Here is a 144,179-nt window from a genome sequence, read left to right as displayed (position 1 = left end):
CTCTCTCTCTCTCTCTCTCTCTCTCTCTCTCTCTCTCACTCACTTTCTGTCTCTTGGTTGCCAAGCAGCAGGTCATGACTCATAAGTAGATATAATTGGTCTAAGAGACTGCATTTATTTGAGAGGATACGCATGTGCAGCTTTGTGTGCGTGTGTGCTTTAGATGTCGTTGCTGCTATTTTTCCCCTGAAGATCAATATGTATCAAATAGCATTTTAGAAATAGGAAGTGCAGTAGTATAAATCAGATGCTTTGGTCGACCGAGATTGTAAAGCATTTTAAATATTTTTCATCACTGTAATATTAACTAATTGTGTTGGATGTTTGCAATAGATATTTGTTCATACACTAAAAAAATGTGTGTGTGCGTGCACAGGTCTGAAGGAAGGATTTTTCAGGTTGCCATTTTCCAAGTTTAATCAAAAAAACTGATCAATAAATCCACTTCTTCGATTCATCAAGCACATTACTGTTTACACCCCACCAACACACACTTAGCTGAATCCCAAATGACTTCTGTTTTTTTTTTTACCAATTTACTACTGCCCAGATCCTGTGTACTGCAAACCATTGGAAACTCATCCACAGCAAAAATGTTCGGCTAAAACGGAGAGGAATAAAATACAGCAAAATGTAGATTTCAGTTGTTACAGATGTATTTCAATGCAGGCATAAATCAGTTCCTATTAAAAGCACTTTTATTATTACACAGTTTTTTTAATCTTCTCAATTGATGGTATCCAGTCAGCCCTAGTGAGAGGTGAAGAGTTTGTGTGTACCTGTGAAAACCTGTCATGCTTCCAGTTTCCGTCTCCTAAAACATTCACAAGGATTCGCTGCTGTACCACTGGTAGTGTTACTAAACACAAAAAAATGTTTGTATGTGTTTGTGTAGCAGATGTGTGTTCACGTGAGTGTCACAGGTCTTTTGAGCCACTAATGCCCTTTGGGTGAACCGTGTCACGTTACCATGTGGTTTGTGTCATGTGTGTAAATAGACATCGACTGTTTGACAAAGGAAAGGAAAGCTTGTTATATAACACCCTATCTGTCCTATCTCTCTCTCTCTCTCTCTCTCTCTCTCTCTCTATAATCTGTTTCTCTTTTTTTTTCCTCTCTAGCAGGTTTCACACCACTACACACAGGCAAAGCAGCTTTTGAGATTACCAGCACCACACTGCTAAGCCCTAACACACATGCAAACATACAGGCACACACACACACACACAAACTGTATTGTACTGTATGAACAATATATATGCTGTTTGCCACTTCCGCTCGTAAGCGATCATTATTAACATTACTTACATTCCGACCTCATACTTCACCGATACCTCATATTTAACACACCATAGCTCTATGATGCTTAAATAATTACTAGTAATTTATGTGTATTGTTTACTGTTGTTTGTTTCTTGTTGTCTCACTACCTATGCACCTTGGTTCTGTAGTAACGGCATTTCGTTCTTTTGTATACTGGTGTATGTGGAAGAATGGCGACGAAGCTTGAGTCGATCATAATTTTCACTAGCATGCAGTCAGCGTTTGCATCGAAGATACAAATGAGGGAAATTGACCGTCGTACGGTTGTTGACAAAAAATACGGGCTTGTTTTGAATATTTCCGAAACTGCTGGTGTGTGATTTTTATGCACAGCTTTTAGGTTTCAGGTTTACAAAGAATGGTGCGAACAACAAAAAACATCTACAGTCAGGGAGGTCGGAGCAGAACGGGTTGGACCTATAAGAGAGGCTGTAGTAACTCAATAGCAACTATGGTACGCAGAAAAGCATGTCACAGTGCAGAGGTTTTGGTTAAAGTGTTTAAAAACCAGTATAAATTTTGCTGTAAACTGGCATTATAATCATGAATCATTTTTAGATTTTGTTATACATGGGTTTAAGTGCTACTTTATTAACTTAGAGACAGAATGTAAAACAAATGTAATAGAGCATATGATTATATCTCACAGTAATGACAATGGGTACACATCTCCTGCATGTGATGACTCCAAATGCAGAAAAAAAAAAATTGAGGGAGAGCAAAGACAACTGAAGTGGGAGATTGAAGCCAGAGGATTAAGCTTGTATGATTTCCTCTTCACTGCACTTCACTTGACTGTTTTCAATCTGAAACAAAAAACAAAATGTTAGACTGACTCAAACAAATAATCAAATCTGAGATGGACTTATAACGATATGTTACATAATAGCCTTAGGTTTTGAGCTCATAAAATGCAGATGTTTGTTGTAATCGAGTTGGACGATCCTTGCATGCTAATTGCTATAGGTCTTGGCAGGTTTTTGTTAACGTGCATGCTTTGTGGACCATGACTTCTGCAGTCAGATGAAACCAATGAGAAAATGCTACAGAAACAGCTGATATTTATTTGGGCTTAAGGACATTGTCTAACACCAAAAGCACCTACAGAGAGCACATCAGTGAGCATCAGAGCTGGACTGTACTGTATCTCGGTCCGACTGTGGGATGTGCTGGATAGTCAAGTCTGATCGGAGAGGCTTCACCTTCTACTGTTAACATGCCAGTTCAGTGTATATATTTACCCCATTTCAGAGCTGCTCATTTTCCAGTCACTAACAGCTCTCCGCTATTACAGGACTCTTACAAACCAGGAACTGTAAAGACTAGCACGAGCATCCTCTCGATCAGCTCACACTTCCTCACCATTTACATTTACAGAATTTGGCAGACGCCCTTATCCAGAGCGATGTACAAAAGTGCTTTTAAATCTCTATCATTGAATGCATGAACTCTGATTCACTAGGTTACAGACTTAAGATACCCTGAGTCTAAAACACTGTTCAAAGGTATTTTTTTTAAATACACACATATAACAAACAGGGAAGAAAGTGCTAGTTTAAGTATTTTGTGAAGAAGTAGGTCTTCAACCATCGTTTGAAAATAGCCAGACCCTTAGAGGAAGTTCATTCCGCCACATCGGTGCCAGAACAGAGATGGTGGGACCAGTTGAGCATTGCTGGTAGCTCTGAGGGTGTGAGGTGCAGTGCTGACGGCTTTGAGAGAACAGGGAGGTGGTCCATTTTTGGCTTTTTAGGCAAGCATCAGCCAGTGGAGGGATCGCAGCAGCGGCTGGTATTCAAGAAAACCAGGCATATGAACACACACAAAGGAAAGTGCAAACCGGTCTTTCTTCTGCCCATGAGAATAGTGTTGCCATTGAGTGGAGTAATACCATCCCAACTACACACCCTAGCAGTATGGCTGATTTAGCTTAATTCCCAGCTACGTCTTGCCGTTAAACACAATCCGGGGCATTGTTTCTATGAACAGTTCTTGGAAATGGAAATGTGTGTTACTTGACATGGTTTGCATTGGACCACATACATGCTGATTGTCCAGGTGCTGATGTATTCTGCTATCTTTCAGCCCAGAACCTTGTAGGTGTCTCTGCTAGGAGGTTAAGAATAACTTAATAAGGTTAACTATATCTTGGCCTTCACAATGTATAGATTTAAACTGGGAAAAAAAAGCCTGCAGTCTATATTGAAGACGGAGGTGCAGCTGCACAAATCCAAGAATATAAAAGAACTTGAAATGGCTCCAACTTCAGAGAAGTTTTTTTTAATAGGATTTGAGAAGAAAGTTTTTTGCAAGGCTCTTTAAGTGCCACTTTGAAGAACTCTTAGTGAATGATTGTAAATCCCTCCATGGCTTTGTGTCCTCAGTTGCATTTTCATAACATTAGGGTCATTATGATTTCATCTGGGTATGGAAATGAGTGGGGGGGAAAAAAAGTTTTGACTCCCCTGTGTCCTAAATGTTATTCTTGTAGTCAGTGACTAATACAAACTGGCATCACTTCAGCAGGTGACTCTACTCTTTATGCTGAAGATGAAAAATATTTCCCTTAGCTTGCGATAAATACAGCAATTAGGGGTGGTGCAGAGATCTGAACCTCTTGCCAAGTGTGTGTGTGTGAGAGAGTGTGAGTGAGTGGGTGAGTTTTTACAACCCCATATCATCTTCCTCAGACTTGAGGTGTATCGTCTCCAGATTGATCTTTGTTCTGACCTGGATTCTCCTTCTTTTTCTGGCAAGATTGTGAACGACATTAACCTGACAATCAAATTTATGCTAAGTAGCATAGTTAACATCATTATTTTCCTTCTTAAGCTCATCATTAGTTTCAAGGAAATGCCTCCAGCTATAAAAGGATGTGTTCCTGTTATGTACACACTAAACACACTCGCACACTAAAGGCTGTAGAGCAGGATGAGCTGGCATGCAGGACACGCAGCTTTATCAGTCAAGAGCTTTAGTCACCACACCACTCTCCTGCTCTATCATGAGTACAAATGGGAGCTTCTCAGAGGACATTTGCTGACCTTGTTTACCTTGTTTTAAACTTGGAATTCAGGGACACTTTTGCGAGACAGGAAGTGTGGTGTGAGTCAGTCATGTAGCGCCGTGTTTCTCTATTAATGCAGCAGAAATTTCACATCAAATCATGATGACTTGTTTGTTCTCCTATTACAATATTATTATTATTATTATTATTGCCGGTTTCATTGTTTCTGCTGTATGTTTATAGTGTGTATAGATGTGAAGCAGGGCTCATTTCACTGTCATGCCTCCCTCTGAGCTCCTTAACCACGTTATCCGGTCACATGTGCGGCTTCTGAAATAGACCTGGGACAGAGAAGGTGTTTACTCTCAGCTGTCAACAGATTTCTCTCACATGCAAGGATCATTTGTTTGCTGCTGCTGGCACTGTTTATGAGGGCAACCATACTACAACGCTAATGCTATTTGGTGGGATAATGATGGCCTGCTTTATAGGATAACAGTCAGGCCACTGGATAAGGTGAATACTTAACGGGAGTGAAAATAAAGACACAAGCCTCCTCAGGTCTTGTATTTATGGTGAGAGATAAAAATCGAGAGATGGAAAGGGGGTGATTTTAATGCAAAGCCTAGATGTTTTTTTTCCCCAGACTAACCAGTATCCTCTCCCTCTTCTGTTTCCCTGTTTGTGTTATGTAAGATGTGTTACTGCCACCTTCATGCCTAGACAGGCCTATGGGGTTTTGAAATGTATTGATTTTTCTTCCTTAATCTGTTTCACCTCAGCAAAACCCAAGCATGCAGCATTCACCAATTTCCAGTCCTATCTGCAGCATCAGGAGGAGGAATGAAAACGTCAGTCTGATCTCACTTCACCGACTTAACACTTATAATGCTTATATTTCATGCAATGATATAACATTTGGATGTGAATTTCTACATGAAACACATTGAAATTCAAAAGCATGTTTTTGTTACCTACAGGTTTTTTTTTAAACTATTTTAAGTTTCTTCTTTGCAAGCCTTGCAAAGGCTCATGCTGTAAAACAACATATAAGATGAGGGGGTGCTGGAGCAGATCTCAGCAGCATGGAAGGATGTTGTCAAGCAATGTGCCAGCTAATTGGCCATGGCGTGAGGATACTCACGTGTTTAGCGCTGATGCACAGCTGACATCTGTTTAGAGTTTTCTAAGAAGGCACAAAGATTTATTTACATATATCCAATATAATCAATTTAATATTGATTATTTTTCAAATGTCCGGTCTGGGAAATCCTTCTGGGTGCATATTAGCAGATGTCTTTATGTCCATTTAAAAAAAAAAAAAAAAAGAAATCTTCATAAATTAGTGCTCATTTAAATGCTTATTGAACAGTTGGATCTTCAGTCTTCATATAAAGACAGACAGTGACTCAACTGTTCAGACATCCAAGGGAAGTTTATTCCACCACCTGGGTGCCAGGAGAGTGAAGAGTCTTGCTGAGCGATGCTGGGTTGTGTTGGGACATACAGCGGATCTAAAAAAATGTACGTAAAAAAAAAAAAATAAGATAAATGCCAACGGTGTTGTGAAATCACAACCTGTATATTAAAGTGCAATTTATTTTTCGGTGGGAATGAAAACTAAAAATGTACAATAACCTGCATAAGTGTGCAAACACTAAACTAACACCTATTTGCATCACCTTAAAAAAAAAAAAAAAAAAAAAAAAAGGCAAAGGTCAAAAAAAAATTTTTGCCATTCTTCCTGGCAAAAGCGTTCTAACTCTGTCAAGTTGGCTGGAGATCTCTGGTGCACAGCCTTCTTCAGGTCACCCCACAGATTTTTTGGATTTAGATCTGAGCTTGTTTTGTTGAAGCTATTCTTTGGTTGCTTTGATTTAAATGATAACAGGATTATGAATTAGTATTTAACATGAGTTTGAATGTGATTGGTTGATTCTGAACACTGCCACATACCCAATTAAGAAAAGTGTGTCCACATTTATACAACCGTTTTTTGTTGCAGTTTCACGCTAATGATGCGAAAGGTTCTGACATCATATATCTTGTCAAAAACCTGCAATTTAACAGGGGTGTGTAGCCACTGTATTGTGTTTATAGCCACTGTAGATGCTTAAAAGGCGGCATCTCTCTCTGTATATATATATATGATGTGGGAAACAACTCTTAGATTAAAAACCTAAAGCGCTAAAGCCCCCAGTAACACCGGGACAGACCAGGAAGGAGTGAGTTGTAGAGTTGACGAGTGATTGAACAAACACCTGAGTGGCCTGTGTGGGTAAAAATAGCCTGACCTTCTTGTTGTTGTTAAGGATAAAGCTGCTTTAAAAAGTGCACGGTTAGCAATATAAGAAAAGAAGTTTCACGTGTTGCCAGATTTGGTAAAATTCCCTTCCTTAACTCTTTCCACTATTTGTTACATTACAGCTTTTTTTTATTTTTAAATACACTCAGAAGAAAGTACTATCTGCCCTCTTCCTCATACACGAGCTCACCGACACCTACAACTGGTTTGTGTATATTTGAATGACAAAGGCGAGCGAGTGTGCCATCTCTTCCACCTTCCTTAGATTTTGTTCCCTCACTTGGCCTCTAAACACAGATAGGATCATGCTCCTGATGATAGGACAAAAATACTCCATGATGAAAAAAGGCTTTGTAAATATAATAATAATAATAATAAAAAAAGCTTTCACACAGTATCTTGTAAAAAGCCCTGCACTGTTATCTATTGTGTATAAATGTAAAATTGATAAATATGTACTCTGATATTTGTGTTGACTCATGCATGGATTTTAGCACCAGGCCAAACTAGTTGGTTAAATATATGAAGGATGTGAAGGTGGACTGGAAGGTGACTAATTTGGAACAATATCAGTAATCATCTCTGGCGTTCAAATTGTTTGAGCTGTTATTGATGGAAGTAAGTGGGTAAGGCTGACTGATTTCTGTCTTCATATCTGCCCCAGTGCTTTATGACAGGTAGAAAGTATAAAGCTTTGGGACCAGACAGGCTGTAATTTCTAATGCAGTGTGACACCAGGCTTTGCCATAGAGATCAGAACTGACCCTAGACTGGGCTCGACCGGTTCAGCGTGGCAGCTGCCTCCATACGTGCTTCTCTCTATATATATATTCATCTCTCAGGTGTTTACAGATAGCAGGTTGTGTAGGATTGGGCAGTGTTGTCTGAGGCTCAGCCAGGCTAGCCGCAGTGTGGCGTGCCCACGCACATCTTAACACCCAAGCCTCTCTCAGTCTATTGGCTATCTCTCTCTCTCTCTCTCTCTCTCTCTCTCTCTCTCTCTCTCTCTCTCTCTCTCTCTCTTTCTCTTTCTCTCTCTCCCTCTCTCTCTCCCTCTGTCCTCACTTTACCTGAGTGGAGGTTTTTTTTTTCTCCTTCCATGCAGCACCAGACAGATGAGTCAGGCTGGCACGGCTACCTTTATCTCCGTTTTTCTTTCTTTCATTTCTTTTTCACCCCCTCTTTCTATCTCCACCTAAAGCCTTCTGCAGGAGCACAAGAGAGACTGCAGCATCTGGAGGTTCACTTTGCCAAACTTCCCCTGTTAGTTGCTTTTGCTAGTAAAAGAGTGAAACGGCTTTAATGCAACAGTCAATATACACAAATGCAGAAAAGGTATTTGGCTATGGAGGGAGTGTGTGTGCGCATGTGCACATGTGCGTCTGGACTCCTCCAGACAGTGGAAGCAGACGCGTGTCTGTGCAGACTGCTGATGAGACTCGGTGTTTACTGAGAGGCTGAGGGAACATCAGTGGCATGTGCTTTTTGGAAAGAGACACAAAAAAACCCCCCACATGCTGCTTTGCAACTTCATATGTTTTTGCTGCGTCTTGTTCTATGTATATTTGCATAGTGTTTAGGTTCCCTGTCCTCATAGAGGACGCTTTTTTAACTGTTCACATCAGGTCCAAGCCGCTCATTTGCATCATAACACACTGAATGCCTCCTAAACGGGTCCATTTTTCCACCTGACTCCTCTATAGAACGCCACTCACTAGACCCTCACTGCTCCACCTGCCATTACGCAACCTCCAATAAAGAAACATGTCTAAAGCAGTCGTCACAAACCACAGAGGAGAGAAAGCTGTGAGCAAGAGAGAGATTTGAGGATGTGAAGGAGAGGGGGTGAATCAATACCTCCCTGCTTTTTCTGCCTGCCTTCCTCATGGTCTCCCAGCAAGTCACCACCAGGTGTTATGTAACTCTCTCTCTCTCACTCTCTCTCTCTTTCTCTCTCTCCCTCCCTCCCACTCTCTCTTTGCTGCTTCACCTCCCCCACCTGTCTCGTTGTCTATCTTTTTCATTGGCACGTTTTTGTCACCTCTCCCTGAGGGAAGCAGAAATAAGTGGCAGGCATCCGTGGCATGTTCGCTCTTCTTTGTACCCTCTCATCCTTCTGTGTGCCTAAAGCTTTCTTTATACTTGGGGTATAATTGGCACATTCACAACAGTTTATATGAGTTATGTAAAATGCTCTTTTACATGAATATGCTTTTTTTTTTTTTTTAATCTTGTGTGCTTAATGCAGGACGGATAAATAGACAGACATATTGACAGAAATATTTCTAGATCTTTCTAAAGCTTTCAGAACTTCAGTCTTTGATGAATATGTGTTGCAGTGTTAATACATTAGTACAAATGATTTCCCTCTGGGAATATGCAATTTTGTGGTCGCAGAAATGAACGGAAAATAACGCAAGATTTGAAGGAAGTTTCGGGTCAAAATGTGTCGTGTCATCACAAAGCACATTCAGTCAAAGCCCCCTTTGATTTGCATGCATGAACATGAGCACAGCTATTATACAAAGTAATTACATATGAATCCTCACTGGTAGGAGGTTAAAAGAAGAATCTTGTGCTTGTAGTTTCACCAATGCAAGTAGATAATAGCGTTTAGCATTTTTGCCTCTTTTCTGTTTACCAGCTGAAGCATTAAACAGACCAATCAGTAGCAAAGCCAAAAACCCGAAGGGGACAAGACCTGGAACATGCCCAACTTTTGCTTTATGCTGAGAACATTGAGCCACAACCACACATCCATAAACCACTTATATAAAATACCAATTTTGTAGGCCAGTGAAAACCAAGTCAGACTTGTGTCACACATCTGAAACACATGTAGATCTCCTCTGTATACATACACAGAGCTGGACATAGAGAGCTAGAAATCAGTCTGGATAAACAGATCCCTTTTTGTTTTTTTGTTTTTTTAATTTACAAAATCGTAACTCCTCTAAGCAAATGGCATGACTGAAGGAAAACTTCAGATACTTTAAAATGCTTGCCCGTTATTTATTATGTCATAGCTGAAAATAGTGCACATTATTTTGAAGTGGTTATTATTTTTCATCGTGACTCTTCATGGAGCTTCACTTTTGAAAAACACAGCAGACTCTGAGAGATGAGAGATCTGTTTTGAATAAGTACTTCTCTGACCAGTTGGCTTTAAATGTCCTGGGTATTTTTGTACAAGTCACGTCACTTAACTAATCAGAACAGTGGGGGGTAAATAAAAAACCTTTCAGGTAAACAGAGAATCTGTTACAGATGCCACAATGGTTTAAAAAGAAACCCCAGGGTAGCATAATTTCCCCCCTTAAGTTTATTGGATTTATTTTCTCAGCAGTATTTCAGCAGATCAAACAGACCAGTGAAAAAAACACGAATGTGTGAGTCAGTTGATGAACCCTGTTCTAGAGTTATTTTTTCCCTTTTGTTTTTCCTGTTGGTGCTTTTAGTTTTACTTTATTTTATTTTTAGCGCTGTTTGAACCTCTGTGTCAGGTTATACGTGTTGATCTGAATCATGGATGGGTGAATTGTTGATCAGATGTCGATCAAACTTGTGTTTTTTTTTTAGTGTAGAATATTATATCTTTTTTTGGACCCTGATGGTGAAGCAGCAGAATGCAGTTCTCTCACTACTGTGGACTGGCCTCCATTACTGGCCACAGAACCGACCCAGGCACCTAGGGGTAAACTCTCAGATAAAATGGGAGGGTTATGTCAGGAAGTGCATCTGGAGTAAATCCTGTGCCAAAATGAAATATGCGGATCGTATGATTTTCTGTAGTGACCACGAACAACAGAAACATTATATCTTCTTGGAATGCACATTGTTTTTGCATAGCACTTTTATACAATCTGTAGCCAATGTGTTGCTTCTCTTTATTATGGTTGCATTGTTTTCATCATCTGTTTTAATTCAGCTCAGCAGAATGCACAGCATGCACTAACAGCCTGGCCACGCAGTCCAACTTAAAGCCAGCTAGCTTTGAGAATATGCTTTGGGTACGATTCTGGAACAGATATGCCTCTCAGATAGCTAATAATACTTCTTCACACCACACACACTAGTGCCATGTGCTATGCGGAGAAAATCAATTTCTGCATTTATTTACAGTTATTCATTTGGTAGACATGAGCAAGACGTGAGGCAGAATCTAATCTCATTCTAGAACTGGAAGGCACACCTTTAACTATATAACTACTTGAAGATATAAAAGGTTGTATGGGAATGTCATGATTCAGAAAGATTAACAGTGAAGTTTAAGATCAACTGGTTTTACGTGTGTTTTAAAAGTCTTGTATTTGTGCTTATTTATTTGTAAAAAGTAAATATCAGGGCTGCCATTAATCTGTACGCTGTCTCCTATTTAGGGCAAATCCTTGAGGAAGACCCTTCTAACGCACTACTTCGGTAACCAGCGGCTCCACTCCAAGGCTCTCGAGTTTGGCGGAGGTGGAGGATCTTCAACTGGAGGTATAGGACCTTCACGAACATACACACACAATCTTCTGACGCACATTAGAAAAAATACTAGGTATCACTTTTACTATATCCCTAAAAATGTAATGAAAAACTGTTCAGAAAATAAGGGTGACTGTTAATTGTTACTGAGGAACGTTCAGTTTCTCGCCACAGACACGTTCCGCTACTTCAGAACGATGCTGTGGGCTGATGTGCACCGATTCGTTATATGCGTCATTATAAAACTCTAATGGTTTCGGATTCTCATACAGACCTTTTCAGATCAAGCTATTGATTCTGCACAGCTTTGAATCATACAAGGACGTGTGTGACTCATTTATAGTGGTCATAATTATTTAATACCTGATGCTAAGGATGATGCCATAACTGAATGTGACAACAATCTCATGGAATGAATGATCACTAATGAAAGCATTTGGAACAAGCAGATTTCTTGTCTGTGTTTTTTTGGGATTTTTTTTCCTGATGAACAACCGAAAAAAAGATTTCTGTTAGTCATTGAGGCGCATCTTGATGCTGTTACTGTCTAACTGCTCTACGAACAAATCCTTCATCATGGATCTGCTTTTCAGGAGAATGTTTTTTCTGGACAGATTAATTAGCAAGCATGAATAACAGAGAGTCTTCTCAGAATTGAAAAGACACAGATTATGTGGGTAAAATTTCAGTGCTAAACTTTCATACTGTAGAAGTCTTCTGCTGTAAGAGTCACATTGCAGTTATACATGAAAATAAATTAAAGACACTATAAATACTCCTATCGTTTAAGTGAGGACAGATAACTTCATCTCAATGTGACACCTTGTCCAATGATTCAATTATGTTGGAAGACATTTAGCATAAGCGTTAAGATTTTCTTTTGTCTGTATTAATGCACTTTCCGGGGGGCACGGTGGCTTAGTGGTTAGCACGTTCGCCTCACAACTCCAGGGTCGGGGTTCGATTCCCGCCTCCGCCTTGTGTGTGTGGAGTTTGCATGTTCTCCCCGTGCCTCGGGGGTTTCCTCCGGGTACTCCGGTTTCCTCCCCCGGTCCAAAGACATGCATGGTAGGTTGATTGGCATCTCTGGAAAATTGTCCGTAGTGTGTGATTGTGTGAGTGAATGAGAGTGTGTGTGTGTGCCCTGCGATGGGTTGGCACTCCGTCCAGGGTGTATCCTGCCTTGATGCCCGATGACGCCTGAGATAGGCACAGGCTCCCCGTGACCCGAGGTAGTTCGGATAAGCGGTAGAAGATGAATGAATGAATGAATGAATGCACTTTCCCTACATTGCACAAAGCAAGTGACAGAAATGACTCTGAAGGTTCATTTTCTGTGTGTGAGACACAACTTCATTTAACCACGGTGGCAAGTGACAAATCCAGTCCTCAGTTCAATGCAGATTAGGTATGATGAGGTAAAGCAGCTAATCCAAAGACTGGTTTGAATGATTTCTCGGACTAGGCCTTTGGTAGCAGTGGAGCAATGTTTCTTCAGTTTTTTATACACAGCTTTACTTCTTACTCGTAAATAGTTTCCCTGTACTGTGTGACGTGCAAAAAAGGAAGTAATTTTGAACCATGGGTTCATCCGCTCGTTAAATGTTTATAGAGGCATTACAAAGAAAAATAAAGCTTGGAAGCAAGTAACAGGGGTTTGTGCCCCTGGTTGGTGTACATAGCTAGTACAGGCAGGAACGTGGGAATGGAGCTTATACAAAGCCTAGCATTCAACATGTAAATCAAACAATTAATTTTCCAATTAGTCTGTCTATAATTGTATTTGCATTTAACTGACTGGCTTTAGAGCGTATATATATATATATATATATATATATATATATTAAAGATTATTTCGTATTAAAACTAAAAAAGCTGGAGAGTAAACACCAACAAGAGACACAAGCATCTTATCACTTGCTATTGTAAACATACAGCGGTGTGAAAGTGTTTGCCCCTTCCTGATTTTTTTATTTTTTTGCATGTTTGTTACACACTGTGTAACACGCAATGTTTCAGATCATCAAACAAATTTAAATATTAGTCAAAAATAACACAAGTAAACACAACATGCAGTCTTTAAATTAGTGTTAATTTCATCACCTATTTTTAATTTAGTCTTAGTCTTGTGCCAAATGTACTTGTTAGTTTTAGTCATATTTAGTCATTCACATATCTTTTTTGATAGTCTTAGTTTTAGTCGACTAAAAGTCTCGTAATTTTATTCTAGTTTTAGTCAAAAGAAAACTCAAGGTATCTTAGTCAAGTTTTAGTCGACTAAAAGTCTTTTAATTTTAGTCTAGTTTTAGTCAAAAAATTGTAGCTTGACCACATCTGGAATCTATTGTAAGAATAAATACAACGAGGCCTCATTAAATGCAATAATGTCAGGAACACAAGTGTTATAGAGGAAATAAATAACTTAATGAAAAGCCTAAGATCAAAACTGTAGGTGTGTGTGTGCGTGTGTATATATATATAAATATATATATATATTATATACTATAAATTACCAACTTAATGCAAGTTATACATGGTATTGCACACACCATTATTGATGATATTTGGAGCAATATTACATGTAATTGTTAAACTTGATTCCCTTACATATACATTTGTTTTTAAGCCTAATTATTCATTTTGATTATGATGTGATTGTGTCAGAGGCGTGGGAAGAGGTTTCAGGTTGGGAGTGCTGAGTTTTTTCTGTCACCACTTTTGAATAAGAAACAATATCAAGGCTATAAAACTTGTCAAAACTCCGCGAATCACAAAAGTATCAGTGAGAAGTTGAGAACACTCGTTTAAACAGTGCATACACTCGAACGTGACTACACACCACATTTTTTACTTTATTGATACTGCTTTTAATCGTAATGCAAAGACCGGTCATCGGGACATAAGCTGTCATGTACAATAAAAGATCCTGCGCAGCGACAGGAAATATAATTTAACACAAAAAGCCTGACTAGACCAGGGGTGGATTTGCGCTCAGGAGTTTTTATTTATTTATTTTTTTGAGCGGCGTGTGGACGAATTTTTTCTACACACACACTATTTTATTTCTTGATAACAGACCGCTGCTAACTATAACACACCGTTGCCATGAAAAACAGAGCGTTGCCATGGACACACAGGATTCTAAACGTAGAGACGGAGCGCACTATTTTCTTTAGCGGAAACAATACAATTGTTTTTAAATCAATAAACTCCTTTTTAAATCATCATTTTGAGTCAAATTATCTATTAATTTGGTAGGTAGCAATATAATAAGCGGGATCCGCTTGGCGGACCTGTAACTTGAGCAACAGCGCGAAGCCGCGAACTCGTTGTGAATATTTTAAAGGCGTAACAGCTGATGAAAAAGCAGAGACAATTGTAGACGAAAATGGAGAGATTTTTTCTTAGTTTTTATTTTATACAAAACATTTTCGTCTCGTCTTTTTTCGTCAACAATAATGCAAGTTAATTTAGTCTTAGTCAGCGCTTTTGGACAGTGGTGCAGTCTTGTCATCGTCTCGTCTTAGGAGGTTGTTGACGAACATATTTCGTCTCGTCTCGTCTGACGAAATTAACACTACTTTAAATGAAGGTTTTTATTATTAATTGAAAACAAAATCCAAATCTACATGGCCTGTGTGTAAAAATGCTTTCCCCCCAAACCTAATAACTGGTTGGGCCACCATAAGCAGCAAGAACTGCAATCAAGCGTTTGCGATAACTTGCAAAGAATCTGTTACAGCACTGCGGAGGAATTTTGGTCCGCTCATCTTTGCAGAATTGTTGTAATTCAGCCACATTGGAGGGTTTTCGAACATGAACCGCCTTTTTAAGGTCATGTCACAGCATCTCAATTGGATTCAGGTCAGGACTTTGATTAGGCCACTCCAAGGTCTTCATTTTTTTTTCTATCAACCATAACATGGGACAAGGCAGCATACTGTAGGTCCCAGTGTGGAATGTAATAAATTTGTCATTAGGTCAAAGTGTATATTCTCTCATGTTTATTAAATAGTCTTCCAAAATACAGTTGTACAACTAGTTTAAAGCTGAAGTCTGTTTAATGCTAATCATTGCTTGTTTGCTTGCATTGTTTTCACCAAGTCTGCTACTGTATTTTGTGTGTTTTTTGCAGCTGGCTCTCTAGGACAGGATTCTGATAAGCCTGGCACATCTTTGGTGGATATCCAGTGTCTTTTGGATAGTGTGGGAGCAACAGAGCTAGTCATTGATCTCATTGTCAGCACCAAGAATGACCGAGTGTTTGAGGAGAGCATCCTATTAGGCATTGCACTGCTATGGGGTGGAAACACACAGATACAAGTAGGTACCCCATACACACACATATATAGCAGATACTTTGTGGGTATCATATTTCATGAAGGAATTGGTTCTTATGCATTCTATATTCACCCGCCTACTCTCTCCCTGCAGAATTCCTTCTATCATCAGCTGCACAAGCAAAAGAAGTCAGAGAAGTTCTTTAAAGTTTTCTACGACCACATGCATCTGGCTCAGAAGGAGATTCGCTCCACCGTCTCCGTCAACATGTTTGAGATCAGCTGCCGGAAGCACGAGGAGGAAGGCGAAGTTTCCAACTTCAGACCGAGGAAAGGTAGAGCAGCTCAACACACTTTTATTATTTATGAAAGCATGAATAATGCCGATTCTCTGTTCGTTTACTGAATTGATTGTTCCCTTAACATGTTTATGTTCAGCCAAATTAGTGTAATGGAAAACACTAATGATCTGAGCAGAGTGAATGGGGTGATATCATGATGAGCACAAGCTATGAAGTGATCAGTATAATTTGTTTCACTGTAGTGAGGGCATTGCTTAATGGCCAGTTTGAAACCATGCTAAGAAGAGTAGTTCTATAAATATATATGGATATAAGTGGAATTCTTTAAATCACTAATGATGTGAATAGTGGGTCCATAACAATTTAGCTTTACAGGCACAGTCCTTGTAGACCTAAGGCAACAAATATGTTTCATGAGCTTGATGTTGGCCAGGTGCCCTACATTTTAGTTGCCTCACTCCACATCACATGGGGTCACATGAGGGCCATGAGTTCATCAAAGCGCCTTTGTTAGTTTCCTAGTTAACACTTCTTCTTCACGTAAGAGTTCCATGTAGGAATAAAAGAGCTTTGGGCCCGTATTCATAAGGATTCTAAGAATGATAGAGCAACTTTGAGCAATGAAAATACAAAAATAAAAAATGTAAGCTACGGAGTTAGCTACTGTAAGCTAAAAATAGTTTGTTTTTACCATAATATTAAATTTGAAGTACTGCAAATCATTAAGAGTATTAGTGCTTACTACAAAAGACCAGAAGATGTTAAACAATATTAAAGCAAGGGTCAGAATATTATTGTCATTCATCTTCAAAGCATATTGTTCAGGAACTGCAGTAAAACCTGTAAAAATTGTAGGAAATTACAAGATTGAGGAATGTAGTTTCAAGTTCCTAGAAGTATTGCAATGTGATGGTGTAATAACCTAGGGTGTTCCTAGGTTATTTAAATATTATTTATGTGTGGCAGCCTGACCCGCCATGGCCACTGGATTTTGTGGTGTATATTGTCCCGGAAACTACAGGCTTTCCTGAACTAAAATATTTCTCATTTGCATGCTTGTCTTTTGCGTTATACTCAACCATATTTGATCCCTAAAACTGAAAAGAGAGAAAATATAAAGATTAATATTAATATAACATGTAAAGGGGGCCAAGCACTATAGCAGCTGAGGCAACCTCTTGGACTTATGTTTTCTAGGGGTCCAATCACACTGAAGCCTTTGTCTTCTTCTGATCATGTCGTGTACATCAAAAACAAAATTATTATGGAAATAAAAATCTTGATCAACAGCTACTTCATGTCTTAGTCAATACTCCGGTAACAGAGATGGGTCCAATCAGCTTAGTGGTTGAGTTTGATTACATTTTTGTGGCCCGTATCTCAAAAACTATAAGTTCTTCTTTCTAATAGCATAAGAAATTAGAATAATCTGTAATATTTTCTTTTGTGAACTAGTCCTTTTTGGCCTAGTCCTTTTTGTCCTTTTTCCATAAACCACTGTGAGAGATCTCATTAATTAACAGAAACGGGTTCATATTTGTGATCTGGCAACCACAAATGAATCAGTTTTTACAAGCTGGAGCCTAATCTCTCTAATTTAGATGTAACTGGTGATTTGCTTGTGGAATTTTGCAAGAAACCTGAAATGAAAATACAGGACAAGATTCTGAGGTCAGATGCAAAAGTTTGGGACATGGGCTAACAAAACGGAGGGGGGGTCAAGATCAACTTAATAGTTTCTCAAGTCTGATCAAGCTGAAATTTGGTATGCTGCATCTATAAAGCTTTCTGTGTGAAAGCTTCTACAGTGTCCTGACATTGAAAAAGCTCCTGACGTCTCTAAATAACAATGGTATTAGAAGTGGTTCTTTCTGGTTTTTGGTTGATTTCAAGGACCTTGTTTTGTCAGGTTTATTTTGTCAGGCCTTCTATAGTGCACTTCTGCCTTTCTCTATCTATAACTGAAACTTTAGTGCCTGGCTCTTTTAGCAGGCTGGGACACAATGCACCTGAAAGAGGACATGAAGGGACAACTGAAAGATGCCTCTTGTGCAACATACAAGGCTTATGGTGCTTTCCGAAAGGAGGGAGACCCAGATCTTGAGACGGCAGGTCAAGGGTCTGAGGAGATGGAGGAGGAAATGGAGGAGGTACAGATGGGCCAGGCCATCACCATCATGAAGCCTATTTTGCGCTTTCTTCAGCTGCAGTGTGAGAACCATAACCGGAATCTGCAGGTATAGAAAATACCTTAATTTATTTTTTAATGCTGCCACTAAGTGGTGGAGGCATTACAGTTTCTGGATTTAAAAAATACCTGTTTTGTTAACATGATTTTGAAAGAACAAGTATTTTAAAGTTTGTAGGATTTATATGGATTTATCACTCTAAAAAGTAGATGAATTTATTACATTTTTGAATTGTCTGAAATGTCAAATGTCTGAAATAGTGTTTTCTTTGTTCTTTTCCATCCTGTTTGTCATGTTATGTACACATGGGAACTCAAGGCCCATTGTGGATATGATTTTTTTTAATTCATCTGCCTATATATGCATCCATCCCTCCATGTGTCTGTCCATTACTTGAGATAATTTTAGCACTCTATCTTTATATTGAGTGGATGAAATATTTGATTTCTATGGAAATATCATTAACAACAGATCAACTGATTAGATTTTGCAGTTAGTTTAAGAGGTCAAAAAATGTCATTCTTCTAAAGAATTCTTTATGTTTGAGGTACGTGTAATGGGAATTTCTGGTATACAAAGTAGACGCAGACCTATTGCAAAGGCACTCCTGTCAAGATCTGATCTTGAATTAATCTAACCTCAGCTTTAAAAAAAAATCCTTGGCAGAATTTCCTTCGGGACCAGGACAACAAAACCAACTATAACTTGGTATGTGAGACATTGCAATTTCTGGACTGCATCTGCGGCAGCACCACAGGAGGTTTGGGACTGTTGGGCCTCTACATTAATGAGAGGAATGTAGACCTGGTCAAGCAGACGCTGGAGAGCATCACTGAGTACTGCCAAGGCCCTTGCCATGAGAATCAGGTAGCCTAATTTGCTTGCAACTACTTGAATGCTCTTATCTGCCAAGCATCATTGTGTATCTATCAATAGTAAATGTCTGTTTTTCTTTTTCTCAGTCTTGTATAGCCAAGCATGAGTCCAATGGCATTGACATTATCATCGCTCTTATAGTGAATCCTATTGAGCCCTTGGGGAAGAATAGGATGGACCTTGTATTGGAGCTAAAGGTACTGGAAATCTTGTGTGTTCAAGCTTTGCATCTATAGTTTGAGCACTTGTTTTTGTCATATTTCAAAGACTGTCTGCGCTGCCGAATATTTAATGTGTATCTACACTCAGTTTATTAAGTACACCTGGACTAATACCCACATTTACCGGCTTTTTTATCAGCTAAACCCACTATGTATAGTGTAGTCAGATATTAAATATTCAACAAGTGTTATTGTTAGAAATGTTCACAGTATGATTATCTATAGTCTAAAATTTACACTGTTTATCGATTGACCATTTAAAATACATACAGACTGATGGTGGAAATTAAAAAAATGTTTATGGAGGACATATTTGTGAAATACATAAGAAATATCCATGCATCCGTTCTCTACAACACTTGGGAATGGTCATGGGAAACCTGGAGCCAATCTTAGGACACATGGGGCAAAAGGCAGGGTACACACTGGGCAGGATGCCAGTCTGTCGCAGGGCACAACCCACACGTACTTGCACATCCATTCACATGCTACAGACAATTTAGAGATGCCAGGCAGCACATGACATTGGACCGGAGAAGGAACCCAGAATACCAGGAACAAACCCCTGGAAGTGTGAGGCAAACGTGCTAACCATCAAATACTGTATATATGTGTATAAATCTGTGTGTCAATAAGGGTATATCTGTCCGTATAAATCACAGAGATGGGAAGGTTTTCATGATATAAACATGCTTGTCATATAAAAAATTCCATATGTGCTACATTCACCTTATTTTAATACAATATAAATATTCATTATAAGCGCTTGTTAAAGTAATTAGCAAGTTGCATGAGATCAGTATTAGGATACAAAACAACAACATAAATGCAGGCTTTATCTGATCCCATTATTAGATGGAATGGTGGCTGCAAGGAAAAGTGTCATGCTGAGGATGAACTAAAATGATAAGCTTTCTTTTTTATGCTTATTTTGGAACACTCAAAAGTAAGGTCCTTGTCTGAGCAAACATCGTGACTAACTGTGACAGTTCCAACAACATTTTTTTATACCTATTCGTCCATCAGTGTGTATGACTGAGATAAAAATTATCACAATGTCTGAAGAATGCGTAGTTAAACGTTTGAACTGATTATATTTTATGAAATTTATCCGAACAGGGTCAAGGTTACAGCAAGGTCAAATGTCTAAAATAGTTATTCTTATTGTAAAATAACTAGTTTAGACATTTGACCTTGCTGTACCCTTGAACCTTTTCTGACCAATTTTCTGGGTCAGGGTTTGTCTGATATGCTTGGATATTAGAGTGCTCATTACCCAGAAACAATGCTGTATTGATTCACTTATAGCAGCGCCATACATGCAATTATGCCACTGCAATGTCTGTGTTCTTTAGAGAATGATAGATCCAGCTAATATTATCATGTCAGGGTCATGTAATTATGCACCTACAATGTGCACCTACACAATAAATGAATAATGTAAATAAAAGCTTTGTGCACTTAGTTAAATATCATCTGAGAACCCAAGGTAAGCTCTGTAAGACTTCTTAAAGTTCCTCATGCTTGTTGAATTATTACAGAATAATGCCTCTAAGCTGCTGCTGGCCATCATGGAGAGTTGCCATGATAGTGAGAATGCAGAGAAAATCCTGGACAAGATGAGACCTGATGAGCTGGTGAGTGAGTGAGGACAACAAGCTTGGACCGTAGAGTCTAAATTGGGATTGCTTTTTATTCTGTTGTATGTTCTGTAACAGTTGCATGTTATTGTCTCTTTGTTGCTCCAGTGACAAAGAGAATAAAGATGATGTGTGTGTGTGTGTGTGTGTGTGTGTGTGTGTGTGTGTGTGTGTGTGTGTGTGTGTCAAACAGGTGAGTGTAATTAAGGAGGCCTATCTGCAGGGAGTAGAGAGTGAGGAAGACAGGGATTTACCAGGAGATGTGATCAGTCCTAAAGATGTTGGCCACAACATCTACATCTTGGCCCATCAGGTGGGATTTTATTTTCAGTTAAGATATCAAAAGTATTTTAGTACCTTTGCTTCAGTATTATACACTGGGGATCTGTACGTTTGCTTTTTTCTAGAATTCATAACAATTCCCAAAGATTACGAAAGATCATAGCTGTCAGCCTTTGCTAATTGTTGTTAATGAAGTAAGGAATAAAGCATGATGATACATTCTGTTATTAGGAAATAATAAAATGTGATTGTTTTCTGAAGTGATTTATTCCTCGAACACCGTTGCAGCTTCCCAATGATTATCACTTTCTATTTATTAGGAACAACCCATGATGCATTTGATCTGTTTACAGTTAACATTGGGGAACATCCTTTTATCACTTTTGTTATAGCAGCTATACAGAGTGTTTCCTCACCAGTCTCTCTTTTTTCTCCTTTCGAAATAAATAGAACAAAAAAATCACAGCTTTAAAATCCCTTTGCTCTGAAGACTGTGTCAGAAATTTGACTGTTACAAACCACTGATGTTAGAGACTCCATCAAAAAATGCTAAATGTGTCTTCTTACAGAAAATATCCAACTTATACACAGTTTTTAAATCTGAGGACTGTCTGTCATACAGGTTCCTGTGTAAAGTTGATGCTATAGGAGTAATAACATTAGATCCAGTGCATTTATTTAAACATTGCAGCTCCTTTTGACCAGTAAGAATCGAGAATCCAACAGGGTTGTGGTATAACAATATTTAACAACATCTGATTAAATCTACAAGCTTCCAGTATGTATGGATGCCACAACCACCACTAGAACTCCTTGCTAGTCATACCCCATCTTCATGCACTCAAAAACCTGATCAGATGTAAGTTCGTCTGAGGTTAAACAAGTGTGAGATCGTGAGATTTTATTATGTGACATTATTTTGAAGAGGAATCTTGTGTTTGGGGAAAAAATAGGTGACTTAATGTTAGATAAAATAATAATTTACCTTTACCATGCATGAGGGCACTTACTGTATACATGGCCATTTTAACTATGATTCAAGTAGAAATTTGACTATTTTAAATATTTTTAATTTCTAATGACATTTAAATCACTTACACTGTTACCTTCACAGTTACACAGCTATTTTTTGTAAAAATTGTGAGTATTCATCTACAGTTTATACATGTATAAATTGTTTATGCTGATCGTCTGAGTCATTTGCTGTCAGTTACAGTTCTGTTTTAATCTTCGTGCGACTATTGAGCTTGATGTCAGACAGACTGTCCCACCAACCGGCAGATTTCATAATCGCCCATTATTTCATCAACAGTTCTTTTCTTTTTTTGTTTTCTCACACACACACACACACACACACGCACACAAACACAAGAACAGAAATAAAAGCGAGTTTGAAGTTAAATTTATCCATCGTACACACACCGCCTGCAGCCATGTTCTTTTTTGTCTTGCACAGCTCTCAGCTGGATTAGCCAATGCTTCTTTTTTTTTTTTTTTTTTCCCTTATTTTTGTAAGTTGTTTTTCATACGAACAAAACAAAACTCAGCCGCAGGGACCTGGGTGTCTTCAGTCAAACGCACACCCATAGAGAAACAGGAACAGACAGATCATACGAGATGAGGGGCATTTTAAACGAACCAAAAATATCATTGTGTTCCGTGTACAGAAGAGTATATAATGTCTTTAGGTAGTGCTGTCTATAAAATGTCAGACATAAACACCAGGCTTGTTTGTTAGCTCAGTTGTGAAAGTGATGGTGAAGATGTCCTTAGTCCTCTGCGTATGTCGAGAGATTTCATAATTACACCTTTCCAAAGGCTCCCACTTTAATTTGAAGCAGAATATGCACTCAAAATGTATAGAGCTGCTGAATATGTATATAAACCCTACTCTCTTTGTCTCAGTGTGATTACCTTGAGATGGGGAAGAGTTGATGAATTGCCGAGTGCCAAGTAAAAGACGCATCTTGAATTCTCTATAGATATATAAGAAACAGTAAGAGTCGGGTATATACTGGTTTTCTTTTTTTTGTTGTTTTCTTAAGGATTGAGTGCATTGCTCGAGTGCAGGATGTTCTTTCTTGTTGTCATTGATCCGTTTCTGGTGTGTGCTTCTGCTCCTGTTAGAGATGATGAGTGCAGTGTCTTTGACTTTAGGCTGGTCATTAAGCTGTGTGGCTTCATCAGCTTTGTGTTGCTCTCACCCGCATTGCTGAGGATGCTTAGGCCTGTTTGTTTACTGCTGCTCCAATTTCCAAACATTTGTATCTGTAGCGCTGCAGCTAAAGATTGGTTTAATAGATAATCTGCCGTTTTAATGAATCAGATTTAAAACAAACATATATAAGTTTAATGTAGCTTTAATATTTTGTCCACTGAAACATAAACCTCACTTTACAGAAGTTATTTCAGTTTTCTAGATTTTCTTGTTACCTTTCAATCAGAGCTCACTTTTGAAGGGTCTTCAGAGTTCAGAGTACTGCTTGTTCTGCTGGATTTTATATGAGCTTAAACTTTAGAGATGGTGGGACGTGGACAATTTTTCAGCAGCCAATTTTGATAATGTTGTAAGTCTTAGGAGTAGAATAATGCAGGGCATAGTGGTATACAGAGGTGCAGTGTGTTGCTTTGCATTACTCCTGAGAGAGAGACAGAGACAGGGGAGGTAGAGGTAGGGATGGTAAGGTAGAAAGGGAGAAGTAGTTAGGGAGAGAGCGAGAGCGGGAGGTGGGGAGTGAGAGAGGTAGGGACTTAGGGATGTATATTGAGATATTAAAAAAGATAAATCATGCCAGAACTTTTTCCACCCTCGATGTGAATTTACCATGTACTTAAAATACTTACATTAAGCTACTTGCAGAAATGTGCACACTCATTTTCAGTTCATTTTCAAGTTATATACACATACACGTGTGTGTGTGTGTGTGTGTGTGTGTGTGTGTGTGTGCATATATATATATATATATATATATATATATATATATATATATATATATATATATATATATATATATTTTATTTTTATTTTTTTTCTTCAGTCGTATGCAAAAGTTTAGGAACCCCTGACAATTTCCATGATTTTCACTTAGAAATATTTGGGTGTTTGGATCAGCCATTTCATTTTGATCTATCAAATAACTGAAGGACATTATAATATTAATATTTCAGTAGTGAAATGAGGCTAATTGGATTAACAGAAAATGTGCAATATGCATCAAAACGAAATTAGACAGGTGCATAAATTTGAGCACTCTAGCCATTTTGTTGATTTGAATACCTGTAACTACTTAGCACTGATTAATTGGAACACACAACTGGTTTGGTGGCTCATTAAGCCTTGAACTTCATAGACAGGTGCATCCATTCATGAGAAAAGGTATTTAAGGTGGCCAATTGCAAGTTGTTGTTCTCTTTGACTCTCCTCTGAAGAGTGGCAACATGGAGGCCTCAAAACAACTCTCAAATGACCTGAAAACAAAGATTGTTCAACATTATGGTTTAGGGGAAGGCTACAAAATGTTATCACAGAGATATAAACTGTCAGTGTCCACTGTGAGGAACATAGTGAGGAAATGGAAGACCACAGGCACACTTCTTGTTAAGGCCAGAAGTGGCAGGCCACGTAAAATATTGGATAGACAAAGGTGAAAGATGGTGAGAACGGTCAAAAACAGCCCACAGACCACCTCCAAAGACCTACAACATCAACTTGCTGCAGATGGTGTCACTGTGCATCGTTCAACAATTCAGCACACTTTGCACAAGGTGTACAAGCTGTACGGGAGAGTGATGCGAAAGAAGCCTTTTCTGCACACACGCCACAAACGGATTCGCTTGAGTTATGCAAACGAGCCAGCTTCATTTTGGAATAAGGTGTTGTGGAGTGATGAAACAAAGATTGAGTTATTTGGTCATAACAAGGGGCGGCAAAAGAACAGCATTCCAAGAAAAACACTTGCTACCCAGAGTAAAATTTGGTGGCGGTTCCATCATGCTCTGGGGCTGTGTGGCCAGCGCCGGTACTGGGAATCTGGTTAAAGTTGAGGGTTGCATGGATCCCACTCAATATCAGCAGATTCTTGAGAATAACGTTGAGGAATTGACCAAGACAACGACCCAAAACACTGCTCAAAATCTACTCGGGCATTTATGCAGAGGAACAAGTACAATGTTCTGGAATGGATATCCCAGTCCTCAGACCTGAATATCATTGATCTGTGGGGTGATTTAAAGTGGGCTGTCCATGCTCGGCAACCATCAAACCTAACTGAACTGGAGATGTTTTGTAAGAAGAAATGGTCCAAAATACATTCATCCAGAATCCAGACACTCATTAAAGGCTATAGGAAGCATCTAGAGGCTGTTATTTGCTAAAGGAGGCTCTACTAAATATTGATGTGATTTTTTTCTGTTTGGGTGCCCAAATTTATGCACCTGTCTAATTTCATTTTGATGCATATTGCTCATTTTCTGTTAATCCAATAAACCTCATTTCACTAGTGAAATATTACTGTGTCCTTCAGTTATTTGATTTGATCAGCAATTTCATTTTGATCTAACACCCAAATATTTATAAGTGAAAATATTGGAAGTGTGTGTGTGTGTGTGTGTGTCTGCTGTGATGGTTTTAGTGTTAAACCCAACTGTATTGATAAATGGTGTTGATTTGCAGTTGGCACGGCATCGAAAAGTGCTACAGCAGAGTCTAAAGCCGGGTCTGGATCCTGACGATGAGAGGAGAGAAAGGGAAGAAGCACTCCCATACTATGCCAAGCACACAGCTCAGATCGAGGTACACACAAATTCCTGAGACTTAATCCAAACAAAGCAAACCTTTACTGATTTCTCTGCCACCAGTTTAGTCATTTTCTATATTAAATTTGTATTAAATTCTGCTCTGAACTAAATACAGATGCTTTGAAATATGCTTCTCTGTTTTGCTCAAGATTGTTCGTCATGACCGCACTATGGAGCAGATTGTGTTCCCGGTCCCCAACATCTGCGAGTACCTGACAGAGGAGTCCAAAGTGCGAGTGTTCACCACCACGGAGAGAGACGACCAGGGCAGCAAAGTCAACCACTTCTTCCAACAGTTTGAAGATCTGTACAACGAGATGTGGTGGCAGAAGAAAATGAGGAGTATGGCAGCTTTATTTTCTAATTAAAAAAAACAAACTATTACATGCTCCATTCTAACAGTGAGAATTAATTCTGTCCCATTGATTTTTTTTTTTTTTTTTTTTTTTTGTGTGTAGATAATGTCGCTCTCTTCTGGGTCTCGAAACATATCTCTCTTTGGGGAAGCATTTCCTTTAACCTGGCTGTGCTGGTCAACATTGCTGTAGCTCTGTTCTATCCATTTGGAGATGATGGAGATGAAGGTATCTGTCCCTTTAATCTGTTTTTATTTTTAAAACTATTTTAGATATACAAATTCATTCTAGAAACTTTAATTTTCTAGTAAAACTAAAATGAATTCAAACTTAAGTATTTCCTGAATTGAATTCATTATCAATTCGCAATAAACAGTGTTTTCCTTTAAACATCATATTTGTCCCTCTTTCAGTTCTAAAACTATTTGGGTTTTGTTTCTTGTAGGTGTCCTTCCCCCTTTCCTGTCTGTCCTGCTCTGGGTCGCGGTAGCCATAAGCACATCTATGCTCTTTATCCTGCCAAGACGAGGAGGCATACTGGCTTTCCTGATTACAGTCATCCTCCGCTCCATATATACTATAGGCTTAGGTCCCACGCTGCTGCTACTTGGAGCCACTAATGTAAGACTGGAAAGCATTCACACGGCAGCAAAGAGAACTTTCCAGATTCACTTCAGAATGAAATATAAAGCATTTTTAAACCTAATCTTTATTTGCAGTATGTTTGTCTGCAGCGTTTCATGTTGAGACATTGCATGTCCTGATGCCTCTTAATGCATAGATTTCATACTGTTTATAGTTATATTTAATGTTGTGGAAGATCTGTGAAAGGCGTTCTATTATTTCCCATTTCTAGACAGAAAATTCACCTTGCGGACAATTAATACCTTCTGACCAATCAGAATCAAGAATTCGATGATGCTGTGGTATAAAGACAGTAATTAATTACATGCTGTAATTCTAATCCTGGCATTTGTTCACGAGACATCCTCTTATGTAATTCGCAGTGGTGGAGCTCACAATGACTATTATCCAAGTAATTTCTTAGGCTAATTATTATCCTGTTTGAGTGTTGAAAGTGTTGAAAAGTCAAATTTGAAAACTGGGGCTAAAGTAAGAGAGAGGCAGATTACACCATTTCTCGTACTGGCCTCAACTAGACTCAATCTCGTACTGCACTCACTACACTAAATGAAAAGAGTGTATGGACTAAATTTTTGTTTGATAGCAAAAAGAAACTCATGTGTGGGATCATGACACAGGGCCTTTTTAGTGAGTACTGAAAAAATACAAGATGCAGGGAATTCTATAAAACTTCCTTCTGTGTGCTTATGGTCATTTATACACACTGGCTTTTGTGTAATAGTTCATTTGTTGAAACAAAACAAAACAACTAAAGAGACACTAGTGAATTTATAAGCTGTTATGTTTGTAGATGTATGCCCACAGTCTAGAATAGAGGCTTTTAACCTCTATTAATCATCTGAAAGCAAACTGCCTTCTTTCCCTTCGAACTTGACCCCATCTCGGACATTTAAACTAATGTATTTTTTCGCTTCATAATTTAATGGATAACTGTCTTTATTCAGTAAAGTTTTTCAGCAAATGGCTCTCTACAAGTTTCACTACTACAGTCTTGTTTCTGTATCTATTAAACATTCTCTATAGACTTGAATTGAATTACATGCTATTTGCACTGCCTGAGCTGCATTTGAGTCTCGACAATTGTCTGTTTTCTTCCAGCTGTTGAACAAGATTGTCTTTTTGGTGAGTTTCGTGGGCAACCAGGGTACGTTTACACGAGGGTACAAAGCGGTCATCATGGACGTCTTTTTCCTTCTGCACGTTTCCTACGTCATCGTGTGCATGCTTGGTCTGTTTGTCCACGAGTTCTTCTACAGCATACTGGTAAGCACTGAACATCATTCATATCTACGCTTATATATTTTTCCACTTTAGGTCAGGACGGTTAGTGAAGATTATTTTAATAATCTAGTCAAAGGGGTTGCAAGCTAGTGACTTCTGTGCCTGTCCCAAGCCTTGATAAATAAAGGGGGTTGCATCAGGAAGGGCATCCGGCGTAAAATGTGGCTAAACTAACCATGCGAGTTGTCAGTAAGAGGTGAACAGGTGAGTACAGGTGGGTTGGAGTGGGTGGAGGAAAGTGTCAGGAGTGTTGTGTGACAGAAGTGTCTGCAGGAATCAAAGGAAAGGTGTAGAAGACAGTAGTGAGACCAGATATGCTGTATGGGTTAGAGACTGTAGCAGTGAGGAAAAGACATGACGCAGAGATGAGGATGTTGAGGTTCTCTTTAGGAGTGACGAGGATGGACAGGATTAGGAACGAGGAACACATCAGAGGGACAGCTCAGGTTGGCTGTTTTGGGGACAAGGTCAGAGAGGCTAGATTGAGATGGTTTGGATATGTACAGAGGAGGGAGGTGGTTATATTGGTAGAAGGATGTTGGAGATGGAGCTGCCAGGTAAGAGGTCAAGAAACAAAGAGGAGATATATGGATGTGTTAAATGAGGACTGGCGCAAACTAGAGGATGCCGAGTATAGAGCTAGGTGGAAAGAGATGATTCGCTGTGGTGCCCCCTGACGGGAAAAGCAGAAAGGAGAAGAAGAAGTGAAGCTTATTTTAATTCATAAGTTTCTATTTAGAATTCCTCTTGAATAATATTATTTGTAATAATGTTCTAGCTGACACTTTGTTTGTCGATGCGTATCTCTCACTTTCTCTCTAGTTGTTTGATCTGGTACGCAGAGAGGAGACGCTGTTGAACGTTATGAGGAGTGTGACAAAGAACGGTCGCTCCATCTTCCTCACTGCTGTGTTAGCCATCATCCTGGTTTACCTCTTCTCCATCGTGGGCTTCCTCTTCCTCAAAGATGACTTCCTGATGGAGGTAGACCGTCACCCTGCACTCGGTATGCACTAATTAAGCTAGGAAAAAAAACAGAATTGGGGCGGGCTGTAATCTTATTAGATTGGTGTCATGCATTTCAATATGAAGTTGATTATTTTCCCAGTTAATGAGTCTTTTTTCAAACTGTTATTATAATAATTAATTTCTTAAAGAATCAGATTTCATACTTTGTATCTGTTTATAGTTATTTTTAACATTTGATCTATGAAAGAAGTTATACCAACATTTTTGAAGAGCTTCATATCTCCTCTCTTTAATAAAATGAAATTAAAATGAATTAGACAGAAAATTCAGCTTATGTACAGAGAAACCACAACACTCTCTGGTCTGAAGAGTTTTCTGCTTTACTTCTGTATGCTTACAGAATTAACTCTGACACTAAAGACTCCTTCCAATAAACGTTAAATATGTATCTCCTCACAGTAAAGGTCACCATATCAGACTTTTTTTTTTTTTTTTTTTAAATTCGTCAGCTTTTTTGCTATACAAACTTTTGTTTCTATGGAAACAGTATCATTAAAAAAATGTGTGTTACCTACCTACCAGGTAAGCAAATCCTGAACCAATCAGAATAAAGAATTCAACAGCTCTGTGGTATAAATCCAGTTATTATTTACGTGCCATAGTTTATATTCTAATCGTGTTATTTGTTCATCAGAGATCTGCTATGTGTAATTCACTCAGTAAGCGTTCTTCTTTTCTGTTGGTTTTAACGATTCACTGAAATTCTGTTTACTGAAGCAGCAGCAGAGGATGGCAGCATACATACAGGTGTGTTATTGTTCATGGCTGTGTTTGTCTTGCTCTGGTAGCACGTGTGCACTTGTGTAACCCAGCCACGGCCACGCCGCCTTATGTAATCCGCTCATCTTTGTGCCGTGCTGCACGACTCTGCTACAAGGGACAGAGGAAATAAATAATCACACAGTGTGTACATGCAGGGTCATGTGTGAACATGAACATTGTCTTTCTGCGCAGCAGTCATGCCAGCATGGACACGAAACAAATTAACCTTTAAAACTCCATTTCTACACAATTTGTCTGTCTCATTTTTCTCATCATCACAGTATTTCTGCATTGTGTAGCAGACAATACATCACATCAATAGGTATGTTTACATGCGCCACTTACTTCAGTCTGAATGAATTAAATCCGATCGCAGATTCTAAAATTACTGTTTATATCTACCCGAAACATTGCAATCTGATTCATTTGCATCTCCATTACATATATTCTCTCTCCTCCAATGACCAGTTCTTTCCACGTTTCTTTCTTTCCATGTTTAAGACTTAAAACAGAAGACATAAATCATATACACCACTGCATTGAGCATGTGCACAAGCAGTTTTTGAATCTATCTGAGAAAATACTCAGATTTTCTTAGCAATTTTTTTCCTATTTACTGGATTATTTCAGATTTACACCACCGCTTTTAAATCTGATCAAAACTTCAGTCTGATCGATTAAAGTGTTCAATCCAATTGAGGCATCGGTCCTGTTTGCTTGCATGTAAACTGAGTGTTCACTTTATTAATCATCTTTTATATTTGACGTACTTACTTATTAGCGATAGTAAAAAAAAAAAAATAGTGTTAGGTTCTTATCCTGATTACGTGAACTGTCCGGATTCCAAATATCCATTTAATATCTAAGACGTTAATAATATCTTTTAGGTAGTTCAGAAAGACAGAAATTTGGACTAGACGCTGAGTTTCTGATCATTTTCAACATGGTTTTAGTCTACAGTAAAATGTTAAAGAATTTCTCAGTATTTCTACTTTAGACGCTAAAGTAAACCATATTTTGGGAATATTTCTAGTTTCATTGTTTCTGTCAAGAACAACTGACTACTTTTCTGCTCAGAGTTCTGTTTTACAGATGGACGCAAACAAGCACATTACTTCATTCAGTGTACTTTCTGAGCTGAATTTTTATTACCCTTGTTTTGCAGGAAGGTATTTGTATATTTAGTTATATAACACTGGTGAAAGAACTTCTTGATACACCTGCACAAATGTGCTTATTTGAACAAAGGCAAAATTTCCCCATGTTGTCTTGGATGAGCTGGGGAAAAAATACAATATGCCTTAGCACTGCTGTTTCTAATTGCAATTTTAGAAGCCTGGTGAGAAAGGAAATAAAAAAAGAAGTCAAAAATAGGCTCCAGGTTTAAGGGTTTAAAATGACTGTATATAAATATGTAAAATTTGTACATACAGACAAAAGGGCTAAACTGGTAGCTCTGTTCTGGTGGAGATTTTTGCTGCCATAATTTAGCTCTACTTGTCCTTGTAGAATAAAATATTATAGTTTTCAAATCGAGTTGAACTCTAATGCGAGCACTTGAATGATCAAAACAGTAATTGAGGGAATATATTTTGGAAGAATGATGCTCATCCCTCTAGTGCGGATTCTGAGACATGTAGAAGTTCTGGAGGTGTATTTTGGTTCAGCATCATATTAACACTTAATGTTGTTTTTTATTTCCCTTAAATTTTTCACGGTATATTCTCAGTAATCTGACAATGTTAGATGAATGGCACTGGGTTTCATGTAGTGCTGAAGTAACTGAAGAACTTTTGTCCTTGTGTTTCTTGTGCAGCTAGGATCATTTTGGGCCGTTTCACAAAGCCTGAGAGCTGTGCGGTGGACAGCTGTCCGGATCGAACCCTGAATTCGTATCATGGTAAACTATAGTGATTGAACAAACAGCATCAACTCATAGATACGTTTCTATAGGTGTTTGCAGTTTGATTAAGTTTAATCATGTTTATTCACTAGTTTCATTCTAAGTATTCGTGCAAAGCTACAGAGGTTCGGTAATGTAAAGAATAGAGTGGAGATCCTCGAGGCAGAGAAAGTGATAGTGTAAATTGGTAGCGCTGTTAAGAGTCTCATTGCAGGGTCACTTGTGTCCACAGAAAACATGAACAGGATATTAAAGAAACAATGTGCTTTCCCAAATAGTTTGCCAGCTGTAATATACAGTTAGATGAGTCAAATGAATCCAATGAGTCCTAAGGAGTTTTGCAGGAGTTTTGGTGGTTGTTTTTTTTTTTTTTTTTAAAAAAAACATTGTTTGTATTCTACTGTTTTCTAGACGAGCAGAATTCTGAGGATGCACCAGAGCGAGTGTGTGACACACTGCTCATGTGTATCGTAACAGTCCTGAACCATGGGCTGCGCAACGGAGGTGGAATAGCCGACATTCTCCGCAAGCCTTCAAAGGATGTGAGCGTAATGTCTTAACACTAAACACTTGAACAAGTGCAGTTGTGCAAGTCCAGACTATATACTGCATAGACATGCTTAAAAAAATCCTATGTTAATAAAAGTATATGAAATTCCCATGTATTTAGTGGTGGGTGTTTGATTGGTGTGAATGAGGTACTGTTAGAATTTATTGTGGTATTTTCATAGAAACAACAGTTTGAATTGTGATGAGTTTCATGTGAATGAAATATAAATAAGATAAGATTCGCTTTTCTGGCATTTTCATGCATCTGATGCAAGGTCCCAAAACCCCACTACTGTGATTATGCTGCTTTTGTGAGCACAGTGCTCTATTAAACATAATTAAAACATCATATACGCTTATTATGCGAGAAATCATCACAACTATGAATGCGTCAATTTGGTACAACATGCGAACAAAGGCTTGAATAATGAGCTATTCTTTAAAGCTGTACTGCATATGGGCTTTTTAATGACTATTATTGCAATTCTTCATTTATTATACTGCTTGTATTGTGATAGGACTCATTTTTGCCCACTAAAGTTTGAAACAGATGCTGCAAATCTTAGTCTATATGAAGATGTATTGTTTCTTTATATTCATTATCCGTTCGAACACAGAATCAGATGTTGTGCACAGTGAGTTGTCAGTTGGTAGCAGGACGCATGTTGTTGTTTTTTTGTGCAGCTTATATACAGTTTTCTGCAGTTTGAGCTTTCAGAGAGAAGCAGGAAATGAATATTTAGTAATGATGAACATCTCCATCTGTATGTCGGCTGCAGTTTAACCCTGGAAGGCTGAGATCATGAATCCATGTGATGTTATTCTGTACAGGAACCCATGTTTGCTGCTCGCGTGGTGTACGACCTGCTGTTCTTTTTCATCGTCATCATCATTGTTCTGAACCTCATCTTCGGTGTGATCATTGACACGTTTGCTGACCTGAGGAGTGAGAAACAGCGCAAGGAGGAGATCCTGAAGACTACTTGTTTCATCTGCGGTAAGTTCCTCTGAATATCTACAGATGTTACATCAGGTTATGGGAAATCCTGTATGAGGAAAAGCAGATTAAATGTTACAATAATTGTCTTATTAAAGTTATACTCGTTATAATAGTCATATTGTTTCTGCTCTCTTGCAGGTCTGGAGAGAGACAAGTTTGACAACAAGACAGTGTCATTCGAGGAGCACATCAAGAACGAGCACAACATGTGGCACTACCTGTACTTCCTGGTTCTAGTGCGGGTGAAGGACCCCACTGAATACACTGGTCCTGAAAGCTATGTGGCTCAGATGATCAAGGTCAGTCTCTGTCCTGTTAACTGCATTTACACATGTGCACAACAGACCAGTAGGCTATACGGGAAAACCTGAAGATACTTGAGATTACTGTGGACGAAACCAATTAGAATCAACGGAAATAGATTTTTTAATGTAAATCAAACTGACACTTGAGCTTTGAGAAACAATAAAATTGTGTAATCCAGTGATATAAGAACAGGTTTTGTTTTTTTTTATTTGAAAATTTTTTTTTAATGTTCACCGCTTACCGTCATGCTAACGCTTAAACGATCGCTCGTTTCATGAGGTATTTATTTTATATATTTATTTTAGCTGAATTTTTAAATCAATCTGGAGTTGACTATTTTTTTTTTAAGTTATTTTGCTTACATTGCTTGAGGAATAAGAATGTTTTCCTTGCCAATCTCTGCTTTTGAGTAAATTCTTACGTTTGCACAAAATTCACACTAATCACCAGACAAAATAAGAAGAAAAAATCAGCCACTTTTTATATTAATGTTCATCTACAGCTGCAGATGTCTCCGGGATGCAGTAAGCAAAGTTTCCCTCTGTGCCATTTGTGTGTGTGTTGTGTGTGTCTCCAGTGCCTTGTTTTGTGGGTGGGTATGTGTGTGTACCTGTGAGCCGTGTGTCTGTTCTGTCGCTGAGCGTGTTGGAAGTAGTGTAGTGATTAACTGCTCATTAACAAGACCGCTGATGTTATGTTAACGAGCAGAGCAGAGGGGAGACGGAAGATTCGCTGAGTCTTGCTTGTTAGCACTTTTTGGCAAGTACGTAAGAATATGTCGAGCTGGGTTATATAAAAACTTTGATAATAATTAGGAAAAATTAGTTTACAAACTTACTTCATTATGTATCCTGATAAACATAGTGTATAGATTCAATATGTTAAATAAAAATAAAGCAGAAGATGGATGGATAGAAAGATAAACACCAGAATTATTGGCAACCTCGGGGAAGCAGACTAAAAAAATGTGTCTGTGGTTAAAAGATTTCACTTAAGTTTTAACTGAATCCTGTTTCCATTTCTATTCTACTTTCAGTGTGTGTTTAGGAGCTCTTAAACGGTCAGCCGTGACTTCCTGTTTCAGTGTCGGTTGATATAGAGGCCAAATTCCCATAGTCATTCATCACCATGGGGAAGTTCAGAAACGAGACAACATTGTGGTGTTTATGTAAATGTGACAATGGATATTTTAGAAATAGCTACATGCTTGACTGCATTTTGCCACAGCAGTGTGTGATTTGCAGAAGATAGCATTTTCAGGTCACGCATCAGATGCCTCCTTAATGCAAAACCTTTTGGAAGGATTTTCTTTCATCTAACCACAAATGTAAGCTCTTGTAAGTTCACCGAAGCTCACTAGACACTTCTGGTTTTTGGTTAGATGAGACAAAACAAAAATAGAACCGTCTGGCATCAAACACACAAGAAGGATGTAGCATAAAAAGAAGGCTAGTGCTACAGAAAATAAACTAATCCGCGCTGTTGTGTGTAGGTTGTGAGGTTGTAACTGTTTTTCTTCCAAACCTTGTTAGGACACATGGCATTGTCTCGGAAGTACCAGGAGTTGTTAAATAAAAACCAAGTAGATCTTGGTTAGACAGACCAGTGATCTGATGGGAGGATGGATGGGAGGGTGGATGGATGGATGGATGTACAGATGGATGGGTTGTTGGACAAATGGATGGCTGGCTGGATGGATAGTTAGATAAATCGATAAATAGATGGTTAGAATGGAATGATGGATGTTAGCTGGATGGATAAGTGTGTCAATGGAAGGATGGGTGGATGGATAGTTAAATAGATGGATAAATTGATGGATAGTTCATGGGTGGTTGGGTAGGATGGGTGGATAGACATTTTTATTTTGGTTTTTGAAATCATTAAAATCAATTAAAGGTTAGATTTCTGTCATAATTTAATTCTGCTACAAAACGTATTTAACCACAAAGATGTATTTTACATATTATGGCTGGATTGTTTGCTTCTTGCAGACAATTTCAAGGAACATTCGAATGATCTTTTTTTATATAGTTATTATTGACCCCTGAAATGAGAACAGGGGTTTATTAAACAACAGCTAATTTACAAGTCTTAAACAGGACCGTGCATCATTGTGCTGTACAGTAACCTCTGTTTCCTAACTTGTCCTAGGTTTCACATCCATCTTTGTGACGTTTACACCAGCTTCCACTGCTCCATGCTGCTCACTTACACAAAGACCTTGTGTCACTTTTGTCCACTTAACTGCTTTTGTATAATTATCTCATTAGCTCCGCTAATTATTCCAGTGTAGAAGAATTACAGCCTGTGTTCCTCTTAATAGGCTCCTCTCTGGAGTAAGATCAGAGAAGGATGAAGGTTCTTTTTTGTACTTGAAATGATTTGAAGAAATCTGTGCAGTCTGAGAAAACCAGTCTGATTGTCGCTCATGTCTGAATTCTATAAAACTATAAATTATGATTAGGACTAAAATTGTGCTTTTCTGCAACATACTTTTAAAACATTTACTTCACGTCAACCAAAAATATATTCCTAAAAAATGATGCGGAAGTGTTTTCCTTTCTTGCCATTCTAACAGGCTGTCGTGTAAGAAGCCACTCAAACGTAGTGTCGTGACGTACAGCTAAGTATGGTGACCTATACTCAGAATTCGTTCTCTGCATTTAACCCATCCAAAGTGCACACACACAGCAGTGAACACACACACCGTGAACACACAAACGGAGCAGTGGGCAGCCATTTATGCTGTGGCGCCCGGTGAGCAGTTGGAGAGGTTCGGTGTCTTGCTCAAGGGCACCTCAGTCGTGGTATTGCCAGCCCGTGACTCGAACCCACAACCTTAGGGTTATGAGTCAAACTCTCTAACCATTAGGGCACGACTTGCCCAGCTGCTTACAGATGTCTATAACCATGTGATTTCCTCCCGCATTGAAGGTTGTGCGGTGATTTGCTGTCTATTTAGCCATCAACATAAACAGACTCAATCCATTTTGTAATCATGTCCATGAGGCTCTTATGCTGTGATGTCATCATCAGAAAAGAGAAGACTGCTTCCATACTCTTGAACAAACGTTTAAATAAACTAATACAAATGTATAAAATTTACACCACAGGACAGTTTTCACCCAATTCTTTCTTTCTTTCTTTCTTTCTTTATTTAAAAGAGGACAATGTACATTAATTAACATTACAATAATGTAAATGTACCCGAGTTAGCTCAAAAGTGCTAATTTTCATCGGCAGTCCTCCTGCCAGATGTGCAAAGGGCAACCTTAAAAATAATCACGTTTATAAAATCACAAAATAAAATTACATACAACACATTATAATTAATTATAATTTGGCAAGATCCCAGAACTGATGCATGCCTCTAATATATTATGTAAATGTAATAATTTCTAATAATCTATAAACGTTATGAATTAATAAGCGTGGAATCACTACCAGGTGGGGAGGACTGCTGCCTGTCGACTGAATAAAACGTTTTATAAAGAGAGACACTTTTTTTTTTTTTTACATTACTATTTCATTGATTACATATTAAATACAATGAATATCATTTGCTTTAAGGCAGCCAAAGCGTTGGTGTGTTCGGAGCTGGAACCTTTTAGTGCAATGCAACATATTTTCCTTCAAGAAACCTGGAGTTTTCAAACCTATATATAGAAGAAAATGTCAAAATTTCAGTGTGAAGGGTTTTCCCAGGCGAACATGCGTCTAATAAAACTGTCAGACACCATCTGTCCAGTGTACGTTTACTGGACATCTAGCTTATATGAAGTTATTTTAAAACCCCTGGCTAATATTTTGTCAAGTTGAGCTACGAGTGAAGGGTTTTTTTTGTAGTGTTGGTTTGTATGTGTTTTCTTTATCGTTTACCTTGTGTTCATTTATTCTTTGCAGTCTTTGCAACAGAGAAAAGTCTTTTATGATTTTCTGATGAAGTTCAGTACAAAAAAAAAACAGAAAGAAAAACAGATAGAGGATATAAGATGAGAGGAGTTGCAGCTTTGTATCTTTGTGTGTTGCAATTGCAATTATGAAGACAGCAGGACTTTTGAACTTTGCTTGACTATACTGTGATGGTTTATTATGCACGCACGCGCACACACACACACACACACACACACACACACACACCACACACAAACAAATGAGAAAGTGTAAGCAGGTACTGCAGCAGCAACAGCAGTGTTATGTAAGCCATCTCAAGTGGCCCACTAATAGCTCAGCCCTTCCTCACACGTGCTTTCCTCTACCCCCTCCACTTTCCACACACTCACACTCTCTCTCTCTCTCTCTCTCTCTCACCCTCACACACACCCCTTCCCCACCGCTCATTATCACACAGTGAGTCAGGCATCTCCTAGGCAACACCATCGTCATACACTGTTGGCGGCAACAGAAAGGGGGAGTGGGGGGAGAGGCTGGGCCTCTGGGCTCGTGATCACTGCACAGTGCAAAGGTCATTGATTCTTAGTTGAATAACATGCATGCTCACACAGTATGACTTTACTCTTCTCTATCTACTGAGACGGTCAGAGCTCAAAGTGTGTGTGTGTGTGTGTGTGAGTCTGCACTGCTGACTAATAGAGGGGATGCAGTGACTGATCCTGTTAATCAAACTGATTGTGGCAATCATGTTTCTATTTCCATGCCTGGTTTGATGTTGCTGCATTGTAGGTATTTTCCTGCTGGAAAGCAATGGCTTAATTATGATCATAGGAGCAACAACATAACCCGGATACTGGTATCTGTCTGGGCAGCTGTATCTGCACCTCAACTTGGATAGATTTCAATATGGGGATTCATATGACACTTTTAAGTGCTCATATTGTACCATATTGTAAGACAAGAAAATAAGTATTTTAGTTTTTTTTGTTGTTTAAGGAAAGTGGGAAGGGGGTAGAGACAATCCGGCAGAGACAATCATAGAAACTCCTCGGAAGGGTGGATTTTAAGGTGACTGTGCAGTAATGTGGAGTAAATAAATTAAGTACAGAAATAAATCATGACAGTTGTCTAATGTTCACATTGACATTTTTCACTGTTGTGTTTGAACAGGTTTGGGTGGGGGGGGGGGTGGGGGTCTATTTTAATTTCATCACCATTTATAATGGTGAACTGATCAATTTGACATTTCCTTGTAGGCCTATTTAATATTTTAGGTTCTTTTTTTTTAATCTATTTTCATTTCAAGTGCAGTTATGACTGGGTTTCGGACAAAGGTTTTTGGTGGCATCCCTAATAACTGTACAGTTAATATAGTTGTCTAATATTTATTAGATAGATGTTATTTCATAAAAATGAAATCAAAATGTACCCTATTTTTCTTAACAGAACAGAAGGGTGCCCTGTGATTTGTAATCAAGTGCATGTGAGATGGTGAAAAGAGTGTTAGGGATTCCAGGTCCAAATATATCAGTGCTCAAAATACTTGTGCAAATCATTCCAGACTCACATGTTGTTTGGTTCATTAACTGTTTTATTGGGGAGAAAAAGGTAGACAGCTCTGTTTGGGGGTGTTGAGTGATAAGTCCAACTATCAGCAGTGTTAAATTTTGCTGCTAATGCAAAAAAGTGAATATAATATAATAAAGTCAGTATAATTGTCAGTGGATATTGTGGCAGTGTAAAGAAGAATGAATTATTTTGAACAAGCCTATTTGCACCTGTGATGCTTGCTCCTGTGTGTAAGTATTGTACCACAAATCTATGGGGCAACGAGACCGTGCCCCACTTATGAGTCATTGCCCCTCCCACGACACAGGGTCTTACACACAGAGGGTGCAGCCGATAGAGGAAACAGATTTTTTTTTTTTAATGTCTAGATAAAGTCTGTGCAAGAACGTGCTCTTATGCAGGACCTCTGATGGAGACAGAGTCTCCAGACTCTTATTTTAAATAAGGCTGACACATTTTAAGGCAGAGAATTTGGCTGGCTCTGCTGGATTCCCTCTACAGGAGGCAGATTTCCTGCATGCAGTGAGACCTCATATGACTCACAACTTAACATGCGACGCTGTGACTTTCAGCAGCTCTGCAGAAGTAGCTGAAGGTGCTTTTACATTTTACATACAGTATGCTCGCAACCTTGGGGTAACCATGGACAATCAACTGTCCTAATGTGACACGCTCATGTCGGTGCTTTACAACATTAGAAGGATTCTGCAATTTTTGTACACACATGCTGCTCAGGTACTTGTACTCTTGTCATCTCGGTACGAATAAAGGTACATCTTGTCTCAAGACTGGACTACTGCAACTTATTGCTGGCAGGTCTACCTATGAACACAATTCGTCCTCTGCAAATGATTCAAAATGCAGCTGCATGACTTGCTTTCAACCTGCATAAATTCTCACACACCACCCCGCTGCTGCACTCCCTCCACTGGCGTCCGGTAGCTGAACACATCAGATTTAAAACACTGATGCTTGCCTACAAAGCCAAAAAATGGACCAGCTCCCTCTTCCCTCAAAGCCCTCATCACTCCTCACACTGCACCTCGCACCCTCAGAGCTACCAGCACTGCTCAACTGGTCCCACCATCTCTCAGGGTAAGGGGTAGGTATACAGCAAGACTCTTCTCTGTTCTGGCACCCAGGTGGTGGAATGAACTTCCCCTAGGAGTCAAAAGACAGTTGAAGACCTACTTCTTCATGAAATACTTGAACTACCACCTTCTCCACTGATTTATTGTGTATTTAACAAAAATAAATAAATGTAAAAAAAATTGAAGCGTTTTGGTCTCGTGGTATCTTAAGTCTGTAATCTAGTGAACCAGAGTTAATGTATTCAATGATCGAGACTTAAAAGCACTTTTGTATGTCGCTCTGGGTAAGGGCGTCTGCCAAATGCTGTAAATGTAAATATGTGGCTTTTAGTCTAAACCCTAGTTAAACATCCACACCATATCATGAAGATGAGCTGTGTGAACACTACAATCATGCTGGTGATTCATGGTGATTGTTTAAATAAAAATAAAAAAAAAAGACTGTTTCCAGGAGAACTCCACTGTGCTTCAGTTTCAATGTGAACAGGATTTTATGCTGATTGAACTCAACAGCATAAAGTGAAACAAACGTCATGTTTTATTTCAGATGTAAACCATAAACAGCAAGGCACAGAAACATGGTGTTTTCTGGATATCTGGACCTAGGAATGAAAAGAATCTTCAGTTTGTGTCCTGCCATTGTCTTTGCTTTGCTTTTTTCTTGTTTGTTCATTTAGTTATATGCGGCGTGAGACCAAAATAAAACCTACTAGCAAATAAATGAAAAGAAGTCCGTGTTTTAAATGGTTCATTAACCGAAATAGACAACCAAAGTTATATTTATTTAAAATGTTTTAAAACCAAATGCACTTGGACAGATGCAATAAAAAAAATTCAGAAATAGTTTTAGTATCAATCATAAGGCAAATATATTCTAGTGAACAAGGTCATAAATTATAGGTTCAGTTATAAACATATCAAATTTTTATGAATTTACATACCTTTTTTTTTTTATTATTTTAATTTTTTATTTTTTTTTCCTTCTTCTTTGTTTTTAAAATATTGTAAATGAACCCAATGGCTTTGACTGACTGTGTTTCTGGGGGAGTTCAGAAACAGAATAAGACTTCACCAACACTTCAAGACTTAAATGAGCTTTAATTCTGCAGATACGAAGCAGGTGTTGGGTGTGTAAAAAGGCAAACTGGTTAAGTTGGTACTATACTTTTCGGGAAAACGAAGGAGGATTGTGGTGTTCCACAAATTCCACAAATTGGAATTTGAATTTATATTACAGCTTTTCCCTGAATACTTGTAACCAGTTTGAAATTTCTAACCATACCATTTGCTGCTAATTCGTTGTTCATTTGTTGTTCGTACCGACTTCATACGAGATGATACTCAGTCGTTCGTGGAGCTCTACTCAACACTGTACTGACAAACCTTTAATCATTTTTATTACAGCTTAGAAGAAAAAGGCTCATTCTCTCACTGTTACCTTTTGTTATCCCAGCATCCCTCAAAACCCGGTGTGGCCAAGGGCTCTGTAAAAGGGATCAGTTCATTAAAGTCAGTAGTTACACTCAGTTTACAGTTTGTCACACTGAAACTGCTGTGTTTAATGTCTGTCAAATTGACTTCAGTTCCCATAATGCACTGAAATATATTAATGTTTTAAATTCCATGTTTCTTATATTTAAAGGAAGTTGCTCAGGCAGTTGAAAGTGAAGTGTTTTATTTCTAATTTCTCATTTCTGCCATCCAATGCAGGCTACTAGCCTTCTCCCTATTCCATGTAAAAATATTCAGCAAAGAAGGGAACCTTGATTTGTCTTACTTTTACTGGCAGGTTTCTTTATATTATATTGTATTATTGTGTTTCTTTAATATTTTTTCCCTTATATATGAGTCAGTGTAGATAGACGGAGATATAGAGGAGAGTGGGAGGCTGTCAAATCAAAATATACAGTATTTTGTATAGAAATGTATAGAATCTTCTTAAAACTTGTGCGTTTATAAGGAAATGCAATAGGGTAGGGCACCATTTAGTGTAACATCCTGGTTAACGAACATGGCTTCCTTGGAGGCTCATTTCCATGTGTGCCAACAAATGCTTTGTTTAAAGACAAAGCCATGTACGTGAGTAAGTCTGTGCATGTGTGATTGATTGCTTGCATAAGAGTGAGAGACACTCTGTTCCCACTTCTGAGCGTGGCCGCATCCTGGAACTCGCAGCACCTTTGCATCCGCCTGGCTGTGAAAAGCACCTTACATAACTGTATTTGATGAGTGGCTGAGCCTCACTGTTACCTCCTCCTTATCTCTCATACTGCCGGCTCACACACACCGACACGTGCACAAACACAAGTAAGCATTTATTTTATTGACCGTAAGTCCATGTGCTATAATACAGAATTATCTAGTATGGCATGTGGAACATTTCGCATTAGTTTTATGGTCAATTGTTGGTGTTTAATTTGCTTCAACTCTAGCGTGCTGATGTTTGTGAATGTTACAGGATGCTTAACAGTATCTGTGTCCTTTCAGATTAGCAGCAGTAAAATTCCCACCATTTTCTAGTTAATCTTTAACCCTGTGGTTGACACTGTTTTATATTCTCTCTCTCTCTCTCTCTGTCAGGAGAAGAACCTGGACTGGTTCCCACGGATGCGGGCCATGTCTCTAGTGAGCAGTGAAGGAGAGAGTGAGCAGAATGAGATGCGCTTACTGCAGGAGAAGCTCGATACCACTGTCACACTCGTAGCACTGCTTTCTGCCCAGCTTGCAGAGCTCAAAGAGCAGGTAACGCACTCTTTCCAAGTCCTAGGACACAACAAATGAGGACCACGTTCAAGTCTTTGTCTGTTTTTTTTTTCTGAAGGGTTACACTCCAACATCACTACATGCATTTATGTTCTACACATATATAAAAAGATGGAAAGATAATATAAGTATATAAGCAAAAATGTAGACGGCATCCACCATACCAGTAGTCTGTAATTCTATTAGCATTTATCTTTATCCCAAGTCTCATGCTACTATACTAAATAGTATATGAAATAGCATGCTGTGTAGCAGTAGCTATAATGGGGCAGGCAGGATTTTGACAGTGCACTGCAGTTAGGCAGTTTTTTCACCCAGTCATGCTGAGAAAGGTCAGCTTGTGTTAGCACACTGCTAAAAGTGGAGAACAGTTTGCTTGGTGTGTCAATGCCTTTAAACATGCTTAATCACGCGTAGATCCAGAGGTCTGAGTTTTTCCAGTGACTTCATCCACCTTGCCCTGGCAATGTTATACTATGCTAGCCTGAGCTCTTAGACTGGGCAAGGCAGTATAGACTAGAAAGCAGTGTTGCCAGCTTAGAGACTTTGGTTCCAGATTTGCTGTTTAGACCTTCTAATGGGAAAAAAAACAGCTTAGCAATAAATCTGGTGACTTTTTTTGAGCAGACGTTGGTGACGGTCTTGAACTCCATACAGTTCTCTCTAACCCTAACACTAACTAAAAAAAAAAGCAGGTTCACTCAACTCTCCATCACTGTGTAAAACATGACTGTGTTGTGTTCTGACTAATCCCTGATCACCATTATTGACTTCTTTATATAAGAAAAAAGTTATTAAATCTTATTATATTGTAAGTAAAAATCTTAATTCTTCATGTACCTTACTCCGTAATTTGTATGTCAACGATCTTGATGAATTCATTTATATTCGTAGTAGCAAATGACATGATCTAGTGACTTCTAGCAACATTTTGAGCATGCTCTAGCTACTTTCCTCTGAAAAGAACCGAGAACACTGCTTGAATGTCTCATCTTTGCAAGTGTTTCCATGTCAGTGGCTGAGAGTTCAGTGCCATTCTATTCGCCCTTTCTCACTGATGCTGTGATGGAGCTGGGATTTGAGGGTACCAGGGATTAAAATGCAGACCATTACATAATCAGGTGTAGGGGTTTAATAAAGCTGAGTTTAAAAATAACTATTATAGAGGGTCTAGCGGTGTCTTTGAGCACATAAAGTAGTTTTCCCTTAAATCTAAATTTGAATCCTTTATCATCAGATCACCACATGTTTGAATCCCAATTATGCTGCAACCATCTGCAGCCAGAAACTAATGAAAAGGGAGGGATGTCATCTCTCTCTCTCTCTCTCTCTCTCTCTCTCTCTCTCTCTCTCTCTCTCTCTCTCTCTCGTCCTCATTTGGGTGACACTAGACAGTAAATAATTTAAATGTAAATAATGTCAATCATCCCTCGTTGGTAGTTTTTGTGTCATATGGAGAGTTAAGAGTGAGTGGGAATTAGCAGATCACGGAGTTGGAGAGTGTATTGGAGGAAAATATAGAATCTAATGAGCTAATGATACACTAGAAATGTTTTAATTAATTGCAACTTTTTTCCCTTCGACCTCATGTTTAATTTAAAACACTCTGAATCTGCTCATACTACTTTCAAATGGAGGTCATAAAAATAATAATCATCTTTCCCAATCAAATCCCCAAAACTCTTTAACTATGACCCTTCCAGGTTCCAGTCTAGTAGCATGTTGACTTTCCTACTGAACCTGCTTATGGGTGCTGGGAACGTGCGGAAATGTTATATGTACAGCGACTCCTGAACCTGCACTGGGATCCTGATTATGTAGATGCTTTGGGTGTTCTTGTTTTCCATAGCTGTGGCCCATCACCTGTCTTCCCTGATTTTTCACAAACAGCACTGGCTTTATTCACATGTCAGTCGTTAGGATAGGGGTGGGGCTAGAACATCAGAATAATATCACTAATCCCTGCTGGAATTACAGTGAGCAGCGTATATTCACTTGATATTGTGTACCCCAGAGGTGCCTCTGATTCCTGGTGGTCATGTGCCAAGGCCTTTTGTAATTCCCCTAGTCACGCTAGATATTAAGTAACTTATTAAAGCGATTACTCTCTTGGCATCAGGCCTAATTAAACGAACCCTCCTAACCTCCGTGCTCCAGTCCTGCTGAGTTAGATGCATCAGCCAGGGCAGCGGCTTTGCTTAGCTGGGTGTAAACATTCACATTGTCATTTCAAACAAACCAGAACAAATACAAAACCTTCCTGAAGACACCGACCCATCACTGACTGTGAGAAGAAACACAACTTAACCTTCGTGTTTATATTTTTTCTTGCACTTGTGTGCTGTTTTTAAACTCTGATTTGAAATTAGGTGCAATAAAGAGTACCTTCTAATGCACTACTTATAATCACCATGTTACCTTAGTTTAAAATGTATACACTCACAAACCACTTTTCACACTCACAATCATGTGGCAGCAACAAAGATCATTAAATGTGAAGGTTAATGGCTTAAATGTGACTGGTATTTTTGCACAAAAAAACTTAGAATGCATCAAAGCTAAGTAATGTTTGCACAGTAATGTTACTTATTCTGAAATAATCACTTAAATGTGTTCCAAATATTCACTGACTTTTTTTTTATAGAAATTCATAGCCGGTATATTCTACATTTCTGTTGCAGTGTTGCACTGAGTTTACCTGTGAGGGTTGAGCAGATTGATGGATTTGCCTCTTTCTTTCTGTGTGTGTAGATGACTGAGCAGAGGAAAAACAAGCAGAGAATGGGCTTTCTGGGTCCAACACAAGTCAACCATCACGTTCCCCCTGCACACTGAGAACACGACTGACAAGACAAACGACTCCCATCCGCTCATCACAGACTGGCTTTCTGTTCGGACCTTGAGCTTCTAGAGAAATGCCTGGGGACTGTCTCATTCAAACTTCTTAAACGGCAAATCAGTGGCGTTTCCCGAGTCTCCTGTCTAGGGCATGGTAATGGAAATGCTGCCTGTGGACTTTTAACTATAAAGTATTACTCGTGTTTTAAATGTCATTCCATTTTATTGGTCTCACTTTTGGCAGTAACTGCAGAGCAGAATAAGTCAAGGTGAACTTCAGGATGTACCTCACTCACTGGGGTTACTGCTGCTTTAGAAGTGCCTTAGAGCTTTTTTCTCACAGAAGAACTGCTGACTAAAGTGTCCTTTTTACCCTTTAGAAAATACAGAACTGGAAACAAAACATTCATCTCATCTTCAAGTTAAAGTTGCCATCTGGTTTCATTAGGAGTAACATTGAAAATTGTTGGTCATCTTGTTGTACATTTGTGTCCGTTTTTACATTTTTAAAATGTGCAAAGTGCCTTAAAAGTAAATCACTGCACCAGGGGTACTGTTTTAAAATGTGTGTAATTAATGACTGGGTGAATGTAAGTGTGAAAGTTTGGTACGGTCCACTGTTGGCAGACACACTGAACAGATCCTGCTGTGTCAAATATTGACTTAAAGCATTCCCTGTTTTAACATTTGAATGTGCATTCAACAAGACAGTTTAACTCTCTCTTATGTCACCATTTCATGTTGTTTTTGTGTGGAGATTTGCACAAGTGACTTATACGAGGATTGAAAGGATGTAATTGAGGTGAAATGCCTTTTTATTTACAAGAGATCAGAAATGATAGACTATTTTATGTCATTATAATACTGTAATAAATATATATGTATATATTTGAGTGCCCAGGACTATCATTTAACTCGTTTTATTGGTGCAGTCTAATCACGAACACACACACAAACACACACACAGCAGTAAAGTCACCTAGAAAGTCCCCTGCACTTCACCATGTGGCATTTCCCTCTCTGAGTATTTATAGTTCAGAGTTCTGCCCGTCTTGAAGCAGTGGTAAATAATTACCGTCCATGAATATAGGACTGCAGTCAACCACTCTGTCTTTTAGGGTTATGAAATGGATCCCTGTGAACTTTCACAGCGTTTTCACTCCCATGTTACGAGGAGAAATCAGATAACTGGAGTCCCAAATAAGGAGGCCCAAATAAGATTTAAAATAGTCCAGCTTTAATCACACCACTTTGGATAAATGTGTTCAAATCCCACGTCACTGGGGGTTTAATATATGGTACGTGTTGTATGTGTGGGTAGAGGTCTGGCCCTATTCCAGAAATGGCAGATTGGTAGCCTACGTGAGAAACGGGGCTGCCAAATTTAGCCTCTGACTGAGCTAGTAGCACAAACAGCCATCAATAAGCAGGGGAAAGTTCTAGAAAGCGCTGTCTAGTAAGAAACAGCAGGACAATCCAGTACTCCTCTTAACCACTAGGTAAAGTTAGGTCCAGTCAGATCATATTTTCTGCTATTTATTGGGTTGCTTGAAATATGTGCAGGTAAAATAAAAGTAAACAAAGAAAGAAAGACAAATGTAGCTTTGTTATGCTGTGCCATTTGCCAGGCATGGTTTGGCTCCACTTGTCCTCATAGATGTAAAGTTCACTCAATCAATAATGTTATTTGGATTGATCATCTTTATACTATGACAAAACATTTCTATCCTGATGAGAATGGTCTTTTCCAGACCCACAGACTTTGCCTCATCTACAGGGCACAAGAGCTTGCAGAATGGTTTGAGTAAAAATGATGTAAATCACCAAATCTCAACCACCACTTATGGGATATTTTGGACAGCGGTCTTGACCACCACCATGAAAAGACCTGAGGGAAAATCTTATGTAAGAATTATGTTTCATCAAAGCTTTTTAGCTTTTTTTTTTGTTAAGCAGGTCATTGTTGCCCAACACATTGTTTGGTAATAAACAAACTTTATGTAGAATTTAATTTTTTTTTTTATTATTATTATTATTTTAAATTCAAAGTCTATATTAGACCAAGTGTTTCTATTATATGAAATATACAAATAAACCCTAAAGCCAATGAAAAGCATCAGGACATTTTTATCAACTAGTTTTATGATTATTAAGTTGTAGATGTTTGATTCCCTGTCAGACAGATGTCATGTAAATGTCATGTAACTGTATTGTGTAAAATCGCACACATTCTAAGTCCTATAAATACACATACACATAAATTGTCAAAAATGTTAAGAATCTTGTACGTGTTTATGTATCGTATACACTTGAATAGGTTATCTTTAAATAGCAGATACATAAAGGCAAAGGCACTGAAAGTGATAACTTGATGTCTTGAGGAACTTTTGCACAGTGATATGTGCCAGACATTTCATAAAAACAAAAATACAACCATCATTCAAAACATTATGAAATGTGCCACAGTGATAAATAGACAATATAAACAGGGGTTAATCTAAAATCTGCCTTCCTGCATGTGATAAGCGCATGTGACGTGAGGTGTCACACGAGACAGACATGCAGCAGTGAGGTAGTCACATGAGCAGTGGTGTAGGAACAACCCCGAGGCTCTCTTCCCTAAAAACATTGTAAGATATAAAAAAAAACAAAAAAAAAAACGGACATGAGCCACTCCTTTTTTTTTTTTTTTTTTACTCTGCTTCTCAAAAGGATGGCCTGCTGAGTTTCCCATGCTGGAGAACGCATTACAGCTTCATCAGCTGCTGTTTCATCTCACATTTAAACAGCTTTTGTTTTAATATTATAGCTGAGTGTGCACAATTTTCACAATATGTATTGGCTTTATGACTCTGATGCTGTACACTGAGTGCAATTGTGCCAATAAAGGGGACTATTATGCCTCAGTCATTATATTGGCTTGATATGTTATTATACCTTAGGGCATAACTGAAACCTATACATATTGCCCTATTTTTGTCCTGTGAACATTCAGAGAAATAGAGATGGTTATTATTAAAGGATGATGAGTCACAGACATGAATTCGGAGCTTGTTTTTTTTTTTTTTATCTCAAGCATATAGCACACGCTCTAAATACTCCTCTCTCTACAAGTGTCAAACTTCAAAAACCATACACTGTCTGCAAAAAGACACTTTGGTACACACCCTGTTAAACTCCTGCACTGGTACAAATCATGAATGGTCTTCAGATGTTTGTTACATGATAGGTTGTTAAACCTGGTCAGTTCTGTATTTGTCATTTATGTAACAAGAAAATTGGTGTAAAAGCAGTGATCAGACAGTGACCTGTTGTGTGTCTGAGTACCCCCTCTGACCCCCCCTTCTGACCCTATGTCTCTGCTGCTGACAGTAGTGTTGTTTATCCACTGTGTAAGCAAAGACTTTAGACCACAAGCCTGTCCTTTTACTGGACATGATTTACAACTGCCAGTCTGTGTGCAGGACTATTTCTGTTAGTGATCTTATATTTATTAATGGCAATAAGCAAGTTTAAGCAATGAATGTAACTAAAGCAGATTAAGGGCAGTTTGCTTTTGACTGTTAAACAATGTAAGAGATTAAATGATGCTTGTAAACAAACCAAAATAATACAAAAAAGTGTGCAGCTGTCAGTAAAACAATGTAATATTCATTGAAACGTGACATATAAAAAAATATAAAGGGCAGCTTCCGATTACAAAAAGCAAAGAAAATCATATACACTGCAATATCAAGACATAGTCAACAAAAATACAGAATTAATATTGCAATATTGAAACATGTTGCTGTAAAACTCCATTAAAACTGCAGTTAGATTTAAGATGGCATGATCTATGGATTAATTTTGGATTAAGAAATTGACAACTTCTCAAAAGAAAAACCTGACACACGTTAGTGTGTTTCAAGTAACCATTTTAATTCAAGTGGCCCTTTTACTTAAGTTAATAAATAAATATTAACTATAACAATAGTGACTAGAACAAACTGAAATGGAGGACAACTTTCTGAGCACCACCGCCTGAAGGAAAAAAAGCGGATTAAAAATGACGTATGCAGACTTAAAACTTTTATCAATACTTTTTTGTTGAGAAGGTAACAATAGGGATTGTCATATAATTGCTACCTATTCAGGCCATCGGTCTGATATGCAAATCCTATGCAAACAGAGTGAATATGTAGCTCTCTCAGAATGACAGCTGTCCTGTTGGATCACACATACAGCCTGTTAGATAAAAATATCCTTCTTGGCATGGCAAGAGCAAGTATACATTTATATTAGTGGAAATGTCCAGACGCCATTACAGAAAAATACAGAAGCCCTAAAAAAGGACAGGAAACTGTAATTTGCAACCGCAGTACAGTATGATACTGCCACGCCATGCAAAATATATCTTCAGCTGTACCCACACCAAATAGACATGCTGTGGGAAATTCTGGACTTTCTCTCAACACACAAAAACACTCAACTGAAGCATGTTTTGCTCCCAGAAGAACATTTTGTCCGTTCTCCCAGTGCCTTTGTCCCTTGCCCTACTCTTAAACCTTCTGCCATTGCTGAGTGGTGGGTGAACCCATCTGCAAGCCCACAAAGAACACCTGATAGCGGTGCTTCCACATGATGAAAGCTCCTAGCAAGCAGACGATAGCCTGAGCCAGATTCAACACCATCTGCAGCAGGTAGTACTTCATGAGAGTGCTTGTGACAGCAGTGCAGTCTGTCACCTCGGCGTAGGTGAAGGTGCGTGCGATGGGGTCCTCTGGCTCCAGTGTGCAGATACAGTCTTGGTTTGTCTCCCTGCATATGAAGCCATTGGTCAAAGAGTAGTGGTGGCCTTGGAAGGCAATTACTATAATGGAGATGACTAGCCCCACTGAACACAGGATGAAGTACATAAGCTGAAATTACACAAAGAAGGATAAAAGAAAATTTGGTCAGTGATATGTCTTGACTTGAACATGGCATGAATTTAATTGTACACTCTAAGGCCAAAAGTATTGCGAAGCCTGAATATGACCTCCATATATAGACCCTCTTCAAACCTTTAATGCAAAGTTGGAGGAACAGAATTGCCTGGAATGTCTTATGCTGTATGCTGTAACATTAAGTTTTGCCTTCACTGGAACTAGGATATCATTGTGACACAAGATTGATATAGACATGTTTTTTTCTAGGATTTTTTATAAGGACTTGGCTGTGCTGTACAAAGCCCTGACCTCAAACCAACTGAACACCTTTGGGAGGAACTGAAACACCATCTTCAAACAAGCCTCCATATCCCACATCAATTCTCTCACTCTCACTCATTTTCTACTGCTTATCCGAACTACCTCGGGTCACGGGGAGCCTGTGCCTATCTCAGGCGTCATCGGGCATCAAGGCAGGATACACCCTGGATGGAGTGCCAGCCCATTGCAGGGCACACACACACACTCTCATTCACTCATACACTCACACACTCACACACTACGGACAATTTTCCAGAGATGCCAATCAACCTACCATGCATGTCTTTGGACCGGGGGAGGAAACCGGAGTACCCGGAGGAAACCCCCGAGGCACGGGGAGAACATGCAAACTCCACACACACAAGGTGGAGGCGGGAATCGAACCCCCAACCCTGGAGGTGTGAGGCGAACGTGCTAACCACTAAGTCACTGTGCCCCCTCCACATCAATGCTAAATCTCACTAATTCTCTTGTGGCTGAATGTACAATTCTCTACAATTCCCCAAGCAACATATCAAAATCTAGAGGAAATCCTTTCCAGAGGAGTATAGACTGTTATAGCAGCCAGAACAGTTTGTAATAGGGATGTTAAACAAGCACATATGTGTGTCATGGTCAGGTGTCTATGTACTTTTGGCCATATAATGTAGTAGTAAATAAGGTATAATAATGTATACCTAAAAATAAGGTATAATAATGTATACCTAAAAATAAGGTATAATATATAAGAGGAACTCATCACAGCCTGATAACACTAAGGGCTTTCCCGACAGGTTTCGAAGCTAAAACTGGAAACGGACAACTCTATGACTTCTGAGAGATGTGAAACTATAAAATTATGTGTGTGCTGAACATATCACAGCCCTAGACAATGTATGATCTCTACTTGTCTGAACACCACCTACATCTCCTGACTGTCAGTGCAAAGAGTGAAATGAAGAGCTCTAAACTCAGAAGTCTAATAGGTGCTAAAACCAACACTTACAATACATGAAGAAAGCAAATATTACTTTATTATATTGTATTTATCAATACAACATTAATAACACAAGGAAATTAAACAGAATGTACATTACTATGTGTGTTTGCTAAACTAAGCCCCATCTTTGATGAACTCTTGGTTTCTTCCCTGATTAATGTTGTGGAATTTATGAATTATGAACTCATGATTATGTGATGATTATGTGATGAAATATATATGTTGTCATTGAATAATCTAAGAACAAGTTTGTGTGCTTTTGGCCTTACTCATAATGTATACATGTTTGTTCTTTGTTACCTCATGATGTTTTGACTGGTTTTTGTTCCCTTGTGATGTTTTTGCCGCTGCTCATGTTTTCTGTCTTTCCTCTTAATGCCTTGAGCATTATCTAAATGTTATTGAGTGCAGCCTAATTACGTAGACCTCAATATATAAAAGTCAACTTATTTTAGCTTATTATTATTTTTTTTATTATTATTATTATTATTATTATTATTATTATTATTATTATTATTATTATTATGTGGAAAATGACATTATTGTTTATTATCAGGTTCAGAGAAACTGCAATGACTTAATGTGAAAGACACTGATGTCTTTCAAATTGGCTAAATTTGAGCTTTAACTCTGGGTTAGCCATTACACTACTATCCCAGCGGTGCTGTAATTTAGCCCTGCACACATTTCGGGTGTCTACAGCCAATTATACAATCCTTAGCTAATGTGCAAATGGAATAGCTGAGGTGTTCATAATTATATTTTTTCCTCTTGTCCTTCTCTCTCTGTCTGTTTCTCATATTCACTCTCACCTTTATGATGAACTGTGTGTAGGTCCTCTCATCAGGCAGATAAGTGATGAAATAGAGCACAAAGCCCAGGACAGATACAATGCACAACTGCAACACAATGCACAGATCATTGGTTTAATAAAAACTTTCTTTCAACCACATGAATGTTGTCTTTCAACAACTACTTTTATTTGCACCAATTAACACAATTCTCAGATATTATTCTCCATGGAAAAAGCAAAACAAGCATGTGTGCCTAACACCCAGAGGTGGAAAAATGTTGTCATTGTGTCCCAAGTTATAAACACATGCCAGCCTTCTTGATTGGACTAATCTTATTTGCCGCTCTATTCATTTCTGCCAGGCTTTCCATGATTGTTGTAATTAGCATTGTGCAACTCAGCACTCACTTGTCATCTGATAGTATAATCACTGATTTGCCAAATTGAATATATTTTCCCCTTTCTAAGATAACACACTCTTTCTCAGGGCTACAGGAGTCTTGTGACCAACGTGTGGTATCCAATTTTATTGTTTTTCTCAGGTTCTTAAGCAGAGTAATCTTGATGACCTCAGTGTTTTTCTCTAACAGCAGTGGTCTCGTGAGTGGTGAACCGGGAATATCCAGAGACACTCTGATGTATTTTGTGTGTGTGTGTGTGTGTGTGTGTGTGTGTGTGTGTGTGTGTGTGTGTGTGTGTGTGTGTGTGTGTGTGTGTGTGTGTGTGTGTGCGTGTCTGAAGCCTAGCATTCTAGCAATCTCACATGATAAGACAATAAAAGTATAGCCTCAGCACAGGACCAAGGCTGATAGTTAAGAGGAAAGAACTATAAAATGGATCTTTATTCAGACTCACAAAACCAATTAAAATGTCACAAAAAAGTGCCATGCAGTGCCTTGCCAGTAAGACAAAAAAACCTGAATGGTTATACAGAGAGTGCCCTCAGGAATTATTATCACCCTTATAATATAAAAATTAATAATGAGCAAAAATTCATATGTAAAAAGAATAACATTCAAAAAGGAAGTGAGGTAGCAGCAAAGCAGCGGTTTCCAAAATTATTAGGACACTCACAATAAATCTACTGTGGCATCTTCCTACGTATTACAGAAAACAGAACCAATTCTATCGGTTTAGACTCTTAAGTTTTGGAGACACATTTTGGAGACACATGTAGATGGATCTTTGTGCTTGTGGACTTCCTTCAATAGGATTTAAATCAGTGGGGTTCAAATTTGAAGACTCTGGTGGTCACCGTGAAATGATGGCAAAACTGAAACTTTTGTTGTTTTAGAAGCATGTTTGGCTTTTCATCATGTTGAGAGCTCTGTGAACAAGTCTGAACCTCCAAGCAGAGGGAACAAGGTTTAAACCTGGAATATCTTGGTACTTGATAGAATTCATGATGTCATAAACCTTCACGGGGTGCCTGAAGCACCAGCCACAAAAAAGCCCCAAAGCATCTCACATCTATATTATAAAACGGGGTATGAGGTGCATTCCCTTTCATGTTTCCTTTTGTCACCAAACACAGTACTGGTGTCTATGACTAAAATGTTTGATTCTAGTTTAATCTAACCAAAACACACCATGCCACTTGTAGTTCTATTTAAGCCTGGAGTTAAGAGGTACATTTAATGAGATGCTCTCAGAAAGAGATTTTTTTTCTTTCAATGCTTCCAAATAGCTTGTTTTTGTGAAAGTGACATTTAACAGATCATTTTGACAATAACAACAATCAACTAAATGTAATCATTCTAAACACAGGTTTCCAGCTGTTTTGCACACGTAAAACCTCTTATTTTAGCCTTAACTATGTTTAATGGAATTTTAGTGACTTATATATCAATTGTGTGTTTTTATACCCATTACCTGTTTGTGCAATACCTGTTTTATTTATTTATTTATTTATTTATTTTATATCTGAAATCTCAAATTTACACTTCAGGGAAACAGGAACTGGTTAAAAGCAAAAACAATGTTTTTGGGGACTGATAGCCAAAACAATTACGCAGGTATTTTTTAAGAATGACAATTCTTTGTTTAAAGTGTGTCATGCTCTTTATGTGGACACATATTGTAATATAAGATGATATTTTTACCTATAAAAATGATTAGATCTTATACTTGCTTCTCTATAAAGGCTAATTATTTGCACCATTTGCTACCCAACGTTTAATGTGTTTTGAAGTCTATTCACAGAAACTGCACAGAAACTGTAACCTGAGCTCTGGACTGGACTGGACCAGGATCATGGAGGCAGCAATGCTACTCACTATGCCACTGTGTACTGTTATCTTGATATTCTATTTTGTTTTCCTCAGCAACAGCAAATGTGGTTTAGTTATGTGGTTACACAATCAGAATAGAGGGGGTTTCTGTACATTGATTGTCTATAGTCCAGGATGAAATAAATTTCAAAATAGAAATTGGAGAATAACTTTTTCCAACATCAAGCCCTGAAAAACCAAAATATGGAACAACCAAAAAGAACAAGATATCCAATAACATAATATTTTTGGCACAGACACTAGTTTGAAACTTATGATATTTAACTAATTCTGCTAAAATATAAAGTACAGTAACAGAAATGCTTACACATGTAATACATGCACATTGAGACAGATTAATGTAAAATGAGGCTCCAGTGCAGCAGCAGTAATGGCGGCGTGGCTACTGGCACAGTAAGGTGGAGTGTAATGCTGGCCTCATGCAGGGCCCTGACAGTGAGAAAGCATGCTGGGAGCTGAGGAAGAGGATGGTTAGATGCTTACAATAATTCCAGCCCAATGTGGGGTCTCCCTGGCCAGCAGAGAGGGGCTGATGGTGGTCATGAGGAAGGCCACGACTGTGATGGCGATGCCCAGTAGCAGCTGCAGCAGGGCGATGAGCAGTGGGAAGCGGCAGCCGCAGCATGTGTGGCTTCCCTCGGCGCCTGAGACTCTTCGATCTGGTTTGGCCTTATTTTGCCCTCCACCAGACCCCGCTGGGCTCTTCTCTGACCCCATGCTTCCTCCTGTCTTCCTTCCTCAAGCACAGTGACTTATTCTTTTGGTTCTTTACCTCTTTCTTCCCTTTAACCGTTTTCCTCTTTTTGTCTCCTGTTTTTCTTCTTCTCTCCTTTCCCTGACTGGCCCTCTGTACTGTTTACCACCCCCCTGCCCTGCCCTACTCCTCCCCTCCCTGCCTGGGGTTCCTCTCCGAGCCAGCCCGCTCGGCTGCAGCTATTTGGAATCAAAGAGGGCTCTGAACTAATATGGAAACATTTTGAACTGCCTGAGAGCCACATATAGAGCAGCAAGAAGTGGAGAACAGGAAAAGGAGGGAGCGGTGAGAGAAGACTGAAAGGGGGGACTCCAACACACGACCACAATAACATCAGCAGCAAACAGAGCCGGGAAACAGGAGAAGGAGGAAGAGGTGCTGTGAGTTAATAATTAGCATTAACATCCCACATCACAGTCAAACGTGGGCGAATCTGGATTCCTGCCAAGTGTTCACAGTTCACAACACCCAAATTGTCACATGATACCCATAGAGAAGTAATGTGACCTACAGGCATGTGAGGGGGGATACAAACAATTCTTTACAAAAGCTACATGTTTGTGAGTTTGGTTTTAATATATTAGATATATGTAGTGTACTGTATATTCAGTGCGCCATGATGTATATGATATAATATATATGAACGTTTTCATGAACATGCAGTAAATGGAAAATATGTATATGTAATTTCTAATAATATGCATGTTATTTATTACACACATTTTTACATCAATTTGTATTTTGTTGACTTTTTTAAACGATCGACTCTTATGTTTAAAATTTATGTCTACTTGCCACATGTTAGACACACAAACCTTGTTGATTTACTTTATAGGAGTCCAGATATAGTCTAAGGATCACCTTTTTTATGATTTATTAAAAAATGACTGAAGATTTGATTGTATTTATTGATTCAATTTGCCAACAACACTTACACAACTCAAACCTTCTTGTATTTTTTAATGCTACAATTTGTCATTGTACCAAAAGGGCAAGTAGATGTTAACACAAGAAAGCCAATCACATCATCTTTTAATAAAATTATACTTCTATTTTGTAATATTTATTACATAAACAAATGCATGTTCTGTTCTAATTGCAGAAATATCAAAGCAAATATAGCCAATGTATATATATATATATATATTAGTTTATTCTACTTTCATTGACATGTAGGTCTGTTTTACTTTTTTCCTACATGTCCCACAATGCTGTCTGACTACCAGCTCTAACAGATAAGGTTCCAAGACTTCATCATTCATGCTATTGCTTACATTAACTTGTCAATTCACAGAGTCTCTGCCATAATTCAGCACTACCCTGTTAAATAGATGCAAAGCATTCTGGGAGTTTGAGTGTTAAGAGTTTGCAGTTTTCTTTACTTACATATGCAGAATTATTATTTTTGAATTTAATGTTATTCTTTTTAGAAGCTTCCAGTGAAAAAACAGAGAAAAGTGTTATCACTTTTGTTTGTGATGCTTTCCTAAGAAATTTCCACCTGTGATGTCAGCACAGCAAAAGACCATTAACTTCTCACAAGAATCGTTAAAATCCTTCACCAACCAACTAATTGGCACCAAAATCAGTATAAACATCTTAAATATTTTCATGTAAACAACGTATTGGAGGGTGGAGTTGTTTTTTTTTATCCTAATCACTATTGCAAAACAGTAGAAAAGCATGTCTTGTGTATGTCTACAGGTTCACACAGGGGCACGTGAGGGTGCACCTGAACGGAACAGCCCCTTAGTGTGAGTGCACTACAGGAGCCATAGCGCACGTGTTAAAGCACGCAGCACGAGTGCGCGCGCCTCACTGGTGTACACGATCGGATTTCTGATCGCAGGGTGTTCACTAGATCTAACGGTAGTTTTTTTCCCCCCCATCGATCCCGAAAGGTTCAAATTGGCTTTAGGACCATGTAAGTTTAGTGTTGTAGTTTAAACCCCTCCTTTATCTTTAGCTATCTATCTATTTATGAATAGCCATCACAGTGTCGTCATCTGTGTGTCAGACAGCTGTCTCTGATTGGTTGCACGGACTGTAGACGCTTTCTGCGGCGGCGCGGGGTCTCGAGAGGTCGCTAATTAGCGAGCAGACTTTTTCGAGCGGGTGCCGTTTACACGTGAGCTCGCAGCAGTTCCGGGCGGTGGCGCGCGCACGCTCTGGTTCCCGTGCATAGTGGCAGCTCGCGCTGAGCTCGGCGTCATTCTGAAGCGCTGTGCTACCGGACATAACGCACGGCTCTCTCTCTCTCTCTCTCTCCCTCTCTCTCTCTCTCTCTCTCTCACTCTGTCTCTCTCTCTGCTCTCCTAGCACTTTCGGTCTGCTCGGAATAACACACGCACCTCTGCCAAAGAAGCGGATGAGAGAAGGTGAAAAGTTATGGATGAAAGAATATCCCGACTGCAGGACAGAGCGTTCCTCGATCACGCAGACTTCCTGGGGTAATGCTGTCTTTCATAAAAAAAAAAAAAACTATTTATATATGAACACAAAGCACCGTTTGCCAATTGCATGATATGATTTAAATGGATCAGCGTCCTAGGATCTGGGATTTTTAGCTTGTTTTTATTTTTTATTTATTTTTTTTAGGGTCGATTATTCGTCTCTTTATATCTGCAAGTCAAAAAGGGGCATGAAGCGAGAGGAAGGAAAGGTGAGTGTGGATCCGAGCCATTGTTCACAGCCAGGTGACTGGAAATCATGTTTGTTCACCGTGTCACTTTTACTAAGATGTTTACCAAACCATATTCACATTTGCACAACTTTGTGTTGTCTGATTGTGTTTTATTTAAAGCAGGACGCTTATAAGTTACCGCACAGACTGATAGAGAAGAAGCGGAGGGACCGGATTAATGAATGTATTGGACAATTAAAAGACTTATTACCAGAACACCTTAAATTAACGGTATAAAATCTACATCTTTGGGTTTATTCTATTGTTTGTGTGCGACCTCGATTATAAGGTTTATGTCATGAAACGCGTATATTTGTAGACACTGGGTCACTTGGAGAAGGCGGTTGTGTTGGAGTTAACTCTGAAACACCTGAACGCTTTGACGGCTGTCACTGAGCAGCAGCACCAGAAGATCCTGGCACTGCAGAACGGTAAATCTCACACACACACACACACACACACACACACACACACACACACACACACACACACACACACACACACACACACACACACACACACACTGATAGTTACGTTTACATGAGCGAACCTAACAGCATGTAAAGTGACTTTGTCTGAAACGTGTGTGCACATGGGTATGAACCTGAGTGCTATAAATCGATGTCCTTTGTGTCTGATCAGGAGACCGTACGCTAAAGTCCTCCATCCGCGCAGACCTGGACGCTTTCCACTCGGGATTTCAAGCATGCGCTAAAGAGGTGCTGAAGTACCTGAGCACCGTGGAGAAGTGGACCAGCTGTGAGCAGAGGTGCACGCAGCTCATCGAGCATTTGCACAAAGTTTTGGCGCGACTCGTGCAGCCGCAGTTAGGCGCACAGGAGAGAGACGGACAGACCAACTGCGTTCCCGTCATCCAGAGGACTCAGAATCCTGAGGCCAACGAGAACGACACGGACACCGACAGCGGATACGGTGGCGAGACCGACAAAAACGACGCTAGAGCCGAAAAAGCATGCGACACAGTCAGAGTCGGTGGAGTTAAAATAAAGCAAGAGTTCGGGGACGAGCGCGTCGCCAAAAAGCCCAAAATGAGCTGGAGTGAGAACAGCAGCGCAGGAACCGCGGAGCAGCCAAACTTAGCGTTTATGAACTCACTGATGGGGATGGCTGGAGTGGGGCAACAGACTCCGTTCTGCGTGCCGTTTTACTTCATAAACCCGTCGGCAGCTGGGTCCTACATGCCTATTTTCGATAAGAGCAGTCTGGAGAAGTTAGTATACCCAGCGCTGAGCGGGCCTTTCCCGTGGCTCTACCCCGGCATCACTGCGCACACATCAGCCGCCGCAGCTGCTGCTTTCCCCGGAGGCTCTCTCGAGAAAAGCCTGGGGTTCGGGGCAGTTTCACAAGAAAAAGACTGCCCTTCTCCCCCTAACGAGGCAAAACAATCCAACAGGGTAGCTGCGTCCTCCCTTACCGACGAGGAACAGAACTCAGACCACGATCCTATGGAGGACCAGATCCAGGAAACCAGCACTACAGGCTAAAAGCCTAAAGGGACACTTGACCTTTCGCGCGCTCTTGTTGGCTTGTGACATTGTGTGTTTATCTATTCCTTAATTTAATCATCATCGAGTACTCTGTGGCCTGTAGTGTTTCTATGGATTTACCGATAAAAGCAGTTATTTGTTATTCTTTATTTTGGAGCTGAAAGTGTGTGCAAAACAGGGTTTTGAGCAGGTCTTTGTGTAGGGACATTGCAACAGGGGACATTGGAACAAAACCTAGTGCCTTTTGCACTGAATGCTGACACTGGATTGGGAATGGACTCTGACTGACAACAGCATACAGTCTGTCTATTGACTATAGCAGATATCTGAAAATCGGTTAAATTGAGGATTTGTTTTTATTTGCTGAGGAAACGTAGTATATGTGCAATACTGTCGAATTGATCGCTGAATTATAACCTACTGCACCTCTTATTATTGATTTGGATTCATGCTGGCATCTTGGATGTATTGTATGACAGTGACCTCAAGCAAGCTGAAACGACTGATGCAGTACTTTTAGGAACAGCTTTATTTTTGGTAGATTTTAGCCTACAGGATTTACCACTGATAGTGAGATTCTTATTTCACGTTTTAATCTTCAGTGCTTGAAAGAGTTACTTAAATACCTCAAGATACTTTCGCATTGAGAGCCAATTTCATTCCTACAGATGCTCCTCTGGTAGGGGCAGTGCAGTGAACTGAATAATCTTTGTTAGGATGAAAGTAGTTTTCAACTGTAGTCAAGCAGAACTTGTGAGTAGCCTTGTAAGTCCTTTGACTTACTGTTCTAACAGTTCTATCTCTCTCACTTAGAACTCATTTGACCTTGAGTTTAAGTGATGTGTGAAATTACACTCTGGATATTTTGGCTTAGCATTGGCTTGTCATTCATAAGCAATCTGTACAAGTATTTGTGATATTACACCATTGTGACACCCTCTAAAATAATTTGACAGCTATACAATTTTCTAGACAGTAAGGCTTATGGAATCACAGTTTCCACAGGGATTTTCTCATGAAAGTCCAATTTAGTCTAGCACATGAATCTGGAGTGGTCCATGTGGCCCCATTTAATAAAACATCTCAGTATGTGGAGAGCTACTGTATAGGACATGCATCTCCAGATATGTTAGCACCTTGTGGATCTTTGATATTGAATGTAATCTGTTTTCTGTCGATATGAACGTTTGTAAATATTCTGATAAAAGTAGATCCACGAGGTAAAGTGCACTTGTTGATGCCTTCTTTGTTCCTCTAAAACTCTTCTCACACATTATTTATAATCCATTACCCTTTGTATTCTGCCTGTAATTTATATATACAGTATATATTTTCTTAAAGAAATCCTCATGATTAAAAGGCAAGTCTTGGATTAAATGTATAAATACTGAAATAAACTATAATAGCTTAAAGCTAAACAAATTTCAGTCGAATTCTTCTGACAGCTCTGCTATACAGTAAATGTTTTTGCAAGTTAATCTTGAAAAGCTTATTTTAATTCACTAGTAGTCTGACTCACTGATTAGGGCAAATAAATTTTTTGCATACTGCTATTAATCCCAATATTTTTTAGTAAAGTTAGTTCCCAAAACAAGAATCACTGCATCGGTTTAAATATTATTATTACAACCTAAGCTTTTGATTTACTACAATACTGTCTGTAATATATTTCAGAGCTGATTATTGACACAAGATCTAAAGTGATTGGGAATTTTGTAGAACATGTGTAATGTATGTGATCATTGCACATAACCATTCAAGAACGCATATTACCTTTGCATTGGAGAAAAATAGGAAAAAATGAGGGCTTTTATTACATGGACTGATCAATATTAGATTGACTGCAACCAATACCTTTCCAGTGGGTGTGAGCATATGTGTATTTAAGCAAAATTTGCATAAAAAACATTTTATAGGCCCCTTATAGCCTCTTTGATTCAACTGTCTTTTTGCCTATGTAGTGGCATGTGTATGTAAATAGTTTGTGAATACGCAAAAATGTCCAATGTTTATGTTGTAGAAGAAATCTTTGGATTTTATAAAGAATAAACCTAAGCAAATGTTGCACATTTCGCTAACGCTTTACACTACTGCTGTTATAAACTATTGCTCACAGTTGTCAAATAAATATAAGCTCAAAGACTAACAAGTGCCCTTTTTCTTAATGGATTATTTCTATACACCCACTGACGCTGTCTCATTTGATCACTTTTACTACACATTGTACTGCATTATCCTTTAAGCTGGGGTAAGTTCCATCATTCCCTAACACGTGAACACCTGATCCAACTTGTGAAGGCCATGAGCATCAGCTGATGAGCTGATTCATATGCGTTAGCCATAGGGACAACAAAAACTGCAGGGAAGTGACTTAAAATCTTCAGCAATTATCTCAGCAAGTTTTTAATATCTTGAATATGGAGAATGTTATCTAACATTTCTTATTATGTGATTATTACAAGACAAATATGAGATGATTCAATTTTTAGATGCTTCTAATAATTGTTCCATATCATTTCGCAAAAGAACATGAATATGTCAGGCATTTTTGTCATCTTTTAATAAGAAAATCTAGATACATTTGTCTATATTCAGTATATTTTCACTTGCTAAAGGGGTATGTAAGAGTATAACAAACACAGACCTTCAATGACAGTTGCATAATGAAGGTGCAGAGACTTCTGAAATGTTAGGGCTTGATTATCTGATTCAAAACTTTGTAATAGTGCGCAGGGCTCCTGGAGTAGGCTCCAGATTCACCACAATCCAGATTAGGATAAAACAGTTGCAGAAGATGAATGAACGAATGAATAAACATTAAAATAATGACAACAGTCATGACTCATGTTCGCTGTTAATACAAGCCTACACATTTTATACTAAATATTTATTGGGGTTAACTTTAATGGTAACTTGATGTCTATTTCTGAACAAATCAGGTGACTTGAAAGTCATTGGACTGGAATGTACAGTAAGCCATGGCTTAGGTCCAATCATGTGACATGAGACGGAAAAAGGATTGCTCACTTTTCACTCCAGGGCAAAACAACACCCAGATTTTAACGTGATTTAGTGCACTTAACAGCTACCTGGGGAAAAATGTTTACATGCTGTAACAAAAGTACAAGTTGATCACACTGGCCAAAAATATTAGTGTACACATGAAGCCCTTATTTCTCTGAAAGGAAACTTCCTAAATTATAACCCTATCAAGAAATTACTGTATCGCAGATAATCTATAAATGGTAGAAACAGCCGTTTGTTATTTTAATCTGATTTTCCAGATCAATTATAACACACTAGAAATATCCAGTGTAAATCCTCTTACAGACTCAGAAATACTATAAATACCTACTGTACAAAACACCTATTTTGTTCTCTATTATTCTAACCCTGCTTGGCAGTTTGCAGGGTGTGTGACGTGTGATGAATTATGGCCTTTTATTCCAATTCACTTGTCATTGTGTCTCAGTACACAACCTCCAAAGTAGCAAAAACACTGGGTGGCAGTTCATTTTTGTTGTTCTGTAAAACTATTTGTGGCGCTTCCCATATGAATCAGGGGTCACAGCATCAGGGTTGATGTGGATCTAAAAGTCTTTCTCATCAGCGATGCACGGTGCAGTCAGTCTCTCACTTCCAGACATACAGTATTAGAGCTTGAATAGGTGATAATTTAAAAAGCTAATCATGGCAACACAGACATTCAGTTTTGCCTGGTGTCAGAGGGACTTTTCTCACCCCAATAATGATTCTTATCCATTTTTAGGTGCATAATTAATTTATTAGAGTATAATTTAATATAATTTATTAATTTATAAAAAGATTCAGTTTGTCATGTTACAGAGAAGTACTGAACACTATCCATGTCTGGAAATGTAAAATGACTGTACATTAAGCTCAGACTCTAGAAATTCCTTTCAAAATAAACATGTCTGTATTAAATACGTCCAAATACCAACATTTATGCATTTATTTTTATAAATTAAATAAATAAAAAATACATATTTCTGACATACAGGTCCCCATGCATGTTGTTGCTATAGAAATTATAATGCATTAGAATTAACACATTAATATAAATCTTGAGCCCGGAGCTACTGCCAGGGCTGTTGTTATAGAAAATTAATCAACACCCATGTGACCAATTAGATTTGGGAATTTAACAGCCCTGTGGTGTAATAAAAAAAACTACCTCGACAACATCACACTCATTATTCAGTAGTAAATATAAACTGTAAAACGTCAGAAGTCCAGAAGAAACTAGTACGAAAAAATATGGTATTGTATGAGACATAATACCAAGATGACTATAAATCAGTCTTTGAGGTAGGGATGGGCAAATAACTTTAGTCATTGGCCATTTCCAGTGCTGTTTAAAGGAAAAGCTGTGTGGTTTTGTAGCTGTGACAGATTTTGCTACCTTTAGCAATGTAAAAGTAAAGGCATCAGGTATTGTGTTTACTTAACTGGTAGCATTTAGAGGCTTGGAGTCCTGTTTATTACACAGAAGAGTATTATTGTATATGTTTATTATTGTAAGGAATACAATATAATGGGGTGTGATGTAATTGGAAAATAATTAATGAGGATAAACTGCAATGTTGGTTGTTTTCCAGTAACAAGGGTTTTATTCCTTACAGAATTTTGCCAAAAAAAAAGAAGTATTAATTAAACAAATCATCACCCCCTCACCAGTGTCTCTTTTGTTGTGTGGAGTTTATAAATAAGACAAAAATGCAGCTTTTTTTGTTAATAAAAATGCATAAAATCTGAAAGTTTGTATGAACAGTACAGCTTTAACTATGACTCATAGAAAGTGTTGATACTGAAGGCCACAATGTTAATAAATGACTAGAAAAGGTTCTAGCACCCATTAATATAAACCTACGATTTGCTGTGTAGCCTAACACAAGTAAAAATAGTTAAGTAACTACTGTCAGGAGCATTTTGATATAGAAAATGAATCACCATTCACTTTTATGCAGTGTGTCAGTGTGAACTGGTGCATTTATTTATTTATTTATTTTTTTTTGGAATAAGGTGTGCACCCCTTTTAACACTGCAACATGAACCTTAGTTTCTAATAAGTCTAAAGAAGTAGCCTTTTTTATTTATTTATTTATTTTTCTCACTGACTGAGAACAAAATCTAAAGTCACATATGAGGCAAAATGAGGAGTCCACTTCCACTTTATTACCTAGAGCACAACCCCACCTAGTGGTTATACTGGAGAAGTGCATCAGATTACAGCATGGATAAAACCGTGTCCTGCCAGAGAGGGAGTTCTTCTTTGGCAGTTTTTTAAACTCTATTAGCACTTTTCCTGAAAACTATTGACCTTGGAATAAACACTAACCGTCGAATTTATTAGAAACACCTGTAAACTTGCAGTTATCTAATCAGCCAAGCATGTTGCAGGCCAAGAGCTTCAGTTAATGTTCACATCAAACATCAGAATGAACAAAATGTAGTGACGCTTTATAGCTCTTTACAACCATGGTGTGCAGAAAAGCATCTCACCAGGCACAAAACACTAAATACCAAGGTTCCAATTTCTGTCAGCCAATAACAAGAATCACTTGATTCAAAGTAGAAAATTAAACAGACAATTCTAAGTGATTTTTTTTTTCTGGGCTTTAGGTTGTATTTTATATTAATATAAATTATGATCACGGGTTCTAAAATAATAACATGTAAACACTGCAATGTATTTACAGTCAGGTCCAAATATTTGGATACTGACAAAATTGTTAGACAAAATCAGCTGTCTACTACAATGCAATTAAGAGTTTTGACTTTCAGCTTTAATTTGAGGGGATTTACATCAATATCAGATGAACGACATTGCAGCACTTTTTATTTTTGGTCCAAAAAGCAATTGAATAATTGTCTGCTCAGTTGTTCCATGGCCATGTGAGTGTTATACTCTGATTATTTTACTAAGGAGTAATCAGATATAACAGCTACTGATGATATCAGGTGTAGCATTTACATTTAATATCTGTTGCTGATAACACTCAATATGAAGTCCAAAGAGTTTCCAGTGCCAGTGAAGCAAGGAATCATTACTTAACATTTGGCGAGTCCAAATCAACTATTTGGTACACTCTTAAAAAGAAATTGAAAGGCTCCATCCATTCTTCCCCTCCATATAAAGATTTTTAATTTTTAGGTAATCCGTTCTCAGTTAGCACAATATTTCAAGAATGAAGTTAAATGTTTGTAGGATTGTAGGAAATTAGGGGTCAAGCTATGGTAGTACTTTAGTGGAAACATTTATGTTCTGCTCCATTTCTCAGAAAAACACTCAAATATTTTTGCCCTCTTATTCGTTGGTTAAGGATAAATTTATCCATGCCTAATTATCCCTGTCTAATAATTTACACCATGCTGGATTTTTTTGCTAATTTGCATAGTGTTTGCAAAATGTACTTTTACAAATTACAAGATGATATAATAGTATTTCTGGCCTATCATCACAAACGTCTGTGTCATACTACTCATGGTGTGCACCTCAATAATGATTAAAAACATTTGTAAACAATACAGCTGATACACATCAATCCATACTGATGAGGCAGAGCCTAATTTACTCAAATAGCTGTAACTCATAAGCGTCAGCTTCAAAGTTTGGGGTGAGTTTGTTTATCCAAAGAGGATGGAGTTAAGGTCAGATAACTGTTTTTTTTGGGAACCGTAAATCCAATCAAACCAAATTTGGTATCTATGTGCTAATCTGTAGATGGATTTTTTATGGCGATCTTATTACTTAAAAAAAAAAACATGGCTGCCATCAGCCAGTCAGCCTTAAGTGGGAATTTAACGGGTTTAAGACTGACCTCATGTTTGTGCACACAAAAATCTGCATATATATTTGAAAAATAAAGTTTATAGTGAATATGTTTAGGTTGATTTATTTAATCAGATAACTGTTTCTCGGGTACTGTATTTCGTATCCGTCTGATCTAGCTTAAATTTGGTATGGTGCATCCATCTGTAACCTCCCCTGGTGGTCCAGGGCAGGATCCTGCATTTTCATTGCCATGTCCTGGGGTAGATTCCTAGGGAGTAAATCAACCCAGCCACTGAAGGATCAACTCTCAGTGCCTGTCTGAAGCCTGGATAAAATAGGAAGGTTGTGTCAGAAAGAGCATCTGGCATAAAACCTGTGCCAAATAAAATCTGTCTGCTAATATGTAAGTGGAATTATGATTAAAAGTAAAAATGAGTTTTCAGCTTGTGTTTAACATGGCTAGCATTGAACTCCACAAACTTGATAAGTATTTTCATCTGTGATCTCTATTGTTCTATATTTTATATATATATATGTATATGTATTATTATATAATAATATATTATTAACATATATATATATACAGTATGTTCATGAACAACCTGTTTGTAATCCCCTACACAGAAAATCACATTTTTTTGTTTGCTTGTAATATATGTACTCTTTGAATACTTGAGTTAACAAATGTCACCAAGTCAGCATTTTGTTTTTGTTTTGTATTCTTTCACTAGTTGTATGTCAAAGAAGGGGAAGGTGTGAATTTGTGTGTGTGAGAGAGAGCAACCAAGCCGGCCAAATGTCTCCATGATGATAAGAATGCATGACAATTTAGATCAAGCATTAATAGCGGGTCTCTGTTGTTGGGTCTCTCTTTCTCTCACGCTCTCTCTCTTTCTCTCTCTCTATCTCTATCTGTCTCTCTGTGTTTGTGCGTGTCTCTCTCTCTCTCTCTCTCTCTCTCCGTTAGTTGGGGTTAAGTGTACATAGTATAAATTAGTTGCATTTATAATAATGGCAACAAAATCCTCACCAGGATGTGTGTGTGTGTGTGGTCAATATGCGTATGATAAAACATTGAAAAACACTGCGTGCTACAGCATAACAAAGTCCCCCAGCTAACCTGGGCACCATAAGGAACCATAAAGAACCTACACCTTTATTGTGCAACACACCCAGGTCGCGTGCTTGTGGTCACGTGACCGTGTCGTCACTGGAGTCAAGTGACCGAAGCCGTTGGTCTTTTAAAGCAGCTTGTTGCAGGGAATTTATACACTAGAACTGTGTTCTTTCTCTCTCTCTGTGTGTGTGTGTGTATAGATCTTCACTAGCTAACAATATGAAGCTCGGCTTTCTGCTGCTCCTGGCTCTTGTTACATGGACAACCGACGCAGTTATTAGGTGAGATTAGTGTTGTTTTTATTCAGCGCCGGATGATGATGTTGTTGTGTATAAAAGAGCCACAGTTAGCTTGTTAGCTCGTTAGCTAAAGAGACCCAGGATATGAACCCTGTGTTTATTTGGACTGAGAGCCACTGAACTTAGTAACATAACCTACAGATTATTTTCCTGATATTTGTCTCATTTATCTGAGCTGAATTACCGTCTTTATGTTGACGTGTGACTCAGCAAAACTCTGTACTAGATTTAGATAACAAGTACACACACCAAATTCCTTGTGTGTGTCAACACATTTAGCCAGTAAACCTGATTCTGATTCGACACGTAAACGGTGTAAAGTGGTTTAATTAACGGGACACGACAAATAAACCTAGTGGTGGTGTTTTTGTAGCACTAATCTGCATATGAAATAAAACTTACATTTGTCAGTAATTTTAAAAGACTAATGTTATTTATTTTACTTGAAATAGCGTCATACAGTTTCTTTAACGTTCCACAAACGGCAGAGGAAACTTCACACCTTCAAATGTGTTTGTACTGGAACATAGACTGACCACAGAAACACACACACAGTGAGACATACACACAGTGTGAGAGTGAGACAAACACAGCCTGTGTGAGAGAAACAGAGTGAGAGAGACGCACACAGTGTGAGAGTGAGACAAACACAGCCTGTGTGAGAGAAACAGAGTGAGAGAGACGCACACAGAGTGAGAGTGAGACAGACACACACACACACACAGTGAGACAGACACACAGTGTGTGTGACACACACACACAGTGTGAGAGAGACAGAAAGACTGAGGCCGACAGACCACCCCTTACTGTAAAGTCTATAGTTTTAATTCCACGAAGACAACTGGATGTCATTTTTACGAGTTTTACAAGTTGCCTTTTATCTTTTATTTTGTTACAAATAAATAGTTAATCCTGCCTTGTGTAAAGCCTTTGCATTTGAGGCTCATGAGATTTGGGAAATGTTTTTGTTTAATGCTGGGATTTCAGGTAAGAGCTCAAACTGTGCCAAATCTAGATAATTCTGTTATAAGAGATTGTCAGCATTATGGAACTGATGCTGTTTTTCCAGGTTTGCCATGAGTTTGTTTTGGTGGTACCTTTCAGCTCCTATTGAATGGTGTGTGAGTGCTAAAGATTTAACCTTTCTGTATTCTGTTACAGGATTCCCCTAACGAAGTTTCGTTCCTTAAGGCGCTCAATGTCCGATTCAGGTCGAGCTGTGGAGGAACTCTTGGCCACCTCAAAGCAAACAAAATACAACCTGGGTTTCCCATCCAAATCTGGACCAACCCCTGAAACCCTAAAGAATTACCTAGATGTGAGTGTGGCCTGTGTTTACTCTTTAAACAAAACAGTGATGACTGATCAACACTAGATTGTAGTACTTTTGTCCAGGTTCATTAATCTTCTTGACTGTTTGTTAAATGAGAGGTCCTTTTTGTCGTTTTCTGAAGCGCCTTATTTTGGTCTGATTGATTATAGCGCATTGAAAAGCAATTATAGCGCATAATTGCACTATTTGTACAATGGCACTGCTACTATTTGAGCTTGGAAATGATGTTGCAATGAATGCTGAGTGTGTACTACAGAGGAAGTTGTTTGTTGCATTCTGCAAGGCCTGCAGGAAGGAAGTCATTCAGAAGTTAAATGTTTCACTTCAGAAAATGAGATTTTGTGACTAGGCATGCTAAAGAATTAGCTTTTTATGACTGACTTCTGCAAGAATGATCTTGAAATTTGTTCTGTCATGATTTTTGAAAGTATTTGATTGTTCATGTTTGCTTATCATGAGATTGTTAGTCATGCTCTCAACAAAAGGAGAACTACCCCAATCTGCTTTGGCAAGCACCTTGGGTTTTTTCCCCCCATGCTGGCTGGGTAAAAGTTTAATTTCTTTGTGATGTGGTAAAATTCACTACATTTATCCTGACCAGTCAAGCAAAATCTGAGGTGGTGTGTGTGCTTTTGTTTCCCTTTCCAAGGCCCAATACTATGGTGAGATAGGTCTTGGCACTCCAATCCAGACCTTCACTGTGGTGTTTGACACCGGATCCTCCAACTTGTGGGTTCCTTCTGTCCACTGCTCCCTTACAGACATTGCATGCTGTAAGTCAATACTTGGACACTGCATAAAATAGTGTTATTTGTAGTGTTGGTAAATTATTTATGCTGTTGTTGAATGCATGATGTTGGTCACTGGCCAGTTTGGTGCAAGTTGTGTTTCTGATTTTCCAGTGCTTCATCACAAGTATAATGGGGCCAAATCCAGCACGTATGTTAAGAACGGCACTGCTTTTGCAATTCAATATGGCTCTGGGAGTCTCTCTGGCTACCTCAGCCAGGATATCTGCACGGTAAGTTTTGATGTCTGTCTATCTATTTCTCTACCTGTCTATCAAAATCATTAGTGAAATTACACTGTAGGATAAGGTAAATCTTGGTTTTTAGTTGCAAATATACTTCACTATACATGTGTGCAGCTGCTACACAAGCACCATTGTTTATAGACATGCTTCAGTATGTATGTATGTATGTATGTAAGCGTCTGCTAGATTTGTATGCCAGAATAGACAGAATCCAGTCCATCTGGTTTCTAAATTGTGCTGTAAGGTCTCATGATTTCATGCACAGCATTGCTAAACACACTGACAAGCTCCGTTTAAAACCTTCTGCAGTGGGTGTTCTGTCACTATAACAAATAACTTGCATGTGTAAACATGCCTGGCAATAAAGCTCATTCTGATTCTGATTGTCATGATCATGAAATATTTACTAGAAAACTCGGTAGAGTAGACTAGACAGAACATGTATCTGAGGTACAGAAGAGTTCGGAGGACATGCACAAGGCACTAACAAAAACACAGAATATGCATGAAGTTGTGTACATGTTCACATAATTATCTCTTACAAATCAGCCTCTGGGTGGCTGTGTTGTATGTTGATGTTGGGGAAAAAAATCTTCTTGCAGATTGGAGACCTTGCTGTACAGAAGCAGATATTTGGTGAGGCCATCAAGCAGCCAGGAGTTGCCTTCATCGCTGCAAAGTTTGACGGTATCCTGGGTATGGCATACCCTCGCATTTCTGTAGAAGGGGTTCCTCCAGTCTTTGACATGATGATGAGCCAGAAGAAACTGGAGAAGAATGTCTTCTCTTTCTATCTAAACAGGTTTGCATTGTATTTGTCAGAAACAGTGTACATATGATGGTACATTGATAATTAAGTAAACATGTGACTGAAAGACTTGAATGAAAAGTGAAGTCAGCAGTGTTGTATATTCGAATCTGCTGAATAAAGAGAGTAGGTTTCTGGGTCAGTGATGGTGTGTCAAATTTCAAAAAGTTTTAGCCATATTTATCTGATTTAGCAAACAATGATCACATGGCTCTGGGTTATCATGCTTCTTTTACCATTGGGCTGACTAGACAGGAGTTAATCATAGTGATGAAGTTTCTTTTAAGACTGTAAATCTTGTGTAAAATTAGTTTTTTTGTACCTTTTGATATTTAAGTGAGCACGTTGATTATTGGTTTGTTTGTATGATTCATTTGTAGGAACCCAGATACTCAGCCTGGTGGTGAACTCTTGTTGGGAGGCACAGACCCAAAGTACTACACTGGAGATTTTCACTATGTAAACATCTCCCGACAGGCCTACTGGCAGATTCACATGGATGGGTGAGTGCTTTGTCATCCTAACTGCAATCTCATGTTTCTGTCTAACTTTTTTAAGAGAAAGTTGATGTTTGTGCAGACCTCGAGTCAGAAACTGTCACATGGTCTAAAAAATCTACTGGTTTCTCAATACTTTCATTATCTCATGATTGCTGCGGAAGTTTTTTTTTTTTTTTTTTTTTTCCCCCTAGGTCTGAATTCTTCTTCTTCTTCTTCTTCTTCTTATTATTATAATATAAATTATAATACTGTATGTATTCACTATTTTTTACCTTTTCGGTACAATGTGTTTGGGACAAGTTTAGTTTTTCCCCTTTCATAAATTGTTATTAAAGTAAGAAGTTAGCTGGTCTAACAGGTGTGCTGCTTGCTTTTTTTTTTCTCTCTCCCTTTCCTTCTGCCACCAGCATGACCATTGGCAGTCAGCTGAACCTTTGTAAAGGAGGCTGCGAGGCCATTGTGGACACTGGCACGTCTCTCATCACTGGACCTGCGGCTGAGGTCAAGGCTCTCCAGAAGGCCATTGGAGCGATTCCTCTGATCCAGGGAGAGGTAGAAGATTAAAGATATTTGGGCTCTTGTACAACACTGAACTCCTTGAATGTTTACACAAGACTTGTACTAATGATTTATGTAGACTTGTTTGTGTAAATTGAATTTTAGGTATCCAAGGTTAAAGTCTTGTGTTTATAACAAATCCCTTTTCAGGGATTATTGCTAAAAGTTTTTGTTTCTTGATAGTACATGGTTGACTGCAAGAAGGTGCCTTCCCTTCCTACCATTTCCTTCAGTTTGGGTGGACAGACCTACACACTGACTGGAGAACAGTACATTCTTAAGGTAGGTCACGTGAAAACGGTTTGTTTTAAAACCCACTTCCGTGCTCCATTTTAAATGAAAGGTTGTTCTTGAAAAGCTTTTTTTTCTTTCATTTTTGCTCGAACCACATTCCACATACTATCACCACTAGTGTGACTGATTTTCCTCTTGGTTAATGAACTTTTCGTGTTTGTGTGTAAACAGGAGAGCCAAGCTGGTAGAGAAATCTGTTTGAGTGGATTCATGGCACTAGATATCCCTCCTCCTGCTGGGCCGCTCTGGATCCTGGGTGATGTGTTCATCGGACAGTACTACACCCTGTTTGATCGTGAGGAAAACCGAGTGGGCTTTGCTAAGGCCATTTAGGCCCATCAAACTGTAGGCTTGTCTTTTTGAACAAATGGTAGGAAAGGAGTCAGAATGGATGCAGGAAAAACTCAATACTCTCCAATAGAATCATATCAGCTGCTATTATAATATCTGCTTATCAATCTGATCATATTGTGCATGCACTGACCTTCTTTAGCTCCCGAGTAGTCCGTTAAATGAGCTTGAAGTTTATAAATCAGGGAAAGAGCACAATGTACTACACATGCTAGCAAAGTAATGACTACGTAATCTATGATAACGTTTTAATGGATTTTAACAGGGTTTTATGTTTTATTTAGTTTTTGTGGGTTTTTAGACTTTATTGAAAATACCCAAGTAAATTTGGATCAAATTTTTTTTTAGCACATTAGATTAATACAATACATCAATTTGTATTTAGATTCTTTTTTTAATGTGGTTTTGAGAATGTGCTTTGCATTTGTCTGCTGTGATTGAAAGTTGTAACCAAGATCTTACATAATTACACTGGCTGTTATAATTTATACCTTCTCCCAAGTTAACAGATGGTCAAACAATAAAATATGTGGACTGAACAAAAAATAACTTGCTTGGCTGTGTTTTTTGTTATTTTTAATTGTAATACTGGGGGGACAAAGTCAAAGCATTTTCAAGGAAAATTATTTACATTTAATAAACTGCCAAACAGCCATAGAGAGACATTACATAAACATAAAACAAGATAGCATTTAGGGATTTTTTTGTTTGTTTGTTTGTTTGTTTTTTACCAAAAGCATGTTTTGATATTCAAACTATCCTCAGATAAATATAATATATATTTACAGAATAGCTTAAAATTTACAACAGCTGCAATGTATAAACAAATTATTAGGCACACATTAATTGAACAATCGTTTTTACGTCATTCGTATGGTGCACATCATAACTGTACCTAATAAATGTAATATTGCATGTTATTTCACATTTGATGCTTACAGTACATTCTAAAAGCTTTCAAAGCTGCTAAGCTGTTTCTAATCGTGTTAGTGATCAGTAACTGTCTTTACTCCATACATGATCAGTATTTACAGAATTAAACCCAGAGGTTAAACATCTCCTGTGACCTGAGAGGAAACAGGGAAAGAAAGGGTGTGCACAAGACCTGGGCAATGTGTAGGGCTACATGTGTGTCTACAGTAGCTATAGATGAAATGCTGTTTTTCATGACAACAGAATGAGTGGTAGGGGTAGAGGAGGTGAATTGAAGGGTGGGTGTAAAGATCTGTGCGCTAATACAGGTGAGATGGAATGTTAATTTTGGATCACAGATACTGTGGAATGGCAAATGAACTGATTTATGTTCACATGTAAGCCCTGAACTTGAGCTCTGAGAGAAAAAACATGATTTGCCTTCATAAGTCTGACTCTGGCATATCTGGCATGTCAGCCATGAGATACCCGATGCTGAAATGGCCGTTGGAGGCAGACTCGGCCTGAGCCGTGGAGCTGCTCTGTTTACGGTTCATACTATTAGGTGGCATGGGAGAAGGAGCGTCACTTGGTGTCTTTCCCTGGAGAAGACTGGTGTCATCTCCCTCCTCTTGCCTTGTTCTGTGAACACTTTCTTTAATGATCCGGCCCTTCTTGTAGGAGATAGAGGACAAGCCGCTGGTCTGCTCGTCAATACAGTTGAAATACCGCAACACAAACACCACAGGGACAGGCAAAATTGCAGCGATCACTAGTGAGATACAGACAGCCAGGCCCCATGGAGGATAACCGAGTGATCTTTCCTGAGCCTGAAAGACAAACGGATAACAATGATATGACTCAAAAAACAAAAGCTTCAGTCCTGATTTTAATTATGTATCATCCAACAAACTCCAGACCAATCCTCAAGCCCTACAAATACATAAAGGACCAACCAGCTCCTGGTTCCAGGCACTGTAGCTGGGAGGATTCCTGCCAAGCTGGTAAGCGCTAACAGACAGCAAGGTTAGCAGCAGCAGAGGAGTAACATACTTCCACATGTAGTAGTAATAACGGAAAGGAGTGAAACCCAGCATGTCCTTTAGATCCTTGAAAAACCTAGAGGAAAATGGGCACATCTGGTCAGTTGAAGGCTGGGTTAGAGCAAGTGCAAATAATTTAGTTGCTTGTATATTACATTTTACATCTGCTTCTTACAACACCTTTTGACACAACCATTGTTCCAGACTTTTGTAATAGGATGTTACAAATAATGTTAAAACCGTTTCCTCGATTGTGTTTGTTTCACTTTGACTGGTCATCATTAACTGTTGACAACTGTGATGTTTTTCTCTGCATAGCACCCTATGGACATTCTGTATTAACCAACAGAGGGCACCTACACCTTTGAGCAAAACACAGAAAAACACCTTCTTTGCAAGTGACATACTTTTCAGTGCCATAGACCCAGGCTACAGCCACGTTTTCCAGAACGACTACGATGAGGAGAGGCAGCGTAGCAGAGTAGTCATCAAACATGGATACAAAGTAGTTGCCTGATCGCTGGACAAATATTAGACCAATACTGAATGCCAGCAAACAGCAGCCGACTGTAAGAAGGCCAGAGGAAGAGCATGTGAATGACGGTGTTTACTACACCATAAAATGTGTACATGCATGTGTGTGATGTCTGAGCTTGACTCTGACCTGTCAGGTATTCCTTGCGCACTTTAAAAGTATCCACAAGGGGTGTGATGATGCCTTCGATTGTGCCAAACATACTACCCAGCCCCAGGTTCACCAACATGAGGAAGAACATGACTGACCAGAAAGGAGAGGCAGGGAAGTGGGTCATGGCCTCAGTGAAGGCAATGAAAGCGAGTCCTGTGCCCTGCACTGCCTGAGAGAGACGGAAAGAGAAGCAGCATATTTGCTAACCATTTGCTTTATAGCATTTTTCAGCATGTATGAATTTAAGACAATCAAATTCATCATGCTGAACTCATTATTACATTAATATCATTTAGTATCACTGTTGTCTCAAAAGTAAATGAAAATTACAAGTGATGCAAAAAGCTACAGTTCTCTGTGATTAACTTCAGAATAGATTAAAGGTTAAACTCTTCAGACTGTAATACTTTTTAGCAAAATATAAATGTATTTAATAAACATCCTCTATATAATTACCATTGTAAACAGACTCATCATATCATGAGCAACAACTGGATGCATTCATTTCAATGATCTTTGTGCTGTATCATTTCCTGGTACACTAAGGCCTTCTTACATTTTTAAGAGCTATCTAAAAATATAGATTATAAACTACATATGAAAAGTTTAGGAAAACTTTTATAAAATGTTGGAAGGCATTTATGTAAAAATACCCTATGTACAGAGGGTTTGGGGACATGCTGAACAACTACAACTGAATACCAAACTGCGTTGCTGTCTGGAATAAAGGTCAAATTATGTGAGTAGTTTTGTCTTTGTGTGTCAGCAGGAAATTAAAGCATCACCCTAGCAGACACCAACCACACACCACTGGTTCAGCCATGTGAGAGAGCCATTTTAAAATATCTTTGTCTGTCCGCATTAATGCTGATGCAAGTCCTGATCAGCAACTTGATTGTACCTTTTGTCAAGCACTTTATAGTCCTCATAACTCACCAATTCACCCACCATCACTCACTCACTGTCACCAATTCACTCACTCACCGTCACCCATTCACTCATTTACCCACTCTCACTGTCACTCACCCACCATCACACACCATCACTATTTTGATGTGTTGGATGTTGCTGCTGGGAAAAAGTCTAGACTGTGTTGTTCCCAATGTGTTTGCCTGACAGACAGAAAACCTGAACACATAGGCCCTGTTCACACTGCAGGTAAAAGTGGCCCAAATCTGATTTTTCAGGAGTAGTGTGAACACTCAAATCTAGCCCAGATCTGATTTTTTCAAATCAGATTCAGACCACTTCCATATGTGGTCCTGAATCAGACCCAAATTTGATTTTTTTCCAATGTGGCCGCGGTGTGAACAACCAAGGCGGATTTGATGTGGCTTTTACTTCAGTCTACATCAACATTAGTCAGAATTATGCGTCGGCGAGTACGCACACAAACGTGACTACGCAAGTAATCAAGTAATCAAAAGTTGCCCTCGACATTCGAAAATTTTTAAAACACTGCGTCTCTGTGCTGCCATTACACAAACAATTAGAAAGAAAAGCGAAAATGCTTACTTCTTCCATAACCTCGCCAACTTTAGCGCAACGGCGTGCTGTGTGTGACGTTATTGTTCGTTAGTTCGAAACAGCAAACAGTTCACACTGGTATCTGATATAGGCCACATTTTAAAAGGCAATGTGAACAGCCAAACAAAAAAATCAGATCTGAGCAAAATATCCGAATTGAGCATTAAGACTTGCAGTGTGAATGCGGCTATAGTTCCTCTGCCACCTAGTGGTGAATAAATAAATTGATGCAGCAGATGAAAGTTGACCAGAAGGATGAACATTCTATTCCTTCCACAGCTCCAGACTCTCTCAGAAGCTCTCAGACAGCTTTTATTTTGTTGTTGTTTTTTTTTTTAGCCATTTCCACTTGTTTATAGTTGAAAGTTTGAGGAATTACTTCTAAGTTAAATTGGCTTGAATATAGTCAAATTTGTCCCGCCATTTTTTGAGTTCATAAAACTGAATTCTAAAATTTTCTGCCAATAGGATTATACTATTTGTCATTAGTAAATAATATCTAGGTTTAATAATATTTAATAATCTTATATTGGGTATATGAATAAAATATTAGAGACATTTGACTATATTCAAGATATTTTCATTGCTTTTTTTTTTTAAATAAAAGGAACACTGAATTCTGATTAAGAGCATAAAATAAAGATTAAAGCTTGGTGCTGTTCTGGTGTTATCCATGGCATTGAAGCTTAAATCCTGTTTCAGTTTCTTGTCATTCTATCTATACGATACAATTGATACAACTAATGCGATTACAGGCTTGGGTGAAATTGCAGCTTTCATATGAATCAGTTGGTTTGGGTTACTATATCAAAATTATAAACTTTCACAGCAAAACCATGCACTTGTATGGGGCAGTTTTAGAGGCATGATTAATTATTTGAATAATTAATTTATTTATTCGGGCACGGTGGCTTAGTGGTTAGCACGTTCGCCTCACACCTCCAGGGTTGGGGGTTCGATTCCCGCCTCCGCCTTGTGTGTGTGGAGCTTGCATGTTCTCCCCGTGCCTCGGGGGTTTCCTCCGGGTACTCCGGTTTCTTCCCCCGGTCCAAAGACATGCATGGTAGGTTGACTGGCATCTCTGGAAAATTGTCCGTAGTGTGTGAGTGTGTGAGTGAATGAGAGTGTGTGTGCCCTGCGATGGGTTGGCACTTCGTCCAGGGTGTATCCTGCCTTGATGCCCGATGACGCCTGAGATAGGCACAGGCTCCCCGTGACCCGAGGTAGTTCGGATAAGCGGTAGAAGATGAATGAATAAATTTATTTATTCATTCATAAAAATGTTAACCATGATAGATATGATACTGGATAATAAAATTTGTCATGTTTACTAATATAAACCAGTAAATAATTTACAGCATGTTCTGTGTAGGCATCCCGAGCTACTGAAGTCCTACCTTGTTAAGTTCCTCTTTGATATCACAGCTGTCCAGTCCCAGGCGAGGATAATCATTCTCCATGACGTCACGGATGATGCTGGTCATAAGCTGGTAGTCTTCTGTGCTCGCACGGCTTAAGTTGACGTGACGAGGAATGAGGGTAGCGCTTACCTCGTTGCCCAGGTATCCAACAATCTTTTTTGTGTTTCTGCAATTAAAGGTCATCTTATTACCACCACTGCAGAGAATATTAAACACTGTTTAGATGAAGAACATCGTTTAAAGGAACAGATCACATAGTATTGCATTAGATGTTGCTTGTAAAGCATCTGTCATGTTTGCCGTGTTCCTTTTTTTTAAAATAAATCGTGCAGTAAAATTCTGCAGGATTGTGAAATCACCTGCATCACCTGCGACCATTTTATTATGTACGAACGATTGTGAACTCACAGTTCGACACACTTGGCGTTCATGATGTTGGCTTTAAAGCCGAGCACGGCGAACACCACGAGCGTGGCCAGCACAGACGTGAAGAAGTTGATGAAGGAGACGAGAACTGCGTCAAAGTGGCAGTTGTTGTTGCGCTTGTTGTAACTGGAGAAGGCAATGACGCCACCGAAGCCCAAGCCGAGAGCGAAGAACACCTGTGTAGCAGCTTCACGCCACACTTTGGCTTCCAGCATGATCTCCAACTGATGCAGAACCCAAACAAAAACACACTTATTACAGTCTCACCTGCACTATTACCACAAACAATACTTTTGACTCCCATGAAGTTGAATAAATGTCTCCTACAAAACGTCTTATTCTTATATTTAAAATAATTCTTTAAAAATAAAATAATTCTTATTTTTATTTACTCCTCATTTTTTTTGTATAGAGATTCTTATTTAATTATTCTGAAAGGAGTTCCCAGAGTCAATAGCAGAAGTGAAGCTGTAAACAAGTTTTCAGACACAACAAAATGTTTTACTGTCTTTTTATTACCTTAACCTGCATTTTTGTCTTATTACATTTAAGAGAAAGAGGAACGTGTCCTTTGTTTAATATCTAAAAAAAAAAGTGGCTTAAAAGGAATAAAATACTTTAGGATGATTGCACTAACCTGTCATTGATTGGCAACAGTATGGCCAAGTGTTTTATTTCTGACATAAAAACTACTTTGACACATTTCTATTTTTTTTCTGGACATCCTTAGACTTTTATTGTTAAGACTGTAAGGACTGTAGTCTGAAATTTGCATTACATAATCACAGACATTATGTAGAGTTATGAGTAAACATGTCTGCGGTAATCATACGCTATAGATGGGGTGCACATCAAAACACTTGCGCATTTCTATAATATGACAATAATCTAACCGTGTCATGTTGCACCAGTGATTGATGATGGACCGGGCAGGACTTTGCCGTTTCCATAGCTACGGTCACTGTTTTCTGGCTATTCTGTTAGGCCATGCAGAGGAGCACATGGAGGAATTGATGATGAACAATTTGTCTATGATTGTCCTAAATCAGCGATGTTGTTGCATTAGAGCTTCAGCTTGGTAAATTAATTCCACTTAAATCGCAGTTTGTGGTTTAGTGATTCTGCATAAGGTTTACAAATTGTGTGCATACTAATATACATACACGGCCAGCGGGGGGCTTGTGTCTCTCACCTTGGGGGTGAACATGTGGATGATGCCGTCCACAGAACCTTTCAGTAGCAGAGCCCTCACCAGGAAACAGATTAACACCACATAGGGGAAGAGGGAGCTGAAGTACATCACCTGCGTCCAATCAGAACACAGCATTTCATTTCTCACCATTAAGCTTTTGCAAAAATAAAGCAAGATGTAATAGCCTATTAAACAGAACATTGTATGCACAGGGGAACAATGATTAAGCACCAAAGCTGCTTTTATGTATACTTAATACAAATTTGTGCGGTCCCTGAAACAGCCTGATTTTGCAGTGAATATTACATATATTGCACAACCACACTGCACACGCCTGCAATTTATTCCAAGACAGTCACGCTGTTATTCTGCTACTGATCATTTATATTAGATTTTTTCCCTTACCTATTTGTATATAATTCTATTTTACAGTATGTAACTTCTATTAGCATTTTCATGTGACGAAGATTCTCAGTCATCCAGGTGCAGTTATCTGGAAGTTGAGTCACATCAGCTGGACCACTTTCTTGTTAGATCAGCAGTGTCCAATTTTATCCAGAAAGGGCCGGTGTGGGTGCAGGTTTTCATTCCAGCCAAGCAGAAGCCACACCAGAGTCTACTAAAAGCCAAGAACAACTGAATAAACAGGTGGAATCAGGTGTGACTTCTGCTTGGTTTTAAATGAAAATCTGCACCCACACCGGCTCTTTGTGGATAAGAGTGGACACTGCTGTGTTAGATGGAAATATACTTATCTGAGCAGCTTCCCCTCCCTGGTCTCCTCATGTGACCAATAAAATTTTATTTGAATTTGAACTTGAACAGTATGTATGTATTGCCAAAAATGCCCTGTAGAGGGCAGGCCATCCAATTTTTTTCTTTGCCTAATCCATCCATCCATCTGTTTTCTGCACTGCTAATCCTACACAGGCTCCTGGTGAACTGAAGTATATTCCCAGGGGATTTGGGGCACAAGGTGGGGGATACCCTGGCTGGGGTGCCAAGCCATTGCAGAGAACGATCACACACTCAATTTAGAGATGCATCATACATTGAGGGAGGTCCGAAGTCTGAGCCCAACCAGGAAGATTGAACTTTTTTCTTTTTACTTTTCTATTTCTAGGTCTCTATTTAATTGTAAGCAAATTATGATATTGGCTGTGTTAACTGCTTTGTACAAAAGGTCAGATTTTCCTCAGGATTCATTTCTTCTACTGAAGCATGTGTTCAGATGACACGTTGATCTCGATCAAAAATGCATCATACGATTTTACACAAACTTGTGAAGTCCATGACAGCACGAGTGTATGCCGTCAATAAAACAAAAAAAAAAAAGGGAAAGCACAGATATTCATACTTCTAAAATTCATGTCATGATTTCAGAAAGTCTACTTTTTACTCAATTGGGAATGAAAATTGTTGTATTAAACTAGAAAAAAATGTAACAGAGAAATATTTTACAAAAGTGCTCAGAATTTTGGTCCCCACTATTTACATAGCTTAAATAGTGTAAAACATAGTACCAGTAATAATAATAATAATAATAATAATAATAATAATAATAATAATAAATTGTTACATTTTAATATTCTTTTGTACTTAGGATAATCAGATTGTGCTGCAAATTACAGAGTATGGACATAGCTAGTCATACGTGTATATCAAACCCATGCTGAGCTACACTTTATGAAGTACTGTACAACTGGCCAAACCAAAGAATTCTGGGCCCCTTAAAGTCCCTTTATAAACACCCCCTCCATCACCTAACCCCCCGAAGGGCCGCCCAAGCCCTCTTAGTCATACAGTGTGATTGAGTACACTCCAGTAATCTCTCATTATCATTAATCATTCACTACAACATTATTCATTAAAACAAAGAAAATTCTTTACTTTGCAGTAATGAGGTAAAAGTGAAGCACTTGCTACAAACAACTTAAGATAGCGCATCCATCTGGCTTGCTATTTAACAAAGCCGGCAAATCCTCCAGCACCGGAAGCCCGTACAATGAACCTGCTTCTAGTTCTTTCAGTTAAAACATTTTTCCCCCTCATTCTGATGGTTGACGTGAATGTGTACTGAAGCTCTTAACTTCTGCATGACTAAAGCACTGGATAATGGCATACATTCAAGTATACCTAATAAAGTGGACAGAGTGTACTTCTGGGAATTTCCTTGGGGATATACGAGTATGTGATGTGTATAAAAGTCTGACCGTTTCTACCAAACAAAGTACAGCTAACATTTCAGTTTAAATGTTATGTGTATAGCGCTTTTGGCAACAGACATTGTGTCAAAGATACTCTACAGAACAGAAAATGTTTACATTTACAGCATTTGGCAGATGCCCCTATATCCAGAGTGACTTACATTATATCATTTTTATACAACAGCAATTGAGTGTTAGGGGCCTTGCTTAGGGGCCCAGTGGTGGCAGCTTGGTGGACCTGGGATTGAACTTACAACCTTCTGGTTGGTAGCCCAACACCTTAAGCAGTAGGCTACCACATGCCAACTTGTTTATGTACATTTATTCGAATTTATCCCTAATGATCAAGCCTGAGGTGAATCTGGCAAAGCAAAAGTCCCATAGATGGTATGAGAAAGAAAACTTACGAGAAACCAGACTCAAAAGGGAACCTCATCCTCGTCTGGGTGACACCAGAGTGTGTGAATATAAATTATTATAAACACTGGACAGTGTGACAGAGTGGGATTATAAATAATGTATTTTTTTAGTCATATATATATATATAGTTAGCTGGAGTTGTGAGCAACTCATAAATTCATCATCTGAGTTTAATTCAGGGAAAAGATTCATTAAAAAAGAGACTCTGAGGGGGAAAAGGGACAAAAAATTGGAAACTCACAACTTATTACATGATGAGATTTACATGAATTTAACAGGATTTCATGGTTCACCGGAGTTGACTCATACACTTCTGGGAGAAATTTTCAAAGCAATCTGCCAAATGATCTACCGCTTCCTAAGCTCCAAGTTTCCCTCTAACAACATACTGTACACGGAAAGCGCCAATGCATTGTTCACTTTGCTAGTGAGAACAAGGCGCGAAAAACCATGGCAACTGGAAAGGTTTTTTTTTTTTGGTTCTCTTTTTAGCACACGCCCTTCACACTTGTACAGAATGTCAGGAGAAAAGCACCTCCATGTTTTTTTCTTTCTTAAAATACGCTTTAGTGGAAACTCTGAATGGAACATTAATATTCTTTTGTTGTTAATCTTCAAAGACCTTGCTGAGTCCATTCAGTTTCCAGCAGAGTCCAGGCACAGAGTTTCTCTGCCATGCTGTCAGATTGAGGCCCACACCGAGGTGCCGAGGCCACAGTCACACTGCAACAAGCGGCCTAGGAGGACGTGAATAAACAGCGCTTGCTTTTTGATGATTCAGCTGTGGTGTTGTTTTTTTTTATAAACATTGCAAATTATTTTGTGGCTAGACAAAATATAATAGTGATGAACTGAAATTCAGAACACAAAGGACCAGAAATAATTATATAGTCTGATACTGAAAATCTATAATTGTTTTTTTTTTCCATTTTACAATGTAAAATACACTATTAAGTATATGAACATATCACACAATGATAGAAATGATAAAAAGCTTACAATATAATAAAAGATTATTCAACAAATATAAATCTTGGCAGGCATCAGACTTATGCTGGGAACTTGCTGCTCTTAAATTTGACCAAAATTCATTAAATTCATCAGAGGACTGATCCGTATACTGCACCATAAACAGGCCAGGATTTCATTCTGTAGTGTGTTATTGCTGCTCCCATGTTCTGTCTACACCGGCAGCCTCCTCCATATAGGAAGAAACTTATGTTTCCTTATGTTAAAACTGATGATCAGCTCATCATACCTACTAGAATGAACGTGGTGAATTTTGTGGTAATTTATTATAGACAGCCTGCAGTGAAAGAAAACCTCCTGCATTGTCTGGTCTTAAAGACAAAGCTAGACTGGGACAGGATGCCATATCTCCACCGCACAGAGAGCTACACCGAACAAACCCCGAAACACAACTGTCTATGATGAATTCTAATCTGTCTGCCTGCTTTGGTTTGTTGATGATGGGCAGAACAAGGACTGGAAATCCTGGCATTACATTTCAGTGACCATCACCTGCTATTTGACACTACATGACGTTTGGTTATTAAAGTGGATTCCTTTCATTTAGATTAATCCTGCTACAAGTGTCAAGTGTTTAAGTGGCACTTAAAAGGGGGAAAGACGAGAAATTAGTGACGTCAAACAGCCCAGAGATAAGCCACAGCACGCTCACATGGATCATATGTAGGACTGAAGGCTTCAGGCATTACCGAAGTGACCTGCTAAAAGAGAAATAAAAAGGTCACATTGCCCTGATTACATGTTTCATCACAGTACTGCCACTGCCTTATTAATGCTTTTATCATCATGGCTGTTTTCTAAGAACAGACACGCTGCACTTTTCATATCTATTATTTTCTTTTAAGTTTTAAAAATATTGAGACAAATATTTTATTCTAGTCTTTTTTCCTTTCTTACTTTCTGTGCTTCCTTCAATTTACAGTTGTAGCTCAAACAGTTAAGGCTCTGGGTTGTGGATCAGAAGGTCAGGGTTCATGCACCAGCACTGCCAGGCTGCCACTGATGGCCCCTGGACCCTTTGTCCCTTAACACTCTCTGCTCCAAGGGCATTGTATCATAGCTGCCCCTGTGATCTGACCTCAACTTCCAAAAGATGTGATATGCAAAGAAACAAATTACACTCTGCTGCAAATTTATAAGTGACAAAATAAAAGCTTCTTCTAATAAAGTATATTAAACATTTGAACTACAATCATTTGCTTTGTTAAAGTTTATTTTGAGAAGGTCATGAGTGTGTTAGTTCCTGATGACAAATGGACAAAAGTAAAGTGCTAAAGGTACCATACATTTCTATGCAACATTCTCATGTCAACAAATGTGGCCTTTCCTTGCTTTTCTGACCATGACTCCCTCTTATAAGAAAGAAAGCACATCCCACTCTTGCGGCTTTTTATTGAATCCTGAGGGTCCTCGGTTCTGATGCACACATCTAGTATAAATCAATGTTAGTAAGGTTTTACCAGTGTACATATGTTTGCAGTCTCCCGATATTCCTGTTAACTACTCTAATGTTAAACCACACATATGAATCTAGATTAGAGGTGATTAATCAGATCCGGAAAGAACCTGTTTGGTGCAGGGTTTCATTATAACCAGGCAGAAGCCACACCCAAGAGTCTACTGCAAGATCAACTGATTAAACAGGCGGAATCAGGAGTGGCTCCTGCTTGATTGTAATGTAAACCTGCAAGCACTACTGACGTTTCCGTTTATGAACACTGTTCTTTATGTCTTACCTTCCCTGAGGACTGAATGCCTTTGATCATGGCCAGACACACCATGGACCACGCAGCCAGCAGACACAAAGTCATCCTCCAGTTGAGTCCTCCACTCTCTGAGATGGAGTCGGATATATCCAGAGCCTGACGGTACCAGTAGTAGGTAGTGGCCGAGCTCTTCTCGCACTCGGGCACCACATCTAAACAAAACGTGTGAGCAAGATGGAGGGGGATTAGAACTTTGTGTCCTATTTGACATTATTTTTTACATTATTGCTGGATATAATATTTACTCTATATTAATGTGTGTATCGGCTTTTATAAGAATGGAAACATTAAAGTGCTGTCTCACATGTGGTGGTCTTGTTTTTGACCAGAGGACACTCGTGCCAGGGCAGAGGCTGCTGGAAGGACTGTGAGAAGTAAAACAGGCTCCAGCCGATGATGACATTGTAATAAAGAGCCACAAAGAAGCACACCTGCGAGGACAGAGGACACATGAAACTCACAAGATGCAGTCACCAAATGCCTCATTAGCCCTCCATGATAATTAGATTAATTAGCTCACTGTCTCTCAGGCAAAGGCTTTGTCTACCTTTTTTGCCAATTTTTTTATCACAGACCTGAAAAAAAGAAGAATGCATACAGGCTTCCAGACGGAACCTCTATGCTAAACTAACCACACAGCTGGCAAAGCCGATGCCACCCAGTCGAGGGCTGATGTAGTTCCAGACACCGATGCTGCCACGGCGAATACGTTGGCCCACAGCCAGCTCCAAGAAGAACAGCGGGATCCCAATCAACACCAGCAGGATGAGGTAGGGTACCAGGTAGGCTCCTGTAAAACACATAGGAAACTCGTTTTTATAAATCTAATAGAAAATAAGTAAGAAAGTGCATTTTGGTGCACTTCGATAGTAAAACATGGTGATGGCACTTATTACTTAAAGTAACTGAAATAATTTGTAATGTTTATCACTTAAATTCTAGTAGCTATAAACTGTCTTGAGGTTATAATTACAGAAAAAACGGTTGGAAAACTTGATCAGCTTTACCTCTAACTGTAATAAACTTCTATAACTAGAGACCCCTTGAAAATCTTAAAAATGTGGATTGCCATAAAATTTAAAGTCCACTCAAGCTGATAATGTAGAATAAATATGTATTAGGATAACCCTATTAATAGAAAGCCGAGTGTTTATAGACAGGTCCAGTACCAGAGTCGTACTAGAATACTAAATCAACACCTTCTGACCAATCAGAATAGAGTATTAACCAATGTTGTGCTAATAACCACTGACAATTAAGAGATGCCAATCAGTGTACAATACATTTGGAGGGAACCAGAGTGCCCAGAGGGAACCCCTGAAGCATGGAGAGAACATGCAATCTCCATGAACACAGGACAGAGGTGGGAATCGACCTCCCAAATCCTAGAGGTGTGAGGCAAACACGCTAACCAATAAGCCACCATGCCCTCCTGTACCATACATATTTACCAGACAATTCAGCAGATATTTTACTATACATGCAAAATCCAGCGTTTGGCCACAGAATTATAGCTAAATTAATCCCTGAGGATAGAAACAGATCTGGAAACTAAATCTAATCCAATTTCAATATCAATGTTAAGAACACTGAGAATTCTGTTGCCGTAATTAAACAGTGAGTTTTTTCCAGCTCGTTTAAATGAAGAAGTAAATGATTCCATAATTGACAGAGGAAAGAACATTCCTTTTCTGATACCCCTCAGCAAGAGACAGTATTCGAGTACAAATAAAACAAATAAAGAGGCTTAGCTGTTTTACTCTCTCTGAGAATTACAGCATGCGCTCGGTTTGGAAAAGGAACGGCGCGCTGTTTCTCTTCCTCTTTCAGTCTTTCAGCCTTTCAGCAAGTGAAAGCTCGTTACGGCATCCACATGGCTCTCGTACCATCGTCTCATTCAGAAGGTTACCTCTATTTGCATCAGGGACGGCACGCTCGGTTTCCGTTTCAGTCTAGTGCTCATCCGTTCCACTGGGTTTCTGTTGTCGTGTCATATTTTTAACATTTATTTTATAAATCGAGCCAGTTCAGGTGAAGTGGATATGGACATTTGAAATGTGATAGGTTTTGGTAAATAAGCAAATGATCAAGAACGTTTAAAATACAAGAGGCCTAAGAAAAGAGCATCATTTCTGCTATTAATACTAAATCTAAGTTTCCACTAGGGAAGATCTACTTTAGAAGATCTACTAGGAGTGGATCTGAAGTCTAAATGTTCACGTAGAGCTTGAGAGCTTTCATGTAGCAGGTGACATCACAGGCCTGACCAGGTTAAGAACCATGGTGCAAAACACAGTAACACAGCAATATACATAGATCTGCGTAATTGGCCAATACAACAGACTTTAGACTTATATACAGCTAAACTGACAGTAGAGAAATTAAATGAACATTGTATTACTCAGCAATGTACATCATAAAATTCTAATGAGTACTTCTCATTCCTATTACGCATACATCATGGTTTCAGTAACTATGACACACGGAGCTATGTGACACCCTTTTAATCAAGCCAAGCAATTATTCAAACAAATTTCTAAAAATGATTTTTTAATATATAAATTACATATTTTTCTTATTAGTGAGATGATTTGAACTCTTCAAAAGGTGGTCAAGGTGCTGTATGGTGGCAATGGGTATAGCTGCCCGGTGTGATGGTGAGCAGCCAGTGTTTAGGGAAAAGACAGCAAGTACACAGAGAGACAGACATTACCACACACACTGCTTGGCCTCTTTAATCTAATTACAGACCAGCGCAGCAGGGCAGCCGCACTCGCTTATAATGACCTGGAAAACATGACATGGACCTTACACTGATTGCCTTTGTGCTGCTTCATACACCAAAAAATGTCTTTTTGGCTGACTACACATGCATAGCCAGACGAAATGCATGTGCTGTCATTGAAAATACTGCAAGCAGGCATTGTAAGCAAGACAGAATGGTCTTTAAATCTAGCCAAAGTAAACAGAAATAGGCATGAGTAAGCATGCTGTAACTGCTGTACATCACTGTCAGAGACGTACGTAAGCAACGACACACCTTGCTTTGTAGACACGGCACATGACATGACAGTTTCTCAAAGTTGCATATTAAAAAGACTATTTAATGCTTTCAGTACACAATGAAGCTACACACTGATTTGTGACAGTGCAGTCCGCTTGACCAAACAGTGAAGTATCTTACAAGTAAGAACTTTTTACATACACCAGGGATGTCCAGTTTTGTTCAGAAGGGGCCTGACCTGGGTACAGGTTTTAATACCAACCAGGAAGCCACACTTGATATTCTACTGAAAGCCAGGTTTAAGTGAATAAACAGATGGAATCTGGTGTGGGTCATGCTTGATTGTAATAAAAACCTGCATTTGCACTAACCCTTTTGCAGATAAGATCTGACACCCTGAGTGATTTGACACTCACCTGTCACTTTAATAGGAACACCTTTATGCGGTAGCAGGGGGTGAAAAGCATCTGTTACATGATCACATCAAATATCAGAATAGAAAAAAATGGGATCTCTTGAGGATCTTTGGCCACAGCATGGTTGTTGATACCAGACGAGCTGGTCTGAGCAACAATCTATAGTTTACACAGATGGTGTGAAAAAATAATCACCCAGTGAGTGGCTTCTGCAAAAGAATGACCACCCTGCTTTAAGAGGAAATCAAATAACATCTCTTTACAACCATAGTGAGCTAAAAAGCATCTCAGGATGATCACATTGAATCAGATGGTGCAAAAAACTTCAGTGATGCTTCAACACCAAGATTATATTTTTTATTATAAATGTTAAGGTGTGACATTGAGAGAGTGAGTGATTTATTTCTTAAATTATTAATTGATTCATTGATTCATCCATCCACCTTCAGTAGATGATTTACCCTGGTCAGGTGTCTATTAAATACTTATTAGTAATTTCAACTCTGTAAGAGTTAAAATACAACCCTGCATATTTTTTGGTCAACTTACCACCCCCATTTTTCTGGCACAGGTATGGGAATCTCCAGACGTTGCCGAGGCCCACTGAAAAGCCCACTTGCGCAAGGATGTACTGGAGCTTGCTGCTCCACGCAGGTCGTTCCTCACCTTCATCTTCCTCTTCCTCTGGATCATCAGAGCCTTCTTCCACTTGCTGCTCCTCACAGCTGGCTGCGTTTCGCAGGCTTACTGTGCTCTTCTGAAACGGCTCGTCACATGCATCCTCATTGGAAAGCAGATCTTTGGCAGACTCGGTGACATCATCGTCAAGCTCTCTCTTGACGGATCTGCTGTTTTTGGGCATTTGATAAGTCACTCGTTCCTTAGGGGTGCAAAGTTTTTGGTTTGGGATGAAGGGCAGGAAGCGTGCCTGAACAATCTTAAATCTCTTCTTCAAAATCACGTGCGAATGGAATATTAACGCGATGACATGGAGAGAGGTGATATTTATGTCCTCATTGTTACATGACAGGCTGTTGGGATAAAGAATAAAGAACAGTGAACTCCTTCTAGACCACAGTACAAACCACCTAATTTACATACTCATCTCACAGAGACGAACGCTAGAACAATGTGATTAAACTCTACATTTCCTTGTTGCTTATGTGTTACAATTAAGGATGCATCTTTGGCATACATCTGGTAAGTATCTTCTAACGGAAAATAAATATAGTGTACTTTAAAAATATCTTTTAAAAAATACATAATTAAAAATATTAATATTGAGTGAATAAATTAACCTGAAATGGACGGAAATAGATGGCTCCACATCAGGTTCCATTATTACCAGCCCAGAACAGAAATGTGACACTACAAAGAGCACAGACTCACCAAACTAAGACAGGTGAAGACTGGAAACCGTCCAAAATGAACTGAAGCTCTTGACCTGTATAAGTATCATATTACACATAGATCCCTGGCCACGTAATTGGCTGATTGGATAATTTCATGAATGAGAACAGGTACGATTGTTATTAAAACAACCCCAAACTCGTTTTTTATCCCCCTATACATTTTGTAGTTTGCAATTTATTTATTATATGCAATCATTAGCTAATTTGGTCCAATAACCAAGACCAGCCCTTTCCCACCATCTCAGGTAATAGATACCTTGATGATTTTAATGAATCTGGAGAACATACTGCGATGCACTGTTTTATGATCTTTGTCTTCTAACTGGTGTGTATTAGATATTCAGACTCACAGTATTAGGTTTGTTCGGAAAATCTGCGTGTTCACGCGCGCTTTAATAATTGAGCCTCCCCGGGCAAACACGAGCTCATTTGCATAAGACCCCAAACACGGCCAGCGATTGGTTAATTCTCTCACGGCGGCGACATAAAGGGAATAATGATCTTTGTAAAATGATGATGATGATTATTATTATTATTACAAATTGTATATCAATTCAGAAACATCATGCAATTTTACTAGTTAAAGGTTCCAAAACAATCCAGTGGTATGATGAGCCTTCTTCTGGTCTCCATCTCTGATTAAAATGCAAATAATAAAGATTTATTTCATCTATATTAAAATCCATTAAATACACATTCACTAGATTTAGTCACAGTATTTTTTTTTAACCAAACCTATGCGCAATTCCAATATAGAGAATAACCTAGCATTTTAATGCCAAGTGCCCAGACATGTGATATTTCATCATACACTGCACCCACTCTGCACGCGCATCCATTCCTATCTGGTCGAAATGAGAAATCTAATACGATAACAACAATAATATGGAAAACAATATAAATGGTTACCTTTCCCGGATAAAGAAATGTCCAAGGCTATTCGCGTTGTCCTGTATATTTAGTAAATGATGATTTCTGATGGCTCACATGCGCCTCGCGCTGCTCTCCTCTCATTTAGATGCTTCACTGCTGCCGGTGTTGCTGCTTCGACTTGACTCTCGTGCTTCTCCTTGACTGACAGACCACATCCTTAAAGGGGTGTCATGACGATTAAATACACACATCGAAAAAAAAATAGGCGTTATTTTCAGCATGGGTAAATAAGTCAAAGATCTGTTTGGCTGGGTATATTTAATCAAACCATTTCTAGCGTGTCTTTACGAATTATTTGCTCTGACAAACGATATTTGTAAATGTAACCCCCCCATTTACCAAAAATGGTTCAGGTCACTACAGAGGGCCGTGTGCAGGACACAGCTAGGGATGTTGAGGTGGAATTATTACTATGGAGAGGAGTTTATTTATTTCTGTCGTTATTGAAACGATGCATGATACAAGATTAAGGTTTTTTTTGGGGTGTTTTTTTTTTTGTTTGTTTGTTTTTATTCATGCTACTAAATTATTAAACCAATTCCCCTCCCTTAGGGGTTTTAGATGACAAAAGAAGGCGCGCGCATGAACCAAATGATCCAAATGGCGCGTGCATGATGTCTTTTTATAGCTTATCAACAATAATCTTAAACAAATGTGCTGAATTTTTTTTATGTGAGTTTTGAATAAATAAACGTTATACACTGTATTTCAGAAAGGACAAAAAATTCTTTCATGTCACTTGTCGTTTCATGTCATTGGTAGCAATATTTTATGTGTTCAAACATATATATATATATATATATATATATATATATATATATATATATATATATATATATATATATATATAAAACAAATATTGTTGAAATATATAAAAATAGTGATGCTGCCCAACAGTACAGTATGGCTCTCTTGGGGTCTTGGCTGACAATATTTTGGCTGGGAATTGAATTAAACTCACATTTCAGAAATAGGCTATTAATTAATTATATCTTCAGTACCAAAATTATACCAGAAAGGCTGGGTACGGCTGGGTAAGAGAATAGACCCAAAGTACACAATCAATCACTTTTTGTCTTATTTATCATCATTATGAGTCATTTAATATGATAAAATAAAACCATACAGGATGATATTAGGTTGTTGCATTGTTTTGAATTGATTGTACACTGTATGGCCAAAGGTTGATGACTCCTGATAATCATACTCGTATGTGCTTGCTGAACATCCCATTCCAGATTTATTCCCCCTTTAAGAGCCTCCACTCTTCTGGGAAGGCTTTCAATTAGATTTTGAATTGTGACTATGAAGATTAATGTTCATTCAGCCACAAGAGCATTAGTTAAGTCAGCCGAGGAGGCATGGGGTGCAGTCGACAACACGGTCCATCACCAAGGTGTACAGTGGGGTGTCTGCATGCTAAAAATCAGATGTCAAATCTTACTTTTTGTATCATCTCATCTGCTGATGAACATTGTAGTATGGCATTAGAATATCGGATGCTTATTATAACTTTAGAAGCAGGCTGTTGTTAGGAGTGTTTTAAAGCATTTAATGATGACAAACACTTGGTCACAGATGGCAGGTTGCTTTGCTCACCTGTTGAATAGTTAATGCCCTTTCCTGACCCTGATTCTGGTAATCTGATGCCCTGTTGCTGTCACAAGTTTTACTCTCACCAACTTTTTTCCAAGGAGGTTAGTATTAGTTCGTAAAAAGCAAATTTGTATATTTAGGAAAGTTCAACCAGGTCCTTATAACCATGAACACAATTTTTTTGTGCAGGATTTGTATCTACCCATTAATATACAGACCTACTTAAATGCTGTGTATTTGTGTTTGTGTTCCTATTCAGTAATCTTGTGTTTATGTTCAGTAATCTGTAATCTTACTGTAATCCTAAAAATACAGCCCACTAGAGCTGTAAGCATGCTTTGTAGGATTTGTCAGTTAAGGCAAGCATGCAAACCATTCCTTTTTCTAGGAAAATTCGTCCAACCCAGTGCGAGCCAACATACAAAGTATAGCAGGGAAGCAGGATAAACCAGACACTTAAGACCAAACAACACCCATCCATAAAATAGAGATTATTTTTATTTATAGAAATGCGTATAAAAAAACTGCACATATTTTAGCCACATATCTTTTTTATATTTTTATTATTTATTAATGTTCTATAAAATACATTGTAAATGCCAAGTAAAGTATAATAGAATCTTTAATAATGTAATAACTTTTCTTAATAGAATTGCTCTAAATTCAAAGCTATGCAAAAAGTTAAGGCAAGAAATTCTGCATAATGATCTTGTATTACAAGATTTAACTTAGTCAGGGGATCTGAACCATACATAAAGGTGGCAGTCCTGAAGGGATTCACAGACATGTAACTGTAAACCTAAGAAAAATATGGAAAGTGGTGCAATACCAAAAACATGGAGTGATGCCAGTACAAAGATTATTGGGAAAGTCAGGTAAAGTAACAGAGAATACTGTAGATTTACAGTCATTCAGATAACATAAAAGTGAAATTTGTATTGTTGGGGATAAGCAGTGTGTACAATAAGACAAAATAATTACATAATTGGAACTACAAGAAAAACAAAACCTTCTTCACACTAAAATCTTTGCTTAAAACAGTGAATAATGCACAATTGATTTTTAGAAAATCGTCAGTGTTGATGTGATAATGCTAATTATAATAATAATTTGAAATTATTAATTGAATTAAGTAATTTCTATTGTTATGTGAATACAAAATGTAGGAATACATAAGTATTTGTAAGTGATCATTATTTTAGCCGAAAATTTGATGTGTACGCACTTACAACATAGAAGATGTCTGTAAGAAAAGAGAAGTGTTCCTCTTTTTTTAGAGCCCCACATTATGCGATCTTACCCAGAAGTTACATCAGAAAAACTTGACTTCTTGCATATATAAACAGTGAGCAAAAATGAAAATGAAATGAACTAAAATAGCAGTTTCACTACCTATAGTGTAATAGGTCACTATACGTCTTATGACCTTTATATTGGAATCAAAATTCTGTCTGTACTGTAGAGTCTGTACTGCCTCTGTTGTTAGTCATACTGAAAATATACCTAGAATGTGAATACATGGCAGCTTATTTTCACAATATTATATATATTAGGAGCAAGTATAGCTCCTTATTGCCACTCATTCAGAGCTACTATGGTGATTACAGAATCAAAATTTCCAAAAAGTAATTCTATACAAAAGCTTAGACTGTGGTAAAATGTTGATGAAGGCAAAAAGAATGTAATAAAGAGAATGGTGGTGAAGTATAGGAGAGACATCACCTATAAGGAATGGGCTATGATAAGAAAAATGAACGGCGTTGGACAGCACTGTGAATAATAATAATAATAATAATAATAATAATAATAATAATAATAATAATAATAATAATAATACACATAATAATGTGTGACTTCTGTCGCCCATTTAAAAACATAAAAAATGTCCATCACCCTAAAAATGAACCCACATGAAAAAAAGACTATTATACAATATCATTTACTATAGTATACTGTGGTAAAATTCTTAGATACTAAAAAAAAAATGTACTATAGTAAGGTTCAAAAACAGTATACAGAATACTATTTCACCATATAGTAATTATTCTGTATTAATATCCATGTCCATAATGTACCCTTCAATTTGACATTGTATTTTAGGCATAAAATCATGTTATTATTTTATAACACAATTTTATTACAGACTTTATTTAACATGTGTCCTTTCTTATTTATAAATAGGGGCAATGCTGAAATTTCTTAGTCCACTTTTTTAGTCCAGTATTTACTGTATACACCAGTGGGGCCCATTTTCATGGTCTCGCCTGGGGCCCCATTGCCCCTTGGGCCGGCCCTTCCCACCACATTATATATCTAAAAACATTGCTTATCCATATACTTATGGATATACTACTTATATAATTGTGGAGTGTGCTAGCAGGAGTATCCTAAGGAAATGCGCATTACTCTCTGTGTTTTGTGTTTAGCCCCGAAAGATTACAGAACATTCCGAAAACGCTTTAAACGCGTCTTTTGTCCCTCACACCTCCCTGTACTTTTGGTTTCTATAGCAACCGCAACTCTTCAGCGCCACGAACATTCGTAGCGCACTGGCTCGAGCTTCACTTTAAGGCATTTAACCTTAAATAAATGTAAAACATCTGGATTTCAAGTCAGCGACGAAGGTTATAAGATGAAAGGTATTTAAAATATTTTGCTCATGTGTAACGCAATGAATCTTAATGAGCTGTAGAGCTCCATGTAGCTCAATAGCAAACGGGTCCTGATTGGTCACTTAGTGCACTACAGTACATGTAGTTTAAAAGCCTTTATGAGATGAACTATGAAGTGCACTAATGTAGGGGTGACGAGTTTATTTGGAATTCAGCCTTAACTCCTGTCCTCTGAGAAGATCATTTTTTCTACCAGTTAAACCTTTCCTATTACTCCACCTTTCTTCTGACTAGTCAATTATGGCATCTCTTCAAATCAGGTTTTATATTAAAATAATAATTAGAGAGACAGAGACATTTATTAGAGCTTTCAGAATGCCATTGGGTCAGAAGTGTACATACACCAAGTTCCTGTCTCTTCAAACAATGTGCAAAATACCAGAAATTGGCGTTGTCTATTTTAGTGAATTCAAATTTTTATAACTAGGAGATAACTGCTAGTGAGGGATCCAGATGTTGATGTGGTAGCTTAGTGGTTAAGATGCTGGACCACCCATTGTAAGGTTGTGAGTTCGATTCCCAGGTCCACCAGGCTGCCACTGCTGGGCCCCTGAGCAAGGCCCTTAACCCTTAATTGCTCAGTTGTATAAAATGTATGTTGCTTTGTATAAGGGTGTCTGCTACATGCTATAAATGTAAACTGCTTGTGTGCATTTGTCTGTATCTTAAGAGCCATTGCCTATAAAATTGTGGGTCTTTACAAGTTGAGTTCCTCCTTAGGAAGCTGTGAAGCACGGGGGTGGCAGCATCCTTAGGGCTTTTTCTGCTAGAAAAAGAACTGCTTCAGAAAATAGGTGTCAGGAGGATCGTCTACAAGTATTGGTGCAACTGTAAAAAGTTATTTACATCTGAGTCTTCTAACATGACATTGATAATGTACCAAAATGGCTTAAAAATAAAAAAGCGTAAATGTTGGAGTGGGCATCACAAAACCCTGACCTAAATCTGACTGTAACTTTTGACCCACTGAAAATCTGATATAGAAAAAAGAAAAAATGAAATAAATCTCTTTTGTTCTCTTTGTAGTCTCTTAGTTATAATTTTGAAAAGACATCCTATGGAAACTAAGTAGATCTACAATAATTGACACAGGATATGGTTGGTAACATGAAATATGTTGAGTTCTGACAAACTTAACTGTACCCAAGTTCAACACTATTGTCTAGCGGCTTATCGGCTTAAATTAATTAGTTAGTAAGCTTGATTTAACGAGGATAAAAGCTCATTGATATTAAATCTCTTTTACAAGAGTGACCTGGCACAACATCAAAAAGAAAAACCTAAAAAGGAAAAAAAATAAAATAAATAAATACATTGAAAATAAAAATACAGAGTAATATGCAATTAAATACCCACAGAAACACCTTCCAACATGTCTATACTTAAATTTATTTACAAGTGCCATAAATTCAACTTTTGAGCACAGTAATTTCCTGAAAGTCTTCCTGTATATTGTTCCATAATAAGGTATTAAGGATAAAAATAAATGGCTACATATGGCTTTATAAATGAAACATTAATAGCTTGAGCATCGTCACAAGTCCAGAGGTGGCAGTTCAGCCATAGCATAGAGAGAGCAGTGATGAGTTTGATAATCACAACCAATAACAAAATGCAAACACACACCAATTAAAGCCCAACTATTTTGTGCCGCATGACAAGATGATGTTAAAGAATAAAATGCTGCAGTTCTTTATAGTGTTTTTCTACATGATTAGATTGATTAGAATGATTGGTTGAATGAAGAGAGCTTTGAGATTTGTAATGAGTATTTAGAAAGATTTACACACCACTTTTTTAATGCTGCTACAAATCTGTCTTATGATCACAACCAAAATATCCTCACTTGCACTATACAGAATACTGGTTAGCGCTGATCTCTGTACACTGCTGTACTGTAGTGTGGTATATTGTAGTGTATTATACTGTTGTTTTGTATTCTCAGACTGTTTGGACATGTTGAACTGTGATTATACTTTGTACTTTTTTCTTTGTTATTTTATGCACCATGGTCCTGGAGGAGCGTTGTTTCATTCCACTGCACCAGCTATATATTATTGAAAGGACAATAAAAGCTTCTTGACTTGATTTGACATGCAACAAAATAATAGAAAAAGATAGATGCTAGAAAAGTACAATTACTCGTGTTCTCCATGCCTAGTGCTAGTAATCCAAGGTAAGACTCGATGGTGTTAAATACATAAACAGACTTGAATTAATGTTACTCTGTTTAGGATGGATGCACACGATATTGAAAATGTTATAGAAGAAGAGCTGGAGAAGATGAGTGTGAATTTCTCTGATGTGGGCTCCGACAGTGACACGGACATTGAGGATGATTTCACTGCATCTAATGAAAAGGTTTGTTTGTGTGTGTTTACCTGGAGTGTAATGTGGAATTGCATTAGGTTAAAACTATCTTTTTTTTAGTTATGTTTATCTGGTTGTCTCATTCCTCACTTTGTCTCATTCCTCACATTTCTATCTGTTTTTCTCCTTTCTTTGTTCTTTTCAAACTACAGTTAACGAATGATCTTCCTGACTCAGTGCTCGTTTACTTTAAAGCTGCGAGAAACAGAGTGAAGACTTTTGAGCAACTCATCCTTGAAGATAATGATGATCTTGGTGAGATCTGATTTTATCATGAAAAAAAAAATCAATTTTTAGCTGCTGTCACAGATTAATTTATATATCTATTTCTGTGCAGAGATCGTGTGCAACGAGATCAGCCCAAGTCAGCATGCTGAACTTTTGAATGAACTAGACTCTAATTCTGATGAGGATCCATTAAAGCTGAAGGAAAGAGTAAGTCATGGTTTATTGTCTTGCTGTGTCTTAGTGGTCTGGATGTATTGGGCCTGGATGTATTTTCCTTGATGTGATTTCAAACAAAAGAGATTTTATAAATATATGTATATGTTTGTGGTTTTCTTTTTTACAGATAATGTCTGAGATTGAAGAGGAACTAGGCCCGCTGTGTGAAACTCACAACCTGAATGGAGATTATGGTTGGTTTGTCTGATGGTAGTAAAAGAGAGAGAGAGACAGAGAGACAGAGAGAGAGAGGGAGACAGAGGGAGAGAGGGAGAGAGAGAGAGAGAGAGAGAGAGAGAGAGAGAGAGAGACAATACGCCTGTGGTTTAGCAGATTATAGAAGATTTCCTTTCATATATAGAACTAAGTTTCCTAAACCTGTTCTGGCATGACAATGCCCCTGTGCATAAAGCAAAAACTATGAAGACATGGTTTGCCAAAGTTAGACTGGAAGAAATTAAGTGGGTTGCACCTCAACCCAACTTAACGGCAAATAACCGTGCCCCAGGCCTTATCCTCTGACATCAGTGCCATAGTGCCTGACCTCACTAATGCTTCTGTAGCTGAATGACCACATCATCTACATTCCAAAATTTAGTGGAAAGTCTTCTCAGAAGATTGGATGTATTAACGACAACAAAAGGGAACCAACATTGGAACAAGATGTTCAAAAAGCACACAAGGGCAAACGGACATATTCTTAACAAAATAAGATTATTTACTGAAATTGCACAGACAGACAAAAACACACAGTTACATTGTAATTCAACATACGAGTAATTGGGTGGCTAAGGTGTGAATGTGAGTTATACGAATGTCATATATATTATACTGTGAGTCTGAGGTGTGTAAGGTAGTGCAGATGTGTAAGGTATATACAGCTGAGGCAATTAAAAATGCATTAAATAATCTTCAAAATGAAATCTTCAAAAATAGGTTACTGAAATATATCAGCTGTTATTTCTACCGGTATTTTTTTTTTTTACACATGAATGTATTTGTTGATTACAGAAACTGAATATGACACACACAAGGATACTGAAAGACAGCTCAGGTTTGAATGGAGAAGGCTGGAGGAGCGACTGAGGCAGGAGGAAGAGCAGAAGCTGGCCGAGCTCGAGGCTGAGAGGGAGCAGCGTCTGAAATCAGAAAGAGAAGAGAAAGAGAAGATGAGGCGCAGAAGTGAGCACTTAAATGAGGAACTAATGAGGACCAGGGCTGCAAATCAGGTACTTTTATCTGATAAGGATCTGCAAGACATCCCTAAATACTTTTGGTGAAAGAATTAAAACTCTGTTTAAAATAGCTTTTTATTATTTATTTACAGTTTAAATATTTAGATCCTGTTGAAGGAGATAATGAAATAACCCAAAGTCTTCCACTCGAAATGGCCAACCAGCAGGTGAGTTACCTTTTAACAGAAAAAAGTTTATTTGTGTTTCTGAATGTGGTAGCGTAGTGGTTAAAGCATTGGATTACTGATTGGAAGGTTTTAGGTTCAAATCTCAGGTCCACAACCCTGCCCCTTCTGGGTCCCAGAGCTAGGCCATTAACCCCCAAATGCACAGTTTGTGAAAGGAGATCTAAGTGCATAAATCTGTCATTCTGGATAAAGGTGTCTGTCAAATGATGAGGAAATGGTGATGTATAGAGTTGCGACCTTACATTTACATACACCTGTCAAAATTTGCAAATTGTTACCAAATAAATAAAAAAGACGGATAACAACATAGCATTGTTTTGTTTTTTTAATACTGATCTGAATAAGCTATTCCACATAACAGATGTTAGCATATAGTCCAGAAGACTTAATAACGAAATTTTCACAAATTGACCAGTTCGAAAGTTTACATACAGTATGTTTGATCTGTAATTCTGCCTGTTGGTTCCTAGAATAACAGTGACTGCTTTTATGTTTTGTTGTATTGGTTCATGAGCAGCTTTTGTTTTCCTGAGCAGTTTAACTGCCTCCTTCTCTTCAGAAAAATCCTCCATGTTCTGCACATATTTGCTTTTACAGTATCCACTCATATATATACACGGCTATAGTTCTCTCCTTCACAAGATTCCTGAATGAAAACAGCCATATCTTTTCAACACACTGTTATATTAAATGTATACACAGACTACTTGAATAGTTTGTCACAATATTATTGTGTATGTATCTGTGTCAGGAGCTGATCAAGAGATTAGAAGAACAGATAGCAGAGGAGAGACGGGTTTTTGAGGAAATACAGCAGGAGGAGCGGAGGAGATCAGAGGCACGGTGTACTGCAGCAGCCACGATGTTACAGGCAGCTTTCAGAGGGACCCTGGTGCGTCGCTGGAGCAAAATAGAGCTGAACAAGAAGAGAGACGAGGAGAGGAGGAGACTGGAGGAGAGGATAGAAAGGGAAAAGAGGAGAGAGAGGGAGGAAAGGATGAAGATGGAGTGGGAGAAGGAGAGAAGGCGGGTGGAGGAGGAGGAACAGCGTCACCGAGATGAGGCAGAGAGGAGAAGAGCCGAGTACGAGAGAGCCAAGCAACAGGAGCACCATCGCCTGGAGAGAGAGTGCATGCTGGAGGAGCAGAGAAGAAAAGAAAAGGAGGAAGCAAAGAGCATAGAGGATGAAAGGAAAATAAAGAAGGAGGAGAAGCAGAAAAGGATGGAACAGATGATAGTAGAAGATGAAATGAGAAAAGTACAGGAGAACAAGGGGAAGAAAATTAAAGAAGATGAAAAAGCAAAAATGATTCACGATAAAATAAAAAGAAAAGAGGATGTGGAATCACCAGAAGAGACAGAAAAGAGGAGAGTGGAGGACAAAAGGAAAAAAGTACAGGAGGACGAGGAAAAGAAAAGTAAAGAAAGGGAAAAATCACAAAGGACTGTGGATGAACTAAAAAGAAAAGATGATGAATTGACTGTAATGATAGAAGAGAGGAGAGCGGAGGAGGTAAGGAGAAAAGTACAGGAGGATGAGGAGAAGACAAAAAAAGAAGAAGAAAAAGAAGCTGAAATGAAAAGAATTGAAACTAAAACACAGAAAATGATGGAAGAGAAGAGCATGGAGGAGGAGAGGAAAAGAAAAGAAGTAGAAGAAGCAAAGAGGGTTGAGGATGAAAGGGAAAGAAAAGAAGAAGAAAAGCAGAAAAGTATGGCAATCAGGATTGAGGAAAAGAGGAATGTACAGATGGAGGAGGAGAAGGAAAGAAAAGCTGTGGTAGAAGCAAGAAGAAAAGAAGATGGAAGAAAAAGAAATGATGAAGAGAAACAGAAAAATATGGATAGGAGGAGGGTAGAGGGGGAAAAGAAAAGAAAAGAAGAGGAAGAAGAAAAGGGAACTGAGGCCAGAATAAAAAGAAAAGAGGAGGAGGAAAAGCAGAATAGGCTGAAAGAATTAAGACTGGTAGAAAAGATTAGATTAAAGCAAAAAGTGCAAGATAAAGAGAGTGAACATGAGCAAATACAGGAAGGACAGAGAAAGAAACTAAAGCAGAAGGAGATAAAAGGAGAGGAAAGATTATTGAAAACAAATGAAGATGGAGAGAATATGGAGGAAAGAAATAGAAATGCGATTAAGGACAATGTAAATAGACTTGAGACTGAGAGAGAAAATCAAGAGACTGACGAGGAGAGCGAGAAAACTACAAAATGTGGAAAAGATGAGAAATGTGTTGATAATGAATCCCAGCTCTGTCTTTCTCAGTCAGTCAGTGTGTCCAAAAGTGTCTTGGCCAGGACTCTGTCCTCTAGATCTGGGCAAGACGAGCAGCACAGCTTTTTTCCAGAATCAATCCTGCACTCTGGTAACAGCAGCATAACAGTGAATCCATCTGAAGGGAAGAATGTCACAGACACCAGAGAGCCACAGTGTGTTCTGGATGACTTGAGCTCTGCATGTCTGTCTGACAGCACTGAGCAGAAGAGATTAGCCTGGATGATGAACTGCACTCCCTGGTCCAAGCTCTCCATGCAGAACAAGAGAAAGGGACTCGGTGCTCCACCTAGGAGGATGGGGCACAGGAGAGCTTCAGGACAAAGCCTGCTACCTTTACCTGTTGACACTGTACTCAAGTCTGGACCCTGGAGCTCTCTTAATCAGGTAGCTGCAGAAACTTAATCAACACCTTCTGACCAATCTGAATTGAGCAAGAAACATCACTATGGTGGAAATTAGTTCATTTTGCTCACTTTTATTTATCTCCCTTACGTAAAATATTTACTAATGACACAAACATTGTAATACTGTAATAAAATCCTGAACAACCGTATAAATGAAATCTTCTCTCGACACCACACCAGGTGACTTCAGTAACTCTGGAGGATTTATCTGGCTGCAGTCTGTCCACACTGTCTGAGTGTACTAGACTACAGAGTCTGACGCTCAGGCGATGCAGACTTCAGGCCCTGGATGGACTTAATCAGTGTACTGCGCTTCAGCATATTGACTTACAGGTATGCACCAGGGCTATCGAATGCCTGTTGTGGTTGTACAAGCACTTTTTTTTATTAAATCCTCCTTTTGTTCATAAAGGAAAACAATATCACATATGTTGACTGTGGGGGTCTGGCCAGACTTGAGGTCCTGCTGTTGGGAAGGAATCAGCTTACGAGCATCCATGGTCTGGATGATGCTATGAACCTGACTGTGCTTCAGCTTTCCCACAACATCATCTCCCGCATCAGTAAGTGATGCTACGTAACTAAAGCTACATTCACACTTACAGCGGTTTTATGACTAGTCGCTGTACTATGAAGTTCCTACTACAGGTTACCATAGTAAAGTATAGAAGTGGGTGGTGCAACTAATATTATAGATCAGTTTTATTGCATCTCAAATAAGATTAAACATATCTGAAACAAATGCCAAATATTCAGATTGCACCAGAAGTGCACCAGAAAAACCTCACCTTATCTAGCCTTACCTTACTCACATGGCCTACTGGGTTTCAGTCTATATTATACTATATTATATTATACATCTTTTTCACTACTTAACAATAGATGTCCCATTGAACCAGCCCATTTTTCACCTTAAAGATATACATTTCAATTTTTGAGCATTAACTGTGTTACCCATATGAATTGATGTTTATGTGCAAATAACATGGAAGTAATATGATAGGAGTTTTGTTTCAGCTTGTCATTTGTTTTATTTTAGTTTCACCTCGCTAATTCCGAATCCAAATAGAAATAATAACTATATTAAGTAAAGTATGATATTATTTTAATGTATATAGTAGAATTTTGTTGGAAAAATATATTTTTTTAATTTTTCTATTTACCATTTTTTTAAAAACTAAACAAAACACAATGGATTAAAGTCTTCTAAAAGACAAAAACCGAACGAGATGTTTGGCTAATTTTAACATCTGTAATGCTCATATTTAAACACTATATCCTGTGTCAAGGTTGCTGCTGAATAAATTTCATTTCTGATTGTTTTTGTTTTTTCTTTTTGTGAACAACTAGATGGCAGCATCGTTCTATTATTGTACACTGTCTTTGCTCCAGCTGAGCATTCAAACTGGATCCATATGTGTTTCTGTATTCAGTAGCTATGAATATCCATTATGCAAAAGGTTAAATGCTCTTAAATCATATTTACTTTCACTTCTCTATGTCTGAAATCAGATTCTGTTAAGATTTCTTCTTGTTCTTTCCTATATGAATGGTGTGTTTTTTCTGTCAGGTGGTCTGGGATCTCTGAAAAACCTTCACCGACTCACAGTTGATCATAACCAGTTGATCAGCACGAGAGGACTTGGTGAAGCTTTCACGCTTTTGCATCTGGATTGTTCGTATAACCACCTTAGCCATGTGGAAGGCCTGGAGAACTGTGCACTGCTCAACACACTGGACCTGAGGGGAAACAGCCTGACAGAGGTTCACAGCCATTAACAAACTAATCACATCAGACAACAAACAAACAAAACTGATTGTATTATACAATACTGATTCTCTATTATAGAATCTATATTAAAATGATACTAGTGCAACCATGTCACCATATGAACACAAGCAGGGCATCTGACATGATGTGATAGTTAGATTATTCACCAGAAAAGTTCCTTTTTTCTGGTGTAGTTTCAACCACAGCAACCCTGATCAGAATAAAAGTGTTGGGAAGCACTGATCAGAAGGTTGTGAGTTCAAATCCCAGCACTGCAAAGCTGAAATAGTTGAGCAAGACTCTTAATCCTCAGCTGCTCATTTGCATCCCTTCTCAGTTGTAAGTGGCTTTGGATAAAGGCTTCAGGCAAACGAGCAAATATATTCTAAATGTGAATTATTTACTGAAGTCGAACGTATAAACACATTCAGCTTGTCTAGTATGAGCTATGCCACATGAGCTTCATATGTGATCACCTGTAATTAAAATCTGCCTGCTCTTAGCGACTGATTTGTTTGGTCTCAGTTGTAATGAATGAAAAATAGTTCACGCAAAATAGTTTACATTGCAAATGAAATAAATACTGAAGAAGAATAGATTCAATGAAAGACAATGGAAAATAATGTGTGATTCAATACCGCATCCCTCTTTTTTATCACTGTACTTGATTTAACACTATTATTGTCATACTGTTGTCTGTGATGCATTTTAAATCAATGCTCTGCTATATTCTAATCTTAATGCCTTATTCTGATCTCTCACAAAATGCCTCAGGATGGATGTTTGGCTCTGTTCACCATGGGTCTTTAAAAACAAAGCAACCTATGAGAGATTAAACCCTTTACAGACCAAAGTCTAAAACTACAGATTGTATTCCTTAAATAATAATGACATGTAATCGTATAGGGATATACTGTAAATCTCACAATAAAGAGGGAAAATCAGGAACTCCTTTCTCACAAGCAAGTTCAATACAACCAGTAATATTTAGTGACATCTCATTATTCTGAATGGCCTTTTAACTGATGTAAATGTTGTTTCACTGTGCTTTTTTGTGTCTCGCTTCATTAAAATGAGGCGAACAACCACATGAAGGAGCTCTGTGTAGAGTTTTCCAGAATTAAATAGACGTACATATATACGTGATGTCCTTTTAATCACCAGAGTCAGATCTGTGGAAAGACAGAGCCCTACTGATGACAACTATTGTTTACATCATCCGCACATTAAAAACGGCTCATCCATTCACCTCCTATTAGCGTCTACAGTCACTTTAATTAGATTTCCACTGTCTGGCTCAGTGCTCAGAAATGTGGTATTATGGTTTCATATTTAGGGTGAAGCTTGTGTTCCTCAGCTCATGGGACATTTAATGCCTGACATGGTGAGGATGGTATTTTGGCAGTTTTTTATTTATTTTTTAAATTTTTCTTTCTCTGGCATAGATGCCCGTGCTTAAGAACCATGTCCTGTTGAGGGAGCTGTATCTGGATGATAACAGCATCTGCTCTCTGCATGGCCTGGATAGCTGCTGGCTGCCTCTGCTGCGCTGTCTGTCTGTGCCTCAGAACAGGTGGGTGCTCTGTAGATGTAGAATTAATGCTGTCTAGCTTATGTGATTCATTTCTGTGTAGTTTATTTTCAATTTCATCACTGACTATATTGGTTGTTTTCCTTAGTATCACCCAGCTACCACTGCTAGTGGACCTGCTTTCCCTGAAGACACTTAATGTCAGTCACAACTGTCTTTCAGGTAGGAAAACAACTATACAAATGATTTTCTTTCTTTATAATACAGTGCTGATAAATTCTCCAATCTGGATGGTCATAAGGTGTTCACTGATGTTCTATAAGAGAACAACTCTAGCACCAGGAAAAGAACTGGATTATATTAATGATCATGTTTTAATATGCTATCATTTCAAATCATCATGGATTTGTGTAAGCCCAATAACAACTAACTAAGTAACTCAATTACTGAGATAATAAATCAATAAATCAGCAAACAAACAAATAAATCTACATACTGGTATTTAACAAATAAACTGTAAAATTAATGGGTGAAATAACAGATTTTCATTTCATTTCGAACAGTTTTCTATTGTGAGAAACTATTCAGGAAAAACCTTTTTTTTTGTCTTACCTCAAAGAAAAATCAAAAGAGAGACTGGTGAGGGAATGAATGTTCATAGCTGCTATACAATAAGTTAAAAACATGTTTAGTAGATATTCCATATGATTGAGTGTAGCTATAAATGGACAAAAAGTATGACATGTTATTCTTTACTAAATAAAAAATTTTAATTCTTGGCAAATTATTGTGGCATAAGAGGTATAATACACTTCAGGACATACTGCTATTGGAATATAATTCTTTAATTGATTCTTTTCCTACAAGAGCACACTCATTCCTTCCATATTTACTTTTATTTTAAAAAGACATTTAAATGCAGCTTTTATATGTCTAACTCTATAGCTCTAGGTGATAATGTAAACTTGTTTACAATTTTTATTGTGCATTCTACATATTGTCTCAGCAAGCATTTTATGATACTTTTGTCGGGAAAATATATCATAACATGTCCTCATTCACCTTACATTTGATTTATTTCCTCCGAATTAACACTAATCACACAATTTTTATATCTTATCTTGGTTTGGTGTAAGCAAGTGATTCATTAAATCCTACAATCTGAGAGTAGCTCAGTTTGATTTCTAAATAAACAGAGAATATTTGCAAAGCATGGCTACAGAATAGATTTGTATCTATGATAAGATTAGGTGTCATTATATCTGCTGTGAGGGAGAAATACTAACATCTTTACCTCTCTTCTAGAGCTGAGGAACATTTGTATGAGTCTTCAGGGATGCACTCATCTTCAGGAGCTTAGCATAACTGACAATCCTGTACAGCAGGAGAATAACTGCAGGTAAGAAACATACTGTGTGTTATTGACTAAACAAATGGATACACCTCATGTTAGCAACTTCCCACACACCTCCAACATGACATTATGGTGGTAAAGATGAGATTGGTCAGGGAGCTTTTTAATAAATAAGAAGGGAAACACCACCTCCTGTCGTAGTGAAAAGTTTGTCTTGGACTGGCAGACACAACTATGTCTACATTCCAGGGAAAGATACTAACATTTTAAGCATGTCCCAGAGCGAGAGTGTAATGTGCATACAGACACACTGCTCGAGATGGATCAGGCAAGGCGAGGAGAATAAACATTCCACTTTAACACAGAGTTTCCGGGCTGGATCACTGGGCTAGCTAGTGTATCAGTGGGGCAGTTATTGGATTACCCGGTGACATCTATCTGCACGTGGACTTAAGTGCTTGTAATTCTTAAAATATTTACTCAGCAGAAGAATATTTGTGAAGCAAATGCCTTTCAGCTCTATGCTGACAGTTATGTTTCGCATGAACATAAACAGAACAGTGTGAATCATAAAATTAAAGATGGTGGATAATGAGTTTTGAAGTCGTGCATGACAAAGTCAGTTTATTCTTTAAAAAAAATAATAAAAAGATCCATATTAAAATCCTTGTTGTGTGATGAAAAATGTAACGCTTTCAAATGTGTAGATTTTAGTGTAGAATTATGCCATGTTAGTGTTAAGTAGGTCAAATGTTGTCTTTCTTAGTTTTATAGTTTTTTAGTTTTATAGTTTTTCTTAGTTTTTAGTATTGTAATTTGTGCTTTATCTTAATTTATGATATATCATTTGTATTTAACAGTTTGTATTGAATTTCTATCCGGTTGCATGAACAACAGATAAAAATCAGATATATGCAACTAACATATGCTGTACTTTTAATCACTTTTTTACTGTTATGTCTTCATTTTGGACATCAAGACTAGAACAAAGATTAGGATGTTGATCAAATCCTGTCTACATGTCTGCTGTATGTGGTGGGTATGTGGTGCATGGCTGGGGAACTAACTCAAGTCATGCTCAGTATTAGGATGAACTTTGTCTAACCCTCAATGCCAACAATGGTATTACACTCTGTGTTTTCTCTGCTGTCTTTGGGTTTTTTAATCCCCAGCCAATGATAACAGCAGCAAAATTAAAGCACCAAAGGATATCACAAGCAGGAGCAAAGAGAGCGAGAGAGAGAGAGAAAGCGAGAGAGAGAGAGAGAGAGAGAGAGAGAGAGAGAGAGCGAGAGCGAGAGAGAGAGAGAGAGAGAGGAGAGGGATTTCACCTCCATAAATCTCACTGCTGCATGAGCCTGTGTTTGCAGGGAAGTTTTCACTAAGTGATATATGTATGGAGCTGTGAGCTTAAGCACACTCTGTCGTACTGAGTGAATTCTGCTGAATTCTCGATCCATCTCTTAAACTCTACTGACATCCATATGAGCTACACATTGTGCCTTACTTTGTTTCAGATTCCTTTACAGGGTATATAATGAACTGTACTCTAATGGTTCTAGGTGTATTCCAGCCTGTAGTATTAATAATTCACCTACTTTACATAGCATACTGAAACCACATCTTACAAAGTTGCTGTTAAGTAACTTTATAGGGAACATGATATAAATAACATGTTGTTGCAATTTTTTTAAAGTATATATAAATGTCTCTTTTTTATACACACATAGATGTATATACACAAGCACATCCACAAACATATGTCTGGAATCTGACGTTTTCCGATTTTGAAAAGGGAAGGAAAATCAACTCACCGTGATTGACAGCCTCGTCAGTGGACTGAAGCCAACATAGCCCTTTTCACTTCTAATTCAAAAGTGTCATCACCGTTTCTCTCCATGAGAAGCCGACTCTGACTAAAGCTTTTTGCTCTGCACGCAGACGGCCTGCGGACTCTCCTGGGTCTGAAATGTCAAACTCATTAAACATTTCATCTCCATTTCCTAACTGATTTCATGTGCTCAATGTAAATATTCTTCAGTGGAGAGAGAGAGAGAGAGAGAGAGAATGTATATGATATGAAAATATATTTTCCCCTGATATAGTCGTATTAATCCTCTGGAATTTAAATGTACTTTATTTTCATATTTGGAGTTCGCATTTGTAGGCAAAATAGAAACCTTGTCCTAATGTAAATTGTTAAATCATTAAATTAGTTCATGTACATCCTGATTGGGTAATTTTCAAAATTTCAGTTTGATCCCATTTGTGTTTTCAGTGACAAAATTCAGTGATGCGTAAATCATTTCTCACTTTCCCAGTGTCATTGGTTTGATCTTTTTTATGCAGGTCTTCTGTTCTGGCAGTAAATCCAAGTTTGATAAAGCTGAACGGAGAGCAAACCGGCGCCTCAGGAAAACTCTCTGTAGACTCAACACAGCTGTGGAGCTTCCAGGCCCTCTGCCAGGCACACCAACATCAGATTGACTCAGTACTACAGAGACACTGCATGGAGATCAGGTAGGAGACTAGCACTAGCATTTGTGGTAAGAAAGGTTATAGAGATTATTTGGTGTGTTTTAGGGTAAAAATTGTAGTCATTTCTTGACAATTAACGCTAACTAATAGCTGACTGTGAAAAGTCTCTGTTATGTTAGACCAGCGGTTCTCGCTGTTCCTGCAGATTCCATGCCCAAGTTTCTTCTAAAGCGACACACCCAATTTAATAAATTGGCTCATTATTAAGCCCCTACTGATCAGGGCCAAGTATGTTGCAGCCAGGGAAAACGTCACACTGTTGAGGGAAGAATTCCCAGGACTGGATTTAGAAACATCTATTTTCAAGAACATTTAATTTAAATTTATACCTCATGTGGTTTTCAGTTCAGTGATGTCAAAAACTCCCTATTTTACACAATCTTTTAAATCACATTTACTTCAAGGGAGAGATTTATTTGAATAGCTTATTGTGATTGTCCCAGGTTGGCCAATTAGCATACAGCATGACTGCTAATCAACCTGCAGTGTAAATCTAAGGCAACTTCATTATCAAGCTAACACCTGGTGGCTGGTTGGACTGGGGGAGGAAACAGGAGTGCCCAAAGAAAACCCCTGAAGCACAGGGAAAACTTTCATTCATTCATTCATTCATCTTCTACCGCTTATCCGAACTACCTCGGGTCACGGGGAGCCTGTGCCTATCTCAGGCGTCATCGGGCATCAAGGCAGGATACACCCTGGACGGAGTGCCAACCCATCGCAGGGCACCAGGGAAAACATGCAAATCCTATTTACACAGGGCAGAGGTGGGCTCTGAACTTACAAACTTGCATCGAGGAACTTTAAAAAATTAATCAGTGCATTTTTTTATTAGCATGCACATGGGTATTAAAGTGTATTAAGAGTCTATGGTAGCATGTCTTCCTTGAACATGGTGTTTGCATGTTCCTCCTGTGCTTCAGGGGTCTCCTCTAGGTACTCCAGTTTCCTTTGTCAGTCCAGCATCGTAGGCTGATTGGAGTCCACAGGAATCTTTTTTAAATAATTGACTAGTGTGTGGTGTCCATTTTTGAGTTGGAGAAGCAGAGAAAGTCACTTTACTATGAATAATTAAAACATAAGAGCATGACTGTCAGAATATAAAAGCTCTTGTTTTATAGACACTCTGGTAAATTGACTGGAAATGGTCAGTAAAATGAATTGTAAATAAATCTGAATTATAACTGACATAATTCAGACACAACATAGCATTGTAAGGTAGGAAGTAATGTCTGGAGGTTTTGCAGTAGTAAGTTTTGATCATTAGAGTAGAATTAAAGATGTGTGAATGCAGCACACATAGAGAAAAATATCATCAATGTGAATGCAGCACACATAGAGAAAGATGCAGTTTATTATTTAGAGGCAAGATGTTGTTAAGAAATTTATTGGACCCAGCGGGTTTGTTTGTGCCAAAGCTAATGAAGCATGCTTATAATGTAATGTACACTCACATCTCACTGGCACAATGCAAACTTTTCACTTTTAGACAAAAACCCTCCAAGGCTGGCTGCTAAGACCAACTATAGACAGTGTTCACTGGTCAGACACCTCTGACTAGTCCTCTGACTGTGTGATAATGAGATTCTTTGTCTTTTCTGATTTTATTACAAAAGTGACTGTTTCTGGATTAAACATTTGCCTCTAAATAGCTGTGAAGACTTTTGATAGCTACCCAAATCCTTTCGCCTTGTGTTTGACATATTGCACAAAGCCTCTTTTTGGCCCCTACATGGACCACCAGAGCTAATTAACATCTGACCTGACCTGGTGTCAATCCCCAGCTCACCCCAGGGAAGGTGAAGAGTCCACCGTCTGGTGAAGTTGTAGCACTGGGTTGCTAAGCGGGCACATAGTGACCAGAAGAGTTGCACATGAAACACTGGCTCACCATTGTGTCCTTTGTACCTTTGATTAGCATCCAGACGTCTAAAATTCTCTAGCAGTAAACTCATGAATGGTGCGTTCTTCCTCAATTGTGCCTTCAGGTGTCAGTATGTAGATTGTCTATAGAAAAAGTTTGAATATTTATTTGCCTTGGAATATTTTCTATACAGGAAGTTAAATCCAGATGTCAAATTGAACTGACATTAGCATTTTTAATGATTGAATAAAATGTGTCACTTTATTATTTATTTAATGAAGAGCTGACTATGTTTCTAACATCACTTATGTTTCTGTTCATTTTATTATTATGGGATTTTTACCACAATAGGATGAATGTGAAGTCATGTGTGTATGTGTGTGTTCAGATGCCTCTGTGCCCTGTCTAAGGATTGACATAGCAGGGGTTCTGTATGGCCTGAGAGGATACAGAGAGCTCAGAGGGCAGGATTAGAAGCGGGAGAAGCAGCCGTTGCTAATAGAATAATTAGCGTGAGATTGAGATGCCTTTGTACACATTTAATCCACATCATGAAAAGTCTCATTCTATGACAGTGAGACTTTCAGCAACAGCTGTCTAAAAGTAAAAGTATGCAGTCAGATAGAATGCTGTGCATTTTTTTTTAAACATGAAATTAAAACACTTCTAAAGCTAGAGCTTTATCCATTAATAGTCTCAAAGAATTACGACGGTTCAAATGGGTGTGTAAAAAGGATATATTACTGTATTCAGCATTGTAAGCCTGAAAGATTCTTCAGAAGATTCTTGTTTTCCACACCAGTTACAGTTATAAATAAATAAATAACAACAACAACAATAACAACAAAAACGGATGTAAATTTGGGAGTTTTAACTCACTTTGAACTTCAGCCTAGAAATGCTAAAAAATAAACAGTTTAATTCTAATTATTTAATTTAACTAAAGCTTATAACAATTTATTTATTTATTTATTTATTTATTTATTTATTTATTAGGCAATTATATGGATTTAATCTAAAGTGGGCATGGCCTAAACAAAAAAAAGGTTTTTATTTAATATTTAAATAAGAATTGCATAAACAGGTACAAAAAAAGTGACTTTTTGTTGCATTCTAGCCACACATCTCGATACAGTGATAAACACCTGTAAACTCAACCAGATGCCCTCTGAAGCTTTCACAAAAAAATGAACAAGAGTCCACCTGCTATTTATATATGTATTTGCATCTGTTCAGAACACATTCTTTGTTCATTCTGAATCATTTATTCATTTTCCTTTTATGACTCACTTAGTTGCTCACTCTATTAACTCTTCTGTTTGTTTTTGTTAGGTGATGCTGTTTGTTATTGTTGAACTTGGTCTTTTCTTTATGGCAGAAGATTTAACTCGTACAATGTTGTGTGTTTATGTGTTGTACAGCTCAGCTCCATCTGCGCTACATGCTCAGCTCCTGGTTGGTAACCACACTGCTGAGCTGTTTCAGTTGGCAGAAGAGCAACGCTACGCTCATGAGTATGGGAACAGTGGTGTATGTAAGACAGCCGTGAAAGAACCTGTGGCCTCCAGCAATCTACAGGAATTATCTGACTGGAAATTATCACAGGAGCAAAGTGGTCAGGAGAGAACCCCAAATCCAGCAGAGCACAAGACTCTGAGCTGGCAAGCACCACATCTGCCCAATTTTATCCACCATTTCCAGCCCACTTCTGATGACCATAAAGCTGGTTGTGCAGATATCTGCATAAGTCCTACTCAGAAATTCAGGGAGACACAAGCAAATGAGGAAAGATACAACAAACATGGTGTCCAGACATCCAGGATGGATCTCAAAACGTATGAGTGATATGAATTTTCTCAGGATTCTTGTTTTCTATCCACACATTTATATAAAGTCATCTGCATCCTTCGCTTTTTTTTAATAGATATGTCTGGTTTAGATGCAAAGGAACACTCTTTTTTTTATTCTCAGTCCACCAAATCTGTAGCCTATTAGCATTTACCACAGAAAAGTATTTCCCATTACTGAAAAAAAGGGCAGATGATGAATTCAACCAATAAACCTTTATATAAAACATATATCTAAGTATTTCTGAATACAGTATTTGTTAATAAGGTTTTAAGTCTTTATCATTTAACTTTTCAGCTCTTCAAAAAAATTGAGCTACATTGTCAGAGAGTAGGATTGGCTTTTATTTATTTATTTACTTTATTTATTTATTTACTTACTTTATGTTCCATTGTCAAATGTGTCTTATTCTAAGGTATTTATCGTTAGTGTGTAAGAATTGTAGCCTAAAAATTCAAAATTCAAATGTAATAGACTTCTATTAAAAGTCTGTTTTAAGTAAACACTTTTTTATTATTTTCTCAGTACGGGTAACTGTGTTAAAAGTATTTTCGGTTGTAATCACATGCTCACTTCAAATGTAGTGTAGTTTATTCCTTTAGCAAAAATATTCCATCATCCATCAATCATCTCTAAATCACTCTCACATCACCTACAATATTCATCCTGTCCTTACCTCTCATCTGACTTGATAAATTCATTTGATTCGTGACTTAAGAGATATACATTTAGTCACCCATAATCTATCAGCTTTATATCATCTGTAATGACTTTCTTTGCTATTATTCAGAGTGGCAGTTATGGTGATTCAGCGCCGTTGGCGTGAACACAGACAGAAGAGACGAACGAGCCATTTAGGGCCACCTGCAAAAGCTCCTGCAAGATTAAGTCATCAAAGAGAAGTGAAATCCTGCACAACCAAGCCTGAGTGTCTTAATAAAGACTACGCTGCCACCGTCATTCAGGTACAGCTAACTTAGCGAGAAGTAAAGTTACAGTGGTTCTCAAGTGTTTCTGAGCAAGCAGACTTTGCACAGTGATTCGCTTCTTGAAAGAGTGTTTTCAATTCCTCATTTTATGAATGTAATAAAGAAAGCTGGAATAAAATTAAATCATCTTCATTACACTATTACTGCCACAAGCTTGTTTTGAATGGCGCACCAGTACTTATCGAAGCAGGCTGTTCTTTGCTCACATAAATTCTGAGACAGATTTTCTCTCATGCTCCTAATGCTTAATGAGTCCCCTAGGGATTGACAGAGTAAAAAAAAAAAAGATGAATCAAATTCCAGTGCTTTGGTGAAGTGTGAGCACTCGGATACTGATCGGCACGGTTCTGAAGTCTTCCATCCCCCAATCTGTGGGGAATATAGAGATTTAAGGGTGTCCCAGTGTTCCATTTGTCTTATACTGCTTAAGTCACCAAAAGTTCAAACAGCAGACCGCGGGGCAATTAAAGAGAGGTTAACATGTTTTATCTTCCTAATGGGATAACACACAATATTTACGTTTGCATGTGATTCATGGGCTTGTGTGTTTGCCCCTGCAGGCTGTATGGAGGGGCTACATGCTACGGAAGAGGCTGACTCATGCTCTCATGCTCACCCAGATTTCAGAGGGAGATGAGGCCTTTGAGGAGGTGGACATGGATGAATTCGTTTTTGATGAGGTAAAAGCAGAGTCATGGTGTTGTTGTCATAGCTGGGAAATCAGTACACAGATGGACGGCTTGTGCTGTGGAGCTGACGGCACCCCTAATGTGGAGGTGGGGAGCTGTCATTAGCAATTAGCTGAAGAAAAAATAAAAGTCATAATAATCAACAAGTAACGAAGACAGGAGGCGATGCTTAGCTTCTTCATGGTGTAAGATCACTCTCTGGATCTTATATCCTCAAAGCCTCGATGTTTTTGGTGTGCATAGCTTTAATCCCTGTCATGCATCCATAGCAGAGCAACAGAGCAGATGTGTATGATGTTTCTTCAACCCCAGTGAACATCTTTGGGTTGAATTGGAACTCTGACTGCACCCCAGGGCTCCACGCCAGACATCAGTGCCTCGCTAAAGCTCTTGTGGCTGAATGAGCTCAAATCCCAACAGCCACATTGCCAAATCTAGTGAAAAGCCTCCTCAGACTGGAGTTTATTATAACAGTAAAGTAGAACTAAATCTCGAAGAAGATGTTGAATATGTACATATCTGTGAGATGGTCAGGTGTCTGTAATCTTTAGAACACATATTTATAGTACATATTTTTTGAAATCTCACTTCTGTTTGGACAGAGTAATAATATGGTTCTCGAATATGGCATCACTTAAACGATATGCCATAACTACAGCATTATTAGGGCAAGCTATAATAAACATTAAAAGAAAGTTTTTATTTTCTTCTATACTGCTATAAAGTAGAATAATTCAGCTATGTTCTTCCTAGCTTAGATGCAACCTGGTATGTTAAAATATGTATAACAAATGTTCAACAAACATAAAGTTAATAATGAATCGAAAAAAATCATGATGTGCCCTTCTTGCATAAATTTAGTATGTTTGAACTGAACTTAAACTAAAACATACTTTTTTAATTTAGTAAATGCAGTTTATCAAATATTTATTTGTTATCCGTGTCATAAAGGGCTTTAATGTTTGACTCAGATAACATATGCTTTAAGATAACAAATTGCGTTGACACAATAAACAAAGTAAGCTGCACTTTGTAATCAGGACAAAAGTCTCAAAAAGATGCAGCCCCATTCTCTGAGAAATAAGGTACTATTTCAGTTCTCACAAATTTGGATGTGTTCTGAATAGGAAGCTATGGAGAAGGACTGGATTTCTCTGCATCCTGACATGTCGCCGTCTTCAGTGCTGCCATATTCAGAACAGCTTCTGCTGCCAAAGGTAACAGGCTGAGTAGCCCTCCCACTGTCTGTGAGCTGGCCCAATCCGAAAACCTCTTGGTGATTAATCATCAAATTTATTACCTCCAAAAACACCATTACGTTCTATGCTGCTTTAAACTTCCTTTGAATCAGCAGATGTCATTTTTCAACTGAACCATCTGCATCACAGTAGCTAAGCTATGAAGCAGTACAGCTGCTACAAAGGACCATTTTAATGCCTAATGTAATAATGTTAAAGCTCAGGAAAAGATGGAGCTCAAGAAATACGGTACATTAAATAAGTTAAAGGAATTTAACTGGCTGTGTAGGCAGCAGATGTTAACATCAGGATGATTTTATCTTTCTCCACTTCATGATTGTGAATTTTCTATACAAAAAAAATGAAGACACATTCCACATGCAGCTGTAAGAGCTTGAGAGTATAAAACGTAATATATAATAATGATAACCTTAATTCTGAGGAAAAGATTGTGTGTGATAAGAGTTTGAAGGATTTTTTTACCTAATGATTTGAAAGGAAAACACATTTCTGTAAAGTTGCATTCCTTTTCTTGTCTGTAAAGTAGGATGTTATAGTATCAGATCGTAAAGATTATATTAACGATATGCTTTCTCAGAAGCCTCCGCTTCATCTGCCTGAACTTCAGAAGAGTGCATGTGTGCAGCCATGGAAGCCAAGACAGGCCTGGATTAGCAGTGGTGAAGCACCAGTGTCAGAGCAGAGTCACTCACCTGATCCAAGCACCAGGTAAACACCTGCATAACAAACGTCACCACATCTAAACAGAAACTGAATTAAACATTATGTCATTTGTGTTGCTTGTGCTAGTCGGAGATGTTATAATGGATAAATTTCAATGTTTGAGAGTGACATCAAGGTACATAAGTCATTGCACTTTGGCTTTTGTTTTCACTACAAAAAAAATAATCAAAATTAATAAATAAATTTAATTGAATATTATTTGGTTATATTTGAACTTATTTATAATAAATTAATATAATATATATATATATATTTATAATAAATAAATATTCCTCCACTTATTCCATTAGATAGAATCTTCACTGCAAATCAGTACAAAGTCATTCCCACTAATCACCTTTAACCTACGAAGAAAATTTCTATTCTATAACTGGATGAATCTGCCCCATTTTACAGTGAAAGAGGACTTACAAAATGGTCTGATGAAGATGAAAATGTTGTACATCATATGCTACAGTACACTAACCTGTAGTGATTTTAGAATGATGCGTTAGATAGTTGCTCTCCACCACGATTCATCCAAACAGAAATTGAGAGATCATTTGGAAGTAGAGTTCCAGTAACTTGTAGAATCTGTACATCAAAACTAACACCTTGTGTATTGATTACTGTAAATACTTCACGTATGGACAATTTATAGATGAATTGTGTGTTTTATGTCTTTTTCAGTACACAGTCACCAGCATCCACACAAGGAAAATGTTTCTCAGAAAGATTTGAGAAAATTCTGGAAGAATGGTAAACTTATTATTAAACAAATTGTTTTATTTTTAAAGATCATCGTAAAGATCCTAAGGTGTGTTTCACTTCTATCAGGGGTATTACCAGTGGTTCCACTGCCCATCTTATGCTAAAAAGGGCTCAGAGGATGAAGCCCCGGAAGCAAAAGCATCGGAAAAAATACTTAGGTAAGCATAATACAAGCATTTATATTGGTTATGTTTGTTGTTCTGTTTATCAAGTAATAATAAAGGCATTTTAGGGAATAGACAAATGGAGAAGAGAAAATTTTGTGTGTCTTCAGTGTAGGGAAAATTTACAGCATTCGGTCCTGGGATTCAAAACTCACAGCTTCCTGATCACTAGGTCATCATCTTGACCACTGAGCTACCACTTGTAAATAATGTAAGTGGTAAGCTACCATTTACATCTTGCTGCCACTTGTAAATAAATAGCAAATAATAATTTATAATTATTGTAGCCATTTTTCATTCTTTATCTTTGTAGCTGTCATACCACTATTTTCATACATGTACTGTATGAAATGAAAACTTTTGCTGTGGAAAAATCTCACTCGGGTTGAAAAGGATTACTAAAAGTATCTGCACATATTTAGCATGGTGAACATGTGGACTGTAAATGAGCAGTTTAATGTAAAAAAAAACAATTCTCAAAACAATGTCTGTCTCTAATAAATGATTATTGTTTTCTCGTTTTGTCTCTGGTTGGTGTTACGCTAGCACGCAGGCTTTCCTTTTAGAGCAATGGAACGCAATAACAGCAAGCAGCTCTCCTTCTTTCTGTCATGTTTAATTTGCCTGAATTTCCGAGCACTTTTCCGGAATCGACTGTTCTGCACTGCTTTGTGTGCCTTAGCTTGGCTATTAATAAGAGGAGCTATAGAAGAGTCACTTGTTCTGAAGTTACTTCACGGTTCTATGAGCATGAGAAGAACCCCAGAGACAGTAGTCCTGATCCGTGCCAAGATCCCAAAGGCCTGGCCTGAAGCTGGATTTGATCAGGGTCAGAAGAGCGTGACTCTTAATGCCACAAATCCAATCATGGGCCCATGAAATGAGGGTCTGTGTGGAACTCAGAAAGTCTCTGCTCCTGTTGAAGCCATGCACTCTGCTAATTCGAAGTGATAGTGCGGTTTGGGTCCTGTGTCTGAGCATGAGCTCATTTTAACTCTGTTTCGGTCTGTCAGTCTGTGTTCTGGTCTCACAGACCCAGCAGTACATTTGGCTCTGTTCAGGAACCACAACATGCAGCCTGTGGTGATGGCGATCCAATAATCCAGACCTGAATACTGAGAGGTAATTAAAGGTAGGATCAAGACATCACAGTTCAACTGACATCACTACAACTGACCAAAAAAATAAAATCTGCAAGCTTTAAAGGACGTGATATAGCGAGTTCTCAATAGTAACATGGATAATGTTAACATTCTTTGAGGAACATGGTCTGAGTTAGAGTTCTTTGGTTCACTGGAAAACCTGGGCAAAGCTTACCTTGATTAAATTGAAGGCACATGACATGGCTGTTAATAGCCAGCCATTAAGTTGTTTGGGATGATAGAGAATAAACAAGATGATTGTATTTCAAGAGGACTTGGTTGCAGAGCCGAAGTGTGAAATCGAGTTAAGTGCAGTGGAGGTAGAACACTGAGGGGTTCCAGACTCCTCTGTGTGAGTGAGTGAGAGAGAGAGAGAGAGAGAGAGAGAGAGATTTGTCTGTAGTTCAGTGTCAATATACTAGACAGAGAGAATAGCTGTCAGTAAAAGGGGGCTATTAGATAGAGGGTAGTCATGGGGGTGGTTATCATTTAAATGGGGTAGATACTGAGATGCAAGGAATGTATTTCCTCTCATGACGAAAAAGATTTCTCACTTGCTGTTGTCTTGTCTTCTTCTTATTATTTTTTTGTTGTTGCGATTCCTCCAGCAGTCTCCTGGTGTATGTAAGCTGATCCCCATTTTCAAGTGGGTTACTTCATGTCCAGCACATCCACAAAAGAGAGCCTGGATAAAATAAACACGGGCGAGTCAGATATCTCGGAAAGAATCTGTCACGGCTTTGGGGCTAATCACCTCCAGAAGGGGGCTCAGAGCAGGGGGCTGAAATGCAAGCCGGGGAGAGCAGGGGAGCGGTGCTCGGCCCGAGGCGTGAGGGCATCCCTAGGGGCGCAGCGTCGGTGCCTTGCGCAGGTCAGAGTCAACCATGCACCCCAAAACACATCATCTAGTCAAGGAGCCCTTAAGATGTCACCCACCCCAAAGACCATTCCTCCTTCAGAGGAAAGTGAATATGTAACAGGATGGAACGGATCAGAGTTTATAAAGTTGTATACAATATTAATAAAATATAGCACATATCTGCAAAGTAGAAACTAATTATAAGAAAGACTGCAATAATATAATAACATATAACCCAAATGTATTTTTTGGCAATTTTTTAAAACAAATTAATCAGCACAATGAATTTAATTCTGTGAATGTGGGAAATATATTTAGTACATATCTATGGGGTATTGTGAAAGAAAAGTGTACAGCTGTAGCCGACAACATCCAGAGCCCTGTCCTGCCGTCACTGCTGCGTTTGCTCGTCTCTGTGGTTGGATTAAAACAGCCAGTGAAACGCTTGTTTTTTTGTGAGCATGTGCTCAGGGAATACACATAAATCCTGTGCCCAATATTCTGACCTCCTGACTCGTTATCTGCTCAATTTCACACTTCTTGTGTGGAAAACGAGGTTCCTGAAATGATTTACTCCAGAGAATTTATTGAATGATAGACCTGAGGTCTGCTGAGATAAGTTATAGCCAACGAACAGTGTAATTCATCAGGCTTGTGCTATGTAGAAAATGAATAGTTTTATTTGACTATGTAAGGTAAAGTGTTCTGCATATTGCAGTGGCTGTTTTAGGGTTTTTTTTGTTTTGTTTTTTGTTTGTTTAAATTTTTTTGAAAGCCTTCCTCGACTGCAGACATCTTGGCTTTGTATCTCGTGTTTCCTTTCCGTAGGTAACATGATTAGTGAGATGGTCATGCTGTTGTAGATAAGTATGATAGATATTCAGTGAGATCATATTCAGTACTAAGCAACTCTCATAAACAGCAAATAGTCAGGCAATGATGTATTAGTTTTGTGTTATATATATTTATTTTGTTATAGATATTTAGTATTTAGTGCATGTGAATAGGATTCATAGGCAACGTCATATCGTCATTTTTTTGTCATTCATTTCTAAAAGTTTATTCTTTGACATTTCTTTTGAAAAGACAATTTTATCGTCCTCCTAGTAATGTGTGTGTTTGTAATCATTGATCTGAACTCATGAAGTTTAGTTAGTTTTATTTAGCATTGAGTTTTTGATGACTGTTATGGATCTGCATTGTAGCCAATGATTCGTACACACTTTGAACAGCATGTCATGTTGTGTGTGTGTGTGTGTGTGTGTGTGTGTGTGTGTGTGTGTTTGTGTGTGTTGACCGCTGGTTGACCGCCTGTGGTCTGCTTTCTGGAGGTGAAGGCTTGACCTAGGGCAAATGAAAGTAGGAGACAGAACCTCACGATAAAAGACCTGACCTCCTCCTTTGAGTCTGCCAAAAGAACTCCCAAACTTTCAAAGCCCCATGGGTATAACATAGACACACACACAAACACACACACACACTTGCACTCATATATGCACACAGGCATGTATTACATCCTTTAAGCACAAGAGGCCATTTCATGTTTTGTGTGTGTGTGTGTGTGTGTGTGTGTGTGTGTGTGTGTTTGTGTGTGTATGTGGTTGCTTGCTGTCCCATGGCTTCATTGTGGTCAGATAGATCTGCCATCTCCAAACCTGAATTCCACTTGAATGAGCTAGTCACAAAAATGCTCCAAAATTTAGTTATCATACAAGTGAGCATGTCTTCAGTCTTATAATCGAAATCACTCCATCACTCCACTCACTTTTAGACAGTTAACAGTTAGAGCTGACCATGTCATTTAACTATATTTTACATATTACCATTTTAATATTTTCTTTTTCTTTTTAAATGCATTAAAGCTTAGTAATGATTTCCTTCACCGGGAAAACATACAACAAAAGCACAGTAATTAGAACCATGATTGCAGAACTTTTATTTCCCTTGTAAGTCTGTAAACTATGTTTGACCTTCTGTCTGTGTTCCGGGGCGGACAGGGTGGCCTCAGGTACGCTGCCCACTGCTCTTTGACGGCTTAACATGCAGGAGGCTGAAAGAGATGATTCTCTGATATGGTGACAGGTCAGCTTCGTTGCTGCCATACTCAGCTCAGTATTACCTAATGTGCTTAAGAGCCCTGCTTAACAGGCGTAACTCCTGCGGCCTCTGAATGTCCTGAGGCTGCGTAGATCAGGGGCCATGCTGGAACCCGAGGGGGTCTCATTTCTGCTCAGGCCCAACGTTATAGCCAAACTCTTCATGAATATTTGTTTTAAATTGCAGTTATTAGTTTTAGCCAGTACACATAATAACCAAGGTTGTAGACCTTCGAATAATTTTTATTAAAGATTTCAAATTAAAACTTTTCATTTTAAAAGTTGTATTTCATGATTTTGGAATTTCACTTACTATGCAGAATAAGGTGAGGCATTTCTACATTTAGAAATGATGCTTTTGCTTAAATCGGTTTTCAGATTTTGAATAAATTGCAGCTTTTTAAAACATTACATTTTTGAACATTTCTCAATATATTTTTTTTCTAGAATAATACAATAATACTAATGCCATAATACCAAAATTAATACAGAGTTTTTCGATGACCTGCATTCATGAAATTTTCCAGCTTAATTCCTGTCGCTATTAAGAAGATATTACAGAAATCCTTGAAATGTTGGTAAATTTTCAATTTACTTATTTATTTATTCACCTCTTTAGAGGTGGACATAATGTTTTATTGAAATGTTTCATTTCATCAATAATCATTAAATATATAATTTATACATTATATTTCTAGCATTTTTTCAAGTCAAGTTAAGAAGCTTTTATTGTCATTTCAACCATATATAGCTGTTGCAGTACACAGTGAAATGAGACAACGTTTCTCCAGGACCACGGTGCTACATAAAATAAAGACAAAGATAAGGTGCAAACAGTGCAGGACAAGACAAAAAGACAGAAAAACAGTGAAGGACAAAAGGGCAAACAAAAAAATACAAGACATCACACAAAAGACAATACGCAAAAAAGACAATAAACAAAACCAGTGCCGACCAGTGTAAATACTGTATATTCAATCAATATTGCGTGCACAGAAATACTGGAATGAACACAGTATTATAGCAGCAGTTGCATGAGGTAATGTAAAGTATTGTGCAAAACAGCAATCAACTGAAATTTAAGACAGCATGTGCAAAGAGCTTTTTTTGCCCCACACATTATCCACAGTTTTTTCTACGTTGTATTATGTAAATTTATGCATGTTTAAATTCACCTTTGCATAAATAAATGTATTTTATTTAATTCTGTAACCATTTCATTAGGAAAGTGTAGCTTTTTGGAAATGTGCAATAAGCAGTACAGAGTATGTGCAACATTAATTACAACATATTAACATTTCTATTTTTCTTGATTTGAAGTTTGAACTTCATTTGGTTTTTTTCATTGACATTCTCACTAGAATGCAGTGTAGTATCAAGACATATTGGACTATCAAGACATATTGACATTTTTATTATCTATTTATCTATAATCTTTGAAGAAGCTATAAATTTCTAACTCTATTAGCTATCTGAGTAGTCTAAATGTTTCCCCTTTGGACAATTTGTGACTTTTCAACACCATTAAGTGCTACCTATTTCCTCCATTTGAACTCTACGTGAGAAGTTAATCACTTGACATTTTTAGTGGATTTCCAATTAACCCATGACGACTGTACCCCATAAACCCCGGCTGCACTTTACATCTTGGCAAAACCATGAGAAGGATTTAAATAAGTGTCTCATTAGTTCCAGCACTTGGCTGTCAGAAGTTGTTATCAATTCACACTCCTCCCCGGTTGCGCCGCTCTCCACTGAGAGTTTGTGTTTTTGCTTTGAGTTACAGCGTTCTGGTGTCGCGCTTCGACACTGACTGTAAATCATGTGCTTGCTTCCTCTCTGGATGTTCAGGGTAAATTAATATCACTGCTCAGCAGGTTTAAAAAGAAACCACAAAACCTACTGAAAGCAAACCTCTTTATTTGCCTGAGTGAGCCACCGATGAAGCGTTAGTAATTACCCCGTAAAGCTTTCCAAAACAAATGGCCTCGTAAGCTTGAGTGTAAACAGGCCATGCTGCTTGCACTTATCTCTCAAGGCTTGATAAACTCGACATTGCTAACTGTCTGTCAAACATTCAATTTTTCTTCTAGAGTTTGAATAAAACATAATTGTCCACCCTCACTTGTATTGGCTGTTTATCTATCATTCATTCTCTGGGAATATTGTATGATTTTTGTTTTTCATGCCCTTCATAAAACTCTGTGGTAACTCCAGAGCCGATGGGGCCCGAGGTCCGTGCATGACAAAAACAAATTATTCTTATTTGAGACTGACTTTGATGTTTGATGTCAAGTGTAGCTGGCAGAGGAGATGTGAGTGCTCAGGAGGCAGTCAGAGGAGAGCCAGAGCAGACATACAAGCACACACAGACACGCCACAGAACCTACCAGTGGCTCCAAACCCAAGCCATGCCAAGCCGGGAAAGCTCTGCCCCCTCTGTGAGGTGAGTCTGTTCTGCATGATGAGAACTTTGTGATCTACAACTGATGGAATAATCCGTAATCTGATTACGATTTACACAGGACAGCATGATTTTATGTTTAAAATTGAATTTGCTTTAAGGTAAATTTTTGTATAAGCACCATAATTGGTTAAAGTACTAGTCCGGTAACTTTACCTGTACGTTTCTAGTGATCATTTCCTCCCGGAGATTGACCCTAAAATTCTGAATGGTGGAAAGGTTCAGCTTGTGGTAAGGACCTTCATTTACCATCAGAAAATCAGAATGATTCTGGGACGCTATACCTTATGTACAGTGACTCATACAAAAATGCATTGAGTAGGTTTAATTATTATGGTAATATCTTTTGCTGAGATGTGTGTGTGTGTGTGTGTGTGTATGTGTGTGTGTATGTGTGTGTGTATGTGTGTGTGTATGTGTGTGTGTGTGTGTGTGTGTGTGTGTGTGTGTGTGTGTGTGTGTGTGTGTGTGTGTGTGTGTGTGTGTGTGTGTGAATGTGTATGTTGGATATTCAGGCTTCTACAGACTACAGAGGGACTCCAGATTCAGCTGTGACGATTGACAACGCTGGTTTCTCTTCACCTCAAAACCACCCGGTTCTCACTCAAATACACTCGGCTGGACATGCAAGTGGGTCTCAAATTTTAGACATTATTAATGATCCAAAATGAACTAACTCAAATAAACTAAAAAGGGATCATCTGTATGTATTTGAGTAAAACACATTGGTGTCGTTGGCTCATATACATTTGTCATATGCTGGATGCAAATATGTCTGTTTAATTTATGATTTAGCAGTAAATGGAAAAATATTATTAGATGTAGGCTTCATGTAATGATGTATATTTTAATAATAATGGGCACCAATAACCCCCTGAGGAATCAGGTGAATGGATTTAAAGCATTAAGTAGCATTAGAAAATACTCATGTATTAGTATAGCATACAGTAGTATAGTATTCTGTGTGTGTGTGTGTGTAAGTGAAGGGCTAAGCTGGAGCAGGAGATATCATGGTCAGTCAGGTGATGGTCAGGCCGATGTGTCTCTGCTCTCCTTCAAATTCTCCCTGAATAAGTGGCATCTCTGTCATATAGACTTTAGATTAGTCTGCTAATTGACAAGGGTTTTACTCCGGGACACAAGCAGCACTCAGCACATTTAACACAGTGATCCACAGAGCTGAAGGCACAGCACTGTTGTGTCTAACTAAGCTAAATTAGATTTTGGAAATGAAATCCACGAGGGTGTGCACAACTACACTTGTTTTTTTGTCACATATGTACACAAGAATGTTGATGAGAAAATGAGTTTGAAATATAACCCTTTATTCAGAACATGCAACACTGACTATGATCCAAATAGCTATATAATGTAAAGGATACTATTAAACTAAATAGTGCTTCTAAAAGGTCACAATATGATTTTTCTTTTTCATTCTTTTTTTTTTTCTCTCACAGTAATTTTGTGTTTCCTGTAATTTCCACTGTATTGTGAACCCCTGTAAAAAAAAATAGATAGAATAAAATATGGAGATTTATTGCCATTGCTTAGTACACATTGGATAAGTCATTAGTGAGTAACAACTAAAGTGCTTTCTGAAATGTAAAGGAAACGTCTGTAATCTTGAGGATGGAGTTTTATTTGTGATACAGTAGAGTTACAGGACTGCTGACAGCTTTGCGGGTACAGATAGATGAATTGTGGACTGTGTGTGAGCAAAAACATTCGATTATTAAAATATGAGCAAGAAAACTACTTAGAGGGAATGGAAAACTGTTGTGCGGGAATGCAAATATTAATGCAAGGGAATGTTGAATAATTTTAAAAATCTAAAATAATTTCATGCTGACCCTTAGCCAATAACATTACACAAAATACATTCAGTAGACTCACACATTCTGGACAATATACAACATACCCCCATTGAACTACAAGATAAACAGCACAGCTCCTTTAGCTGATGACTCATTCAGCTCTGTGAGACCCGATCTATCTAAATGTCTGTCTGTCTGTCTGTCTTTTTCTCTGTCTGTCTAACTTTTTACCTATCAATAGTTTCCTCTCAATTATACAGATACTTAAATACTTAAAATAGTAATTACATTAATTCTAAATACTTAAAATAGTAATTTTGTTTCCTCAATGTAAAATCTTCTGAACAATGTGTCTGTTAGCTTGCAGAACCCAGATATCACAGATATTATTAGACATAATATATATATATATATATATATATATATATATTATACACACAGACACACATTTTTTGCTATACGAGGTAAGAAAAATATAGACTGACAGACTTTTTGTGAATGCTTGTCTATATATAAATATATGCACATATAGGATGGGTAGACAGACTGACCCACATTTCCAACCTGTTTTATTTTAACCGTGGCCCACCTACCAAGTTGAATAGCCCTTTTCTATAACATTCATGCCGCACATTACCCACCACACATTTAGTAAAATTACAAATATTTTCTTTCCTCTGCTGGAGGAAATATCCTGAGGTTCGTATTTAACATCTCGATTATGTCCCTTCCCAAAGCTAATGCAAGCAAAATGATTGCATACATTGCAGTTGAGCATGTGTGACAAGACAACTATTTTTCTTTTAAAGGAAATCCTGCTTTAATGTGCAAAAGTTGAAATCTTCTTTTCACACACACACACACACACACACACACACACACACACACACACACACACACACACACACACACACACACACACACATATATACACTAAAAATAAATAAAATAATGCTCAGCATTATTTGCTCATATAAGGTAAAGTCAGTTGATGACAATTAGTGCTGTATCCTCATTAGAGTTTGTAGAAGTGTGTTGAGTTATGTGTCTATGTGCTGCATTACCTGCAGTCTGAACATGTCCCTACTCCATCCTTACTGGTGTGGTACACGTGGAACACATCAACCACAGAAAAGAGCTTGCTTTGTTCCCTGTGTTTAAAAAATACTGCATTAAACACATACACCCAGAGTGATGGAAACAGCTCTGACATGCTCTGTAGCTGGCAGCCCAGGGGCCTGACGCTCAGTCTGCAGAGAGCTGTAGATCTGCACTATGACACTGTGGGCATGGAGGTCTTGGCAAGACTGTGGCAAGGGTGCATTAACACATTAGTGCCTTTGGAGCAAGAGCTTTTGATTTATGTTTTTGCCATTCAGTGCAGAGCATTATTTCAGGTTCCAGCTGGCGGTGTTGTGTGACAAATCTGATTCTGTTTTTACAGAAAAAGATGTGCCGTCTCCTCAAAGAGTTACCTTGGCTCCATCTCGAAAGGAGAGAATGTCATTCCGAGACAATCCAGTGCAGCTGAGTGGAGGCTGGGGAGGAGGCAAGAAGCGATATAAAGCAAACAAGTTTAAATAACCTTACTACAATATATAGACAATATTTTTTCCAATGCCTTGTACATTTATTTACTTATGTAGGTGTATACATATTCTGTGGACGATGAAGGTGTGTTTTTAAGCTTACACGCTTATGCTCTTTAAACCCCAATTAGTCCTAATAAAGTCTTATGATGCTCAAACAATCTCCCCCTAAATTCCCTGCAGCTTCTGTTTCACTAAAATTCAGCTTCTTCCGCTGTAAATTAATTAGAAGCAATGGATGAGGTATAACCCAAATATCTGCAGGCAATCCCAGGATGTGTGTTGTTCTCAAATATCAGTGACCATAGCAAACCATGGAATTGTGTAGAAACCATTTTTGAATGACATGCTTAATATGCGAACAACAGCAGACAATACTAAGCAGCGCATTGTCTAAACCAGTTGGGAATTCCTGCATTATTTAAACATTATTTATACTGTTGATGTTGCAAATAAAAATCAGTTGGTAGCTGTAATTCCCGAAATGCATTTATTTATTAATGAAAACCAATAAAAAACATTTGCACAAATCTCTACTCTGAAAACTAAAGTTATTACTGAAAATAAATCACTCTGGAGTATTTTTGACATTTTGTCAGACATATATAATCAAGTGTATGCATTACCATAGTGATAAGTCTTGTATTTAGTCTTTTGTTTATTTCACAGTGTTAATTTTCAGTCAAAAATCAGTAAGTGCCTAAACACAGTGATTTAAGCAGGCACTGTCTGGACAGCAGCCCATACCTGATAAGATAATTCATGTAAAAACAAACAGCCTTTAGTAGAGAAGTAGGGTATTGCATTAGTGCACAGCATGTATGATATTTATGTTCTTCCCTCCACTTTCATGTGCATTACTTATGTTTTGCCTTTTTGGTCAAATAGAGTTTTGGCTATGTGTCAGATTTCTGCACACACTGTGCTAAACAACTGGCCACCTATTACACTTCTACCTCCAGTACAGGAGAAGATTTATGTACTGATGCATACTGCTTTATACACATACACTGTGTTCAAATGAACAATCATTGGTAAATATACTCCATTCCTTTGATAGCTGACTTCTTTCTTCATGTTCTAAAAATGAAGAATGCTTGATATTCATTTAGGTTCACTAAAGTGAGATTGCTATCTTTGTATGGTTCTGAAAGTTCATGACAGCACAGCCTTTGAGGTGAACAGTATACATTTCCATTTGCCCTCATGAAAAAACCCTATTATATAAGATTGGCAGTCTAGGCTAACCCCTGTCACTGCAGAATGAGTCACATTACTCCCTGTTCAAGGCCAGCATGAGGGCCAAAACCAAGAGATCTAATCCTTACAATTACTAGAGACAGCAGTGTGTACAGGTTGAAAGAAGATTCAGAAGAGAGCTTTAAAGTAATAAAATCCTCTGTAGCTTTGTTTTCCTTTATAATGGCTTCCATTCATATTTCATTATCCAAAAACACATTACAGGAGAAATAAAAAATGTAAAGAGTTTTTCTTCTATTATATACTGTATGAGGCGTGTTGACAGGAAATGTGTTGCAATGCATGCGCTCGTGGCTGGCCATGTATATGCAGCTGCTCTGTATAGTTTATTATTGTTTTAATTAGGCCTTCTTAAGCGACTGGAAGAGTGTGTATACAAACCTGAGTGATACTATTACCAAGATCCCCAGCTTATCCAGCATTAGAGTACAAACCACTGTAAACAGTTCTGTTCTGAGTTTCAATACATCAGCAGAATATAATGGATGGCTGGACTCAGGAAGCTCTGTAACTGGCATATGTAGGTTTCTATACACACATATACATACATACAGTACACACACATACATACATACATACATACATACAGAGAGAGGTATTATTATTATTATTATTATTATTATTATTATTACTTTACTAAACTAAACTTAAAATAAATTGAATGTCAATTTAGCTCAACAATATTTTTATTGCAACAAATAACATTATTTCTGGTACATTCATAGTTAGTTAACTTTGTAACATTTAAACTGAACTAAATAAAACTAAATGCCATTTCTCGTTCTGATATTAAAGATGTGCACTAAATACATAACAAATAAAAATAAAAATGAAAATATATTTTTGTCAAATGAACTTGAGAGACTGCTTACATATAACAGAAAACTGAATATATTTATTAACATCAACTTTGGTAAAATCTAAAATTATTCTGTCGAAATTAACCTTCAGTCACCAATGTGGCCGGTCAAAAAAAAACCCACACGCACCTCCACGAACCTCTGGCGTTTTCTCCGCAGCATGAGTCCTAACGCCACATCAGAAAGCTCCCTGCTACTTAAGAGCGTGCTATTTATTTTGCTTTGCAGTGGACTGGCACCCTGTCAGCTTTGGCTTTGTTCAGTGGATATGACTGGAGTTGCAGGTGGTACGATTTACCGCTAAATGAGAAAGAGCTTCTCGACGTGTGATCTCTTTTATAAAAGCTGCTTTTAGGGAATACGCGCTATCAGATATCAGTGTTCCAGGGTCACATCCCTGGCGCTCAGGTGCTTTTGCACGGCAGGCCACTAGGACCCAGTGTGCACCCAGAATTTACACAGCAAAATGTATAAATTAAACACATTTCACATGTCAACATTATATTACAGAAACCTATAAGAAAAAAAAAATCCTGTGGCATTATTTAGTTCAATGTGCACTATATATACTCTATACAAGTAGCTCTCTGTAGATTGTATAGTACTCTATACACAGTACTCTATAATATTTATAAGAATATAATAATGTATAACTGATCAATAACATATAGTGGCTCGCACATTGTCTTAGGTTAAGACTTGATACCTCCTTTGTTTTTACTTTAATCTCAAGGTAGCGCAATGGGGCTTGAACCTTTCGTGTACACTGTGGTCATTTTATACTGATAACGGTGTGTGCTTCAAAATAATCACACCGATACAAGTAAGTATATCGATAAAAAAATATATATTACTAAGTCATAATCTTTCTTGTGCGTAAAAAGGAACTGTTCCAAAAAACATAAAGAACACAAGTAACAAACAAACAATAGGAAATAATGTGTATAACAACAGCCACGCTTGCAATAATAATAATAATAATAATAATAATAATAATAATAATAATAATAATAATAATAATAATAATAAGAAGAAGAAGAAGAAGAAGAAGAAGAAGAAAGTGGAATATTTATTATCAGAAATATTATTTTATAATTGATCTATTTTGCGTATTTTAATAACAATTATAACATAAAGAATAATAGGCATTTTTTTTAGTTTTTGTTTTTACAGAATCTGTTAGAGTTTGTTGTGCGAAAACAGGCTATTTAATTCAGTCTTATTTTATTTAGTCCATAATTGCTAAGCATGTTTACGCCAATCCACTGGATACATATATTGAGTTTAAAGCACTATCCCTTTTACTCAAAAGCTTCGCCAGTCAGTAAACACTCCAGATGTCTAAACACACGATGAGCAGGTTAAGTCTAATTGTAACTGCTTTAAAGTGTCCTAAGTCTTGCTTGCATGCATGTGGGTCATGGGTGGAGTTTCGAGTTCTCCATATTCAAATACTGTGGAGCTCCTTCTGCTCTGCCTTATAAAGAGACACTGAGCTTCTCGGTGACTTTAAACAAGACAAATTAACGGTCAGAGCAAACCACTGGCTTCCAGTCGTGTTTACTGTTGCTTAAAGTTCTTTAGTGCACTTTTTTGCGCCTCACAGCTGAAAGCCAGCGGACCATGATGGACTACATGACGGACAAGTTTCCGCTGAAGTGTGAAGCTGGGAAGGGGACAGACTTTTACCTGGAGCCGCTCATGGAGCCCTTAGAGAGCATGCAGTACTACAGCAAGAGCTCCAGCAAGAGCGGTCACCATTACGCACTGCAGAACACAGAGCACCACAGCATTCTGGACAGATCTTCTCCTGCTGACAACCAAACCTGTGAGTTAGCATGTTTTAGCCTTTATACAGAGAGCACCTAGTTTTATGCTGTTTTATTACACCATTAGGGCCTTTTAGAGACTTTTATAAGTAGTGAATGTCACGCAGCTGATGGTACACCTTAATATTTATCATTTTTTAAACAGAAAATACAAACAAGCATTTTATATATAGGCCTACAGTTGATTTGTAGAAACAGACCTACACTAAAAACATCAATTCTCTGAGTTGAGTTTTCCTTAAAATTTACTCCAGGAAACAAAGCTTCTTTATTAAATAATCCTAATTTCATACTTAGAAATAAATGTATGGTGTGTGAGAATATCTTTTACCTGAAAACCTTTAAATAATTTAAGCTACATAATTGTACCTTAGTAATAGATACATACCGAAGGTAAAAAAGTGATAACTGAAAATACAAGTTAGGTTCTTTATTTCTGAAAGTGTTAGAATTTTATTTTAGATTGAAATATACACAAAAGATGAATAATTGTCCTGCTTTCTTGGCTGCACTTGCAAAATGGGTTTAACACCTCCTGATTAATCATTGATTAACAATAATCTTGTGGTGTGTGTGTGTGTGTGTGTGTGTGTTTGCGTGCGCGCGCGCGCGCTCGCATTTCTTATAGTTTAGCCAATTGTGCTCTTAAATAATTTCGTTTAAACTGAAATTTATTGACTGCAATTCCCCAAAGACGGAATTTTATTTATTTATTTATTTATTTATTTATTTATAAATATATATTTTTAATATTCAATAGTTACACAAAGTATGCCATATATATGTACATCTGTACAGACCTAGTTTTGTATGGCATAAAAAAAGCATTCATTGTTGTATACATGCCTTTTTATAAATAAATAAATAAATAAATAAATAAATAAATAAATAAATAAATAAATAGGAATTCAATTTACGTATGTTAATAACACAGAGACGGTCTGTTCATCATTCATCATCCAACATTTGTACGCCCAAATCATCATTATAACATAGGACTTTATATAGGCTAAAAACTATTTTTTTTATGATGTACTTATGTACTGTTTAATATGCCTACGTTTGATTATGAGGCTTACTAATTAATGTTTTAATGTTTAGTGAATTTTCGACCTCCATGCAATCTAGGTTACTTAGAGATATTTATAATGTTCCTTAAATTAGAAAAATATTAGTAAGTTTAATAGCTTACCTTTTACTGTTAAAGTGTATTAACTAGGAGTCAAAGCTTCTTTTAATCTACAGATAGATAGATTGTTGGATGTTTGTTAGTTTAGTAGTTTATAGATAGCGTACATCATGAAAAGCCGTGATCATTTTTATAAAGGCTTTCTAAATGACTGAATATGCTGTATTTCTCTACTACAGCAGTGGCAGCAGCTCCTCATTACTGCAGCACGAAGGCGGATGACGGCGGCGGACACGCGGAGCTCTCGGGGCCGCTGGATGAGCGCTGCGGTGTGAGGACATCACCGGGAGCAACAGCACGGGACAAATCCGACTTAGACGATATTGGTGAAAAGTGTGACAGCAACGTATCCAGCAGCAAGAAGAGACGCCACCGGACCACGTTTACGAGCGCCCAGCTCGAGGAGTTAGAGAAAGTCTTCCAAAAAACGCATTATCCAGATGTGTACGTCAGGGAACAGCTGGCGATGCGCACAGAGCTCACCGAGGCCAGAGTGCAGGTACTGCAAATAGGTTAAGTGTGCGCTGAAACCTCATGCATGAATGCTTTGCTGTATAATTATATATACTTATTTTTTTTTTATAAATCACAATTAAAACAACTTTGTCTAAAGTACCGTGACAAACCTTACCTTCAGTTAACGCTGTCTGCAATTTGTGCAAAACTGTGCACACCCTTAACACAAAATAGTTTTTTTATTATTACAAATTTTAAAAAGTCAGATCGAAAGAAATTTCCATTTCTCTTCATGAATATCATATAAGCAAAAATCTTTTCCAATAACTTAGAACTTGCATATAGAACTGCTTTCAACCTGTTTTGCATCCTTGGTTTGGAATTCTCTGAGCTGTAATTCACTCCAGATTCACTTTTTTCTACATTTATATCGTTTCTAACCACAGGACAATATTTGCCTGTTCTTCATGACCTGTCTGCTCGAATAAAAACAATGCACTTTTTATCTCATGCCTGGAGGCAGTTTTTTCCATCCAAAAAAAAACCTAATTTCAATCTCTTCTAGGTTTTTGATTATTGCCTTGCATGATAGACAAATGTTTAATTGCAACACTCTTTGTAGATATGCTGTAAAATTGCAGGTAAAATATAGATGTTAATGGATGTAAAACTTTAAATCCAGACTCCAGAAATGGTGCACACAATGTCCACTCCTGAAAAAAACTAGGAAATAATGGCATGCTTACATATTAAAGTTTAAAATGTGCATGTTTAAAAATGTAAAGTTGATCTATAGTTTTAGCAGAAATATTAATATTGATCTATTTATAAAAGGCAGATGTAGTAATGAAAAGTTGTAATGAATAGCATTTAATGCACATGTGCAAAATCATGATTATATTCTACATGCCTAAATAACTATCTGTTCATTGTGTGTGTTTTTTCTGAAGGTGTGGTTTCAGAACAGAAGGGCGAAGTGGAGAAAGAGAGAGCGTTATGGACAGATGCAGCAGGCTAAAAGTCATTTCTCAGCCACGTATGACATTTCAGTTCTGCCCAGAACAGACAGCTACTCACAGGCAAGTCTAGCTGTTTATTCAATTACTTACACATTCATTTATAACAGATAGCCTGTACCTTTTCATCAATGTGTAAAACACTGCATTGTTATTGATGCTACAGATTTAACAGGGAATTTTCCTGAAGTCTTAACTTCTCATAGAATAAGCTGCATCTGAGTGCATGAGATGGGGGGCACGGTGGCTTAGTGGTTAGCACGTTCGCCTCACACCTCCAGGGTTGGGGGTTCGATTCCCACCTCCGCCTTGTGTGTGGAGTTTGCATGTTCTCCCTGTGCCTCGTGGGTTTCCTCCGGGTACTCCAGTTTGTCCAAAGACATGCATGGTAGGTTGATTGGCATCTCTGGAAAATTGTCCGTAGTGTGTGATTGCGTGAGTGAATGAGAGTGTGTGTGCCCTGCGATGGGTTGGCACTCCGTCCAGGGTGTATCCTGCCTTGATGCCCGATGACGTCTGAGATAGGCACCGGCTCCCCGTGACCCGTGGTAGTTCGGATAAGCGGTAGAAAATGAGTGAGTGAGTGAGTGCATGAGGGTTATTTTTATATTCTCAAAATGTATGTTCTGTTTTAAACAATACATTTATTTAAAGCTTATTCTTTACTGACTGGGTAGCAGCTTTACTTTTGCTGAGATGTTTTTATAGCCACATATTCTGAAGTTTCTGGTGTAAGAGACGTCTGTTTCTGCTTCTACTATGAGTATCTAGACCACAATGTATTTCTAGTATTTTAGGGCATTTTGACTTTGGCTGTATAAATCTCTATCAAGGCGCCCGAGAGAACGAATTGAAAGTATGGACCCTCAGATAGACCAAACAGCAGCCAGCAATTAACACGAAACCAATAACAACAAAGCACCTGCACCTAATGCACAGACTCCTTGTCCTTTGCATCGCGGTTATCTGTATGTAAATCTTAAATATAGGTTAAAATGTATTTAAAAATCTGTTTTGAATATAACAATGAATTATTAACATTAGATTAATTGTGAAATTTTTGCAAATTTTTGCAAATTAAAAATACACTCTCTCACTCACTCATTTTCTACCGCTTATCCGCACTACCTCTGGTCACGGGGAGCCTGTGCCTATCTCAGGCGTCATCGGGCATCAAGGCAGGATAATTATAAATACAAAACTAGTTAAATTATAGCATTAGAAAAATGCTGAAAATTTGAGAAAATAATCCTGAAAAAAAAAAAACATAATGTAGTTTCATTATTCATAATAACACTCTGGTGTTTATAACGATTTATAATCACACCCTCCAGTGTCACCCAAATGAGGATGAGGTTCCGAGTTTTTCCTTGCCACAGTCACCTCAGTCACCTCAGGTTTGCTCATTGGGGAAAAACACAAACTCATTTAAATATGTATAATATTCATTTTGAACGTTCGCATAATATTAACCTTTGTATTATAATTCTTATGTCCTGTAAAGCTGCTTTGAGATAATGTTCATTGATAAAAGCGCTATAAAAATTTGATTGAATGAATTGAATAATGAAGTAAATGCTGCTACTGTTTACTAATTAATTTCTGTTTATTGTGTTTATGATTGACCCTCTCTCCTGAACAGGCTCGATCTGTAACTGCTTGTTGTATTCACTCAAGGCACAGTGTTTTCTTTATGAATAGCTTATGATATGCTGTATCCTGTATAATAATTTATGTGTTTCCCAGATGTTACTTGAATAGATTCTAAGAAAATATAGTGTCACTCAAAATTTTATGAGCATTCGTATTATATTTTGCGTTCAACTTCAAGAACGTTAAATAAGATTAAGTTCAACTTATCTAAGATTAAGTAAATAGAAATGTATGATTGCTTTTTATTTTATAAGAAAAAAGTCATTTCTTGCTGCACAGGCTAAAAGAGATATGAATATGAAAGTTTTTTGACAAATACTTTTTTCACTCCAAACAGATATCCAATAATTTGTGGCCAGCTCCAAGCCCTGGTGGCTCAGTGGTTTCTTCCTGCATGCTCCCGCGTGGTTCTCCACCTTGTGTACCATCTCCATATCCCCACTCACCACGAGCCCCTGAACACAATTACATTGGCTTCCCCAACCACCAGCAGAATCAGTTCGGAGTCAATCCCGTCTCCCTCAACAACTTCTTCACTGATTCGCTTTTAGCCCCGACGCCAAACGGGCACGCGGCCTTTGAGAGCAAACCTGAGTTTGAGAGGCGCTCATCAAGCATCGCTGTCCTCAGGATGAAGGCCAAAGAGCACACAGCCAACATCTCATGGGCTATGTGATCATGGGCTCAGACTCTTATTATAAACAGTATTCAATCATTTTAATGTATTGATAAAGACACAGAAGTGGACATTTATTTTTACTAAGAAGGACTCCCTACTATTTGAATTGATCACTGACTGAAAAGGTTTCATTGAGGAGCTTTATTTTGAGCCAGCATCACTTTTCAGTCTTACTTCATAACTTAATAATGATTCAAAACTTTACTTGATTTACCTATTACAGTATGTGTAAATGAATGTCTTATGAATATGTTGCAATAGTGTGCCTTATTATGTATGACGCACTTACAGTGTGAAAGCAGTAACACAGGGAGCTTTAAGAGCTTAAATACATTCTGTACTCAGGACTCGGAGTGAATGTGATGTCCGTGATATCTTACACAAGTATTGACCATGTGTCTTGAAACAAAGCTGTGTACAACTCATAAATGTAGCTGGCTCTGCCACAATCATCCACAATCAGAGGGGCACTTTGCACTCTGTAGGGATTGTATTTCAGTAAAACTCTTTGGCAATTTTACAATTATTGTGATTTATATACTGTATCATGCCACATTTTTGAGAAGAATCTAATGTAATACTCTAACCCTAGAATATTTTTTATAAAAACCTTAGCTTTTTAAAAATAAATTTTAACCTACATTCAAGCCTATGATAAGTTAAATAAAAAATGACAACAAGACTGTTTCAGCTTGTTCATGATTTCTTTAACTACTCCATCTTGGTCTGGCCTGCAGCGAATATGTTGTGTATCCTGGGAGCACTGGTTGTGAAATGGACACACACACACACACACACACACACACAAACATACACACACAGTTGCACTACCTACTAACAATCTACTTGGAGGTGGGAAGAAACCAGAGAACCTGAAAAAACCATCAAGGACACATGGAGAATATGCAAAAAAAATAAGCTCAGGTTAGTCCCCAGAAACTCTGGTGCTGTGAATTGTCAAAGCTACGTGTTTATTGTTCATGCTTAATATCCTGTTCAATACACATTTCCTATTTAATAACAGTTTTGACTATGTTGTGAAATATAGCTTCACTCTCACTGAAATGATATCTTATTTGGTATTAGAATTTTGAGCATTTATTTTAAACATAAATGCAATAGAGCGTAATCAAATACTTTTGCTGCCTAAATAATGTAACTACAGTCGTTTCAACAGGTTATTGGAGCAAAATTTGTGTCTTCTTTTATATCAATTAAAATATATTTATTTAAATTATAAGGATATATATATATGTATATCATATTTTAATTGATATAAATACATATATATATATATATAATGTATATATATCAATTAAAATATGATATACATATTTATATATATATCCTTATAATTTAAATAAATATATTTATGAATAGCTGATATGCTAAGCAATATCATACACATACACAAGCAATATATATATATATATATATATATATATATATATATATACAATATATATATATATACATATATATATAAACATTATAGATTTATATTATTTATTTAAATTATAAGGACATTTTAGGCAGCAAGGAGTTAATGTGACCAGTATGTTGTTTATATGTCGATCTAAAAGCGACAGCAATATATTGCTTAAAATTATACAAAAAAAGGTACAATTCAGATGCCTCAATATTTAAATGTTATTACAGAATTGTGAGATCTATGATTTCTAGCCTCTACATACAATGTGCCAAATAAAACATTTGCTTCCAAGTGTACATTTCCACCGTATAGTGTAATGAAAAAGCAGCAGCAGCAGCATCATCATATATTAAGGCCCTAAAATCAAGATTTAGAATTTACTGCTGTAACATCATGATTTGATAAAATATTAATAAATATTTACTGACACGATTAATATGCGCTCATAACATTAGAACTAAATTAAGAATTAATTATTTTTATAGTACTGTTAATATACCAGATTTTGTGTGCGTGTGTGTGTGTGTGTGTGTGTGTGTGTATGTGTGTGTGTGCCTATACTGTATGTCTGTAAATGCTCCTGAATTCTTGAGCTCTATAGCGATTTATCTCCTAATACCCCATCTCTGCACCACTGTTACTCTCTGCAGAGTGCCTGAGTGGTCCTCCCTGCTGTAGCGCTACAAGACGGATGAAGCAGGACATGTGAGGAGTGCAGACGAGATCCATCAGCAGGGCTGAATGGGTTTGACCTGGCGAGGTGAGCCTGAGTCATTAATACTGAGGCAACACGTGTGGGGGAGGAGACGAGTTTCCCTGCAGCTCCACGCTTTCAGTCCAGCTTTCAGGCCAACAAACGAGATGCATAATCTCATCACATATTTTCATCTTTTTTCAAGTAAACTATGGGCTGTTAATATAGAAAGCATATTCTCTCCAGTACTATACCTCGATTATCTGTCTTGCTTTGATTCATTTTTACAGTGGAACTGGGTCCAAATTGTTTTTTTGGCAAAGATTTGTGTCTCATACCCAGATAAGATTCTTGGCATTATTGTTCAGATATACTAAAGTTCAGACATATAGTGTGTTCTGAAACCCATTTTAAAGGTCTAACAATGGACTGGCATCCCAGGGCAAACTGTCTCACATCTGGATCCATCGTGGCCTGTGAGGACTGTTAATTGCATCATATTTTTGTTTAAATCCTTATATGTTATTTGTACCTTAAAAATAAAAATATTTAAACCTTCTTCATACCATTTACATATTCCAGTAAGTTTAAGGCAGATATTTATCCACAAAATTACTGAATAAAATATTTCTAGAAAAAATAATTAGTGCCAATTTGATGTGATGCATAAGTGTTTTTTATTCGACTTAAACAAAGGCAGTGTGCCAATAAATAAAATTAAATATTTTATTTATTATGTCCATATCTTCAGTGTTCATATGTATAATCAATGTATATCATTATAACTCATGTTATAAACAGCTATAACACAACAAGCCTTTGTCTTCTTTTCTCACTGTTGGCACAAATAAGACACAACTGTCTCTCTCTCTCTCTCACACACACACACACACACACACACACACACACACACACACACACACACACACACACACACAGTCCTCTATCCTGAACTTTTTATGGTATAAACTTTCTGACCGTTGCAAAGCACTTACGCTGGAGATTTCCATAAATGTTAAATCGACGTCTTGCAAAAAGCCTTGTATCAGTGAGGAAACTTTTCTTTGTTAATGTTTGTAACACCACATTTAATCCATTTATTGTAAGGTTTCAATTATGTAGAGTGTCTGCCATATGTCACTGTGAAAGCTGTCACTTCAGAAACAATACAGTACATGTCTGAGCTGAGGTGTTAAAGAAAATTAACCATATTTTGAGAAGATTTGTGAAATACTGGGGTAGAAATCTATATATTACATTATTTCACATAATTGTATTATTGTTTATTATTTATTATTTTGTTTCAGACCTGAAAAAAAATCACAGTCCAAACTGTGATTAAAGTTAAAATAGATTTAATTTAAAATAATTTAAAAAAATTAAGAAGATGCTGAACTGGAAATAGAAAATACTATTATCTGTTCAAGGATAAGTAATCAAACATTGAAGATGTATTCTATTAACTTCTTTTATTTTACTTCTCCATATGTCTTGAGTGCACCTGTGGCATTTACTGTAAACATTTATTATGATGCTCTGAGACTCCTGCTGATGCCATGAAACACTCCTGGCTGGATTGTGAGAGACTTCATTTCATTCCAGGTGTCTCCTTCTAATGAGACAGAACATACGAAACATTCCTGATGAATGTTTCCCTTTCCTCATCCAGAAATTCTCTGGGCACTGCAGAATTGACTAATTTTGCTCTAAAACTGGAATGAACTCAAGAGATCCAGTCTTTTTTTGAGGGGTGTTAAAGCAGGGGAAACGCTAAAATGTGTGAATTTCAAGAGCAGGATTGGAAGAAACTGGAACAAAAGGAAAACGCATATATTCTTTTCTGCAACATCATATCGTGGAACCAAACAAAGAGCTCAGGGATGTACTGGAAAGCCCAATATGTGCTGAGCCCACGCTAGGCCCCTGGCATTACATCTGGCATGACTTGTTTTTCTTTCGATTTGAGCCTTACATACACTCTGTGATGGAGCTTCCATCTGAGCCCAATCACTCAGGAAAACTCCCAGCATGAAGCAGACCCTGGTGTTTTTAGAGCCTGCCGAGCTCAGGGCCGGCGATCGCTCTTCTCTCGCAGACGTCTCTGTCTGTTCAGCAGAAGCAGCGTTGCTCACTGCAGCACACAGCTTCATGATTTATGAGCTGCTTCCAAGAACCACTTCTCCTGTGCAGTGGAGACCAAATGACTTATTGTGTGTGATGTGATTTTTTTATTGGCTTCTCACAGAGCCATGCCGCATCTGAGGGCAGTATGAAGTCATACAGTATAGATTAACACTTAACACTTGTGGTTAAGATGTGTGTGGACACTGGTAAATAAAAACATCACCATGAAGAGTGGATGATGTTGCTACACATTCACCACAAACTCAAGATGGTGGACATTTTCTTTTTACGTCCTTTGAGTATTGATGAGTATAGTGATGATTCATTAATTTCTCAAATAACAAGAACAATTAAGTACATTTACATTAAACCTAGTTGAACACATGAATTAGATGGGAAGGTGTTGATCACTGTTATGGTCAAGGTTTCTGTAAGAAGCTGTTTATTGAACAATTACAGTATAGAGGCAGTCTCCAGTGTCAGTGCTTTAAAATCCAGTGGGTTTTCAACAGCAGGAAACATCACTACAGAAGACTTTCACATTCCACTTTCTTAGAAACATGATAAAGTACAATATCTTAATTATATTAACTTTAAAAGAAAAACAAATGTTAGTGACAGAACTACTGTTTATAGCTGCTATAATGTAAGTGATACCAGGAACGTGTCTAACAAATTATTCTACCACATCAAATGTAACTATTGATGTTGTTCTTTGTTTAAAAAATATAAAGAACACTGTAATCACCGACAAATGTGCTGAAGCATAAGAGCAGTAAAAGGTACTGAAATTTTATAGGTACTGAAATTGGAAAACCATGTGATTCCGGTATTTATTATTTTCTGCACATCATGTTTTATTCTTCATAGACAACTCTTATGTATATTCACATGATGACACATTACCTTAATATTGGAGCTCACTTTTAATATATAGGCTATAAATTATTCCCTTAAAGATACTTTTATCCTTTCAAAAACAAACAAACAATCAAACAAAAAACCTAACCAAAAGCTACAACTTGTCATGTTATCAAGAAACCAGAAAATACTGAGTTCTTTGTCCTGAAGACTGTTCTGTGGCTCTGACGCTGGAGACTCCTCCCCTTCCATAAACACATTGAGTGAATGTTTCCTTACAGAAAGTTCATCATATCAGTGAATAGACATTTACAGCCTTTGGCAGACGCTCTTATCCAGAGCAGCTTACATGATCTGATTTTTATACAACTGAGCTTTTGAGGGTTAAAGGCCTTGTTCAGTAGCCCAATAGTGGACCTGGGATCAAACTCACAACCTTCTGATTGGTAGCCCAGCACCTTAACCACTAGGCGACCACATGTTCACATCGTTCTTTGTAATATAACATTACAAAGCATTACGGACTTTCGAATATTTTGATATATTTTCCTGCACAGCCTACACACACACACACACACACACAAACACACACACACATACACACCAACACACACACACCAACACACACACACACACACACACACACACACACACACACACACACACACACACACACACACACACACACACACACACACACACACACACACACACACACACACACACACACACAGACACACACAAACTCACACAAACTCACACACAATCTCGGAAAAGTAAGAGCAGACAACTCATCCCATCAGTTTGCTGTTAAGTATGAGTCAGACAGTGAGTGCTGATGTGTAGTGTCCTCATGAATAGCAGGATGAGGCTGCTCTGCTGCGCCTGCTGAGATAATGATGTTTACTAATGCCATGACAAACAGAAGCAATAAACACGCAATTAATTATCCGAGACAAACAAACTCAACATGTGCCAAAATCTGCTCTGACGTTCATGCATGAGCCAACAAATTACGGACCTGTAAAACTGATTCATTCTCCTAATCAGTATTCTACACCTAACTTTAATGGAATTCAAAATGTCACATTCTGGCTCGTCATGTTCTGGCTTATGCATGCTGAGTATCAGACTTGAGCATCAGTTTATATCTGTAAGATCTGCTGGTTTAGTTATTGCTGCACCATTTGACGTTCATGCACAAGCTATAAAAAGGTAAAGTTACTATAATATCAGATTTATAATAATCTGCCCTATGGCTTAATAAAGCGCATAAACTTACAGCACTATTAGATTCTGTAAAGTAAAAACCCATATCAGATGATGACAGAAGAGTGACCCCCACCCCTGTAATTAGCATCCAGCAGGGTTCCCAGCAGGAACTCTCTTCTAAAGCCTGACTTTTTAAGCCCCTGGTCCCCATCATCTGCAATAACTCAGTGTCTTACTGGTCTACAAGGACCCTTGCAGCTTCTACCTATAATGTTTCAGTGAACTTTCTTCTTCACATTTAGTATGTAACAACTTTTGTCGCAACTTTGTCAAAAAGTTTAGGATAAATTGAATAAATGTGTGAAGGTGAAAGTAATCTACGATGGTCTGGTGTTTTTTCTACAGTTAAAAACAATACTCACAGTAACATTACGAACACCTTAAGACACATCGTTCTGACTTAGTGATAAACGTGGTGTGTTGATGGAGACAGCGACCTGTCCTTTGATGATAAAATGCGCGTTTTGAACCTCCTGCTACATGTAATCTCTACAGGCTGGACAGTGACATATCACCCAGTCACAATCTCATGAACTAATGGGGGAAGCGTTCATTTTCTTATCATGTATATTGATGTGATTGGGTGACCCTTCGGTCATCTGAGGACTATCTACTTTGCCAGGATTTGCCTTCCCCCAAATAGGACTTTGAAGTTCATTTCCCTCTGTTAAAACTTCTCAATGGTGAGAAGAGCTAAAAAAAAAATGTATGAAAAATAAGTAAATCTAAAGTATATATGGTCATGTCACTAGTTCATGAGGTTCTCGTGTTTAGGTCATTTTTCTCAAAGTCATTCAGAAAGATTATCCGATATTTAAACTTGG

At 38.0% G+C, this 144,179-nt stretch overlaps 7 protein-coding genes across 17 annotated transcripts in view; 5 read left to right on the top strand and 2 right to left on the bottom strand.

Moving 5' to 3' along the window:
• itpr2 (inositol 1,4,5-trisphosphate receptor, type 2) overlaps nucleotides 1-46,566 on the top strand; it is an 87,611-nt gene extending 41,045 nt beyond the window's left edge. For 2 of the 5 annotated variants that reach the window (XM_060878044.1, XM_060878042.1), the window contains 20 exons: nucleotides 11,015-11,117; nucleotides 15,241-15,428; nucleotides 15,540-15,720; nucleotides 17,680-17,924; nucleotides 18,543-18,743; nucleotides 18,839-18,949; nucleotides 20,515-20,610; nucleotides 20,807-20,926; nucleotides 25,568-25,687; nucleotides 25,842-26,034; nucleotides 26,151-26,276; nucleotides 26,494-26,669; nucleotides 27,792-27,956; nucleotides 28,797-28,980; nucleotides 31,582-31,665; nucleotides 32,080-32,210; nucleotides 33,049-33,214; nucleotides 33,356-33,516; nucleotides 42,658-42,819; nucleotides 45,592-46,566. In XM_060878044.1, the coding sequence (XP_060734027.1) occupies nucleotides 11,015-11,117; nucleotides 15,241-15,428; nucleotides 15,540-15,720; nucleotides 17,680-17,924; nucleotides 18,543-18,743; nucleotides 18,839-18,949; nucleotides 20,515-20,610; nucleotides 20,807-20,926; nucleotides 25,568-25,687; nucleotides 25,842-26,034; nucleotides 26,151-26,276; nucleotides 26,494-26,669; nucleotides 27,792-27,956; nucleotides 28,797-28,980; nucleotides 31,582-31,665; nucleotides 32,080-32,210; nucleotides 33,049-33,214; nucleotides 33,356-33,516; nucleotides 42,658-42,819; nucleotides 45,592-45,675 (2,997 nt within the window). In that variant the 3' untranslated portion in view covers nucleotides 45,676-46,566. Of the gene's footprint in view, nucleotides 1-11,014; nucleotides 11,118-15,240; nucleotides 15,429-15,539; nucleotides 15,721-17,676; nucleotides 17,925-18,542; nucleotides 18,744-18,838; nucleotides 18,950-20,514; nucleotides 20,611-20,806; nucleotides 20,927-25,567; nucleotides 25,688-25,841; nucleotides 26,035-26,150; nucleotides 26,277-26,493; nucleotides 26,670-27,791; nucleotides 27,957-28,796; nucleotides 28,981-31,581; nucleotides 31,666-32,079; nucleotides 32,211-33,048; nucleotides 33,215-33,355; nucleotides 33,517-42,657; nucleotides 42,820-45,591 lie in introns of all 5 variants that reach the window. The other 3 variants (XM_060878043.1, XM_060878040.1, XM_060878045.1) reach the window with 2 other exon arrangements.
• Nucleotides 46,567-47,869: 1,303 nt separating this feature from the next.
• On the bottom strand, nucleotides 47,870-55,826 carry sspn (sarcospan (Kras oncogene-associated gene)). The gene is made up of 3 exons (XM_060878054.1): nucleotides 55,453-55,826; nucleotides 52,698-52,784; nucleotides 47,870-50,576 (listed from the first exon to the last, which is right to left on the bottom strand). The coding sequence occupies exons 1-3, from the start codon at nucleotides 55,684-55,686 to the stop codon at nucleotides 50,217-50,219; spliced, it is 681 nt and encodes a 226-aa protein (XP_060734037.1). The 5' UTR covers nucleotides 55,687-55,826; the 3' UTR covers nucleotides 47,870-50,216.
• Nucleotides 55,827-55,929: 103 nt separating this feature from the next.
• On the top strand, nucleotides 55,930-62,063 carry bhlhe41 (basic helix-loop-helix family, member e41). 7 transcript variants are annotated; one of them, XM_060878049.1, is made up of 7 exons: nucleotides 55,930-56,098; nucleotides 57,428-57,592; nucleotides 57,745-58,173; nucleotides 58,322-58,385; nucleotides 58,527-58,637; nucleotides 58,726-58,837; nucleotides 59,049-62,063. In XM_060878049.1, the coding sequence occupies exons 3-7, from the start codon at nucleotides 58,112-58,114 to the stop codon at nucleotides 59,909-59,911; spliced, it is 1,212 nt and encodes a 403-aa protein (XP_060734032.1). In that variant the 5' UTR covers nucleotides 55,930-56,098; nucleotides 57,428-57,592; nucleotides 57,745-58,111; the 3' UTR covers nucleotides 59,912-62,063. The 7 variants fall into 7 exon arrangements, with proteins under 7 accessions (XP_060734032.1, XP_060734034.1, XP_060734033.1 ...); XM_060878050.1 differs by lacking the exon at nucleotides 55,930-56,098 and adding an exon at nucleotides 56,172-56,283 and having other exon boundaries at nucleotides 58,043-58,173; XM_060878046.1 differs by lacking the exon at nucleotides 55,930-56,098 and adding an exon at nucleotides 56,172-56,283.
• A 5,881-nt stretch (nucleotides 62,064-67,944) lies between these two features.
• Nucleotides 67,945-73,552, top strand: ctsd (cathepsin D). Its single transcript, XM_060878039.1, has 9 exons — nucleotides 67,945-68,108; nucleotides 69,288-69,444; nucleotides 70,109-70,232; nucleotides 70,362-70,480; nucleotides 71,095-71,294; nucleotides 71,681-71,803; nucleotides 72,208-72,352; nucleotides 72,542-72,640; nucleotides 72,824-73,552. The coding sequence occupies exons 1-9, from the start codon at nucleotides 68,047-68,049 to the stop codon at nucleotides 72,983-72,985; spliced, it is 1,191 nt and encodes a 396-aa protein (XP_060734022.1). The 5' UTR covers nucleotides 67,945-68,046; the 3' UTR covers nucleotides 72,986-73,552.
• Nucleotides 73,553-73,578: 26 nt separating this feature from the next.
• slc6a15 (solute carrier family 6 member 15) lies at nucleotides 73,579-91,788 on the bottom strand. Its single transcript, XM_060878038.1, has 13 exons — nucleotides 91,739-91,788; nucleotides 91,376-91,540; nucleotides 89,604-90,085; nucleotides 86,267-86,424; nucleotides 85,939-86,065; nucleotides 85,605-85,786; nucleotides 80,213-80,323; nucleotides 79,003-79,244; nucleotides 78,571-78,760; nucleotides 75,623-75,815; nucleotides 75,366-75,525; nucleotides 74,872-75,034; nucleotides 73,579-74,745 (listed from the first exon to the last, which is right to left on the bottom strand). The coding sequence occupies exons 3-13, from the start codon at nucleotides 89,914-89,916 to the stop codon at nucleotides 74,359-74,361; spliced, it is 2,226 nt and encodes a 741-aa protein (XP_060734021.1). The 5' UTR covers nucleotides 89,917-90,085; nucleotides 91,376-91,540; nucleotides 91,739-91,788; the 3' UTR covers nucleotides 73,579-74,358.
• Nucleotides 91,789-95,508: 3,720 nt separating this feature from the next.
• Nucleotides 95,509-128,432, top strand: lrriq1 (leucine-rich repeats and IQ motif containing 1). Its single transcript, XM_060878037.1, has 26 exons — nucleotides 95,509-95,634; nucleotides 97,902-98,028; nucleotides 98,190-98,292; nucleotides 98,375-98,472; nucleotides 98,609-98,675; nucleotides 99,493-99,710; nucleotides 99,809-99,883; nucleotides 100,656-102,566; nucleotides 102,767-102,919; nucleotides 102,999-103,149; nucleotides 104,157-104,350; nucleotides 105,803-105,930; nucleotides 106,037-106,110; nucleotides 107,194-107,287; nucleotides 109,592-109,762; nucleotides 113,066-113,479; nucleotides 114,283-114,457; nucleotides 115,042-115,161; nucleotides 116,298-116,387; nucleotides 117,007-117,137; nucleotides 117,822-117,890; nucleotides 117,969-118,060; nucleotides 124,465-124,609; nucleotides 124,798-124,858; nucleotides 125,143-125,257; nucleotides 127,886-128,432. Exons 2-26 carry the CDS (start codon nucleotides 97,903-97,905, stop codon nucleotides 128,023-128,025), a joined length of 5,115 nt encoding a protein of 1,704 aa, XP_060734020.1. The 5' UTR covers nucleotides 95,509-95,634; nucleotide 97,902; the 3' UTR covers nucleotides 128,026-128,432.
• A 3,253-nt stretch (nucleotides 128,433-131,685) lies between these two features.
• Nucleotides 131,686-136,999, top strand: alx1 (ALX homeobox 1). Its single transcript, XM_060878711.1, has 4 exons — nucleotides 131,686-131,978; nucleotides 133,348-133,667; nucleotides 134,575-134,703; nucleotides 136,631-136,999. The coding sequence occupies exons 1-4, from the start codon at nucleotides 131,774-131,776 to the stop codon at nucleotides 136,967-136,969; spliced, it is 993 nt and encodes a 330-aa protein (XP_060734694.1). The 5' UTR covers nucleotides 131,686-131,773; the 3' UTR covers nucleotides 136,970-136,999.
• The last annotated feature ends 7,180 nt before the right edge of the window (nucleotides 137,000-144,179 follow it).

The sequence above is a fragment of the Tachysurus vachellii genome, chromosome 9 (assembly GCF_030014155.1).
Source record: "Tachysurus vachellii isolate PV-2020 chromosome 9, HZAU_Pvac_v1, whole genome shotgun sequence".
Lineage (NCBI taxonomy): Eukaryota > Metazoa > Chordata > Actinopteri > Siluriformes > Bagridae > Tachysurus > Tachysurus vachellii.
Note: the sequence above shows the minus strand (reverse complement) of the source record. Positions and strands in the feature narration are given on the sequence as shown.

Excerpts from the sequence above, each read along its gene's own strand:
- sspn (XM_060878054.1), bottom strand. The coding sequence starts at position 55,686 with ATGGGGTCAGAGAAGAGCCCAGCGGGGTCTGGTGGAGGGCAAAATAAG. Across the intron at positions 52,785-55,452 it reads CACATTGGGCTGGAATTATT|TTGTGCATTGTATCTGTCCT; the intron begins GTAAGCATCTAA and ends ATTGTGTTGCAG. Across the intron at positions 50,577-52,697 it reads ACACACAGTTCATCATAAAG|CTTATGTACTTCATCCTGTG; the intron begins GTGAGAGTGAAT and ends GTGTAATTTCAG.
- bhlhe41 (XM_060878049.1), top strand. The coding sequence starts at position 58,112 with ATGGATGAAAGAATATCCCGACTGCAGGACAGAGCGTTCCTCGATCAC. Across the intron at positions 58,174-58,321 it reads GATCACGCAGACTTCCTGGG|GGTCGATTATTCGTCTCTTT; the intron begins GTAATGCTGTCT and ends TATTTTTTTTAG. Across the intron at positions 58,838-59,048 it reads GATCCTGGCACTGCAGAACG|GAGACCGTACGCTAAAGTCC; the intron begins GTAAATCTCACA and ends GTGTCTGATCAG.
- ctsd (XM_060878039.1), top strand. The coding sequence starts at position 68,047 with ATGAAGCTCGGCTTTCTGCTGCTCCTGGCTCTTGTTACATGGACAACC. Across the intron at positions 68,109-69,287 it reads ACAACCGACGCAGTTATTAG|GATTCCCCTAACGAAGTTTC; the intron begins GTGAGATTAGTG and ends ATTCTGTTACAG. Across the intron at positions 72,353-72,541 it reads TTCCTCTGATCCAGGGAGAG|TACATGGTTGACTGCAAGAA; the intron begins GTAGAAGATTAA and ends GTTTCTTGATAG.
- slc6a15 (XM_060878038.1), bottom strand. The coding sequence starts at position 89,916 with ATGCCCAAAAACAGCAGATCCGTCAAGAGAGAGCTTGACGATGATGTC. Across the intron at positions 85,787-85,938 it reads CAAAAACAAGACCACCACAT|ATGTGGTGCCCGAGTGCGAG; the intron begins GTGAGACAGCAC and ends CGTTTTGTTTAG. Across the intron at positions 79,245-80,212 it reads TCCACATGTTCACCCCCAAG|TTGGAGATCATGCTGGAAGC; the intron begins GTGAGAGACACA and ends GTTCTGCATCAG.
- lrriq1 (XM_060878037.1), top strand. The coding sequence starts at position 97,903 with ATGGATGCACACGATATTGAAAATGTTATAGAAGAAGAGCTGGAGAAG. Across the intron at positions 115,162-116,297 it reads ATGAATTCGTTTTTGATGAG|GAAGCTATGGAGAAGGACTG; the intron begins GTAAAAGCAGAG and ends TGTTCTGAATAG. Across the intron at positions 124,859-125,142 it reads GTGGAAAGGTTCAGCTTGTG|GCTTCTACAGACTACAGAGG; the intron begins GTAAGGACCTTC and ends TTGGATATTCAG.
- alx1 (XM_060878711.1), top strand. The coding sequence starts at position 131,774 with ATGATGGACTACATGACGGACAAGTTTCCGCTGAAGTGTGAAGCTGGG. Across the intron at positions 131,979-133,347 it reads TCCTGCTGACAACCAAACCT|CAGTGGCAGCAGCTCCTCAT; the intron begins GTGAGTTAGCAT and ends TCTCTACTACAG. Across the intron at positions 133,668-134,574 it reads TCACCGAGGCCAGAGTGCAG|GTGTGGTTTCAGAACAGAAG; the intron begins GTACTGCAAATA and ends TTTTTTCTGAAG.